The 144,179-nt window shown below is 35.9% G+C and overlaps 1 protein-coding gene and 1 non-coding gene across 4 annotated transcripts; both read right to left on the reverse strand.

Annotated features, from left to right (window-relative positions):
* Nucleotides 1-11,279: 11,279 nt before the first annotated feature.
* On the reverse strand, nt 11,280-11,352 carry TRNAG-UCC (transfer RNA glycine (anticodon UCC)). Its single transcript has one exon. It is a non-coding gene; the product is annotated as a tRNA-Gly (tRNA).
* Nucleotides 11,353-30,782: 19,430 nt separating this feature from the next.
* Nucleotides 30,783-92,166, reverse strand: ARHGAP5 (Rho GTPase activating protein 5). 3 transcript variants are annotated; one of them, XM_074365673.1, is made up of 7 exons: nt 92,030-92,166; nt 75,615-79,496; nt 57,274-57,421; nt 42,405-42,482; nt 39,838-39,969; nt 38,584-38,689; nt 30,783-34,785 (listed from the first exon to the last, which is right to left on the reverse strand). In XM_074365673.1, exons 2-7 carry the CDS (start codon nt 79,326-79,328, stop codon nt 34,458-34,460), a joined length of 4,506 nt encoding a protein of 1,501 aa, XP_074221774.1. In that variant the 5' UTR covers nt 79,329-79,496; nt 92,030-92,166; the 3' UTR covers nt 30,783-34,457. The 3 variants fall into 3 exon arrangements, with proteins under 3 accessions (XP_074221774.1, XP_074221775.1, XP_074221773.1); XM_074365674.1 differs by lacking the exon at nt 92,030-92,166 and adding an exon at nt 91,647-91,858 and having other exon boundaries at nt 57,274-57,418; XM_074365672.1 differs by lacking the exon at nt 92,030-92,166 and adding an exon at nt 91,647-91,856.
* Between the last annotated feature and the right edge of the window lie 52,013 nt (nt 92,167-144,179).

A 144,179-nucleotide genomic window follows, 5' to 3' on the forward strand; every position in this document is an offset into this window, starting at 1 on the left:
AGACCGCGAGCCCTGTCGTGTTCACACACGTGTCGGTGGGACATGCAAATGAGCACCCGGGGCACCTTGGGTAAGAGACCCGGTAGCTGGCCCCAGGTCCGGGGCGGCGGATTCTCCTGCGGGCGCGCTCCGGCCGCGGAGCATGCCGGGAGCGGCGAGCACAGCCGACAGTCCTGCGCGCGGCGCCGTCGAGGAGCCGGCGAGCGAGTGGGACGCGCGAGGTCTGTGAGGCGGCCGCGGTACCGAGTCGGCCGGCCCGCTGGAGCGACTCAGGCGGCCCAGGAGACCTGCCTGGAACAAGCGGCGTCTCCCCCGACGTCTCTGAGAGTTGGCGAATCGGTTGGCCTGCTGGGCCACCAGAACGCTGGGTCACTAGAGCTCTGGATCAAGCCCCGGTCCTCCCAGCAAAATATGGGACGTGTCACCGGTATTTCACTAGTGACATAAGATCCTTGTGCCCCTTCAAAGGGTTTTGTTGAAATGAGCCCAGTGTTTAGCCCTCTCGAAGATCAGTTAATATCATAACTGATATTATGTCCAATATTTAAAACCAGTTTGTAATTGGGGGAACATCTAAATCCTTAACTAAAAAACAAATGAAGTGAAAGCTTTAAACTAGTACACACTCTTCACACCTATATTTCAAGTTTGGAAATGCATATTTGCAAGCAGCAATACAGAAGTATTCATGAAGAATGTATAATCTGAAAATTATAGAAACATCCCTGCTACCATTTCTAAATACAATACTACCATATTGTTACTTCTGTGTAGCAGGAGTTCATTTTCAAAACAGATAAAATTCAGTCTTTAGGTGTGAATGGTATGAATGACAAGTCTTTTTTTTTTTTTTTTTTTTCCTTTAATATCTTAGTCGTTTGGGATCCTTAAGCATGCAGGCCTCAAAGAAGATCCACAACGGAACCAGGGTTGTCTTATGGCATCCAATTAAGCAAGAACTGGGAATGCCTCTAGGTCATCCACATGAGAAGCAGAAGCACTTGACTTAGTCCTGATGCCATGGTTGGACGTCCACCATGCCCACGGTCACCTCCTCCTCCCCTGCCACCACGTCCTGGGTGGCCAATGTCTCCAAAATTGATCTCCAGCTAAGACGTTGTATCATTTGCTGGCTTCGGAAATGGTGATCCACAACCAGGTCTTCAGCATGAGTCTCTTCACTCTTTGACTTGACCACTCAGAGCCGACCTTCAGCACACACTCTAGGTTGCCCCCAGCTCTGCTAGCATTAGTTCAAGTGTCTCAGGCCTGAGTCCACTTTGCGCAGGCGTCAGCAGGGATGGGGGGAGGAGACAGAATGGGCAGCCACGCCCTTCACAGGGGTCATCGCCCTAGGCCACCTTGAGTCTTGGCCTCCAACCGCCTGGAACACTGAAGAACACACTAAAGCCCACATATTTGGCATGAGAGATGGATTCGAAGAATTAAACTTTTAGGGTTGTACTTCCCTGCATGCTAACCCTAGCCCTGTTATGATAAAAACATGCAGGACAGGTCCACTTGCAAGAAATACTGGAATGTTTTTAAATATTCTGATTTTAAATCAGTTCTGCAAAAACCATGCTGTTCAAGTCATTGCTTTGCACATTGTGAACTGAGAGCCAAAGCTGAAGGATTCTGATATTCAGGTGGTTACAGTCCTCCATATACTGAGTTAAACTGAAGGGCGTAAGTTTGCCTGCGTTGTACTGAAATGGCACCCTCAATGGCATATTTATAGATTGAGAAGTTTTGCTTCTTTTTTCTCCTTCCTGTGGTCGTCCTACACTTTCTATGACACAGTTTTTGAAGAAAAAACCTGTGAAAGATTAGTAATTTTGAGAAGCTTTAAAATTGGTACCCAATTTTATGATGTACAAAAAGAAAATAGTATGAAACCATGTAAGTTTCTGGTATTGCTGAGACAAAAATAGAGAGAGGAACAGAAAGCCTACAGGGATTACTGCTAAACCTATCTTTTTTTGTGTTTACGGTTATAATTCTTTTCTTTAACAGCTTTTGAAAAGTAATAAAATAGACTGTTCTTACACCTCCCCCCAAAAATGGGCAAAAATGATAGCCTATTGAGTTAAATTGCCCGTTTACAAATAATATATGCTTTGATGTATTTTTTAATGACCTGTTTCGCCAATAAGCATTTCTGACTTCAAAGCTATTAAGAAATAGTAAATTGATGTTCAATTTTATAATTTGAAGAAATATATCAAAACTCCTTCATGTTCGTACTCTCCTTGGAAACCTGATAACCAAACAGTTTATTAAAATATACATGGTTAGGGGAATCTAGAGTTGGAAGGATGGTCAGAGTCCCTGGGTCATGAACATGATCTCTACCAGTTGTAAGCTTCTTCAGTCAAGCTACACTTCTTGATAACAATGTTTAAGCCCTTTATATTCTGAAAAGAGGAAAAATGTTTACCACATTTTTGTTGAAAGTTGACTAAAGAGCAAATCCTTTGGCGGGGGGGATCTTTATAAAGGCTTTTAATTATCAGATATGTACAGAAATAGCAAAAGGTGTGATTTTAGAATCGTGGCACTTTTGAACAACGTACTTTTAAAGAACCAAAGCAGAATTTCTCACGGAGGATTTATGCATGACCCCTTTAAAGCAATAAATTCTCTCTAGGCTCCCAGTTTTGCTGAAATTGCTTCTGTTGTATTGTTATTTAAATAGGTATAAACATAAAACTGGATATAAACTCCTTAATCTTATAGCTGTTATAAACTCTAAAAACAAAGCAGATTTACAAACTAAATACACAACTACAAATCAATATAATTCAAGTTAACGTTAAATTATTGCAGTAGATACTATGTTTGGCTGAAACTAAATAACCGTTGTTGGGCTTGACGGTGAAAAGATGTAGCCTCAGGTTTGGTTCTATACTTAAATTGTTTCCTTATTTTGGCTAATGCAGAGAATACCAATTCACATAAGTGTGTTCTGAAAAAACTGAACCTTTGTTTACTACCAAATTATGTAGATACCGGAACATAGTTTTTTGATATTTTAGCACTTTTGAAATCAGGACACAGCACACAATAGATAGGAGCTGAGACTATGAAATAAGGTAGTTTAGGAAGATCAGGCTTCATAGTTAACATTCGGCCAGTGAGCAATCCTCACTTGATGACTCTATAAAGCAGTATTATTTATTTCAAAATGGAGTTGGCATAACAGTATAATTGAAATCAGCACTAAATATATGTCTAATCAAATTTTACTGAAATTTGGAACAAGCCTGGATTATTTAAACTCTTAGAAATATTTTTTTAAACATTTTTTTTCAGTTTCAGTCCTGAGCACATAGGCAGACTTCTGAAGATACAGAAGGAACTATGCTTCCCATAGTGTTTTGTTTGTATCTGCTTGGGACTCTATTTGGCCAATATTCCAACAATTGTTGGCAAGAGAGAAAAGAATTAACAGAGAGACTGTATAATCAAAATTACCCTCTTACCCCCAAAACAAGGCAGACAGGTTCCTACAGGAAAACAAGTCTGATGCAGGCGTCACAGGCCTTGTGGTTTTTCAAACAGGCTCAGCTTAGTGTTTGCTATGAATGAGGCTTGAGAATGTAGAATTTCACAGAGGCAATTAGATATGGAAAATGACTCATTTAAACCATTTCAAAATTGATCATAAATCAGATTTTATTATTATTGCTTCCACTCTGTTTTCAATTTAGAATATTCAAATTACCATTAAATCTTTATTTGTATAGAATGTCCTGAAAGCATTTGGCTTTCTCTTGGTACAAATACATCATTTATACTATTCAGTCTGCTTCTGTTCATTTCTCATTAGCCCCTCCAAAGCAGTACATTACTCAGTGGTGTGTCATTTTCATGATGAGAAATCAAAGTATTAATTTATTTAAAAATAAACTAAAGTCTTGGTCATTGAAAATGTTGTTTGTATGTATATTCATATATACAAGGAAATAGAAATTTTGCCTTCCTAGACAACATGAATGTGGTGGCAGACACTGGCCATTTAGATAGTAGGACATGCCAACCTAACAGCAGCCTGTTGTACACCCTGTCACACTGATGGTCCCTTAGTTCAGTAAAGTGAAATGGCAAATGGAAATGCAAATTCATATTGAAATCTTACATCAATGCTTAGTTATAAAGTAAATATAACTTATTTAGACATTTCAGACTTTGTGTATTTTAATATTTTAAGATAATCATTCCAATAAAAACAGGTTTTGTTTTTTTTTTAAATCCTGTAGAAAACCTTCTGACTGCTAAGAATCTATCTGAAGATTCCAAGAGGTTCTAAGTTCCGGTTTGAGAAACACTGAATAAGCCGATATAGAAAAATCTAATTTCTGGAGTTTGTGTAGCTTTATTTGTGTTCTTTTCTTGAGAAAAAAACTCAAGAATTAGAAATAGAAAAGGGTGGCGAGTAATATTTATTGAGCACCAACTACTTGATAGGCATTTCACATACAAGATTGCATTTAATAGTTGCAATTATTCTGAGTAGTCAGAATATTTATCCTGTTCTACAGCTGAGGAAATTAATGCTTGGAGGAATTATGTGCCTTGTGTAAAATCATATGGGTAATAAAATTCAGTTGGGGGAAAGCCAGCATTCAAACTCAGGATCCTCAGAATCTAAATCCATGCTGCTAGTTATTCTGTGATTTCATTTAACGTTAGAGAAATTCTAAATATAGCTTTAACCAAGAAAATCTTTATGGACTATTTGAAATTCTTGGTCAATTAATACATAAAACTTAACAAGATTAAAAAATTCATTCAACTCTAGGTGTTCTGTTTCTAGATTATGAAGGAAAAACACTGTCTCAGACCAACTCGCTTTTATCTTTCATAGTGTTTCTGGGCTACCTTTTTTAAACTACTGACACTAACTCAAACTAGAAGGTAATATAACTGATGTAGTAAACCAAACAAATAAAAACAGAAGGAAAAAACCTATGACTATAAAAAATAATAATAAATTGACCCAAGCTATGACATTTGTGCTCATGTTATCCAACATTAAAACAAGTGATTCAAAATTGTCTTTAATGGTCAGTTCTTGAATAAAATTAAACAAAATAAAATTTAGTTCTTAAAAAATAATTGAATAAAATAAATAATGACTCAATTATTTGAATGCATGTTTTATCAGCCAAAATCAGCTTTCTGTTTTAGGTAATATGCTTTTGTTTTAATCAAACATTTTCATTAAAGAACCTAAGTAGAGTTACACAGAGTTCTAACATTTCTGAGAATGCCTGAAAAGATAGTAAGACTTAGGGTTTTTTTAAGTACACAAAAATTAATTAGAGATGGAGATTCTAAAGGAAACAGGAAAATAGTTTTGCAGTCTTACAGTTAGCAAAGCTTTCTAAGATAGGACACAAAAAGCAGAAACCATTAAAAAATTAATAACTGAACTTTATCAAAATTAAAAACATTTGCTTATCAAAAGACATCACTTTAAAAAAAAAAAAAAAGAAAAGAAAACAAGCAATCCAGAGGCTGGGAGAAAATATTCAGAAAAATTTCACAAGTATCAGGAAAAGGACATGTATCTAGAATAAATTATGAACTCTTACAACTCAACAATAAAAAGGACATTAAAAAAAAAACAATAAAAGAACAACCCAAATAAAATATGGGCAAAAGACTTGAACAGATATTTCACAAAAAAAGATATATAAATGGCTAATAGGCAAATAAAAAGATACTCAACATCATTAATCATCAGAGAACTGCTAGTTAATACACAATGAATATTGTTTCACATCTATTAGGATGGCTAAAATTTTAAAGATTGATAATACCAAATACTGGAGCAACTAGAACTCTCATACACTGTTTGTGGGAGTATAAAATAGTACAACTTTCAGAGAACTGTTTGGCAATTTCTTAGAAAGATAAAACATACACTGTGAACCATCAATTTCAGTCCTATGTATTTGTCCAGGAAAAATTAAGATGTAAGTCCACAAAGATTCATATAAGAAAGTTTATAACTGCTTATTTCATAATAGGTCCAAAGTGGAAATAATCCAAATGTTTTCCATCAACAGAAAACTGGATAAACTGTGGTATGTTAATACAATGGAATACTACTCAGCAATAAAAAGGATCACATTACTGATACACACAGCAACCTGGATGAATTTTACAGGCATAGTGCACAAAGAAGTCAAACATGAGAGTACATGTGTATGATTCCATTCATATAAAATTTAAGAACAAAGAAAGCTTATCTAATAGTGATAGAAATCAGAACAGCAGTCACTTAGAGCAGGGAGGAGAAATGGGAAATTGACTAAAAAATGGTACAGGGGAACTTTCTGGAATGATATAAAGTTCTGTATCTCAACCAATGTGTGGGCTATAAGGGTGTATGAATTTGTCAAAACATATCAACTGTACACTTCAGATGTGTGCATCTTATCATTATAAATTATAGTGCCATAAAAAGGCAAGGTTCAATAAAAAAGAAGAAAGCATCAGGAACAAAAGAACTATTGCTGAAATAAAATGCTGGAGGGTCTGCTGTTTTTAACCAGTATTCATGGAACTTTACTATCTATCTATGCTCCTTTACTGAACATATATTGAGCCCATCTACTACTAACAAGGTACTTGGTAAAGCTGGTAGATAGTGCCTTTGTGGAGGCTTCATCAAGTTAAGTTGAGAAATATATATATATATTTCTAAAGTAGTGCGCTGAATATCTTTCAACTTATATTAATTCTTTTATTTAATAAATAGTTCTCAAGTGCCTATTATGTGGCAGGCAATGTTCTAGTCACCAGGGGTACAGCAGTGACCAAGACACTATATCCCTTGCTTCATGGAGTTTCACTTGAGTATGGAAGAGACAAAGAGCAAGAAAGTATTTAAATAAATAAATGAGTTAATTTCAGATAGTGATAAACACAATGAAGAAAATGAAATACTTGACCACATTTTACTCATTTCTGAGGCAAGGTGTGTGAATCACATATTTGCATGTCAAATTACATGTCATTTTTGGCTCCATTATGATTTCAAGGATCAATTCTCAAATACTTCTGTGCTCACTCTATGAGGAAAACAGGTTTTGAGAACATGAAGGCCTATTTCACAGGTGCACATTTATGTACATTTTACTTTCATACACACTCTTTTAAAAAGGACAGATCGACAATTCACCAGGTCATTACACACAAATTAAGAGCATATGGACTGTGCCTTTAAATAAAGGCCACCACACTGCTAAGTTCCACTGTCATCACTCAGTATCGCTAGATATGCTCACTTTTTCCTCTTGGCTTGAACACGTAAGGAGTTATAACTAGTAAGTGACCAGAATAATTAAAACCCACTGGCTTGAAATGACCTATGAAAATCAGACTACATACCAAGCCCTCATTCATCATAACATGCATGGTATACGGAGTAAAAGTTTCAGACTCTAAAAACGTCTTAGTGCCTTGTTCATTCTACTTGTTCTAGAGTAGTCAAGCCACATGACTTCAGTTTAAGTATCTGTTATCACACAATAGTGTTGTTTTTGATGTCTTAAAGTTTATTTTGGTTCTCATCAGTGGAGGAACAGAAAGAGATTCCAGCCATTGATGTTTTAGTTTTGTTTGACACTGATGAAAAGCTAAAACTGTAGTAGTTTCAACTATGGCATATCAACCTTGGCCATAAAAGCAGCTTTCTCAAAGCCGAGTAGCCCTGTGCAAGCCAAAACACAAGTGCAATTATTTCCAATAAGTTTAGTTTCTATGATGCTTTATACCATTTTGGGAAATGGTGTTGTCTTTCATTAGTAAACCCTATTAGCACTTCAAGGGAAGCAATGGGTGAGAAGCATCTTTCATCATCACCAACTTAGAAACAGAGATGTGCCAAGGGGCAGTGCGTTCTGCCCAGTGGCTTCTTGGCAGAACTGCAATTAAACCAGAGAGCAGTGAAATGTCCATTTTGGGCTAATCTTCTAGCATCCCCTATAAGCCACACACTTCATATGGGAGAAAAACTTTTGTCAGCAGAAAAACTGTCAGCAGAGTCTCCACATGATGAAAACCTACATTTCTGTTCATTCACCTTGCAAAATAATGATGATAATAATGATGGTAGTTCTTGAGAAACCATGCGGGTGTTCAAGTGAAAGCAAGCAATTAAAGAGAAGGACAACTTGGGGCTGCACAGTCACCTGGACAAAAAGATAATTAAGAATCAAAATGATCATTTATGTAAGTAGTGATATATTAATGAGTGAAAATGGACCGCTACAATTTATATGATGAGGCTGAGGTTTTTCTTCCTATCTCATGAAAATATATCCACAGTGTTACCACTCACATGAATAATAAAACTGATTTCATTTTATCTTTTTAAAGGCAGTTTGAGGCTGATGGCGGAGGCAGAAGAATGTCAGTTGATCAAATCTTGCTCCATGCCTTTCATCTGAAGTGTCTTATAATCTAGGCTAAGAAAATAATGCCAAATCATCCTTGAATGGTATACATAATGGTGTCTGAAGTTGTGCTAAAATGTTCTAGCCTCCTGGCTCCTTTCTGATCATTCCGAGACATGTGGTCAGTAAGGACCTCTTTCCTATAGATCACATGGCTTTTAACCTATGGGGTTGTTACGAACACACTCTTTAGGGCAGGTATATCTGGATTTGAATCTCAGCTGTGCCATTTACTAGTGTGATTCTGGGCTTTTTTTTTTTTTTTTTTAAATTATGCTTACCCATGGTTTGTTTCTTTCTTTTCTTTTTAAGGAATTTGCAAATTATTTTTTAACTCTTTTTTTTTTTTTTTAAAACAGAGGTTCTACGGATTGAACCGAGGTCATCATGCATGCTAAACATACCACTGAGCTATACCCACCTGTCCTACCCACAGTTTCTTAAACTGGGAATAATACCAACCTCATCACATTACTGTAAGATTAAAATAAGATGTATGAAAATGCCTGTCCTATAAAAAGTACTCAGGTAACTATTGGTTCATTTCACCTCTGCTTCTTTCTCGTAGGTCTTACCACACATTGCTCATATAGTGTTATCTTGCTGTTTATCCCCCTAGAGTGTAATCTCCTCAAGAGTGAGGATGGCAGATCATTCATTTGTCTTTCCTCTGAAGCCCACCACAAAGTGCCTATAGTTGGAAACTATATATTGAATTTTACTTCTTATAATTTAGCATACACTCAGCAATTTAATGAAATAAAACCACAGTCACAATGTCCAGTGATGTTTCTTTTCTCTAACAAGTCAGCTGCTTTTATTTTTAGAAGTGTCTCTCTGGAGCACTGATGACATTTTACTTCAGGCGGGCAGTCTTCCCAAGTTAGATTGAGCTATATGTTTTCACCACTCAGCTGAGGCTTTGCTTTTGTTCTGAAATTAGTTTGCAACATGCATGTTTAGATGAGTTTTCCAGTGAAACAGGGGCCCAAGGAGTAAATCAGTCACACTATTCCACCTCTTGTCAACTGAACATCTGTTACCTGCAATTTACAGTACACCTAACTATAATACATAATACATTTTTAATAACTCATAAGAATTCTAGTGAGTCCTAAATGTGTTCAAAATGCTTTGATCCAAGAAAATTTATTTTTTCAAGTTCTCCATAGATAAAGTAAATGGCAGTTATACAGATACTTTGAAGAGACAAGTTCAAATCAGTCACACGGGCCATGCCTTGTACATTTTACTTTGGGAAAAAATGTAAATAAATAGTCTTGAATATTCATGAGTTAAGTGAAATTTTTCTTTCCTTTATCTTTCTCTTTGGCTCCTTGACCTTACAGAAACTCAGTTTTCTCTTCTCACAAGACTGTTTTTAGGATTAAATGAGGTACGTATACACAATGCCCAACACAGTGCCTACTGCACAGTACAGGCTGGAGTCGGGGCAGCTGAGCAGCTGATATCGCAGTTCGAGGCACAGCCTAAGCCTGAGCCTCCCTTTCAGGGGAATGAGAGTTCTCAGCAACAATCCAGTAAGGAATTTCCCAATCCCCTTCTCTCTGAGCCCACAGACATTCCAAAGATCTTTGAGTCAAAATACTGTAAGAATTCTGGTCACAGTAAATTTCATCAAGAATAATACCTTAAAACAAACAAAAACACAACCTTAGAAAGGAAAGCAAGGAAGTAATTCCCATAGGTGGAGGGTAGGGAGCATTCAGAGGTTTTCTGGGAGCTGGCGGTGTTCTGGATCTGGGTCCTGGCTACATGGTTTGACTTTACAGTAATTAAGCTATATATTATTATTTTACACACTTTTTTGTAGGTGTGTTATATTTCACAATGGAAAACACTTAAAATGAGAACATGTGTGTGTGTATGTGTGTATGTTTGTATGTGAAACAAAGAATATGTACCTTCTTGGATTTCTAGACTGCTTCTTTCATATCACTGTTTGCAAACAGGTGGCACATGGTTAATCAAATAGGATGCCTTCTATTGGATCCAAAGATATTAAAAGACTTGCTGGAGGTCACATTCTTATCTGAGGCTAGTTCCTGACAGAGTCTAGTGCTTGGGACTAAGCTGTCCTAAGTTGTTTACTGTTCTTTTCACTTCTTCAAACTTTCTTCCAAACCAGAATGTTCACTTTACACAATGTTAATATTATACAAACTAATGAAATCTTAAATAATTTTTTAAATTATGAAATATTTCAAACATATAAACAAGTATTCAGAATAATTTAAGAAAAACATATATAAAATCTTACTTATTTGTCCAACTTGCTTCAAACTTTTCAAAAATATAACACATTACAGATTTATCTTAGACCCACTGTGCACCTCTCTCATCTGCCATTCTCTCTCTCCCTAAATTCCAATTTCTAAGAATTTAAAAAAATAATTTTCCATACACTCACACACATATATACATATATATATCTATAAATGATATATAGTATTCTTTTGCAGATTTAAAAACTTTATTTAAATTGTTATCACATTAGAATATCCTTCTGCAACTTTTTGTTTTGTTTTGGCTTAAAATTATATTTTTTATGTTTACCTATGCTAATACATGTAGCTACTGGGTAGTATTTCTTGTCTGGATATATCACTATTTTTTAATTTGCTCACTCTCCCATAAAGAACACTTCGGTTGTATTCACTATTTTGCTGCTGAAAACATTGTTATAGAACAGGAATTGGCACACTGTAACCCACTGGGCCATATCCAGCCCACTACCTATTTTCGTATGGCCCTTAAACTAAGAATGTTTTTTTAAATTTTTAAAACTGCTTTAGCCGGGAATCGAACCCAGGTCAACTGCTTGGAAGGCAGCTATGCTCACCACTATTACCACCAACGCTTCTGGTTTTTACATTTTCAATAGTTGAAAAAAATCAAAGAGGAATAATATTTTGTGACACATGCAAATTGTATAAAATTAAAGTCTCAGTGTCTATAAATAAAGTTTAATTGGAACACAACGTCCAATCATTTATGTATTATTTAAAGAACATACAGCACAGTTAAGAAGATGTGACAGAGATCGTTTAGTCCTTAAAACCTAAAATATTTACTATCTGGCCCTTTGCAGAAAAAAGAAAAATTGCTGATCCCTATTAAGAGAGGTCCTTTCATGTACATATATGACAGTTTTTCTGGGCTGTATTTCCAGAAGCTGAAATACTGGTTTATAGAGTGCTAGATTCTTCAGTGTTAACAGTTATAGCCACTTGGTCTCTAGATTATACAATTATTATATAATTACTCCAGTTTACACAACCACAAGGAATGTGTAAGAATTCCTATTAGTTTACTCACTTGATTTACCATACTCTTAAATTTTTGCCAGTATGATTAGTGTGAAAGGGTAAATCTCATTATGATTTTTATTTGCATTTCCATAATTATTTAGGAGGGTAACCATGTTTTGGCAGATATTGTGAATTGCCTATTCACAAACTTTTCTCATTGTTCTGTTGCATTGTTTATCCTCTTCTTACTGATTTTCAGGAATTCTTTATGTATTCTGGCAACTAATTCTTTCTAAGTTATGTCAGTTGCTAATATATTCTCCCTATCTTTTGGAGTCTTGTCTTTTAACCTTATTGGTAGCATCTTGTGTGTATACAAAAATTCTTTAATATAGTTAAATTTGTCAATTTTTCCTTTATGGATTGTGTAGTGTTTTTTTCTTATCTAATATTCTTTCCTTAATTTTCCCTATATTCTTCCTTAAGGATATAAAAATCATCTCCTGTATTTTCTCCTATAAAGCAATAAAACATTTGAGAAGTGAAAACAAACACTTATCTAACTAGCCAAGTCAAGATGAATAGATGATAGTTACTAACTTTAGCCTGGTTCTACCTATTCCACCAGGAGTCTGATGTAATTGTAGCCAGAGAAGGAGGTCATTTCAAGAGAGAGAAAATAAGGTAAGAATTAAAAAGGAAGTACAATGATGACCTTGACAGGAGAAGTGGGTGGAGGTACAAACTGGATTACAGTGGGATGCCAAGTTAATGGTAGATGTGGAGTGAAAACTAAATAATAGTAGTTAGCACCCGCAAATCCCAAAATCCCAATTTATCCATCCACCCTGGCCTTTCCCCCCGGCTAACCACAAGTTTGTTTTCTACGTCTGTGAATCTGTTTCTGTTTTGAATAAATTTCTTTTAATATCAAGAATGTTTTTCTGAGCCCTAGACTGGTAAGAGTGTGATCTATGGGCATAATTTGTTCAGGTACACAATTCAGAGGCAGCAGCAAAATAATTTCTTTTTAACTGTCAGCAAACTAAATTTACCTTCACAGGCCCTACCAAGGAACCTTAGTATCTGTTCACTAGAATAAATACCCTTTATCCTTCATTTTAAGAGATATTTCTATCTACACAGCAGCAAAGGGAAACCTGCTGTAAGCTATTTTTTCCAAAAAGGGTGAAAGTTTGATGGATCCATCCACTCTTTCATGCATAGGCCCATGTTTGTCATCTGTTACATGCATTTGCAGGCGATCTGCTCAAGACTAGGAGTAGATTTTGTGACTCAGGCTATGGATAAGAAAGAAGCTTCTGCAGGAAAGAATTTATCTGACCTCAAATACAACTTATCCTAATTAATTGGCCAACTCAGGCTTTGTTAACAATACTAGATTTTTTTTTTTTTTTGGCACAGCCTGGAATTCTCAGAGTCTCCACACTTTTTCTGGAGTCTGGGTTAGGTGCCCTTTTCTAAGCCCTCATATTCCCTGGGCAAACTGCCTTCATAGCTCTTGTAACAATGAGCTGCAATTGTCTCTTTACTAGTCTGTCTCCTCCTGTAGTTCATAAAGAACTTGGAGATCATATCTTACTTATTTTTTTTCTATCTCCAGTTCCTAGACAGCACCTGGAACAAAACTGACGTTTACTAGAATTACATATTTGAATGAAGGAATTAATTACAGACTTGGTATGTTACACATATTCATGTATTAAATAAGGATCCATTGTTACTATTTAGCCATGCCTGGAGATTAACTATTAACTCACAAACATGAATTTGTGGTGAGAAGTTTGATAGTACAAATAAACTGGACATCTTAGAAACAAAAGATGAGAGAGTATTGACTATTAATCATATAAGATTAGACTTCTGTGTCTGGCAATATGAAAACCAGATACCCTGAGGAATTATCTCAGTGCATAAAACACACACACACACATACACACAGATAAATATTATTTAAAAGTCTCTGTAAATGCAGAGCTGAGCTAGCAAGAAAGTTACCTCCAGATAATAAGCACTGAAGATGCTCATGGTACAGAGATCTTGGGTTTAACTGACTACATGCAAGATACAGGAGATAAAACTGAGGATTAGTTAAAACAGCAAGTCAAAATAAGATATTGGCATAAAGCTGAGATTCAGAAAGGTGTCATTCTAATGGAAGGATAAACTTGGGCAAAACCCCACCACATAGAGGAAGACAGGAAGTATGCCAGCCTCAACCTTATTTCTGAACAGAGTGGGAAAAATGTTCTCTTGAGATTTTCTAATCACAAATCTACCTTCATCTGGGTTACAGGCAAGAATTTATATTAAATAAACTGAAAGTTTGGTTTAAAGTGATGCCAAATTGTAGTGACTGTTTTAAAAAACAAGAGAATATTAAGAGTATGCCCAAGGAAAAAGAGATGACAAACAAACAAAATGACTAAAAACTAACAAAAATTATCAGGTAGATCTGGGGGAAAAAAATCAAAGGCAACATCTAAAAATGAAAAATGTAACTAAGATAAGAAACTCAATAATTGGTTAAATATCAGATTGTTCATAATTAATGAGAGAATTATTAAAATGGAAGATAGAACTAAAAATCAGACAGAATATAGCACAATGACATTGTGATGGTTAATCTTGTATGTCAGCTTGACTGGTTATGGAGTGGCCAGATTAAATATTATTTCTGAGTGTGTCTGTGAAGGTGTTCCTGGATGAGATTTGTATTTGAATCAATGGCCTCAGTGACATGTATTGCCCTTTCCAAGTGGGTGGGCAGCATCCAATCTGGTGAGGGACTGAATAGAACAAAAAGCAAAAAAAGAGAGAATTTATTCCTTTCTTGCCGACCTGTTTGTACTGGGACGTTGGCCTTCTGATGAAGATGAAAGAGATGAGTTCTGATCTCTCTTCCTCTTCCTATAAGGACACCAGTCTTACTGCATTAGGTCCTCACCCTTTTAACCTCATTTAACCTTAATGACCTCTATAAAGGCCCTATCTCCAAATACAACCACATTGAGGGTTAGAGTTTCAACACAGGAATATGGGTGGGATACATTAATTCATAACAATAGGCAGGATTAGATAGAACAGGGAAAGAGATAATATTTAAAGACATAATAATCGAGAACTTTTAGAACTGATTTTCAGTAAACTTAAAAAATCCAAATCAGCATAAATGAAAAGAAACACATGCTTAGACAAATCATACTAAAAGTACAGAATATCAAAGACAAAAATAATGTTAAGGGCAGATAGAGGAGACAAAAGGAACCTCTTTTAGACTGACAGCAGACTTCTCACCAGCTTCAATGAAAGTAAAAAAGATAATGGAGTAATAGTATCTTCTAAATCAACTGTGAACCTAGAAATGTATATCTAGTGAAACTATTTTTTTTAATAATAAGTGCCAAATAAAGATATTTTCTGACACTACAACTGAGAATCTTCACTGAAAGAAGTCATACGGAATATATTCCAGAAAGAATGAAAAGAAATCCAGAAAGAAGATCTGAGCTAAAAGGAGGAACTGTGAGTAAAGGAAATAATAAATATGTGAGCAAATAAAAACAAATACTTACTATGTTAAATAATAATACTGAGAATTAATTTATATGGTTATAAATTTTTTTAAATACTGGAAAAAATATGTAAGTGTGTGTGGGTGATCACAGTTATAAAGCATTCTAAGCTCCTATAATGATGAAGAAAAGGGTAAATGTATTGACTATAAAATTTGTTAAGAAAGCATGTTAAAATTTTAAGAGTAATACTGAAAGAATAGACAGAGTATAAAATTTTCCAATTAGTAGAGGAGAAGAAGTAAACCAAAAACAAACAAACAAACAAAAAAAAAACAACCCTTCAAAGTCAAAAATGGCAAGAAACAAACAGAAACAAAGGAGGGAGAGAAAATGGAACAGATGAAAAGCACAAAATCAGATGGTAAAAAGAAATTCAAATATAAAAGTGGTTACAAAAAGTACATAAAACTTTCCAACTAAAATACAAAAATTGTTGCCTTAGGTTAAAAAGAAGTCCATCCCAATGCTACTTACATGAGAAAAATCTAAAGACTGAGATAAAGTTTAAACACAATAGTTGAAAGTAAAGGATAAAAAAAGATATACTCAGTAAATGCTAACCTAAAGAAAGCAGCAGAGCTATATAAAAATGAACAAAATAGAAATTAAGGCAAAAAGCATCAACAGGGATGAGACAGACACTATACAATGACAAAATTATTCACCAAGAAAGTTTAATAATCATGAAACTTTATGTACCTAAAAAAAAAAAATTCAAATTGTAAAGCAAGAATTGACAGAACTTAAGGAGAAAATTTTAACATCCTTATCTTAGCAATTGAGTCATAGACAAAAAGAAATCAGTAAAAGTATTAAAGATTGAAGAATCACAATTTACCAAGCTTAGTATATTTTGGGGGTATATGGAACATGAATGGTACCAAAGAATTAAGAGACTTCACATTCTTTCCAAGTGCCTGTGGAAAGAAAACTGATCACATACGCTCCATAAAATAGATCTCAACTAATTTTAAAGAAGTGTTATTAGAAAGACTATGACTTCTAGGACTCACTGTGTGTGAGCTGCATCAGCTGGAATCCCAGTTTTGAACTGTTCCAACTGAAGCACTTTTCATCAGCATTTTCTCTTGGTTGAGAAATCAGAGGACAATTTGTTGACTTTGATTATGATGAAGTAAAATTCATATTTTATGCCAAGATGAGAAAAGTTACCAAAAAAGAAAGACTATGATCTCTAAGAAATTCAATTAAATTAGAAACCATACAAAAGCGTAACTACAAATCTTCTGTATATAAAATATTAAAGATGCTTCTAACAACACACAGAATTAGGATATATTTCAAAATAAACAATGATAAAAACACTATCCTATATCAAAATTTGTAGAATACAGCTAATGTGCTACCTATAGGAAAACCTATAGCCTTAAATGCACATTAAAGAAATGAAAACAAACCTAAAAATTAATGATCTAGACAACCGACTTGAGAAATTATAAAAATAACATCATAAACCCGGAGAAAGTAGAAGGAAGGAAAAAATAAAGATAAAAGCAGAAATTAATAAAATAGAAAACAAAGACCATATTTTTGAAAGAACCAATACAGCAAAAAGTTGAGTTTTGAGGAAAAAAAAATAAAATTAACAAACTTTGGCAAGACTAACCAATACCAAAAGAGAAGAGATACAAACAAGCAATGTTTAAAATGTAGAGGAAAGGACATTACAGATACAGCAAGAATTAAAAGGATAATAAAGTAACTAAACATGAACAATTTGTGTTGACAAACTTGAAAGTTTAGATGAATGAGACAAATTCGTAGAAAAATATTGTCATCATATCAGATTGACATGGTTATGGAATGGTGTGAACTGAAAATTGACTAAAAATTTTCAGGCTTACACCAAAAAGGGATGATCTCTTAGAAAATCCTCCTGAAATTGTCTGGATACCTCTTGAACATAGAAGGAAGGGTTATCTGAACTCACATATTTCATGCTAAGCCTCTGATGGTATAGTGAAAGGCAAATTAAATCTTTTTAGGGGGTGGGAGTGGGGTGGGAAAGGGCTAAACATCAGCACCCTATCCACAATGGAAGGCAACACGAGTTATGAAATTATATTAGCGTTCTAATTGCTCATTTTCTTTTTATTATTGTGTGCAATCTCAGAAATTCAAATTTTAGATGATACAGCATTGACTTCAGAGTTGAATTTTTTTCCCAATTTGATCAAAACCGGAGTAAGTCTGTTTTGCAGGCTTACCTGCCACTTTCTGACGCAGTAAGAACTCATGACACTACAGACTTCTTCAAATGACCAACTGACAGATCTACAAATCAAATGCCTAAGAAGTAAGTGAGACTGTGCAAGAACATGGGCTTTGAAGTCAAAACAACCAGGGTTCAAATCCACCACAAAGTTTGCACGATCTTGAGAAAATTACATTTAACTTATCTGCATTTCAGTTTTCCCGTTGGCAAAATAAAAAGGATTGTTCATGGAATTACTAAGCCCAGCACAGGAAGTACTTATATAGAAAGTGTTTATTGCAGAACCTGTAGGTACTCTATATGGTAGTTCTTTTCCTTGTGCCCACTAAGTGTTGGAGGGGATAATATGTTTCTAAACGATATAGGTCATGCACGATGAACATGCTTCTCCTAGAACCTGGCTTAGGAAATTCTAAACATCACATATTTAATACTTCTATTGTTTGGACCAAAAGATTCAGTTTCAAGAAATTTTGCATTTTTGGTTATCATACTTTCCAGCGGACTGGTTAGCATTTAGCCTGTTAGTATTACAAAAGAGAATGTCCTGGGAAATATATACAAGATCTTGTGGTAGCTCACAGCAAGAAAAAATGTGACAATGAATATATGTATGTTCACGTATAACTGAAAAATTGTGCTCTACACTGGAATTTGATATAACATTGTAAAATGACTATAACTCAATAAAAAAATGTTAAAAAAAAAAAAAAAGAGAGAATGTCCTGGCTTTGAAGTGACTGTAGAAGAAGACATAGGGGCATCAGTGAAGTGGCTGACTGCTCACCCCAACATGCTGCCCAACCAGTGACCTATTCATGTGTATAAATATATGGGAAGAAACTTTTGTGGACTGGCCTGCTTGATTCCTTGAAAGATATATTCCCACAATGGAAAATGTTATTTGTCATCCAAACAGCCAACTTCCAATAAGTAGTTCATATTTGACAAATGAATCTTTGAGTACATATTAATACCAAATTATATTTAGAGTCCAGAATTTCTAGGCCTCTACATCATTGGTGTTTAGTTTTTTGAAACTGTGGGACCTAACCTATTACTGGGCTGTGAAATCACTTGCTCAGGAGAATTGCAACTATGATTAGTTGGTTATGATCAATACTGAAATTATTTGAAAGCATTATATATGGCCAGGGAAAGTACTGTTTGGGAAACGTTCCTATCCACGTTCTAAGTGTGAGTGTGTACATGTGCATGTACACATCGTGGGTCATAATGTCAAAAATATATCTCACTCTAGGTCTTGGTCAAAATGAAAATTGAAACTTGCTGCTCCATGTAACCTGGCAGAAAGGTCTGTTGCCCAGTATATTGGGCAGGGGCAGATGGGAAGTTTCCCTCCTGTTGTTCTAAAATCTGAGAGCACACAACATCCTCACACACATTTTCATACACTCAACGTGCAGTTCCCAGTATTCAAGTTTGTTTTGTACATCAGCTTTTGGGGACTCAGAATGCATCATGTAAGAGAAAGACATCAGACCAGCCCACAACATTCTCTTTAACCTATAATGCACTGTACTGTGCCATAGTACTAAACCACCCAAGAATTGTAAGTGTTCCAAGGGGAAAATGCAATCATTCCAATTTATGAAATGAGATACTCACTAACCTGGAGTAGAAGACACCTAATTTGGTTCCCACTCACCTGGTGATGACTTTCGGCAAAACAGTCCTATCTCTGGGCTCAGCTTCCTCAGGGGTGAAATGTTGAGGTTCTTTAAGGTTTCTTCTTCCTCTGTCACATGATGATCCAATATCTCCCTTACTGTCCCACCTTCCTCCTACGATAGAAGGGTAGTGGGTGGAAGGAGTAGCACAAATTTTACCATAAGAATAATCTGCCCACTTTCTAGTTCTGTGACGCTGAGCATGTCACCAAATCCCTCTTGGTCCCCATTTCCTCATCTGTAAAATATAAATGAGAACTTTCATCTACAAAAACTTAAATGTAAAAGCATCAAGTATCATAATCACGGTTTCCTTCTTTATTCCTCCTTATTCCCTCATCTTCCCCACCTCCCAGGCTGTGCAGGTTGACCTATGCTGTCCGCCACCCACTGCTTAACCACTGACCATGGAGTTAGAGAAGGGGCTTGGTGGAGAGTGGAGAGCCGAAAAGCAAGAGGAAGGTAGGGGTGGGGGCCTGTCCCTGCAAAGCTGTGGGAAGCTGGGGAGGTTTGCTTGCAGTGGAATCCCCTCTGGGCCCTGCCTGCCTCCCCAGGTTCTTCTTTTCTTCTTAAAAACTACCTTCCTGCCCACCACCGCTGCCTCCACAGGGCCCTAGCAATCTTGAAATAGGAGAAGGAGAACTGGGTGGAAACAGGAAAGGAAAAGGATGGAAGCTGCAGCTGTTGGGAGGATTCCCTGTGTGGACATGATGCTGGTGTGCTCAGTCTTCATGGAAGCCTCTGATTTCAAAGGCTTCAGTATTTGTCATCTCCTTCCTACAGCATCAAACAGAATAACACAAACAAAAGTACACAAACTCAGCCTCTCCACACCAACAAGAAAGAGAGATTTTTGTTGTTGGTCTCAATGAGGAAGATGAGGGAGATGGGAGGGAGCTTGGTCCCACAGTGTGCATATTATACACAAGACAAAAATCCCCACCAGGATTCCAGGTTCTTCTCTGAAAGCTCTTCTGTGGCCGCCAGCCACCTGGCCTCCTTCCCTCCTCTGGTCTACCTTCATTCAGGCAGCATTTACTTCTTCGAGGCCTCTTTCCACCTCTCTCCTTTTTGGAAACAAAGCATTTAGTTCCTACAAATTTGTCTCCATTACTTGACATCATCCTCAGTGAAAAAGGAAATAAACTCAAACTCTCTTGAATCACTCTTTAATAGGGTGGTAGGGAAATTATAAATGATAAACTATTTTCATCTTATCACATACATACAAGTATGCCCACAAAATCACTTGCTGGTGGTAACGCTGGTTAATCTTGCACATCAAGGATCCATGCTGGAGGAGAAAAAGGGTGTGAGATAGGAAGAAACTCCAAGTACCTAAAGTGACTTTGGCCTGATAGTAGATCCCATGTGGATGCAATGAGGCTGGAGGGCCGCTGATATGGGAGTGACAGGGGATATATTCTTTGCAGTGGTCTTAACCTAGATGATGCCCATGCCCTACCATCTGCAATTTCAGCAAAGTTCAATTATCAAATTAATCTTACAACATTTACTTCATCAAGTCTTTATCTGATAAAAATAAACAGTATATCCCAATTCCCTTTAAAGGGATGGAGAGTCAGGCTCAAGGCTAACTTTCACCTTTTGTCTATTTCCTAAGAAGGTCTTTAAAGTTAGGGGCTTCGTGATAATCATTAGGGGCTTATCCTTGCAGGTCTATCATAGTGCCTTTTAAATAAAAGGCAGCCAGTGAATGCGTGTTGAACTGCACAGACTTTAACATCATGAAAACACATAAAACCCTTTTATAGACAACTATCTATAGAAGTCTAATTTTAATTAAATATGTTCTTTACTGTTTTCTACCAAGTTGTAATTCAGCATCTAATCTAATCTTAACCTCATTATATGACCACAGAACACTGTCATTTAATGTTTATGGAACTAGAGCTTAGTACAGAGAATGGTGTTACTCTTAAAACATGGCCCAGATTCAAAATGAAGCACATTTACACAGCTATCAATGGCATTAGCTATGAGCCACTTCCTATATCCACTCTCAGGACTCTTTCACTCTTTGCTATCCCAGAAATATCCTGAGTTTTCTTACTACCAGTATAAAATATATTTCTGACTCAAGAGACTACTGCCTATTATAGAGAATGATCAATTTAGCTGTCTTATTGTAACATACATTTGGATGTTGATACTTTAAAATTTTACTTGTATTTGACTGAAGTTTTCACTCTCTGCTGCAAAAATAAAAATTAAAGTGCCAAGCATCAAAATTTGAAATGTTCTCTTAGTAAGGACCTTGGAAGATTTGGCAAGTATGGGAATATATTCCAGTTAGGAAAAAGAATCAGAAATAGTTTGCTTTCATGTGGAGCAGAAACAATATTCATTTACAGTTTTACCTCAGAACTATGCCAATTCTCTTAACATCTGTTACAGTACATTTTGAAGACATGTGTCTGGGCATCTGATGGAATATCACTTTGATCACTTTGATGTCACACTGATCAGGTAAGTGGAGTCCTTGATGAGATGATGAGATAAGCCCCCTGAAGATCAGGGAATTTTTAGGGGTCCAATGGTCAGATGCATGCCAGGTATCCCCTCCAAAGAGGAATTTGCTGCATACTGCATCCCATAGTACAAATAAGGAAGTACAGCACCTGGTAGGCCTCTTCAGGCTCTGAAGGCAACACATTCTACATCAAGGTTTTTCAACCTTCACACTGTTGGCACTTTGGACCAGATAATTCTTTGTGTGGGAACAATCTTGTGCATTGCAGGATGTTCAGCCGTATCCCTGGCCTCTACCCAAGTTGATGCCAATAGCACTCCCTCTACTACGGTCGTGAAAATGAAAAATGGCTCCAGACTTAGCCAAATGTCCTCTGGGGAGCAAAATCATCCCTGGTTTAGGACCATTGTTTACATCCAGGAATTCTGTTGTCTCATTATACCAAGTGACAGGGAAAGCTACTAGATATCAGGGTGGTCCAGAATAGAAAAGAGCTTAGCAGAAGGTACAGGTTTGGGTATAAGCAGGTCTACTGCTCGAGCTATACTATCCAGCAGACTTTCTAGTCTTGGAGATGTCCATAGTGGGAAAGATTCAATGTTCTTATTAATATGTTTGGGTCTAAATGCCCCATAATACATTTGCGCTTTATTTGCCTCTCTGTTCTTTTCCCTCTTCTCTTTCTTTCCACCTTTCTTTTTGATTAAGCGTTTTCTATTATTTCATTTTTTCCTTTCTACTGGCTTTGATGTTACAGTCTTTTGACTATTATTGTTTTTTTAGATTTATCCAGGTATTTTTCATTGATTTTCACTCTTTCCTACATATCAACATTCTATTAGACAGTTTTCTTCTGCCTGAAAAACGCTCTTCAGTATTTGTTTTTAAGAGCATTTTCTACTTTGTCTGAAAATGCTTTTTATTTCAGGGCCAAGTATTTTTGGTATTGAATTTTCGGTAAAGAAAATGTCATTGTTGTTTGGCTTCCAATATTTTGATTGAGAAAGCAGAATTTAGCATAAGCAGTGCTCTTTCGATGGTAACTTTTTCTGTGGTTGCTTTTATGGTATTTTTTGTCTAATTTTCAGCAGTTTTATTATGATATGCTTAGGTGTGGATTTGTTTTTCTTGCTTACTTGGGATTAATTCATAAACCTGAACCAGTTGCTTGCTGTCCTGCTTGATAGTTGTGTAAAGATCTCAGCCATTATCCATTCATATATTGCTTCTACCTCTTTCTCTCTCTGCTCTCTCTGGGGAGTTCAATTAAATTCATCACAAAGCTCTCTTCTCCGTATTTTTTATTCTTTCAGTTCTGGTTTTATTTTATTTTCTTCTGACTAGTCTTTCATGAATTCTATCTTCAGGTGTGTCTAATCTGCTATAAGCCCATCCTTTGTTCTTAAATTCAATTAATATATTTTTGGGTTCTCTAACTTCCATTTGGTACTTTTCTGTATTTTCCCAGATATCTGCTGAAATTCTCTATCTTGACTTTTATCTCCTTGGGCTCAATAAGCATATTTTAAATTTTGTGTTGTTTCTGTTACTTCTATTTCATGCTGTCTTATGTCCACACGTGCCTTGTTATTTTGAGATGGACATCAAATCTGTAAGACTCTTTGTAAAATAACTTGAAGTCTTGAACTCCAATTTCTGTCCACCTATACCTACAAGAGGCCATCAGAAGCATTGCTGAGCTGATTAGCTAACACCTACAAAATTCTCAAAAAAATTCAAGGGAAAAGTGATTCCAAACACAGGTTTACTTATCTAGGCTTTTTTTCTTTCCAAACTCCTGGCTGCAATTCCTCACTGTTAGTTTTCAATTTTTTAAAATCATTTTTTTGAAATAATTTTGTCTATTTTTTTCCTATGTGTTCTAAGTTGAAGAGTTGGTCCAAATAACCTTACCTTCTTGTTGCTGTAAGTCATTTATATTCTTATACATAGGAACTGGACGAACTGGACTTTCTGTAAGATAAAGGTGGTTTGAGAAGGGTGAAGGTATGTGGGAACAGTGGTTTAAAAAATACTTGTATAATTACATTTTTTTTTAATTCCTTTTGAATGTTATATTCACATAAAATGCTTGCCTTTTCTTTCTTTTGTGGAGGTATGGCAAAATAGCTCTTACATGCAAAGTCTAAACTGCAGTAAGGTCCTTTCTATGACAATTTCCATTGTTTGAATCAAAAGTAATTTCAAGCTGCTTCATACAGTTTCTGTACTATCAGAAGTTAAAACAAGTGAATTCTTCATTCCAAAATTTGCACTGGATGTACTTTTCAAATTCACACTGTAATTCCAGCATTTTTTGGACCTCTATGAAATTGCAAGAGAAATTTCTATACATAAAACTATTTAACTGTGCAATTGTGGAATTTCCACAAACTTCAACTGGAAATGATTTGCAATGTGATATTAATTTTTGTCAATGAAAATTTTGTAGATAATTGTTTTCTCCTAAGTATGTATATAATATTGTCAATTTTGGACTCTTGGTCTACAAAGCTTAAGATATTTACCATCTGGCCCTTTATAAAGTTTGCTAGTCCATAAGCTAATACTTCATACTGGTAAGTCTTCCCTAACTATGAATTACTAGTTAAGTGAAATAAGATGCCCTTTCCTCAATGCATTCTTCATTGTTCTCTTCCGAGCTCCTCCCACAAATATATTTATATAGTTTCTGGACTATATAAAATCTGTAATGTATAACTTCATCAGATTCTGTGAGGCTTTCTCACTTTGAAAACACATTTTCTTTCAATTATGAATTCTGATATCTACTGGGAACTGATTCCAAGGCCTTTTGACAGTCAATGCATTAATGGTGACTCAGGCATGACTACTCTTGTCATATTCAAACTTAATCTGTTGGGGAAAGCCTTCCTACATAGACACACACACACTGTTTCTCTCCTTTGTGAATTCAGCAGCCTCTGCTCCTGTGGTATTTAATAGAGGAACTACCACAATCAGTACATTCATAAGACTTCTGTCTAGTGTAGGTTCTCTGACATGTATTTAAAACAGATTTCTTCATAAAGGCTCTCTCTTATTTAGTACAAACATAATTTTTCATTAGTGAGTTTTCTGGTATTTAATCTAGCACGCAGCACTTTCTCACTCACTACATATACATGGTTTGACTGTGTTAATTTTCTGATTTACTTGGAATTGTGACTTGGAAGTGAAGGACAGGCACAATCATTGCATTCACAAAGTATCTCCCCTGTATGAACTTTGAGGTGCAATTGTACTAGCATTTATTGCTGTGTAAATTATCCCCAAACTCAAAAGTTTTCAACAATACTTACTACATTTCTAAGGTAGGAATCTGGGAGTGGCTTAACCATGTAGGTCTGGTTCATGATCTCTTGTGACGTTTTTATTCAAGGTGTCAGTTAGGGTTAAGAGAATCAGCTTCCAAGCGCATTCACACAATCGTTCGTAGACCTTAGTTCCTCTAGTTGCTGACCAGACTTCAGTTCCTCTGTGTGGGACTTTTCACAGGTCTACTCACAGTATGACAATTTGCTTCTTTCAGAAGCAAGAGATCATAAAGGATACCCGCAAGAGGGAAAAAGTCTTTTATCTAATCTTGAAACTAACATACCTTCATTTCTGCTGTTTTCTATTGATCACACGAAACTAATCTTCATAAAATGAAGTAGGAGACCATGCAAAGTTGTGAACACTGGGAGCACCATTGGGAGCCGTCTTGTAGGCTGGCTTCATTCAATAAACGAGTTTGACTTGCGGCTGATGGCCTTACCACACTCAGTATGTATCTCCAGTATTAAATTCTGGTGTACACTGAGTTAACTTCTAGGGTTAATTAAGGCTTTTTCCACGGTCACTCCATTCATATGGCTTCTTGCTAATCTGAGTTTTCTGAAGTGCAATCAAGGTTGACTTACAGGTGAAGATTTTTTCAAATTTTAATACATTCATAGGTCTCTCTCCACTGTGAACATTACAGTGTACAAAGATTAGGTATTTTGCTGAATGCTTCCCCATATTTAATGCACATATAAGATTACTCTCCGAAATGGCTGCAAATATTCATTGAGGCTTGATTTGGAAGAATTTCTCAGTATGTTTCTCTCCAGAATGAATTCTCTAATGTTCAAATGTGACTTCTAAATCAAAGCCTGCTCCTATTCAGCAGTTTCTCTGATACATGAATTCTTCAAATGGACCTGAGTACTGACTGGTGGTAACGTCTTTATTACTTCATTCACCTTAGCTATTATGTTCTCAGCTCCACTTCCCACAGGAGCCTGAAGGTGGTTGGGCTATCTTTAAGTTCCTATCAAGAGTTGCTGGAAGAGGTAGGTTAGTCTCAGTAAGGATTTCACAGCCTCAACTTAATTTAAGAGTTTTCACCTTAGGTACCCAAAACTCCAAACCTTGTAGGTTTTAGAAGGAATCTGACTTAATGCTCAGAGTCCCTCAGGAACTAAACTGTTGAAAGTCTCAATGACAATAGTAGTTAAATTGCCTTAAGACCACTTCTGCTTCCCTTAGTTTTTATTTGCTCTAGGCCTACTCGTAATGAAGTATCTTAATTTTATTTGAATGGAACAAACTTTATTCCACAAGAACCTTTTCATTGGCAGGTTTTGGCTTTTGTTTTCCCTTTCAGCACTTTTAAGAGGTAATTCCATTGCTGTCTGTCCTTGACCATTTCTATCGAGGTATCAACTGTCTTAATGGTGCCCTATTGAAGGTAATGTCTTTTCTCTAGCTGCTTTTACAAATATCCTGTCTTAAATTTTCAGCATTTTTGCCATGTGTGCCTAGGTGTAGGTTTTTAACATTTAGTTCTGCCTGACTGGAAAAGGCTGTGGGCTTTTTTATGAATTTTGGAAAATTGTTGGTCATAATCTCTTCATTGTTTCTGCTCCATTCTCTCCAAGACTCTAAATTGTATGTTAGACATTTTGAACATTTCCTGCTTCACTGGTATTATCTATTGATAATCATCTTATAGCTCACTAATCTTGTTTTCTAGTGCACACAATGTTACATCTAGGGAATTCTTAAAAAATCTTTTTTTTATTTCTAAAATATGTTTTTTCAAACAAAAAATTATTTGATGAAAAATTTCATGCCATTTATTTGTCAAACTTTCTCTCCCACTTTCTTTCATATTAAATCATAATTACTTTTAAAAAACATTGTCTAACTCCACAATCAAGATCATTCTGATTCAATTGTACTTTTTCCTCTCTGGGTTAACTGTCACGATTTTGTTGCTTCACATATCTAGTAATTTTTAATTGTATGATGAATATTATGTATAAAAAAACTATAGAATCTCCAAGACAATTCCTTCCTCTGAAGAGGGTTCTCCTTTCTTACGTTAGGCAGAGCTAAAAGTTTTGTTAAGAACTAGGCCAATTCATTCCCATTCCTAGGGTACAGATACAAAGTTTTCAATTGAGAACCCAGATGCTTGTTTCCTCACCCTTGAAAGATTGCAAGAGATTCTGCTCTGCTTGTCAGAAATTTTCAGCTCTTAGATTTTTGAGCCTCACTAAGCTTCAACACTCAATAAATATCTTGACAGACTCACTGTTCTTTCAAAACCTCCAATTTTATAACTCCAGCCCTATGCAATCACTAAAAGTATAGCTGGTTTTTCTCTTAACATGGTCCTCTGCCTAGGCCTAACCTATTTTAATATTTTACTTTAGTTTTAATCAGGAAGATTTTAAAAAAGTTTCTGCTCTCCCACTAACCTCTGAATAGTTCTCCCTTCTGTGGGACTGAGTCTATTTTAGACTCAGTCATTTCCACATCACATTGATGCCTTTAAAAATATGCCCTTTGAAAGTTATCTTGCTTTTATGTTAGATGGTGTGTTGATCTGTTGAGACCTAATACATCTCATTGAAAACTGAACCCCTGTAGTGTTTATAAGGCAAGTATTAAAAAGTGGCAGAAAAATGAAAATGGTGACTTTGGAAAATTCAGGATGTATAAAATTATATTACTAAAAAACATTCTACAATGCAAATTGCTTTCCCTTGCCTCCAAATCCATGCCCTACCCTCTTCATTATCACAGTTTCCCCTCTTTACTTTTTTCTTCACAGAAAAGGGGAGAAGGAATTGTAAACAACCGAGTTTTCTGGGAAATAACATTAAAAGTTTCCTAGTATGCCCAGATCTCTGCCATTAAAAAAGCTCAGTTTTGACTAGCTTATTACAATTATAAATTTGATCAGTAACTATTTAAAGTTGAATATCAAGGTTTTTTCTATGTAATTAATCCTTACCATATGAAATTTTTCTTCCAAGAACTCCATTTCGTGCCCCCTAGATGGATTATAAAAGCACTTAACTGGGAATTAAATCTCTCACTCTTGTACCTCAGAGATTTGTTTAGTTGGATAGCTTCTGGATAGCCTGAGTCTTAAGAAGCTCCCACAAGTGATGCTGGTATATGGAAACCACTGCTATAAACAGAAAAAAAAAAAAAAAAAACTCAAAAGCCAGCACATTCTTAAAACTTGAAAGGTTATTTTTACCTGAAGGAATATATTTGAACTTAAGTCTAAATCTGTTATGATCTGCCACTTATAAGCCTCATATAGCACTTCAATATAGATTAAAAAATCCAGAAAGATTTCAGAAGTAGAGACCTATAGCTTGAAGAGATCATCCACTAAATGATGGTCACATACTTTTAGATCCATTATGGACATGATTTTGATTTTCAAGTTAGCAGTTTAAAAGTATTAATCATTTCATTAATCTATATAACAATTTATTGAAATATTCACTATACGATCATGATAAACATGTAGTGTGTGGAGATGCAATTACTGCCCTCAAAAACATTACTTTCAGTCATCCTTAATGGAAAAAAAGCTGAGATCAATTCAATTCTGATGTATACAATTATATCACAATTCCTACCTTTCTGATGCAGTGTTTTAATAATGTATTATGAGCTTTCAAAAGAACTAGTCTACCTAGCTCTCATTTACTTATTACTTACAACTAAAACAAGGATGATTCTCTTTGGGGAAAAAAGTGGTAAGAACAGAGGGCAACAGTCATCATCCTTTGTAAAATTTTACTTTGACCTACATTATTTTGAGTTACATTATTCCACATGAATAAAACTTGGGAGATTTAATTTTACTAAATATCTAAGGCAGGGGATCAGTCAACTAAGCTCCAGTCTGCTGCCTCTTTTTTGTAAACACAGTTTTATTGGAATGTAGTCATGTTCATTTATTTCTATATTGTTTATGGCTATTTTTGGTACTACAATAGAGTTGAGTAGTGCTAGAGATTATATGGCCTGCAAAGTTTAAGACATTTATTGTCTGTCCTTTCACAAATGAAGTTTGCTCACTCTGATCTATACCATGAAAATAATTTTTAAGTGCATTTTAAAGTAACTTAAAAGTCATTTGGTAATAAAAAATTGGGGTAAAACAGATTTTAGTTTGTATTTTAAAAGTACATTGCTGGTAATGGTTTCTCTCTATAAGCCAAAATTGTACCCTTGAGTGTGAATAAAGATGAAAAATCTGGAAATAAAATTTCCAAGAAATCTGAAAAGGTGTCTAGAAGACTACGTTCTCTCAGATAACTAGAGTTTAAAAAAAATCTTTTTAACTACACATCTGAAATAACAAGTCCTGCACAAATTAATAATTAGTAAACAATAACATAATTAATAAAATAATTAATAACAGTAGAAAGTATACATAGCTTCTAATTTTACTTACCATTTTAAGGTACTAAATATAAGTTGGCTTTATTGAACACCTACAAGGCATTTATTTGGATAAAATGAAATATCAAGAATCTAGAGAAAAGGGGAACTAAGAGCTCCAAATCTGAAACTGGTAAGATAGCTTCAAAACTGGTGAGTACCTAAAAAATACTCAGTGGTAAGGGCAAAACATTAAGCTCAAGGTCATCAGAAAATGATCTGGTGAGTACAGATCCATAATTAAAACTAATCTGGATGAATCAGTGAAGCAGTTAATAAATATTTTAAGTCAGTAACTAAACCAATACCACTTATACTGGAATAAGACATAATACAAAACAGAAACAAATTTGAAAACAACAGGTCTTAAACTAAGGAAATCTTAACTAAATATCACAAACTATCAGAACAAAAGAGTCACTATCAAACTGTTCACAGTAATTTTCATCACTTGAGGCAAACAAAGTTGAATACAAAATCTATACTGCAGGAATAAACAAGTTATTTCTAAACTACAAATTCTTTGATAACTACTTGCAGCTGAAGTGCATATATTGAAGGTCATAGCACTCTTGTAACTATGAGTAAAAATAACTAAACCAGAATTGCCAATGCTGCATTCAAGATTTACATTTCATACATTAAACTTAGTTATAACTGAAGTCTTACCTTTGACCACCATTGATTAGCTTTTCAAAATCATTCCTACTGCCTGCAAAATTTCTATGAAAGACTAAGAGTGAATATTTTAAGACTTGAACACTGTAAGAACTATGGATCCCTTCCCCACCACGATAAAAATAAAAGGGAAACAATGGAATCATGCTCATAGGATGATGATGAGGTTCAAGTGAATAGTGACTATTCCCAAAGTTCATTACTTAGTTGATTTTAACTCCTTTAAAAAGATCATGGTACTTGATCACATGTAATGACTGGATACTGAATATAAGATGTCATTACTGCATACAGTCTCCTTAACTACACACAGATGCTACCACAAGAAATCAACTTTGAAGAGTAGTTCCTTCCCTTAATAAATCTTAGAAAATTTTATTTTTAGACATTTGATAAATTGAAACGGCTTCAGAGAACTTCAAGAGTTCAAATACAATAAAAATTCGGAAATGTGAAAGTTTTGAAACAAATCAGAAACTGTTCAACAGCCTAAGAATAAAGGTACTTAATTAAAAGAATTAAATTCAAGACAAACAGAGTAATTCAGGTCAAACTGACCTCCCAGATCCATAGAATCTGACAACATATACCCATAAAGTTTGACTCAATATTTATAAACCATGAAAACAAAAATAATATATTCTTCAATGTTAGCATCACTGCTACAAACTACAAGCTTCAAAATACTTCCAATGGCTCAAAAGAACGCCCAGCCACAGCTCAAAATTCAGATCCAGGTAACATTTGAGTCTTAAAAACCTGTGCAATCTTGTTTTCCTTAACATTTTAAAACTGAATTTTCATCCATATGTATACGTCCAGAATAAATTTTGGATCTCCTCTCATGGTACAGTAAGAGCTCAATAATACACTTCCCTAATAAAACTTTCATTAATATTGACATAATTTAAACATTTTTTCCTATTTTATGAAAAAAAATTAGCTGATTTTTACCAATGAAATGGTAAAATTAGAGGCAACTATAGCTTAAAATTACACAGCTTCTTAATGTTTTATTCATAGCATTCTTTATACAGAAGAAGCTTCAGTGATATTTAATTTACTGCAGCATCCTGTGGGTGAAGCACAAAATTACATTAATTATAAACAAAGAAACAAAGCACTTTTGACTTTTTAAAATTATATATATATATTTATATCCAGTTGACAATCAGCATCACAATTATTACTGTATAAAAAACTAAAAATCACCATGGAAGCTAAGGTCTAAGAATTTATTCCAATTGTTCCCTTTTGTTTCTATCTAAGAGAGATTAGAAATTAAATTCCAGTACCTCAAAAAAAAAAATTACATTATTTACATATAGTATGGAAAATAAAAGCTGCTTTTTGGCTAAGTTAGATTGCTATTACCTACATTATTTACATTGTAAATGTTAAGGGAAAAAAGCACTGCTAACAAATACTATTTCAAATGAAAATACATTGTGCCTGGAATTTTGTTCTAAAATTAACTGTATATCCTCATAAGTGTCTGTTGAATATAATTTGACTTCCAATAGATTTATTGAAAATTTGAAAGAGTACCACTATGCTTTATATTGCTAATCTAGGTAACATTAAGTACAGTATTGTAAAAACTACAATCACTAAAGCTTAAATGAAACGATGGCAACATGTGTATAGACGGAATTTTATTTAAAACTATAAAATATAATGCCTTAATGTTTACCCATAATTATGAGACTATCTAATATTCTTTTCATCCTTTAAAAAGTCTCATATATAATAGATCCCTAAACAGTGAAACCTTCCAGTAACTTACCAGAAAAAAGTTTAATTATATTATTTTGTTCTTAGAATTATTTTTCTAATATTTAAAAATATAGCTAAACCCTTGGCAAAAACAAACGCAATCAATTCAGTGTAACAGACTGAGCTTTAAACCGCACTTTAATTTTCAATTAACTGTAATCTATTGGTTAATTGAACCAAAAGTAGATTTTTAAATGACCCACTATTAAGCTTTTCAAATCAATTATAGAATGCATAGAAACGTGGAGATAAATTTTGGGGAAGGTGCAAGGTAGTAAATGTGGAAAATGGTAAATGCTAGTTTTAATAACAAAAGTGGTACTAAATGCACATGAAAGTTAAGTTAACACAGTATAAAAGAGAATAGCTTAAATAAACTGGGATTCACATATTACAATAGCAAAGTAATGACCCAATGAACTGAAGACATGAACAGTTCTGGAAATTCTCTTTTCAGCCTACTTCCAAAAGAAATAGTCAGGCTTTTTTCCTGTACATAGTTTTGAGCTTTGTCTATACCATATATAGTAGAAAAATAAATTCTTTAGCAACCTAGAAACAGTTTATAAAACTCTTAAAGTTTAATTTTCTTTGCCAGACATGCCAATGTTAAACTGACAGCTATAAATTAAAGCTATATAGACAATAGGTATAAGTAATATAGAACAAGTTAAGAATACTACATTTTACCGGATTTTTCTTTTTAAAAATTACTGTACTTTCTTAATTCCTGTGTGCTTTGCAATAAGAATAATAGGGACTTTGTTTTCTTAGAAAAGATAATAACATGTAAGAAGAGTACAACACAAATAAGATAATTTATAATATACATGTACTTCAACAGCAGCCTGGTTCATGTCAACATCTTGATTCTGAAGTTAAAATTAGAAGTATAATACCTAGGACATAACAGTTGGGAAAGACAACATTTATTTTAGGAAAAAATGGAGGAAATCAAACTCTTAGGAGCCTCAAATCTCAAAATCATCTATTTACTATAGTACACATAAGACAACCTTAAAATTGCAGTATGAATGAAGATTACACACCATGGACCAAAAAAAAAATTTTTTTTTTTACTACACAAAACTTAACCTAGCAACAACAACCAAAAAAATCCCATTTTTTTTTTTCCTTTCTGGGAAAAAACGGCATGGTTTGATAATAAACAAATTCTGAATAAAGCCTAACAAAATTTACCTATGCCACCTATTCTGAAAATTTTATCCATAATTTAGTGTTTTGGTTGTAACTCCACTAACAAAATGTTTAAACCCAAAAGCAGCAGTCATTTACAGCAAATCTGGTACCAACATCAAAGGAAAAAAATTGGTTTAAAAAAATGGTGCAAAAGCCATTTGGATTTTAGTACAACATATCACAGAAAAGAATACGAATACAAGATTGCAACTTTATATATACATACTCCAAAGAGGCTGTCAGTACCCAAAGTATTTTTTATTGCTATATTAGCAATGGATTTTTGGATATGTTTTTTAAGGGCCACATAAAAATAGATTCAAGGGACAGATTAAATTGAAGCCCTAGATTAAAATGTTTGGTTTAAAGAATTTTCTACAACAAATTTCATGTTTATGTATGAAAAGTTATATAACCTTATATGAAAATGTCATGAAGTTTTTTCTGCACTATACTAAATGTATTTCCCAAGAGGGAAAAAATTAAAATATCTAAAATATATTAGATTAAGATTACAAGACCATAATAGATCTTTTGAACATGCATCTGTTTACAGAATTAACAGTATACAAGATGTTTGTTTCATTATGGACTACAAAGAAATGAGTTGGTGACAACTATCCTTTGCACAACATTATCAACTCACTTTAGCCACAAGCATGTCCTTGGTATGTGTGTACAAGAAATATGTTCGTTTACCCCCATCAAATTATCCACAGGTTTACTTAGAAGGTGAAGGTATAGAAATATGTTAAGTGTATTTTTCTTTCTTTCAAACAACTTCCAAGCATGGCATAGTAGCCTGAAATTATAAAATACTTACGTGGGCTTTTAGTTATCTACACAGACTGCTAAAAGTAAATTAAGTTGCTCAAATTAGCACATCAAATAACAAAACCAGCCATAAAGCAGGCTGAAAAGCATTAAATGTTTCATATATGTGAGTTTTTAAATCATTTAATTTCTATAGAAAAATTTTATTCACAATATAATGTGACAGAAAATGCCACAGGAATGATATACTGATTGCAATAAGGTTGCATGCAACAGCAGCTTTGTATTTTATAGCTATTTTTGTTTATAAAAATTAAACCTCTCCAGTCATGCTTAGCACATGGTCTTAGATTTGTAATGTAAATGAATAAGGAATACCATATAGCTCGAAGAGAAAATGTCTCATCATTTTGAATATTAATTATTTGTAAGAAACATGAAGTATACTACTGAACCCTGAAACATGCATGTCTAGATTTGCTTTTTGTCCAATTTCAGGCTGCCTGCAATCACTTTCTACTTATATAATACCAAGAGGATCCGCCTGTAACTGTGGTTGTATCAGCTGAGGTTGCAATGGTGGTGGTAACTGAAGCGGTACCATCGGTTCCACCAACTGTCCTGGGTTTGAAGGTGGTGGATGAGCCACAGTGTTCGCAGTTTCCACAATTTCTCCATTGTAAAAGAAAAACTGACACTGCTGAATAAAAGTTTCAACAACAGATTGATGGATCTTCGTGGTAGAGAGAAACTCTCGGTTTTCAAAATCAGGTCTCATCAAAGTTGGCCAAAAACAGATAGATAAGTTGTCTGCTGTCATTAGGTTGATTTTATTTTGCTGGCTGACCCTGAAATTATGATAGGAAAAAAACCAGTTAGAAATCAATCAAAACTCATTACAATTAGAGAATACTATTTCAGACGATTTGTTTTTACCTTTTTTAAATCTTAACTTCAAATTTAAAACATTTTTCTTCTTGTGCATTCCATGTTCAACTACATTCTAATAATAGAGGAAAGCAGTAAAATTCATCCCTTATGAGAATCAAAGATGGTCTTTACTTTGGAAAAATTGTATCCTCCAATCAGGAAACTTTTCAACTTTCAAAAAGTTAAGTTTCTAGTATTCTAAAAATCGATCTTTTCAATCAGTTAATTAACTACCTTGTACATTGTTAGAAACTTAATTTCAATGACAACAGTTCACAGAAACACATTCCACCTTAAAATTCTTATGATTTAACAAAAGTTTACAAATGGCCATACATTAACTAATTTGCATCCAGTCCTTTAAATATGTGAGCAAGCACTACTACCATAGTCCGTAATAAGCAAGAAATCTAAGAAACAAATCTTGAATTATAATTCAAAGTTATTAAATTGGGAGGAAGTTTTAGATACTTTATTCAACCCTCTCACTTCACACATAAAGAAATAGCCCAGTATGCAAAGTAGCAGGAAAATTTTATAAATTTGCATATCAAAAATTTAAAATATAAACCAAAGGACTGCCCCCCCCAGACATAGGAGTTGCTCCTCTTGAGTTAAAATATGTGCCCTAAAAATATGTGTTCTGTGGTGAAAGTCACTACACTATTTGTTAAGAGGCTAAATTAGAATATTCAAAAGAAAATCAACCTTTTGTTAACATATAGTGTAGAGTGGGCTCAGTCAGGTGTGTCTATGTGGTGGTCAAATTCAGATCCTGAAAATACCTACAGATTTGAAAGACATAAGAATATGCACATCAAGTCTAATTGCTGAGTCAAAAGATACAAAGGAAAGGCACCAAATCAGTTAGAGATGAGGGTGGTCTGGGAAGGCTTCCTTGAAAACATTATGTTTGAGTTGAGTCAACAGTGACAGACTCACAGACATAAAAAACAAACTTATGGTTACTGGGGCGGGGAAGAGGGTGGGAAGGGATAAATTGAGAGTTCGAGATTTGCAGATACTACCTACTACATATAAAATATAGATAAGCAAAAAGTTTATACTGTATAGCACACAGAACTATATTCAATATTTTGCAGTAATTTATGGTTAAAAAGAATATGAAAATATGTATCTGTATATTCCTATATGACTGAAGTATTGTGCTGTACATCAGAAACTGACACATTGTAAACTGACTATACTTCAAAAAAATATATAATAAAAAATAATAATAATTTAAAAAAAGAGCGATAGACATTGGTAAAACGGTAGGAAGGAGTAATTTAGTCAAAACAGTGGTTCTCAGTGTGTATCAGAACCTCCTGGAGGGCTTGTTAAAACAGATTGATAATTATGTCTGGGATTGGGCCTGATTATTTATATTACAAAGAAATTCCCAGGTGATGCTGATGCTGATGCTGATGCTGATGCTGATGCTGTTGGTCTGAAGACTGAAATTCTGAGAATGACTGAGGCACTCATGTTAAGATGTGATAAGGGACTAGACAGAAACCGATACTTCTGGTTAAGTGATTAGTTAATACAGTGGCATTTGGTGTGTGCAAGGTGGAAAAGGAAAGAAGATGTTAACTGAAGAAGTCAAACCACTTAATGTTAAACAATTTCGATTTTTTTCTTCAGGATGTAAGTGATCTTTACAGACAGAGCTTTTAGAAAGATCATTATGGCATCAGAATCAAGAAAGAATCAAGAGGAAAAATTAGCAGAGAGCTCAATGACAAAGAAACCAGAGTTTCCTAAATGAGAAATGATAAAATTTAAACTTAGCAGTGGCAGAGGAATGAAAAGGAAAAATAATTAGGAGACAGAACTTATTTGAAACAATAACTCACTGAATACGAAAGGTGAAAGAGAATAAAACCAAAGAACAACTCCATGGATTAATTTTTGTACTTTGTCAATCATCCATTATGTATTTTATCTACTGCTATGTTTCTATAGTGCTTATATAAAAGTATCTGGCACAAAGAGTACCCATTATAGTCTAGTTGAGTATTTCTTCTAAAAGTTAAGTCTAGTGATATTATTTCTCAGTTCCCTAGTGGCTCACCATACCATTCAGAGTAACAAACATAAAAGCTTTTTTCATTGACAAAGTCTTGCTCCCCATAAGTGTCAGTGGAACTCAACAGTGCACTTAGTGACATACATGAAAGCAACCTCTGTGTCAGTAAAATATTTTGAAGACTAAAGCTAGTCAAAAGGCTACACTCTGAGTAAGTAGCACTGTCCTGTTCTTCACTCTGCTCAAACCACATAGACCTCTTTGCTGTTCCTCAGCACATCAATATGCTTTTGCCTGTGTCATTAATTCTTGTATTATCAGAGTCAAACACAGTGTCTAATATAACACTGATGGTGGGCTAGCACTGTGATTCTTCGAACATGCTCTTCCCTTTGTCCCTTCTGCCTATGCTTTTTAATGAACTCTGATTCTTAATTCAGCACTTTATTCAGGCCAGACGGTAATATGTTCATATACCATCCTTACATTCCATATTAGGTAAGGTATTAGGTAAGATCTCCTCTACTATCCTGTACACATCTGTTAAATCATGAATCACTTATATGGTAATTTTCAAAAGAGGAAAATTCTACTAATTATACTCCAATTCTATGTATGCTGGTATTTTCTCAGAGAGAGAGATGTCAAAGAAGGATTACCACAAGTGCTAATATAATTCTATGGTACACTGGTAACAATAATAAAGCTTTAAACATTGCTTAATGTGCTCTTTTAAGAGGTACAGACTGAAATGTACTTGGTTTGGTCACTGACATTATTAGCTAAAAAATCAAACCCCAGTTCATTAAAATGTTAGTAGAAAAGAGTAGACTTTTGAAAAAAATTAGTGCAAATGCTAATAATTCTATTCAGTCTCAATAACAACTTTGTGAGGTGTTAGTCTTCTCATTTTTACAGTTAAGAAAATCAAGACTTAGGAAGCTTAAGAAATCTGCCCAAGGCCACAGAACTAAAAATGTTTCAAAACCAAGCCTATTTAACTCTGTAGTCTTGAACTTTGAGCTATTATGCAATATTAATATTCTTCTCATTTAATAAATTGCATTACGAAGATTATCTTTATTTTAAAAAAGCACAAACTTGAAGCTTAACACATTTAGGGCTATTGATATAGGATTAATGTCCTGCATTTCAGTAGCAGTCAAGGTAGATAGTAATAAGAATTCAAGTTTCTGATAAAATTTCACTATAAGGAATATCCATAAACAAAACAAGCAAAATATACAAAAAGAAACACACTATGAAAGAAAAAGCAAATAAACCTTTTAATAAGACTTGGGTTCTAATCATAAGATGTGTCACTTGAGCATATGATTTCTCTCTTTAAACCTCAATTTATCAACTTTAAATAGGTTGATTTGGTTAATTATCTGTCATTTCATAACTAAAATTCTAAGATTCTATAGAAGAGCAGAGACAAAGGGAATGTACTCACCACACTTATTATTTATATAATCACTACATGAACCAAAGGGTCATATACCTTTCTTTAAACAAGCTGTTGAAAAATCTGTTTTAAAAATACAGAAAAAATAATTTAAAGAACCAAAACTGAATGTATGTTAGCTTGTCTCCCTCTTTATTTTATAATCACCCAATTTATAAAGTTACAAGTTTGAAATCCGTAGTGCATTTTATTTGTAAAAATGAAAAATAAAAATACCTGTTTAGATGTGTTATTATGTATCTGAACACGTCATAGTTTACAGGATGAAATTTCTTAACAATTTCTTTCAGTGCATGAAGACGTTCTGTTTTATCTGGGATTTCTGTGAAATTAAAGTAGTGAGAAATTTGTGTGAAACTCATACATTAAAAAATATCTGATAAAACTTCTTGCTATGCTTACTGTAAAAGAAAATCAAGAATGTGTATGAAACATATTAGGAGAGGTAAACAAAGACAAAATGTTCTAAAGAAACTGCTAATACATGCATTATCATCTATTACAATAGCCTGAATTTTCACAAGTAAAGTTAATAACTGAAGATCAGTCAATTGGGGATGGTAAAACGGGAAATGGTATATTAATAAGAATTAACTAATTACTTATAAGTCTGTTAGGCTCTTAATATTCATGCTACAGACTAAGTATTTTAAGTATCTTATCTAATCCTGCAACTGCTGGACAAAAGTAGCCACAGACAACATGTAACAAATAAGCATGGCTGTGTTCTAATAAAACTTTTAAAGAATTTCATATAATTTTAATGTCATAAAATTTTCTTCAACTATTTAAAAATGTGAAAGACCATTCCTAGCTTGCAAGCCTTCCAAAAACAGATGGCAAGTTGAATTTGGCCTGCAGACCATAGTTTGCCAACACCTGATTTAACGCATCATCTTCTATTTATTTACAATTCACTTTGCTTATCAAATATTTTTCTTCACAAGCAGTAAAAGCACTAGGTTACCTAATACTCAAATAGACCTTTTCTCTCATTTTCCAGATATTGCTTAATAGAAACATCTGGATGAATGATGGTGCCATGAATAAGCACATACTTTCCTTACTTTTTCAAAAATTGAATCAAGACATAAAGCCAAAGTTAATTTTTTTGACTTAAAAACAATTTTATGTACATGTGTATAGACCATACAGAGGTAATATTTTACTGAGGTACATTACAGATACATTTATTTGAAGAATTTATTTCTTTTTCTTACAACGCCTTTGAGTTTGAATTAAAAACAAATCTCAAACTTCTAGTACAACGAACCAACTTCTAGGAGCACCTAGTCACTTGAGAGGCTAGGTAAAACTTTTAAAGAAAAACAGTTTTAAGATACAGTTCTAGAAGTTGAATTTTTATTAGCTACATATTCTAAGTGCATGACCAACTTTAACACACAGGAATCAACATATAAAACCCACTGTCATCATCTCTCAGGAAAAAAAAAAGGCAGCTATACTTACTTGCTGCTTCCAATAGCTCTGGATGAAGAGAATATGGAATTAAAGGATCTGGCAGATCTGCAAAGAAAGCTTTAAGAGCTCCAGCTACAGCATTTACTGTTACTTCCATAGATACAAGACTGATATTATGATCTACAAGATAAAAATTCAAATTTGTAATTTATACAATAGAATTTAAATTTTATTACAGGAGAAGTAAGCTAAATAGGTACTTGAAGATCCAAAGACATCAACCACCTTCTCACAGACCACCTTTCTTTACAGACTAATTCATCCATCCTTCCCCCACTGTTTTAATGTATGTTTGCCTGACAAACTATAGATAATGGAAAAGAGAATCAAGCAAGAAGAATTTTCTGTTACAAAAAAAAAAAATGCTATTAGGCTTATTAGTATATGAACAATATTAAATATTAGCTTTTACTAATAACTTTTTTCTTTTAAAACATTTTATTTACATAGCTATTTAAAAGAGACCATAAGTAGAAAGACAAAAGACAGGAATCATGCATATAAATTCAAGTTTCAACTCTTTAATTTATACTTAAATTTTTACAATACAAAATAGTTTAAATTTAAACTTAGTGAAATTCTGAATTAAAAAACAGGAATGAAACATATTAAAGTATATCATAAGGTTAATTTGCTATTTAAAAAGTCACATTTTCCTTATTATAAATATAATGAATACTTATGATAGCAAATGTAAAAATGCAGACCTACAAAAGGAAAAAAATAACCCCCATCACCCAGAGATAATCACTGTTTATACTTCAGCATGTTTCTTTTCAGCCCTTTTCTGCTCATTGGAAAAAAAAAAAAGACAAATCATACATAGATTTTATATTGGACTTCATTCTTGAGGCATTATCCAATTATTAAAATTGCATAAGCAACACTTAAAAACTTTTTTGGGGGGAGCCAGGTAACATTTAACTGTAGTTTCAAACTTGCAGAAAATTTGCAAGAATAATGAAAAAAAGAAAAAAGAACTCACACGTATCCTTAACCAAGAATCAACCACCCTTACAGTTTGCCCTATATAAACAATTTTAATGGCTACAAAGCATTCCCCCTGATTTAAAAATTTATATAATATTCTATTACTGAACATTTAGATTTATTTCATTTAAAAATATTATAAAGATTAAATAATAAAAACTTTCATGTATTAAAGCTTATTTCCTTAGGCAGGCTACATTCTTTGTAATAACAGCTACCCAATGAACATTTAATAACATGGTACCTGACACAGAAAACTCATCATATGCACTGTATCTCATTATTCCTCAGTTATTTACTCTTATCACTCCCATTCTAGATATGAAAAAGCTGAGATTTAAAGAGTAACTTCCCTAGGGCACAAAGACAGTTAAGTGGCAGAAACAGAAAACAAAATCGGAAAGTATAATTCAAGAGGCCCTGGCACTAACTACTATTCTTCCTTCATTAGGAGAAGTGAAATTGTACCAATTTGGTAAAGTCTAAACAGTTTTTCTAACAAAATATTTTTTAATGAAATACTAAACAATAAATACTCTTTCAAAACAAGGTACACACACATATCCCACCCTCCACTCAACAACCCGACATTTTACCATTTCAACACACATAAATCTTCATTATTTTATATGGCTATCTAGCATTCTACTTGTAAACATGTGTGTTCCTCCTGCCTTTTAAAAAAATTACAAACAATGCTGCAATAATTACCTTGGTATACTTCACAAAGACTTCTGTAACACAAATGTTTACAAATGGAATCTCTCCAGCAAAGATACCTAACTCATTCACAACCAACAGTGTGTAACATATCTGCTTGCCTTCCTCCCAAGAACAATCTTTTCTACTCTCATAATAAAATAAATGCAATCTTTTTGTTTTAATTATTTCTTTATAATGACAGAGGCTGAGCACATTTTCATGTATTTGTTGGTTGCTTTCTTCTGATATGAACTGCTTAATCTTGTAAAAAAAATTCCATAGCCACCCCAAGTTTATAGTTTATCTCCTGATTTTATTTGCTTTATCCACTGTTTCTCATACGGAAGCTTTACATTTTTAGGTAGTCTAATTTACCATCTCTTTCATGCTTTCTAGGTTTAATGTCAAGTTTAGGCCTCTCTCTACCCTAAGATTTTAAAAATATTCACTCATTTTTCTCCCTAGTACTTACAGTTTTCATTTCTGCATTTAAACTTTTGATCTCATACAGATTTACTTCAATACGAGTAGGGAATTTAGTTTTGTTTTTTATTCCTAATGGTTAGTTAGTTGGCTCAATATAATGAAGGAAGAAACAATAAACATTTAAACTGCATCTTTAAATAAGTTCAGTCCCTGATATACAAAGATGAAGCTCATAACAATTTATGGCTTTTCCAATTCTGGTAATGGATTTATAGCTCTCCTGTTTCTTGACTGTGGTATCTATTCCATTAAACACTTCTAATATTACTTCAAAACTTTCTCCCCTCAACATCTATATCCTTAGGATGTTTTCATATGAAATTTCAAAAGGAAAAATAATAAAACAATCATTTTATTTTATATAATTATCATCTTACCTTGATCAAACTGCTTTTGAATATTGTCTTGATCAGTTTTGTTCCCACTAACACGGTAGAGTCCTTCAGTACATAATCCTAAAAGAAAAAGTAGACTTTTGTACATGCATATATATTTACAACAAAGAATATACTTAACTTTCTTTACATCTTAGTGACTTACAAAAACATGGTGGTAAAATATTTTTAAGAATAAAATATTTTTGAGCATTTCACTTAAAGTAAGTTCTTAATGGATTATTTCAGTTTTAGACCATTTCACCCATCCAGTTCCATGCAAAAAGAGAAGCTATTTCTCCCTACTTCTTCCACTAAATAGAACTAAAATTCCTGAGTGCAATATATAAAAAAATCAAAAGACCCTGAAAGGTGGAGAGAAGGCAAGTTGGCTAGCAACCTTAGAACTTGAAGAACAACATGACAATGAGTTTCCTGGATTTTCTTTTTGCTTCTTTTGTATCCTGAACCAAGCAACAGAGCTGCCTGCAACCCAGAAACACCAATGAGCACAGGCAAAAGAAAAAACAAAAAAACCCCAAATAAATCACCAATCAGAAAACCAACATGAAAAAACATTTTTTACTATCACTACCCTACTGCAAACACCATGGAACCCATTCCTCATCCACATCAGTGGGGAGACCAGAATTCCACCTCTGCCAGCAATAACAAAGGCACCCTCCTCCCCCTCTCTAGACTGTCAGAAAAGGCTGAGTGGTTGAAAGTACTTGAAACTCTTCTATGTGCTAAAGCAATAAAGCAAGAAAAGTAAATCAAAGGTATACAGGCTGGAAAGGAAGACAAAACTATTTTTTTTTCACAGATGACATGACTGTCTTTGTAGAAAAATCAATCTGCCAAAAAAATCCTGGAACTAGTAGTGATTATAGGAAGGATGCAAGATACAAAGTTGATACACAAAAGCCAACTGCTTCCCTTATACACCAAGGAATAAGTGAACTTTAAAATAAAAAACACAATACCATTTACATTAGCATGTCTAAAAATGAAATCCTTTAAGTATAAACTAACAAACATCTATAAGATCCATATGAGAAGAACTACAAAACTCTGATGAATGAAATCAAAAGAGAACTAAATATTACTGACTCTTGAGCAATATGGGAGTTAATCAGTGTACAATTTATAGTGGGACTTCTATACCTGCTGTTGCTCCACATCTGTGGATTCAACCAACCATGGAATGTGTAGTATTGTAGTATTTACTGTTGAAAAATATACACATATAAGTGGGCCCACATAATTCAAGGGTCAACTGTAAATGGAGAGAAATACCATGTTCATGATAGGAAGACAAAATATCAAGATGTCAGCACTTCCCAACTTGATCTACAGATTCAGTGCAATCCCAATTAAACTCCTAGGCAGTTATTTTACAGATATCAATAAACTGATTGAAAAGTTGATATAGAAAAGGTAAGACCTAAAGCCAATACAATATTTAAAGAGAAGAACAAAGTTGGAAGACTGATGCTACCTGACTTTAAGACTTACTATAAAACTACTGTAAGTCAACATAATATGGTATTGAGGGAAAAACATACAATTAGACCAATGGAACAGAACAGAGAGCCCGGAAATAAACACCCATTAACAGTTAACTGATCTTTGACAAATGAGCAAAGGCAATAAATACAACAAAGCAAAGATAGTCTTTCCAACAAATGGTGCTAGAAAAACTGGACATTCACATGCAAAAGAATGAATCTAGATACAGACTTTCACCCTTGACAAAAATGAACTCAAAATGGATCGCAGACTTAAATGTAAATTGGAGAACTACAGAATTCCTAGAAGACAACATAGTAGAAAACTAGATGACCTCGGCTATGGTGGTATCTTTTTAGATACAACACATCAAAGATACAATTGGAGAAAAAATATTGATAAACTGGACTTCATCAAAATTGAAAACTTCTCCTCTGTGAAAGACAATGTTAAGAGAATTAGAAAACAAGCCACAAAATGTGAGAAAATACTTACAAAAGACGTATCTGCTAAAGGTCTGTTATCCAAAATATACCAAGAACTCTTAAAACTCAGTAATAAGAAAACAATTCCATTGCAAAACAGGACAAAGACCTTAACAGACACCTCATCAAGGAAGATACAGAGATGGCAAATAAGCACATAAAAACATGCTCCACAACACTCAGGAATTGTAAGTTTTAACAACAATGAGATACCATTATTAGAATGGTCAAAATCCAAAACACTGACACCACCAGTTGCTGGCAAGGCTGATGTGGAAAACAACAGGAGCTCTCATTCATTGCTGGAGGGAATGCAAAATGGTACAGGTACTTTGGAAGACAGCCTGGCGATCTCTTACAAATCTAAACATACTCTTACCACATGATCCAGCAATCATGCTCTTTGTTATTTATCCAAAGTAGTTGAAAATTTACGCCTACAAAAAAATCTGCAAATAGATGTTCTGAACATCTGTTTTATAGCTATAGCTATATTTATAGCATAAAGTTGGATGTTCTGTCCAAATTTGGATGTTCTTCGGTAGATGAATTGATAGTTAAAACTGTGATACACCCAGACAACAGAATACTATGCAACGCCCAAAGAAAAATGAGCTATTAAGCCATGTAAAGATTAAATGTATATTACTAAATGAAAGAAGCCAATCTGAAAAGGGTACATAGTGTATGATTCCAACTATATGACATTGTGGAAAAGGCAAAACTATGAAGACAATAAAAAGACTAGTGGTTACCAGGGATAGGGGTGGTGGGGAGAGATGAACAGGCAAAGCATAGAAGATTTTTAGGGCAGTGAAAATACTCCGTATGCTATTATATAATAATGGATATATATCATTATATATATATCCAAACCAACAGAATGTACAACACCAAGAGTGAATGCTAAAGTACACTATGAACTTTGGGTGACTATCATGTGTCAATGCAGGTTCATCCCTGGCAAAAAACATACCATTCCGGTGAGTGATGTTGGTAATGTGGGGCGGGGGAGTTTCATGTGTTGGGGCAGTGGGGTATATGAGAAATCTCTACACTTTTCTATTGATTTTGTTGTAAACCTAAAAGTAAAAAAAAAAAAAAAAGATACAGACATATAGATATAGATGTATCAAGCTTATAAGGATGAAGTAACACCAATGGAGCAATGATAAGTGACAGTTCAGGGACAAGAACACTACAGAAATAACAAGGCTAAACGTAGTATTTTTTTTCTCAATCAAAAACAGTATTTTTAAATAAAGGGGAGGTATATGTATATTACTGCTACTCGAATTTACTGCATTACAACATGTCACTACTTTCTAGTCACTATATCTTTAATAGTTGAGAAAAAGCAACAACAGCGTTCCAACCTTTCATTTTGTTACTTTCTTTACATATAATGCTTTAAATTTCATAAAGTAAATGTTATATGTATTGTTTTCATTCCATCTTCAAAATAACTGACAAGAGGCCCTATGTTAATGATAAGGAAATATACTTAGAAAAGTGAAGTGACTTGCTACAGGTCAGACACTGGGCAAGCTAGGGTCATCAGTTTGTCTCAATCAATATATAAAGGATGTATTTTTGAAATGCCTCCCTATTTGTTTTATGGTAGGTGGTTTCCTCTCTCTCAATGCTTTCTATCACTGGAGTTGGGCACAGCAATTTCACGTCTACACATTTTTTCCTAGAAAATAAAAACACAAGCACAGATGTAAACAAAAGGGTAACTGCCAATACTGAATGTTTGGAGACATGTTCAGAAATAGAGAATTATTAAATCATGATTATTAAGATGTTAGCTATGAAAGATAAGTCATAAAAAGTAATTCAAAAGATAAATATCACATGAAATAGTTTTGCTCATGGATTAAAAAAATTAAAAAAACATGTTTAATTTTCCCCTTTTGAAAAAGTTACATATGTTTAAATGTATACTATATAATAAATATACAGAAAAAGAAAAACTTAATCTCTTAATCATGAGAAGACAAGCGCATCTATTCATCATGAAACCACAGGTGATTTTTCACTTCTATTCCTTATTCTATTCCTACTTTTTTTCCTGCTACAATGAAATATATAGTTTCTTTCCTTAAAACAAGCCAACCAAACAAAAAAACCCTGGCTAGCAAAAAATCAACAGTAAGCCATAACGGTAAATGGAGCCTGGACTAGAATCGAGCTGTGTGAACTCAAGACAAGTTAATTTCTCTGGGCCTCAGTTTTTCACTCTGTAAAATGGAGGTAGTAACTGTACATACACCCCAACAGAGGTGTGAAAATTAAATGAATAAACAACACATTTGTTTCATAGCATACTGAAAGTTCACTATACAAATATTAAGCATTCAGCAAAAACTGAGTATTATATTATTAATTATTTCACTCTAGGGATAAAAAGAGTGAGGGCTAGGGTTTCTTTAGACCTCGCACAACACTCATTTTTCTGCAGGAATTTCATCATTAAAAAACAAAAGAGCTACAGATATAATCATCTGGTTGTCAGTCACAAAAATGAGAATTCCATGTTTCAAAATAACTTAAAAACAAAGTATATGACAGCTTTTTCGTAAGAGTAGCCTTTCTTTCCCTATCATAACCACAGAGCATCTTGCACATTGTGAATCACCTTCATTATACAATTTTTTACAATGTAAAACCTGGATTTTTAATTATATTAATTTAACGGCTCAGCACAATACAAATTAGTAAGTTGATATAAATTTAAATTATGCAAAGTCACACTGTAACACAAATGTCTCCATTTTCTCATCTTTTGCAATGATTATGCACTCTTTGTATTTGTATAAAAAAACAATAAACGCTAATTCTAGCTTGGAAAATAAAGACTTCAAGAAATATCATTCATGTATAACTAATGTCACAAGGTCCCACACTCAGAGTTATTAAAAAATTGGGGTTCATTTTTAAAAATACTTATTAAATATGATTTAATCATATGTGCCAGACACTGTTTTAGGAGTTAGGGATCGGTCCCTCTCTCAGAGATTCATCGTCTAATGGCTATGGTGTTTAAAAAAAAAGGAAAGAAAAAGAAAGAAAAGCATTAGCTGTAACAAAATGACCAGCTACTTCAAGAAGAAAATATTCTTGCTAACATAAAAATAGACTACAAAGCTAGAAAATAAAAAGGTAATATTATTACCCTAGAAAACCTCAAGGAATTTCTGCCAGATACAGGCATACTAAAATTATCTAAAGAAATACTTTAAGGGCTAATTTATAATTCCTCTTTGCTAGATCAAGAATAAATAAGTCACATTTGAATCATTAAATTCAGATGTCAATGATACCCACCCAACTTTAGCACTTATATGACACTGTTAAAGTTATTAAAAGCCTGGAATTTCAAAAGCAACATAAAAAATCCTTCAACAAATGACATCATGTGTCTCTTAGTGTGATGCATTAAGCAGGATACATCAGCCCTGTGTAGAATTCCAGCCAAAAATGTTTAACTTGAAACCGACCAGGAATCAGACAAGTAACATTTAAGAACATTCTGCAAAAAAAACTGGCTTAGAATTTTCAAAAAATGTGTCAGGAAAACACATAAAAGGCTAGGGCACTATTCTAGACTATAGAAAACTAAAGAGACGTAAGAAGAAATATTAAGATATGATCCTTGACTGGATCCTAAATTGAAAGAATAAAACAGCTGTAAGTGGGCATTACTGGGACAATGAAGGAAATCTGATTGTAAACATAATATTAAATAATAGGATTTTATCAATGTCATATTTCCCGAAGGTGGTATTTATATTATGGTTACATGGGAGAAATGTCCTTATTCTTAGGAGATACATGTTAAAAGATTTAGGAAGGGAGTGTCATGCTGTCTGTAAGTTTCAATCGGTTTGGAGAGGGAGGAGAAGGTTGGGGAGAAATGTGGCCCAATCCCCACCCCCAAACTGGTGTTTCTAGGTCAAAGGTATATGGATGTTCAACCACACTACTCTTGCAACATTTCAGAAGGTTCAAAATTTTTTCAAATGTTTAGATAACATGGCGGGGGTTGAGGAGATATGCAAAGGAGTGAATATAAAAATGAACTGAGAAAAACAGGCAGGACAAGAAGGACGAAGACATGAGGTAATGACATTTAGTGAAAAAGTGTTAAGAGTAATGAAGAAAAAGGAGTGCATAAAGAAAAACCAAGTGGGAATGCTGGAGTTTAAATAAAAGGGCTTTACTGAAGAAAGTCATGTTGACGTTTACTTTAGCAATAAAACAAAGATTCATTCCCACTTCACCTCTATTATTTCACTCATCATTGGTGTGTTGGAGTAACACATAATTTTTAGACCAATATTTAAAGAACCTCACTGAAACATTCATCCTTCTAACATAGTCTTATCAGAAAAAATAACCTCTAAGCTTTAGAGATAGTCTATTTCCTATTTCTTTTATAATTCATTTGTAATAGTGGGGGCATTTCAGATTAACTACATCTACATTCAAATATAAATTTTAGGAAATACAGGTGAAAAAATTCCTCACCTATCTGGAACTTGGTCATCTGATCACCTAATCTACCATAACTAAAAAATGGAAACAAAAAAAAATTATAAATTGTCAAAAAGATGTTACTAAGCCTTTATACTAAAATATATTTTTTCCTTTATAGGAGGAATTTAACCTAACCAAAAGCACAACTTAAACTAACTCTGCCATATGTTTTCCTGACTCAAAGCAGATTAGAAGATGCAAATCGGAAAAGCAAAATAAGATAACTAGCAGGTGGTAAACTGACAACAAAGCAGGAAATTGAAAACTTAATCTAGAAAAAATTTACGAACTATCTAACATAGGAATGCCTCAAAAGATTCTGAAGATGGCACACTTAGAACCAGAGAAAACTCTCATTCTAAAGAAAGAAAACACTTCCTAACTCATTCTATGAGATATTTACTCTGGTACTAAAGCCAAAGAAATTAAAAGAAAAAACTACAGACCAATCTTTATGAATACAGATACAAAGATCTTCAACAAAATACTAGTAAACTATAACAGCAATGAAAAGATTACATACCATGAGCAAGTGGGATCTATCCCAGGAATGCAAAGGTGTTTCAACGTAAGAAAAAAACAATAATGCAACTCACATTAACAGAATGAAAGAAAAAAGCCACAAGATCATCTCAATTGACACAGAAAACTCATTTCACAAAATCCAACACCCTTCATTACATACATACACACACACACACATACACACACACACACACACACACACACACATATATATATAAACTCAACAAACCAGGAATAAACAGTTTTATGGGTTGAATTTGTCTCCCAAAAAGGTATGTTGTTGTACTCTTAACCCCTAGTACCTCTGAAGGGAACCTTATTTGGAAACGGAGTCAATACAGTTATAATTAGCTAAGATAAGATGAGGTCACCCTGGAGAAGGGTGAGTCCTTAACCCAATGACTGGTATCCTTCTAAGAAGACAGACAGAGGGAGAACCCGAAAGGCAGAGAATGGAGTAACACTGCTGCAAGCTAAGGAACACCAAGGACTGATAGCCACTGCCAGAACCGAGAAAGAGGCAAGGAAGGATTCTACCCAGAGTCTCAAAGGAAGCATGACTCAGCTGACACCTTGATTTCAGATTTCCAGCCTTTAGACTGTTAGCAAGTAACAGTGGGACTTTGTTATGGCAGCCCTAAGAAACTAATACAGAAGAGAACTTAATCAACATGATAAAAAGCATTCATGAAAAACTCATAGCTAACATGATAATGGTGAAAGAATGGAAGCTTTCCTCTAAAATAAGGAATAAGCCAATGATGCCTGCTTTCAACACAGCTAGTCAACATTACACTGATAGTCCAAGCCAGAGCAAGACAAAGAAATAAAAAGGCACCCAAATTTGAAAGGAAGACGTAAAGCTATCTCTATTCACAATATAATCTGGAATTATTTTATATATATAAAATCCCAGAGAACATACATACACACCAAAAAAATAAGCTAATAAAAAATTCAGCAAAATTGCAAGATAACAGCTCATCACACAAAAATCAATTCTATATACCAGAGAAGACCTGAATAAATGGAAAGACATCTAGTGTTCATGGACTGGAAGAATACTCTCAAGATGGCAATATTACCAAGGTGATCTACAGATCAAAGTGCAATCATTATCAAAAGGGAATAAGATAGCTAGAATTAAAACACACACACACACACACACACAGAGAATATAACAAGTGCTGATATGGATGTGGACAAATACGAACATTTGTACACTGCTGTGGAAATGTAAAATGCAGAAAACAGTCTGACATTTCCTTAAAAAGTTAAACACAGAATTACCATGCGGGTCATCATTTTACTCTCAGGTATGTATCCAAAAGAACTGAAAACAGGTACTCAAATTATTTGTATATGAATGTTCAAAGCAGCACTGTTCACAACAGCGAAAGGATAGAAACAAACCAAATGTCCACCACGTGAATGAATAAACAATGTGGTATATATCCATACAATGACACACACTACAACACAGATGAATCCCCAAAGTATTATGTGATGTGATAGAAGCCAGACAAAAGGTCACACATTGTATGATTCCATTTATACTCTCCAGAAGAAGCAGATTCAGAGACAGAAAGCAGGCTTATGGTTGCCAGAGGCTGGAGCAAAAGGGGAAAAGGGAAGGGAATAATCACTTAATGCGTACAGTTTTCCCTGGGGTAATGAAAATCTCTGGAACTAGATGAAGTGGTAGTTGCACAACACTGTAATGTACTACATGCCACTGAACTGTACACTTTAAAATAGTTAATTTTATAATATATAAAATTCTACCTGAATAAAAATGTTAAAAAAAAAAAGTATTCTAGGTCACCGAATTTCTGTACATTCAAAGCTGATAACCATGTGTCTTTTTAATTAAATATTTTCTTCCTAGTGTTTAATCCTTTGTATAGCCTATCTGCACTGCGATCTTTTCTTCTCACTCTCTATGTTCACCCTGAAATTCATCAACATAGCTTACATTAATATCTATACAATGACAATTACCAACATCCTAAGACCAAACCATTTTCCATACATTCAACTGAGTCTTGAACTTTTAGAGGGATGCCCCACAGGCACCTTAAGATTTAACATGTACATACTATGAATCTATTATCAAACTGTCAAATCTGCCTTTTGTACTATAATTTCTGTTTTCATTAATGGTGCACCATTTATAGTCACCCTAATATAAAAATCTGAGAGGCAGTTTTGAGTTTGTTTTCAGCTCCTTCACTATCCTAAATAATTCCTGAGAGAGGCATATTATTATTCCCTTTCTTTTCAATCTCTCTCCTCCATACTTTTTGCATACTTAAACTTATACTAATATTTCAAGGCTTGTTTCCTAACTGGAACTTAGCATAACTTATTATATAGCACTACAGTAAAAACTGCTATGGAGACATCTAATTCCACCATAAAAGGATTAATTCCTATGGAAATTCTCTCCTATAGTAAACAACAAAAAACTGTAAAACTTATATGAAACAATAGTTTTCAGATATTGAACAACAGGCAGCTCAAAACTGATCTGTGAGGAAAAAGAAGCAAATGAATTAAACTGTCTGAATGCCCCAATCTAGTGCCTGGAGATAATTTTTAGATAGTAGTGCAGAGAAGTGGTATCAACATGGTCTAAGAGTTGAGAATATGAAGACAGGAGTTCAGAAAGGATGAGAAGTCTAGAATTTGTGAGGCAGAGTACCAAAAAAAAGGGGGAGAGATATACAAAGAAAAGTGCCTCAGAGATGTGTAGAAAAAGCCCTGGAGGTTTTGGTTGAATATTATACAGAGGAAACTTCCTGAGGCCAGGGGCTGAGAATAGTTCAAGTTCTACTCTCAGAAGATCTTTTAATATGCAGGACACTGGATCAAGTCCTCATCCATTAATGTAGGTTTAAATAAATACTAGAATAAAAGCTGCTCTGGATCTGCCAAAATAAACTTACAAGCAAGCCTAGAAAGGACCAAACTGATAAACAAAATGCTTCACACATGACAAAGCAAATCCAACACTCTTTAAAGGAACATTAGAAAATTCACCACTCAAAAATGAAAAATTCAAAATGTCTAATGACAAATCAAAACCGCCAGTTAAAAAAGCAGAAAAATACAACCCATAATCAGGAGAAAAGCCAACAGAAACATAAACTGACCCAGAAACAAAGTATGACAGAATTAGTAACACAAGGATTTAAAACAGCTGTTATAAATGCTTTAAGTATACCCAAAGAGGTAAAAGAAAATATCAACAAGAGGTTGATAAATGTAACAAAAAAGAGACTTAAAAGGGAAATCTAGATTTGACCATACAGGGAAAAAAAAGTATCAGTGAACTAGAAGATACAGCAATAGATACAGTCTAGGTAAAATAAAATACAGAAAGAAAAAAAGGTTTAAGAAAATGAACAGTGAGCTGTGGGACAATTCAAAATGTGTAACACATATGTAACTCGAGTCCATAAACAGAAGAGATGTAGAAACAGAACAGGAAAAAATAGTTCAATAATGGCCCCAAATTTTCCAAATTTGTAAATTATAAACCAAGAGATCTGAGAAGTCCCAGAAACTTCAAGCAGAAGTGTTTTTTCCATAAAGCACACACTAAAATAAAGTTTTAATGAAATTGCTAAAAACGAGAGAATAATCTTAAAAGCAGTTGAGAAACGAGGGAGAAAGGGGAACACATCACATACAGAGGAACACTGATAATAACATTAGGTTTCTTGTTAAACATCATGCAGAAGACAATGAGCATTCTTTTTTTTTTTTTTTTAAATGGAGGTACAGGGGATTGAACCCAGGACCTCGGGTATACTAGGCATGCACTCTACCACTGAGCAATACCCTGCCCCTGAGCATTCTTTAAAAAGCTGAAAGAAAAGAAAATCCATGAGCCTAGAACCATGAGAAAAACAAGTTGGAGGACTCTACTTACCAATTTCAAAACCAACTAGAAAGCTACAATAATGAAAATTAAGCAGTACTGAAATAAATGGATGGGCATATATAGATCAATGGAACATAAATGGAAGTCCAGAAGTAATCACATTTACAGTCAATTGATTTTCAAAAAAGAATGTCAAGGCAATTCAATAAATGGTGATTGTGCAATGTACACATGCAAAAGAATCAAGCTGGAACCCCTTCCTTGACACCATACACAAAAGTTAACTTAAAATGGATCACAGACCTAAGTGTAAGAGCTAAAACCATAAAACTCAGAAGAATATGTAGGAATAAATCTTTGTGGTCTTGGATTTGGCAAAACCTTAGATATGATACCATGCACACAGCAACAAAAATTTTAAAAATAAACTGAATTTCATCAAAATTTACAACTTTTGTGCTTCAAATGATACCAACAAGGGATTGTGAAAGACAATCCACAGAATGGGAAAAAAATTCTGCAAATCATATTTGAAAGCAACTTGTATCCAGAATACATAAAGAGCTCTTAAACTCAAAAGTAAGACAAAAAAACTCAATTTAAAAACAGCAAAGTATCTGAAGAGATAATTCTCCAAAGAAGACAAATGGCCAATAAACACCTGAAAATATGCTCAATATCATTTGTCATCAGACAAATGCAAATCAAAACCATATCAGATTCCATTTCACACCCACTAGGATGCCTATAATCAAAAAAAGTAGAAATAATAAGTGTTGGCAAAGATGTGGAGAAACTGGAACTCTTCTGTATTGCTGGTGGGAATGTAAAATGGTGCAGCCGCTATGGAAGTCAGTCTGTTAAGCTCCTCAAAGGATTAAACACAGAACTACCATATGATCTAGAAATTCCACTGTTAGGTGTATATGCTCTAGGAGTGAAAAACATGTCCACTCCTGTCCAAAACTTGTACAGGAAGTGTTTACAGCAGCAATATTCACAATAGTCAAAAAGTGTCGAACACCACAAATGCCTATCAATGGAAAATTATTCAACAATAAAAATGAACTACTGATAGGTGCTATAACATGGATGAACCTCAAAAACATTATGTTAAATCAAAGAAGCTAGTCACAAAAGACAAAACAAGGTAAAACTATAAAGACAAAAAGTTAAGGAGGGTGGGTATGGAGAACAGGGAGCAACTGCTTAATGGTAATGTGGTTTACTTTGGGGGTGATGAAAATGCTCTAAAATTGAACATGCTGATGGCTGCACAATTCTGAATATGTTGATACACCACTGGATTGTACACTTCAAATGGGTGAACTGTAGAGTATGTGAATTGTATTTTAATAAAGCTATTTTCTGAGAGACCTATAACCTAAAAAATTATCTTTCAAATGAGGATAACTACCTGTTTATAAAGCAAAAACTGTGAACATACACTGTGATGTTTAAAACATATTGTAGAACTAAAATGTACAACAAGAGAACAAGGAATAAGAGAGTTAAATGTACTGTTCCAAGGTTCTTAAACTACATGTTATGGTGGTGTAAGGTTTGAAGATGACCTGTGATTAAAGATGTATATTTCAAATTCTAAAGCACCACTAAAAAATCCTAACAGATAAATATAATTGATTATCAAATACTGGAGTTGAAATAGAACAAAAAATATTCAGTTAATCCAAAAGAAGGCAGGAAAAGAAGGAAAAAAAGAATATAATGTTCACATGAGACAAAGAGAAAATACAAACAAGATGGCAGATTTAAAACCAATTATATTGATAATTACATTAAAAGTCCATGATCTAATAAACACTCCTTTTAAAACAAGTAGACTGTCAGATCCAGACATGCTATCTATAAGAAACTGTATCAAACATAAAGACACAAACGAAAGTAAAAGGATGAAAAAAGATACACCACACAGACACTACTCAAAATAAAATACCATTGGCTATATTAATTTTAGGTTAAGTAGGTTAGGCTTCAGAACAAGGAGAATATGTCATAATAATAGGTCAATTCAAAAGGAAGACATAATCCTAAATGTATGTGCAACTAAAAGAATTTCAAAACAAATGAAGCCAAAACTAATGGAACCGAAAAGAGAAATGGACAAATCTCAATCATGATTATGAACTGCAATAGTACTCTTTAAAAAAACAAGTCAACAAGAAAATCAGTAAGGACACACAAGAGTTACCAATACTCTCGCAGAACTTGACCTGACATTTACAGAACCCATCACCCAACAGCTTAACAAACATTCTGCCCAAAGCCCCACAGAACACTCTTCAAAATAGACCATGTTCTGGGCTATAAATAATAAGCTGCAATAAACTTTCACTGAAATCAAACTGTTTCCCAAATCCAAGAGAATTAACCTAGAAATGAATAAGAGAAATATACCTGGAAAACATTTAGAAATAAAACACTTTAAATAATTAATGAGTTAAATTTTTAAAAGTCCAAAGGAAAATTATAAAGTATTCTGAACTGCATGAAAATGGAAACAACATATCAAGATCAGATGCTACAGGCATTGAAAATATGATAAGGAATTTTATAAACAACCTTATCCCAACCTGAATGAAGTGGACAAATTCCTTTAAAGACAGGAACAACCAGTGCTTACTGAGGAAATTGAAAATCTGTATAGCCCTGTATCTATTAAAGGAATTTAAGCTATAGTTTAAAACTTCCTCACAAATAAAATTCCAAGTCCAAATATCTCACTGGTCATTTCCACAAAAATTTAATAAAGAAATGTTACCATTCTATACAAACTTTTCCAGAAAATAGACAGAAATAGAGAAAGAAATTTGCCTAATACTTTCTTGAAACAAATGATTAAGAGCATACCCAAATATAGGCTCTATAAATTAAAATTTATTAACTGAAGGGAGAAGATACACTCTTTTGACTATAAAACTAGTGGATAACAGGTATTACCCCATATTCCATTACATTATTAGAACTGCAAGTCATCACTTCTCACCATACAACCTAATATGTACATATAGATCTTAGCTGACAGTCAAGATTAAAGAGTAAGGCATACATACACCTAAGTAAAAATGAGCTTGATTTTTTCAGATAGAACATGGGTATCCTAATTTGTTTGTTTTTTAAACAATGCTTGATTATTAAAAGAGATTATTAAGAATAAAGCTAAAATGAAATTAACTCAAGCTTTCAAACCATTAAATTTTGCAGTCCATTCAAATCACTAAAGTTTCAAGATTAACTCATGCTCATTTGTGAATTTGAAATGCACATAAACATGATAATATTCTGCCTTTATTCCCCAACTCTGGTTAGTCCAACCCTCAGATAACAGTTTCAAAGTAAACATAAGGGCAGGCTTGTTTTTAAAACAATGAGAGTATCTACACACTCCTTAAATACAACTCAAGCCATATAAACCACACCAAGCAGTGCTATTGAATAAATAATAACATCACAAACAAGCTACCTCTTGTACATTGACAAATATTGCTATGAACTTTAAAAAGAAAAATTCATGTATAAAATGAGTAAAAAAAAAAGTATTAGACTTATAAATGTAAAAACATTCAAATTATTTATTTAAATCATATTATGATTAAATAGTAGCATAATTTAATAATCAAGTTATTCTAAATTCCAGAATAAGTTAAGTTTAACATTTCAGCATTTGACTAACCCATTTATTAAAGTGAGGCCCAACAGAAGCATTACTGGCCAACAATGAAACTTCTTTCAAACATCAGATGGTTACATCTAGAATTAATACTAAAGACAATCAATCCTAATGAGAACCATACACCTCTTTCAAATTTTAGCTTGAATCAGGAACATTTGACAAACTGCTAGTGCAGCAGAAGTGAAATTTCAAATCAAATCTACTGCAATGATACGTCTATCCTACCTGTATCTTCAATAAATTCCACACATTTTTCAACAAATAATGGTATGGGCTTCTCAGCTGTAACCAGATCCTGGAGGGGCATCCCAAAGTAATTACTTTCCCAATTTCTACGTGTTGGTGGATTGAAGTTCTTGGTTTTCTTTTTCTGCTGTAAGAAAACATATTCAAGTTAAAACTATTAAAATTAATTTCTTTCAGAATAACATTAGTATTAAGCAATGTAAATACACATTTTGCATCAAAAGAAATACTTAAAAGCCACATCCAACCTGAATGTCCATCAATAGGAGATTTGGATTCATTAAATAAATTCTGCTAGAAGCAGCAACTCGAGCAATGGAAAGAGACAAAAGTGAAAAGAGGAAAAAAGTAACCAGAAGAAAATACTCCCTTTGGAAAATAACAGAAAACTAGATAGGTAGGGAAATTAGAAAAGGTATTTTTTCTATGCCAATGAAAAGGAAAAACTAGGGACAAGCAATGCTCCTAATGCAGTTTAAGTGTGGTCTGTTAATTGGTTTGTTCCTTATTTGGTCTTCAGGACAGTTCCAATTGAGGTTTTTGTCCATAGCTGTATTTGAAAGAACATAACATAGCTTTAATTACTGATTATAGAATGAAGCTATATAACTCCATGAACTTTTGATCTCCTCATTTGACCCTTCTTATTTTCCCATTTTCTTCCTATTTACTATTTCTTAAACATTAAGATAATTTTTGTAAGTAATGGACAAAACATTTAGTAAAAAAAAATATTAAATAAGAATTTTCAGAGTTTAATTTTAAATTTGCATTGGGAGAAAACATATTCTTAACTAGGGAGAGAACATTCCAAAAAAACCTAAGGAAATACTGCCTGGAATTCAACTCTTAAGGCGATTTTAAGTCAGTCTGCCTGAAGTAGGGCATAGTAAGCATCTCCCCAGAAGATTCTATTGTGTACCCTCAGTTGAGAATCTCTGAAATATAGGAAGATGAGTAAGTTCTCAGAAATTCAAAGATGTTAGAGCACTTTTATTGACAGCCCTTGCTCCTTTTTCAGTCTAATTTTACCTACAAACTTTCATTTTCCCTGATATAAATCACAAACCTATTTATATTTTGTCGTATGGTTACTAACTTACTAATTAGATAAAAACATCATTTCTAATCAGAAAAGTGTGTGTGTGCAGGGGCCGGAGTACAGGCAGAGCTTGCAGTGCCTAAAGCTATAGTCCTTATTTTAATTTCTCTTTCCTTCCAGAGTCTCTCCTTTAGATGGACTGATCTTTCAATGTGTTCTTCCAAGTTCCCAAGTTATGAAATTGATACCTTGTATAATCAATTAAGTCTTTTCTTTATTTCAATTTCAGGCTGCTCTACCTAGCAAACTTCAAGAGTTCATGAAATTCAACTTCTAAATCTTCATATATTGTATCACTCTTCAATGATACAGATTATTAAAACTCTGGTATGTACTGGTATGTATATATGTTACACAATATAACTAGGTGTCAGGACTACTGCCAACAAATCACTGGAGTATTTGATCTGGCACGAGACCTAGTCCACCAAGTCAAGTAGTGTGGATCCTTTCTTACTCCTTAAACCATCCTTCCACTACCACTACCACCAAAACAGAAGAATGTACTAAGAAGTAGAAATGAAGAAACTGTAATTGCAAAGCTGATGGTAGGGCTGTCTTCTTTTTCAGGAGCATTAAGGCGCTTTCCAGCCTGCAAACTATTAGCTGTACCATTCAATTAGAAAAGTGAAAACTGAAGCAAAGATGGATGTTTTTTGTTTAAAAAGATAATACAGTGCTGAAAGAGATTACATTTAGGTAGGATAATGACAACAGCAATGCCTAGCCTATGGCAGGAGCAACAAGAATAAAACATTTTAGTCTTCAATGCCACCCAAAGAATACAAAATTGTAAGAAAGTAAGCTAGTTCTAACTGTTCCAATCAACTCTTTAAAAAATTCTCCTTAATGTTGCCCTTTAGGAACCAATCCAAATTATCAGATGACTCTGAAATCATTCCATCCTTACCCTGGGGGTCACAGGCAAGAAGAAAAAGTGAAGTGTAAACTTTATGTAGGAAGCCTTGAAAACTAAAATTGAAGGGAGTGGAGTCAGGCAAGCAAAATAAGGTAGATTTTCTGGCTTATGCTCAGGGAATATCTAACATCCATAAAGTTATAAGGGCAAGTTATTTAATTCTGCAGTTACATCAAGATTCAGGACCAGATATCTGAGGTAATGAAAGGCTAAGTGGCTTATAGCATTTAATTTCTGGCAAACTCTAAAGGGATAATTTACTAACACAGAATCACCCTGACAGTCAAGTTATAGTTCTTATATATTGGGGGGAAAAGGCATAAAAAGCTTAAGTGACTTTACCAATTTTCCTACTAATTTACACTGCTACAAAAGAAAATTCTATGCAGAAAAACAGTTTGAATTACACATCCCTATATTAGCTTTCATGATGAATAAAATGTACATAACTTTTTTTCTGTAAGTGATAGTTCTTAAGCATAAGAATCACTTCAGGGAGTTCTTTTAAAATGTGAATTTTTAAAAACTCTACATAATTCTAATATACATCCCTTAGTTAAGAGTTGCTAATCTATAGTTACAAGTTTAAACCAATTCAAAATAATTCATATAATTTAAAATTTATTTTATAAATTAAACTATCTAAGGCAAGATGATAACAGCTGCTATAAAATGCCATCAGGGTACTTTGAAATTTGCAAGAAAGAGATGAGGAGTATGGTTAATTTGGCCATTTAGACCTATAGCTTTTGATGAACCATTAGTCAAAAGTGAGAGCCTCCAATTAAATAATTGTGCCAGTGGGAAAACATGATCTGATTTATGATAATCCAACTTTAGATTCAGTACTATATTCATACAAATCTGAATTTCTGCTTAAATGCAAGTAGTCATGGTCTTTTTCCTGGCCACTTAGGCAAATCTCATGTCTGCAAAAGCGTTTCTGGTAAAATAAACATTTCATTTCACAAAAATGTAATCAATAGTATCAATTGAGTGTCCAGCAGATACGAAAAACTCTAATTAGCATAAGTATATGGGACCAAGAAAAAGTATATAAAAAGCTCTTTAAAGACACTACTCTTTCACTTCAGTAATATCAGCAACATAATAAAGGAGAGCACCTAAGCAACATTCTCAAATAAATACCATAATCAATAACATTAAAAAAAACCCTCAATTGCTTCATTTATAACCAACAAACAGGAAAACTTAAGTAGCAAAAAATAGTTGTGTATGCTTTCAAAGAACAAATCTCGAAAACAAGAAATTTTGGACTTGACTTCTCTTAAATTTAAGATGGGATTCTTGAAATACAAGATTAAAAAAGAAATGAGAAAACAAGAGGCAAAATGTAAAGAAAGTAAAGAAAAACCCACTAAAGAAATGAAAACCTCTTTAGTAAGACTCAATATGATTGGAAAGATCAGAATAAAGTAGAAAAACTGATCAGAGTTCTCCTTTCTACTATACCATTCTATGACACACATCAAAATATACTTTTGTTCCCCATCCTTTTAAAGAGAAGTCTCAGTCTTCTCTCTGCTAGCTACTGCTCCATAATGCTACTCCCTTTCGCAGACAAACTCTGCATAAGTCATCTATATTAGCTGTTGCCAATTCCTCTCCTTCCATTCCCACTAATATGTACTCAAATTAGTCTATCACTATCATCAATGCACTAAATCTGTTCTTATTAAGGTCATGAATGATTATTTTACAACAGTTCTCAGCTCTCATCTTACTTGACCTTTCAGCAGTCACTCTCTTCGGTAGACTTTTAGGAGACCACCTCTATCTTCTCACTTGCTCTCCCATTATTAGTCTCCTTTGCTGGTCCCTCCTTACCAACCTATACTGTGAATAACCCCAGGCCTCAATCCTTGATTGTCCTTTTTTTCCTCAGTATCTACACTCACCCTCTTGGTAATGTCAGCCGGATGCTGATAATGCAAGTAAATACCTCCAGCTCAGCTCTTTCTCCTGAACTCTAGACTCATTTGAAACATTCTACCTGACATCTTCACTTGAATGTCTAACATATTCTTTCTTAACGTGTGCAAAACTGAACTCCTAATAATTTCCTTAAAATGTGCTCTATCTTCTGCCTTCTATATCTCATCTCAGGCTAAAAATCTTGGCATCATCTTTGATCCTTCTTTTTCTCTTGCACCCAACTCCCACATGTATGCGATACAGAAATCAACTACTTTTTTTTAACATTTCACTGCTAATTCCCTGGTCTGTACAGTGCTCACCATTTCACATAGCTAGATTATTATGTTGACTGCTTAATCAATCCTCCCTGCTTGTACCACTATCCCTACAGACCATTCTCAATAAGGCAGCCAGAACGATAGTGGCTCTCAAAAAAAAATGGCCTGCAAGGCCATACACAACCTTGATGGCTCTTTATATTCTGATCTTATTTTTCTCTACTTTCTTCAACATTTTACTCTTTCCTCTAGCTACACAGCTTACTTGCTTTTTTAACATGCTTTTTCAACATGTGATGCACAGTCCTAACGTGATTTTTGCATTGGCTGTTCCCTTTACCCTCTCAATGAGGCCTACATTGACTATTAAAAACTGTAATCCCATTGCCTGTCTTCCTCTAACTCTTGCCTAGTACCTCCAATCCCTCATACACTGCTTTTCCTACCCACAACACTATATAATTTTCTTACGTATTATCATCATCATTATCATTATTTTAGTATACTCCCTGCTACAATTTAAGCTCCTCACAAAGGCAGAGATTATTATCTTTCTTGTTCATCAACATACTCCAGTGATCTGGAATACTCCTTGTGAAAAAGAGGTAAGTACAAAGATAGTCGAGGTCTCTTCTGAAATAATGAACTTAATTTGTAGATTGAATCAATCTCTTAATTTGTAGACTGAATGCATTTCACCATGCACCAGGAAAGATAAACAACAAATAGGAGTAAACCATAAAGTTACAGACATATGCTGCTGAACTCAGTAAGCTTCAAAAAATCTCAAAAGCATCTAGGCAGAAGAAACCAATGACCATCAGTGGAGGGAAAATAATCAGGCTAGCCTCAGAGTTCCCATGAAAACTGAAAAGCCAGAAGTCTCTTCTGTAGGAATGTCATGGGAAAAGGATGTGTCAAGAATTCTTTAGCCAGTACGTAATTCAAATGTGCATAGCAGACAACTATAGATTTTTTTAAGTTCTCAAATATGTAATAATTAATATTTAAATTATAGCACTCTCAAATTCCTTCTTAGAAATCCTAAACACAAAATGAAACATCAATAATAAAGAACTTATATTTGAAAAATTTGTGCTATGAAAAAATAAGAATGAACACTGTACATGGTTAAACACAAAACTAATTCTAAGTTACAGTGGTACAGCTATTAGATAGAATATAATCTACAATTCTGTGGGTCAAGCTACAAAACGTAAAAGTAATTAACAGATCAGAATCAAAAGTTTCAACCTACCCAAAAAGGTGGGTGGTGGAGGATAATATTCATGCTAATGCACGCCAGGGTATCATGATAAGGGAGTAAGGATGATAAACTGAAAAAGGGGCTCAGTATAAATTTAAAGATAAAAATAAATAGCACATAAATTAATAGTTCCATTTCTCACTCTTTTTGCTGATAAAGAATAAAAATAGAAAACAAGAAAACAAGCAAACTAAAACATAAAAATAAATATAAATAGAATAAGATCAGATCAGCTATAAAAGACTGACACCTGGTACAAAACCTAATGTGACTAACCACATGCTATTTAAACAGAGACTCCTAAAAGTTGGAAATAAAATGATGGAAAAAGTAACCTCCTTTTTTTTTTTTTTTTTTTTTTTTACAAGAGCAATGTTAACATTGCAGTTGTCATCAAGGCAAAAAGCTTTGAACTATACAAAAGAGACTCATTTGACAATTATCCAGAATTCAATCCACCAAGTAGCAACAACAAATTATAGCAGAAATACGAACATCTGTGGAAACAGAGTAAGAAATTTTAAATGATCTCCTTACTCCCTGTTAGATCAAGCACACCAAAATTAATAATAATAAAGATGAATTAAGAAGGTTGATTTGAATAGATTTACATATACTGATACATGTTAAAGTTTAAGAAGATAAATACTATAATCCTATTTCTGTTCAAATAAATCATTTATTAGTAAAAATAGCAAAAATTAAAAAAATACCAAACTATTGATGATAATCCTCTGGATTTGGGGGAGGGTGGAGAAGGAAAGAGAAAAAAGCTGGGGGCGTTGGGGGGAGGGTGTTACACAGAAATTTCACTGTAAGTCATGTATTTCCTTTTGTAAAGGAAATACTTTTTGAAAAGATAAAGATTACTTGTATAACCAGGAAAAAAAAACAGATTTAAAAAACTGTATCTATAAAGTATGTATTTTAATCTTTCTCTTTTCAAAAAAGAGATAGGAAATCAAATTTTACCCTGATGGCTTCTAATTTGAGCTTTTTCTGGTCCCTATATACTCTGTCCCATACTCAAGAGATTCTTAACATATCACAGCATGTTAAAAAGTTCTGAGTTCTGCAAGTAAAGAAATCCATGTCAGTATAAGCACTACCTACTCTCTCTTTCTAATGACCTCAACTCACATTTCATTGAAAAAGACACATAGGAACTCCCTCAAGTTACACCTATGAGCTACCTACACAGATATCTCTACCCTGATTCATCTTTTCCTTCCTATAATAAGTGAAGTAACCCCCTGTTCATATAAGCCAATATCCTCTCCCCTCTTCTTTTATAATATCCATCTGTCCCTCTCCTGGGTCATTCTTATGAACATACAAATACCATCTAATATTTCTCATCTTTAAAAACCTACGTGAAAACCTCTCTTTGATCCCACAATGAACAGTAGTTATGGCACCAATTCTTGCCCCCCTTTTCTCTTCATTCTTGAGCTCTCAGCAATATTCTTTCTTGACTACTTCCTCCTTAAACACTTATTCTTTTGGTTCCCATGGCACTTACTCTTTAGTAGTTTTTCCTCTTTTCTAACCAAGGATTCCTTTTTCAGTTTCATCTGCCAAGAACTCTTCCTGGTCTACCCAAACTTGGTTCTGAGCCCTTCCTTCTTCTCTAGCTTTTCTCTGCCCTTATGTGAATTTATCTAATCCCACAGCTCTAAATCCTTTTATATCCTGATAACTCTTCCTCTCAGTACTAGATTCATACATCTAACTTTTATAATTCCACTGGGATGTCAACATAGATACTTTAAACATAACATAAAAAGCACAAAACAGATGTCTTCATTCCCTCCGGTCTGAAATCTTTCACCATTCATCTTCTTCACTGTCTCAGTGAATCTAAATCTACCCAACTGCTTAATCCACAAACCTAGGAGTCAACCTTGATTCCTTACTCTCCATAGTGAATGCATAAGAAGCCCTGTTGGTATGATTTCCAAAATATTCTAAAAACTGTCCACTTTTCCTTATTGGTACCTGTACCTTGGCATACAGTAGGTGCTCAGTAAACACTGACGGAAGCAAACAAAATTATAAACAGGAACCAGAGAAAGCCTTTATCATGTAAGATTTCTACTAATAAACATACAAAGTACTGTAGGTTTATTTACCAGTTTATGCAAACTGTTTCATTATATCTAATTTTTCATACCTATGGGAATCACTATATAAGTGTACCTAAGCTTAAGTATACAAATCTAATAAAATGAGGATTCATACAAAATAATGATTCTTATCATAAAACTGCAAGAATTAAATAGTCAACTCTGTGAATTCGTTTGGATATAATGTACTTTCAACAGTGTTCAGGAACTGAGCACCTACTATTTGCATAAAATCATTGTAGGTATTGTGCAGGATAGGATATACAAAGCTACACAAGTGAAAAATCGCACAGAATACACATACATACACACACACACACACACACAAATGAGTACAAGTAAAATTAGGGGAATCTAAAGATCTGTGGATCATACTAATGTTAATACCTTGGTTGTGATATTGTACTAGGTTTGTAAGATGTTACATTTTGGGAAACTGGGCAAAGGATGCATGGGATCTTTCTCCATTATTTCTTACAATGGTATGTCAATCTACAATTATCACAAATTAAAATGATGTTTTAAAAGGTTATTACAATAATCTAAGTAAGAAGTTATAATAACCCCAACTAAGACTGCGACAATGAAATGGAAACATATTTTAGAGCAGAATAAAGATCAGCCAAGTAAGATAAATAGCAACAGCATGCAGCTTTGACCCACAGCAGCTACTTCCTGAAAATACAGTCTTATCCAAACATGGTGAGGATGGGGAAGTAATATCTATGACCTGTGAGGAAAACCCTGCCTTTCCTAATTGAGCAGATACAAACATGCCTTGTATCACTAACTTCTAGAATCTCATAGGAATTTCCTTAAAGACCACATTCTGCTACACAGGGTTTCTCAGCTTCAGTATTATTGACATTTTGAACTGTAGGATGTTTAGCAGCATCCCTTGCCTCTACTCAACAAGTATCAGTAGCAACTCCTCACCCAAACTGTGACAGCCAAAAATGTCTCCAGGCATTGCCAGGTGCTCCCTACAGGTCAAAACTGACCCTGGTTAAGAACCACTGTGCTAGCCTAATAAAAACAAGGACTAAGAACCCAAGTTTGGGCAACAGCTACAGATATATCCCTGGGAAATCTGAGACTTCTAACTCTAACTTAAAAAAAAAGTCAATACATAACTCAAGATTGTGAATCACTACTGTAAGGTACACAAAGATGAATGAATGATAATTGTAACTGCCCTCAAAAAATCCTACAATGAAGAAAGAAAAACAAAACTTATTAAACTATAAGGCGATAAAACTACTATAAAGCGATTACTTTATTTGGGAAGAATAAATACTACTCCATAGCATAACACATCAATAAAAGAAATAAGCCTTTAGTGGGAGCCAGTACCCCATGAAAGTTTAACTAATCTGTTTTTCTTTGTAAATTCTGTAAAAGCTGTACATGCTGGCTGAGTCCAAATACTTAGGAAATCAGGGATAAGCCAACACTAGGTGAAAAGAGGGAAGAGAAAGTAACAGAGGGTAAATAAATGTGGTCTGTGTTCTTGTATACACTAATGAGACAAATTGGTTCTTGCATCGATTGATTTCTATGATGACATTTTCCTATAAAGCATTTCAACATATTATCTACCTGGCAGACATTTTGTTAATGCCACTAACCTCACTAATGAAAAATTAAACGTGCTGTCACCTGGAGAAGGTCCTAGCAAAAACATCTAGTGAATGATGAGTAGATTTCTTCCCAGCTTCCCTAAATATATATTTTCAATTGTATTCAAATGAAAATAAGTTTTACATTATACCCAGCATTTCATTCTTAAAACCACTATTTCTCCCTTTGCTTCCCATGTCATCTGTTATGTACTTTCTGTTACTCTTATGATTGCCAATCAGAGCATCAGTAAAGAATGAAGAAAAATTTCAATGTGTCTTCCCCTTCCCTCACATCACAGAGGTTCTAGCGTCCACAGCTTTAGGAAGTTTATATGAAACTCTTAAGACTCCATTAAAATTTTGTGAATGTGCATTTTTCTAAGAAAAATACTCAAACCTTTCCCCAGATTACCAAAGGCTAAGAACAATTTCCAAAAAGCTCAAAACTATTATACAAAACAAAAACAAAAACAAACCCCCCCCACAAAACCCATATGCAAGGTGTATCTTTTGTCTGGACAAAGTTAGATACTATCTCAAAATCACTTCTGTCACACCCTTATATTTTGAGAACTGGAAACATCAGATATTACTACTTTTAAAACGCAGTCCTCCTTCCACTGAGATTTTTCTTTACACAGTTATAGATTAAGTCCTACTGAGGACTTTTCAACACATCAACTTAGATGACAAGAAAACACTACAGAGCTAAAAATCATAAAACTATACCTATTGTAGAAATAACTATTCTAGGGTTTAGAGAGATTTTTAGTATATAAAATTTTGGAGCACATGAAATTCTCAAGCTTGTAAACTCACCTATAAGTTTTGGAATAGTAACAACTGGCCACTGATATAAAATTATAGTAAGAACACAATATTCTATGTTGTAGGCGTTAAGTGCTTCACTGACGTTAACTAAATATATTCTAACAATTATAATGAATGTGCTGCAGAAATAAGAATAATTTCAATAATTTATGCTATGCCAGTTTTTTGCTAAACATTCAATACGCTGCTATGAAAGTTAAGAAAAAACAGTTTGAGTAGAAAGCCACACTGAAGACATTTACATTTGCTTTTAAGTTAGTAAAAACAAGCATACTGCTGATACAATCATTTAAGTCTTAACAGAACACATCAATCAAAATATACTTTAGAAACTGACCATCTTGTTACATTGGATTCTGAATCTGAAAAGTAATAAATTATGGTCAAATCAATAGGACAGAACAAATTCAAAGAAACAGCATATAATAAAATACAGAAATACATTATATATCCACATTTATACCATAAACTGACATCACCAACACCAGAATGCTACTAAAGAAACCAAATTTTTTATGACAAATTTTAGAAACACCGTAGAACTGTTCAGAGGTAGACCATATTTAGCCAATAAGCCAGTATGAAAGCAAAAGAAATAGTTATTAAAGATGCCTCAGTAAATGCTTTCCAAATGAAGTGAGAGATATGAATCAGACATCTTACTAATCTTGATGAAAATATAAAACGTTTAATTTTTAACAAAATCAAATTTACTAGACTGAATTCCTGAAAATAGAGCCCATGACCAAGTCATCCCTATATGCTTAGCTTTGGAGAATAGAATGTTCAGGCATAGCAGGCATTCAGTAAGATGCTTGTTGAATAAAACGAGTTTCCCTGAGTTGAAATAAGTGTAATTATTAAAACACACACACACACACACACACACACACACTCACTCACTCTTTTTTTACTTTTATTTCTTTTATTACTACCACACACACATACACAAAAAGCCATATACTCATACTGACCTCAACTGATCACAGTACAACATTCTGTGCTAGGCCATGGAGATCAACTACAAGCAAGATATAAATCTTGCCTATAGTAGATACTATGGCTTTCATCCCTTAGACATTACCCTAATTTGGGGGATGCCGACTTCAACCAGACCTCTAAAAGCTCAGGCCTGCATTCAATAGTATAATTCTATTCCTCTGGCAGAGTTTACTGGTTAGGAATGGATACAGGACCAACTCAAGGCAATGAGACTGGAAAAGATGCTGGCTGAGAAGTCTGGGAAAGCAGTTTTCTCATTCTTCTTAACATCTTTTCTTTATAAAAATGACCCTCACTCTTTCCCCTAAGGAAGTGTCTGCAAGGTAATAATGGATATAATGGGTATACTGTATATCAACTACACCAAAATCTAACTAATCTAACCACCCTCTGAAAAATAGGTAAAAAAAAAAAAAAAAAAAAAAAAAAAGAAAATCTGAAACTGTCAAGCAGTTCAAGATTTTGTTAAATGATCTTGCTCATTAAACAAAGTGCAAAACTACCCTATCTCTAGCTGATCTTTAAGTATTGCTCTTTCTACAGTAAGCCTTTTAAGCACCCAATTTTTATTTAGCCTTAATTATAATTCTTTGAAGAAACTACTTTCTCTTAGGTGTGAACACTGTCAATTAAATGACTGTCAAGAAGTTGTGATAAACACTAAAAATAAAAAGCAAACTTACCCTATAACTTATACATTCTGATATAGACAAACAGCAGTTCAATACAGACATATTTTCATATATTTCATTACTTTTATATCTAGAATGAACAATTTATAGAGCAAAAGAAAATTCTGGTCACCACTGTTAATAGTCTTTCAAAAAATATTTTACTTAACAAAGACTGAGATTCTAGAAGTCAGAAGTCAAATAATTCTAAACCTAAGATTTACTATGTTCTAAAGGATCTACCATGTTAATAGCATGGTATCAATTCACTATTTACTAATACTAAATTCATATATTGTGACTCAATATATACATATAGATATCTCTTCAGTATTTTAAAGAAAACATACCTATTTTGGTACTGTTCCCTCAACAGGCTCCAAATTCTACTATAATGGCTAAAGCAGCAGAATCTTCTAGGACACTATCTGAGACAGGGCTTTATTAAGAAGGGAGCAGTAAAACACAGAGAAAATAACAATGGACTGGAAGGAACATTTGAGAATAAAATAGGAGTTGGTAGCTGCTTAACCTAACTAAGAATGAAAAGATTCACGACCTGGAAACAAGACAGAAAAACAATTTTAAAAGAAGCAGGTGAAAAATCATCAGAATACCAGCTTACTCTAATGCACAATAAAATTCACTATGTAATAGTATTTTACTATTTACTATCTGAATCAAGCTGACAGCACTGAAATGGATACTGAAGAAAAAACAAACTAGCTTAAACACAGGTATACCTCACTTCATTGAATGAATATGTTAAAAACTGGCAATTTATGAATGCAACTCAAATTTTCTCATTCAGTTCATTTTCTTCAGCATTGTTTTTCAAGCACCTGTAGATTATGAAATCAATTCAGCAGGTTACCACCAGCATTTCTTTTTTCACTGTAATAGACTAGAAACTCAAAATTACCTATAAAGTAGGTAAATACACTTTTATGAGATTTCATTTACATAGAAATATTTATGTGTATAATGGGTCATGATTTAAGAAAATAATTCTCACTGATGGTTGCAAATCAAGAAATGTCTTAGAGGTTTTGTTCCCACAACTAACACTAAACTCATTTTGGAGTACAGAACAAAAGAAAATTAAGCATAAAGCCTTCTCTGAATGGCAGGAATGACAACTAAAGCCCAGTTTAAGAGAAACAGATCTCTGAGCTTTCCTTAGATGCCACTAATGCCCCAAAGATATCATTTTCCAGATGTCAAGGAATCTGAAAAAACATTCCTAGGCTATGGCTCCCATGTTGGAATCAAAGAATGAAGGTAAAGAGAAAAACTCAGAATCAGAAATCACAGGAGTATTTAATTTAAAAATGAGTCAGGAAACTAATCCTGCTAATGGGACAACGGACTATTCTGAAATACAGCTGGCGTATACTGGGATACTTCAGGCTTGAAAGCACACTACAACAGCATTTATTGAGCACTGCTATGTCAGGCACTTGAAACATGTAGTTCTAATTTCTTCCACAATCCCAAGGGCAATATTGTAATTCCTAATTTATAGATGAGGGAATCAGCTAAGAAAGGGTAAATGGTCTTTCTTAATCTCCCTACCATTAAGGATCATCCCAGCTATTTGGCATTCAACATTAGAAATTCTTCAAGACTGTGTTAGGCACTCCTCTGTATTCACTACCTAGGTCATTTCATCTACTGCCATCTCTACTTCATTGTCTCTGAAATATGTATCTCCAACTCAGACCTCTTCCCTGAGGGCCTGTGTATCTAACTGCCTATTTGACACCTCCACTTGAACTCTCCAACTCCAAACCTGGTAAACTTTCAATGCTCTCCATCAGGAACAGCATCATCACTGATGAAGCTGCACAAGTTAGAAACCAAGCAGGTATCTTTCCTATCTCATTTATCATCTTCACCCTTCCCACACACATGCATACATCATCAAGTCTTACAGATTTTAAGTACCTCTCAAATCCATCCCATTCTATCCATTGCCACCATTCTCCCTCCTCACTGCAGCTACTCAAAGCTTTCATCATAATTTGCTTAGACTACTGTAATATGCCCACTGGTCTTTCCTATCACTCAACCCAGACTCCAAACTGAAAACCAAGTGATTTCAAATCCACTCGCTCTCTAATTTCAATTTACTCTTAGGCTAAATAACAAAAATTCCTAACAGTATTAAAAAGGTCTGTCTGAGTCTTATCCCCACTCTCAAGTCTCTCCTTGTACTATTCTCTCTCGTAGAACAGGTGTCAGTAAACTATGGCCTAGGGGACCAATCCAGCCTTCTGCCTGTTTTTGAAAATAGTCATACTCATTTGTTTACGTATACTGTATGGCTGCTTTTGCAGTGGAACAGCAGATTTGAGCAGTTGTAATAGAGGCTGTATTACCTTCAAAGCCCCAAATATTTATCTGGCTCTTTAAGAAAACTCTGCCAACTACCTTGGATCAATGACTAGCCACAGTGACATCCTTTAAGAACATACCATGTTCCCTCTTACCACATGAACATTCTGTTTATTCAGCATTCAACAGTCTCCCATCCACCCAATCATTCCCCTAGTTAAGTCCTATTCACCCACCAGAGTTGAAAAAATGACAAGTCTCAAGGAAGTCTTTACTTATCCTACAGATGAGCATACCCCAATTCAAATTAGTCATATTTCAAGTGTTCAAAAGCCTCACGTGGCTTTGGAAGGACAGCTCCAAGTTAGAGGTCTGTGTGTTTTGGAGCTCTCCGTTCTATTTTATTGGTCAATATGCCTTTCTCTGTGCTAACACCACATTGTCTTAAATATTAAAGTTCTATATTATCTGATAGAATAAGCATATATGTATCATCACCACTCCATTTCTGCCATTCTTCAGAAGTGTCCTGACTGTTCTATACTTGGATTTACTCTTTATTCTTCCATATTTGCATTAGAATCAGTGTGAAATTTTTTGAAAACCTTTGACACTTTGAATGAGACAATACTGAATCTAAATCAGTCTGAAGAGCGGTAACTTATTTACGACAAGCCATATTCATGGATAGGAAGGCAACAGCTCCCTATTTACTTAGGTCTTCTTTACTGCCTTACAATAAATTTTATATTTTTCCACACAGAGGTTTGCACATGATGTTATAATTACTTAGGCACTTGATAATCTGTCATGCTTTTGTAAATGGTGTCTTCTCTACTTATTTTTTGTTTATTACTGATGTATAGAGATACAATTGATTTCTGATTATTGATCTTATATGGAGCTATTTTGCTAACTATTTTACTAATACTTATAATCTATCTAAATCTTTTTTGGCTTTTACAAAGGAAATCATATCAGCCAACAATGATAATTTTGTTTCCTCCTTTTTTTCTTATCTTACTGCTTTCACTAGGATCTCTGTAAAATATTGAATGGAAGTGGTGATGGTGTGTACACTTTGTCTTGTTCCTGGTTGAAAAGGGAATCTATTTCCCTAAATAGGATGATGTTTATTGCAGATATCACTTGTTTTCGTATTTGTAGATATCTGTGTAATTTCACCTGTTTGCATATTTGTAGATATCTTTTTTTATTAAGTTAAGTTCTCATCTGTTCATAATTTAGTAGCTTTTTTATCAATTTGTTAAATTTTTACCAAGTATTTTTTATATACTATTGCTATTATACACCCACAACTCTTAACGTAAAACTTCTGGGACAAGATGTATTTTAGAATTCAGAAACCTGTAGTCATTACCCATATTGTACAGTACAAAAAATGTCTATTATACAACGACACCAAAAAACTGTGGGTCGGTACCCTGTACTCAAACACATTAATATATTTGCAGTGAACTATATAGATACTCACTTTAAATAACTGACAAACAATGATTATAAGCAGCCTCATACATCAGTTCAAGTCAGGGTCTGCCACCAAGAACAGGGTAAATCAGGTCATGCAGCCAAGTTCTAAAATAAAACTTTTGGTTTTCAGAAGTTAATGAATTTCAAAATTGCAGTTAAAGGTCTGTGGACCAGTACTTTATTTAGGACTTTGGCACGTACACTCATAAATAGAATGGGACTATAATTTTCCTTTCTTATATCATCCTTGACTGGTTCTGAAATTAAGAATAGATGACTTTAGAGAATGAATTAAAGAATGTATTCTTCTAGTCTTTCTATTCTCTGGATTTGTAGAACATTGGCATGATCTGTTCCTTAAAAAGTCTCCTGTAAAATTATCTATGCCTGGTATATTTGTGGCAAGATGTAACCACTACTTCACAATTTATTTAATAGTTACAGGATTATTCTAAGCTTTCTCATCTAGGTAAATTATATTTTTCTAGGAATTTTAACTTTATTTAAACTTTCGAATTTGTTGACTTAAAACTGCTGATAGTATTCTCTATTATCTTTTAAATCGGGTCTATCTGTAATTCTGTTCCCTTTTTCACTCTTGGTATTCATTGCCTTCTCTTTTCATCTGATCTGTCTCGCCAGATATTTGTTTTGTCTATTTTTCTAGTCTTCTCAAATAATAAACTTCTAGCTTGGCTGATCTCTCATTTGGTGTTTGTACCTTTACCTGTTACTTTAAAACTGACTGTGTACATCAGTCTCCTAGCTAGACTACCTGATACCAATCTCTTTCCTATGTGGAACCTTCCTGCTAATGCCCACCTTAGCTAACAGCTTTCAGATTTAAACTAGACTCTTATAAATACAATGATATTTCACAATGCCCTAAATTGGGACAGTTTCATACCATATCTCAAACCTGCTTACAATTCTATGCCTCTGTACAAATGACTTTCCCCACCTAAAATATATTTTCTCCTTCCTAAAAACCAATCAAAATACTCAAAACTGATGATTTACCTTTTTCATAAAATTTTGTGAAACTAACTCCACACACTGTATGGTGATCACTCATCCTGTGTTCCCTTGATATTTATATTTGAGTAATAGTATCATAAAATAGTGTTCATATTTTATATAACCAACTTATCATGTGCCAGGCACTGTTCAAAATAAACATGAACTTATTTTTCATAGCAGCCCTGAAAAGTATGATTATATCCATTTTCCTAGAAGGCAGTACACAGAGGCTACAAAGTTATATAACTAGTAAGCTGATTCAAATTCTAGAAGTCTGGCTTTAGACGATGTGCTCTATTACATTGTGCTTCCTTAAACTGCTCTAATACTACTTTCCTAACTCTGCCCCAACCACAGGGTACTGTCTTTCAAATATTTAAGCTTCTAAGGGATGCACATCTTCAATTTCTTTTATATCCTTCAACACCTTTTTATATAGACTTAATTTAAGCATTTAGCAGATTTTTAGTCAATGCTTACTGAATTGAAATAGAAAACAACTTAAATCACTCAAGTCCAGCTTACACTATGAAAATAATTTTTAGGTAAACTAAGCTGCACTAAAAGCCAGCCTTTTTATAATGCTTAAAGGAAAAATATCATGCATAACTATTATATAGTTAGCCTTGGAGAGATTCAAGGTATTTCACTGTGCACATATAAATACAAAGCCCTAAAATATAACTGTGACACAAAACTGTATCTATGAAGTTGCACTATAAACTATGTTTATCTTTTGAGACCAGAGGTCCAAACATTGAAGTGACTTCAGATTAAAAAATTACTTACAGATCTAAATGCTTCTAAAATATCATTTCTCTAATTCTCATATGTTCAAATATGAATCTAAAATTTAAAGCAATGTTATACAGGCATACCTTGGAGATACTGTGGGTTCAGTTCCAGACTACCACAATAAAGCAAGTATCACCAATCATTTTTGGTTTCCCAGTGCACGAAAAAGTTCTGTGTACACTATACTGTATGCAGTCTGTTAAGTGTGTAATACTATTATGTTTAAAAAAAACACGTACCTTAATTGAAAAACATTTTATTGCTAAAACATGCTAACCATCATCTGAGCCTTGAGCCAGCTGTAATGTTTTTGCATTAACATTAACATCAAAGATCACTGATCTCCATAACAAATATAATAACAATAAAAAAAAGTTTGGAACATCGTGAGAATTACCAAAATGTAACACAGAGATAAGAAGTAAGCAAATGCTATTGGAAAAATGGTGCTGATTAAGACCTGCTTGTTGCAGGGTTGCCACAAACCTTTAATTTGTAAAAAACCACAGTATCTGAGAAGTGAAATAAAGCAAAGCACAAAAAACAAAGTATGCCAGTATATCAAATTAATATTGCAAAGCTGGTAGGTCAGAACAGACAAATGAGGTGCTTATAGACAAACAGAAAAGAGGAAAAAAATTACTTTATATCTGAGTTTCTGTAAAGAAATTACACATATTCGCTTAGAACGCTAAAGAATATGAAATCAAACTTCTACCCCAAATAACATAAAGCACAAGTAAACAAGATACAATAAAGTAACAAAAAATGATCTGCCCTCACAATATATTCAGAAAATTAAAAAGACGTGTTAATTATATTAATGACTGATGTCAAATCCATGATCATTAAAAAAAATAATTTTTTAAAAGTCAAAAGCAAACACCTTTACAAACATTGCTAACCATAAATTAAACCTACCTTTTTATCTTCTTTTACTTTGTGGGTTTTCTTCTTCATTTTCTTCTCATCTAACTCCTGGTCTGAAGTGATTGCAGGATTATCAATACCACCTTTCCAAGTTTCAACAGGAGAAAGAAGTGGATCTTCTTCACTTCCCCGATGTCTTCCTTTTCTTTTTGTTTTAGAAGTGGTGAAAGCCTCATCATCACTTGCATCTGAATGTGTTCTTCTATAGTATGACTTGGCTTTACTAAACAGGGTTTTAGATTTATATTTATATTTTGAAGGTCTCCGTTCCCCATGACTTTTTGAGGTTCTATCAGAAAATCCATTTTCTTCCTCTCCTTGGGTGTTATTTACAAATGAATTTCGAATTTTAATAATGCGATTCTGACTATCATCTGGGACAACATATATCTCATCAGAATAGCCCTTCTGTTTGAAAATTGTGTCAATGGGTTCTGAATAGTTATCTGAAGGATCCATATCTTCAGGATGTGCCAAAGGCACCCGGGAAGTCTGTTTTCTTGGATTTTTACCAATACCAGCTTCAATTGTTTTTAAAAGGTTTGGATCCAATTTTTTCACATTTGTCTTAGGTACAACTGGTTTAGGTTTAATAGGTGGAGGCACTTTATGGTTGCGTTCATGGTCATGACAGTTTGGGGTGCTGTGAACAGGATATTCATTTCCTTCCAAATCTAATCTATATCTGGAACGGTCACTAGGTGTTGGAAGCAACTGCACATCATCCCCAATTGGACTGTAAGGAGGGGGTGCTTCTGTATCATCATCTGAATCAGGGTAGTTGTTATAGGGGTCTCTGGGAGATGGTAGGAAAACATCTTCACTTGGATGGGTTGATTCCCTTGTAGTATCAGATAAATAGGAATTTTCTATCATATTTTTTTTCTCTAGAACGTCACTGAAAAACAGTGTAAAGACCTCAGTCTGCCGATGATACTGAGATAAAGAATATAGTGCTGTAAATTTAGCAGTGATCTCAGTTGCAATATGTTCTCCTTCAGTCATTAACTCCTTGATGGCCTCATTTTCAAAAAAGTCTGCTTGGCTATCAGTAACTGCCACCAGCTGTACAGGAATGGTGTCCTGAACTTCCGATAGAAATGCTCGAAGCATTCCCATTGATGCTTTTCGTTTGGCAGAATAAACTAATATATACCCATGAACCAGTTCATCTTTCCTTACTCCAATTGAAGAATGGTATGACAATATTGTGATCTGTATTCGTCTCCTTTTTTCACCAATGATTTTATCAAGCATTAGGGAATTATTCTGTCCAGCTTGAGCAGCACTACAAGAATGAGAATCAAGAAAGGGTGACAGAATAAGGTCCACGCTAAATGGATCACCACACATGGCACACATGACAATCCTCAAGTCAGCTTCTGATACATCCTTATTGGTGGGAACTGGGCTCACCACATCTAAATTATGTTTAACTGATTCTAATACTCCCCTTAGAGCTTGCTTTATTTGGGTTTCATTAAATTTACGAGGATATGTACCAGCGGGTACATCTACAAAAGGACACTGTAACTTGTTTGCCAACTGTTGCCCTTGGTGCCTGAGAATTGGTAGATTCTTACTGATAGAATCTCTCTGATTAGCCAGAATTAATGTAAATGGAAGGCTAGCCATATATTTATCTTTTCTGATCTGAGAAGCTTCAGTTCTTATTTTTCCAATAAATTCCCCAATAAAATTCAGTGACTCAATGGAATTAAATACACAGAAGCACCCATGTGGTTTAAAGGCAGCAGTCCATAACTGACTTAAAAAGTAAGGCGACTTGGCATCAACTGGCCGAAGATCAAGTTCATAAATTTTTCCATCTAAGGCATACTCATCATCAGTGGATTGTGTCCTTATCTCATTTGCTAGTTCTTGGGCAAGGCCATCCTTCCCTAAAATGAAAAGGTTAACTTTATCTATATTGGTACTATCATGATACAACCTTAAGCGGCCATGATCCAACTGCAAAAGACTACTGGCAAGTAATTGCTCCACTTTAATATCTGTACAGTTTTGGCCACTAAGACATGTTTCTTTAGTGGGATGATAAACAAACCCTATATGCTTAAGTAGAAGAGACTCCCTATCAGGTGCAAGTTTCTGTAAAGCTTTATATCTAGGTTCTTCACTCAAAACTGTATGAATTTCACTCATTTTATCTGAACTAGGTGTTGCATTAAGATCTAAATCATAAAAAAGTTCAGAATGCTCGAAAAGCATTTCCTGAAATTCTTCTTTGGCTTTTTCAACTATTTCTCGCTGGTGCCTACCATACACCTCTTTGCTATCAGCCTCAGTGATATATTTGAAGGCTTCATCCTCCATAACAAAGCACATAACTTCCTCCCATGGCTGCCCAGGTGAAATGAACTGAATTTTTTCCAAAGTCTTCTTGAATTTTTCCTTCATTTCTACCCTCCTCTTCTCTGATATTAGATGTTGTACATGGTTCTGATAGACTTTTTCAGCTTCTAAAGTGCTCAGGAGGTCAAATGGGATCCGTCTATCATTAATTTTGTCTATATGGTCAGTTTCATCCCAAGGCGTTTTTTCTAGCACCACAAAACATAACTGAAAATCTGCTCTCTTTTCCATTAACTTCAAAGCTTCTGACCAATTCAAATGTTCAATCTCTTCCAGATTTGGCAAAAGAGTGTTAAAAGCTCTTGGTAAAGTATTTATATATTCTTCTCTCCTTTTTCTTATATGTTCCTGTTTAAGTTGTTCTATATGTTTTGAGAATGTATTTCTGGCCTTTCTTGTTCCCTCTAAATTGATGTATTCTTCATAATCAGGATGATTTTTTAATTTATTACTAACAGTCTTCCAAGTTGCATGATAATCTCTCACAGTCTGCACAAGTTTTTCAAACTTATCTGTTGCTGTGACAACAAGTTGTCTCTGTGTTTTATAAGCATCCAAATAGGGAATAATTTTAGGCTTGCCACGAGTTTTATCCAACATTTGTACCAGTGCAGTGAAACACGTCTCAATGTTGACATTAAATCGTGCTGATGTTTCCACTACAAGAAGGTTCTTTTTGTTTGAAGCAAACGCCTGAACTTCTCTAAGATAATGATCCACACATTCATCACATTTAGTTGCTGCTATTATTACAGGTTTTTTTGATTTTGATAGCTGGACAAAAAGGTTATTCACAAATTTAAGTTGATCATCAAACTTCCTATTGCATCCCTGACTTACGTCAATGCACAGTAAGAATCCATCTACATTGAGCTTCCCTTCTGGCATTTGCTTCTGTTCAAAGTCTTGCTCCAAGCCTAGTTGATCTGTGCAAATGTACATTAGTTTTTCTGCTGACTGCAATTTAGAGGCAGCTGCACGTTTTATATATGGTTGCAAATTCGTACTCCGATGAGGCAAGAAAGTCTGGTCATCAATGAACTCTGTCTGTTCAATGACATGAATTTTGCATTCCACTCCATCTTCACCACTTTGTGTTATGTCACCCCAGTACAAAAAGTGATCATTGTTTACTACTCGTCCTCCAAAGTCAATGGTGCTAAGCACAGAAGTATGCTCTGGATAATATTCATCTGCTTTTGAGCGTACAAATCTATTGCACAAACAAGACTTTCCAACTCCACAGTTACCTTTGTCTTTTTCAGTCCCAGAGAGTCCAACTACACTGATGGTATAGGATGGGGGGCGAGGCTCTTTGTTTTTTGCCATCATAACTCTCTTGTCATGTCTCTACATTCATAAAGATAACCAGATATACTTCTCATTCTGAAAATAAAATCATCTCAAAATACAGATCCCAAATTTCAGAACTATATTTGGTTCTTTGTGTTTCCCTCATTTCTGTGCAGAAGGTTCTTCAAGATCATATGGATCATCTTCCTAGAAAGAGGAGAAAAATGACAAATCTTAATCATGAATTACTCATGTTGAATCATGTACATATTAAAGATATTCATAACAAAACACCAGGCAAATTAATGTTACATGTATTTTAAGAAACCACCAAAGACAGCTTATGATTTACTGTTACAAATGCAAGATGACCTCAAAATTTAAGGCAAATCCAACAACTAAAATAACTACATACAAGTTTTAGTGTGTTTCCACAAACTAAAATAAACTCCTATTAATCAAATGTGCATTTTGTCTCTACTCCTTCCTATGACTTTGAGGAAATAATTATTCCTCTTCCCTGACCCTCAATTTTCCTGCCTTCTCTTACAAGAGGCTGTGTTTGGGGATAACTAAAACATACTAGTTGCTTTAACAACTCCTCCACAACTCTAAAAAATTGTTTTCTATTACATGGTTCCTCAAAACTTGTTCCCTAAAATGGAATCTGATATGAATTTACCAAGACTTTAGAATTTATCTTTAGAAGTTTTTCAAGAAGTTTTAACATACTCCTGTGAAATCTATCAAATTTTATACCCAAAATCAACTAAGGATATTCACATACTTAAACAGAGAAACAGAAATAAATAAACAAGTTAACACAAATGACAGTGTTTAACTACACCAATGCTTCTCAAACCATCTAAGATGAAGGACCAACTTTTATTTCACACCTGCAGGTCAATTAAAAAAAAAAAAAAAGAATGGAATCTTTAAAAAAATCTAGATCCAATTTCCTATTAGATTCAAGAGGCATAAAATTACTGTCAAATTGTTTTTAAATGTTCTTGATTTCTGCATTTGTTTCCTCTTGGAAGTATTTACAAAGAACTCTTCAGGTCATATTTTGAGTAGCATAAAGCTGAAGAATTTTAAGGTTATAAGTTTGAGACTCTTTTTAGAATTATTTGATATACAAGCAACATTAAATAACCTTTAAGAACTGTATGTAATTTAATTTGGGTTATTTGTGTGGAAGCAAAGATTCATCTCTTTTATAAGTTTTATTTGGAGATTTTTTCACATTCTTTTGAGGCTGAATTAAAAGCAATACATCATTTCTATCACACCAAAATTTCACAAGGAAAATACCCAGTCATGTATATCAATATATGTGAAAATTATCTTCAATCCAGACAAAATAAAAGAATATAAAGACCATGAGGGAAAAAGTAAAAGAAACGTAAAAAAATAACCACTACCTGCCTCAAATATGTGACTTTTCCACCACCCTCAAAATTGCAAGTAAATACCTATCTAGATTATACTGCACATTTGCTACACTAAAAACTGGTAGAGAGAAACTGGTCTTGTAATTTAAAATTTTAACTAATATTTCAAGTATAACATTTAAAAATAAAATTTCAGAATTATTCTTGTATTCTAGAAACTTATACTATCCGACTCAATGAAATATTAATTTTAACAGTATCAGCCACCAGTTATTCAAACAAAATGCTTATTAGGTTCATTTTTTAACAAATAAAATATTAACATGCTGAAGGAACATAAGTAGTAGAAAACCATGAGTAAACAGAACGGGATTTCAAATTCAACTCCTATTATTTACTAGTTTATGACAACAATAAAGCCCTAAATCTCTTGAGATATGTTTCCTCATCTATAAAATGGGGCTGCCTATCTATACAAATTTAAGAATAATTTTTTTTTAAATGTTAAGTGCCTAGCAACCAAAAAATGCTTAATAAATATTAGTTTTGCTTTAACTTGATTCTTGGAACCAAGAAGCTGTTGAAGATTTATAAAAAATGATGTGATCAGACTGGTGACCTATAAATATTTATCCGGCAGCAGTGTAAACAATAACCAACAGTATAAGAAATTAGGGCAGTTCTATCCAATCCTCCTCTCTTTTATTGAGTAAAATTTTTTTAAAATCTTAATGTGATTAAGCTGAATATTTGCACTTAGCACCAAGTTTAATATTCTTCATCTAAACTGCGTAAAAGAACAATTGGACTGCTTTACAGATATTTACTGAAAAGAAAACAGTGAACTAACTACATAACAAAGTTATACACAGCGACAAAAAGGGGAATTAGCTGGTGAAAATAGCAGTGATTCCGTATGTAACAATTAAGGGAAAAAATTGAAAACACTGACTATCCTTCTTTGTTACTAGACAAGCAAAAAATTGCAGAAGATATCTTATTAAATATACATAGAAAGGAAACACAACTAGTGATTACTTTGGGGAATTTTTACATTAAACGGTACAAACACTGAAATATATATAAAACTCTATTAAACTGTTTACTAAACATAGATCTATTCTGAAAACTAAGAGGAATTCAAACAAGTGTAAGACTAACACCCTGCTTTCCAGCTTAAGAGACACCAAGTTGTTAATAGAAAAGTAACAATATAACGTCATACGGACCTGAGAAATGCAGAAAATTTTCAACTATAAACCTAATCCTTGTTGTTAACAACCATATCTTTATTAGTATTTTTATACTTATCCAAACACATTAAAAGACTCATTTCTGCTCTCCTAAAGCATAAACCTTAAAAAACTGAGATACTTTTCTAAAAAAAGTTATAGAATGTAAGAGTAAAATAAAAACATTATCACGAGATGAATTTTTAAAGTTTCAGAAAGTAAAAGACCTTAAAAGTAAATGAAGATGAGTGAAGGCATGTAGTCACCACCCTTTCATTGGTCATTGAAAACTGCAAGGCTTTTTATTTTACAGAGAAATAAAACTCTATTTAAGATAATTTATAATACTAAGGCTTCAGCATATCCTAATTTGTTAGTGGCACTCTCTGAGTTACAAATATTAAAGTTTAAATTAAAAATAAGGTAGCTTTGTGTGATATTTATGGCTTTCATGCCAAATTCACAGTAAACTACCAATTAGACACAGTGAGGAACATCCATGTCCTTCTTTCTGACAATGCTCTCAGGCAGGCTACCTGCTGGTATTTTGAAGTCAGATCCAGAGCTTATGTCATAAATCACCATACAGTGATTTTCAAACTATGGTGAAAAAATTCACTCAGCCAGAGGTGGGAAAGAAGAGCGCTGGGCAAATAAATCCTCTCTCCTTCCAACTCGTTATCGGAGCAGAGCCTCCTTTATCTGATTTATAAGTTTACCTAACTCAGAAGCTTTAGTTTAAAAAAATGCTTCCTGATTTTAAAACAGTTTGAGAAACCCTGGACTAGAAAAAAATTGTTGTCACCCTGCCCTCAAAAGGGTTTTGCCATTTGTTTGGGTGAGTACGGTATTACCACCTCATGGGGAAAAGACACCTCTCCTGAGATTGGCTGGAATAGGTTATAATGAAATTTACTTTCAGACAGCTGGATAATTTATACATACATGAATTACCCAATGACCCTCAAAATCCAAGTCAAAACTGCCCTCCATTAACTAATGTAGTTTTTCTTCTGTACTGAGAAAAAAAGAATGCCTTCTGTTTTTAAAAACCGTTTCCACTAATAAACTAATGGCCAATATCTATAGGTGGACTCCGATTTAATTTGAAAATTCCTTTAATAGTAGTATTTTGCCCATGTTGATCCACACATACCTTTTCTAGTTTTGACATAACTTTATTTTTATACACGTTGTTCTCATTGTCTCGTAACATTTAGTATCATACTTAGTTTTGCTCATGAAGAAACCAAGACAAAAGCAACAATGACCTACTCAAAATTATAGGGTTAAGATGAGTCTCTTGATGACCAATCTTTACTTCCTTAAGCATTAGTGCTGCTTTTAATAGTTTGCAATGCAGTTTTTCATTTTGCCTTTAAGATTATCATAAACTTTTATTTCTAGGAAATGTTTAGACTAAGTATCCTTACAAAAATTAATGACATGTATAATTTGAGTCCAACTGTCCTACAATTGTCTGCCGAAATGAAGCTATGTCTACAACTGTTTTCTAAGATATTTTAAGCTATTCAAACATAACACGCTTCTTTTAAGTTTTACACCATGAAGTGGCTTTCTGAAAAAAAAAAATTTAAGTTCTGCAAGGAATCTAGGAAACTGAGAAGATTCTTAGTAATTCTGAATTTAAACTAATTTTTTTTGTTTTGTACTCTTTCACAAACTGTTGCACTCATTAATAAAAGGTATATTTAAATTTTTTTTACACTTTTAAGTTATTATACTGTGTCAGGAAATTCCTGTTGGCCCCACCTTCAAAACAGATCCAGAATTTATCACTTTTCACTACCTGTATTGCTATAACCTGATCTCATCCCACTGTCATCTCTGGCTGTGGATTATTCCAGAGGCTTCTAAACTAATTTCTCTGTTTCCACTCCTGCTCCCCTTCCCAAGTCTATTCATAGAGCAGCCAGAGAATTCCTTTTAAAACGTAAGTCAGAGACTCCCTTTCTTCTGCTCAAAACTCTCCAGTAGCTTCTAAAAGGAAAAGCCAAGTCCTTTCAATTGCTTACTACAAGATCTACCACTATCTCACTCTCAGACCTACTCTTAGACTATTCTCCCCATTCTCACTCTATTTCAGTCAGTGAGAAACACTGAAACTGTTGCTCAACATGCTAAACACAGTCCTATCTTTGCACTTACTTTTCCCAGTACTCCCCAAATTCCCCCTTTGTTAACTCCTTACTCATCTAACTTACTATACAACTTACTTCTTTATTATTTGTCATTAATTCTATCCCTCTCCCTACTGCAATCCAGGTTTAATAAAGATTCGAAAAGGCACAAATCTGTTTATTCCATCATCGTATCACAAGAGCCTAGAACAGTGCCTTCCACATAGCACCTACTCAATATATGCATGAATCCTAATAAATATTAAAATCAAATGTTCTCAATTCTTTGATTAAAAAAAAGTAAAGTATGTAGGTTTACTAAATAAGTGCTTTAACTTATTAATCTAAAGATTTTCTAAAGCTATCTATGGAGGAAATATGTATATTTGGTCCCAAAAATTTTTGTCAAAAATTAAGCCGTCAGAATAAAGACTAACTATGATCTATAATAACGTACAGGCATACCTCAAAGATATTGCAGGTTTAGTTCCAGACCATCACAAAAAAGCAAATATCACAATAAAGCGAGTCAAGTGAATTTTTTGGTTTCTCAGTGCATAGAAAGTTATGCTTACACTACATTGTAATTTATTAAGTATGCAATATCATTATACCTAAAAAAAAAGACGTACCTTAATTTCAAAATAATGCTGCTGGAAAAATGGCATCAATGGAATTGCTCTACAAAGGGTTGCCATAAACCTTCAATATGTAAAAAAAAAAAATACAGTACTTGCAAAGCACAATAAAATGAGGTATGCCTGTGTTCAGCAAGAATAAACACCTAATTTTTACTTCTGACACAAAATTTTTTTAGAATCACAAATATTTATTGCAGGAAACTACATTTCCAAGAACTAATTACACAGAAGCAGCAGCTTTGTAATTACGCATTTCATCTTCTTTAAGTCAAATAAAGAAAATATATCTTAAATAAACAAATATTCAAGAGAAAAGACAGATCCAAGCCCAAAGATTATCATACATTCCACAATCTTAGGTAAACTTACAGTTTCACAATAAAAATATCAACCATATACTGAAAGATGAATATGGCATAATACTGCCTTAAAAATTCTACTTTTCTTAATGTTGCTAATTCTCAATGACAAATTTATGCTGTAGAAAATTAGAAGAGGAAATGAAAAAGCCATTTTAACATGTAAAAGATAGTTAAGCACAATGTTAATACCTATGAGAGAGTCAATCATATTTCATACTTTCTTTGACCAAGGTTTGTACCACATAAGCACATGATCAATTTTAAGGTTGAAAGGAATGCTAAAGTCATCATTTCTATGAATTAGTTTTTATGGAAGCACACCTTCATAGGATTCAGGATAAGCACATCTTGGTAGGATTTAAGATAAACTGCTAGGATGGAGATTTTTTTTTTACCATATTCCCAGCACTCAGATCAGTGCCTGACACACAATGGGTCCTCAAGTATTTGATGGCTGAACGAATCAATTTCCAGACTCAAATCTTAAACCACTGGACAAACTTAAATCACATTTGTAGTCACAATTAACAAAAATCACATACTATTTGGGGCCCATAAAGTCTAGCACAGCAGAATATCCTAATATAAAAAGCCTAGTTTTTTCCCAAGACCTTTAGTTTGCTCATTAACACAAATTATGGGTTTATAAACATTAAGCCTTAAGGGTACTTCCAGAAGGGTCTTAGTAGGCAGTACTCTGGGAGTTCCCCAAACCATACTCAGCAAAGGTAATTCTGCTGTCACCTATTTTTACCTTTTGATGTTTCAAATATTGTTTAATGAAGTTTCACTGCAGAAAATATTTGAAAAGCAATGATGTAAACAATTCCCAAACAGATTAACTGCCTACAGTACTCTTAATCCACACTTTCCTCTAAGAACATACAGTCTCTGAGGATGTGATGTGAAAGTTATTTTAAACTCTTCCTAGTCCATTTCCTTATTCTGTGGTGAAAACAGAAGAACCAAAGGTCACCTCATTTACATCAACCTATGTAAACGCCCCATTAAATAGTTACTGTGCTTAGTTACTATCTGCTTAGCTTTATGGTCAGAGGTTTTGAGGGTTCAAAGATACATACAGTGAAGTCCATTAAACCAGGCTATGAGTATGCTCCTTTTTAGGGTCTGAGTCCTTTCTCCTCACTTTGGAGAACTAAGAAATGGGGGGAAAGGACATAAACTGACATTCATTATTGTAATGCTACACAGGAGGGAAAACATTATTTTCATTATACAAACCTCATTAAGTAAAATTTAACAATTTTCTTAATTATGGGAACATTAATAAGAGATCAAAATAAGGATCTCAGGAAAGGGTACAGACTAAAAAGGGTTACGGATTAAAAATTATAAAGGACTGAAAAGCACTTGCCCATTATTCTAAGAAGCTTTATATAGTACCACAGCTGAGGAGACAAAGGCAATGTGCTATACTATGGAATTGATAAATGTAATAGGAATCGAAAGAAATGAAAGATCAGTACAAGTTGGAATAGATCAGGGTTTGGAAAACATTTTCTGTAAAAGGCCAGACAGTGAATATTATAGCCACAGACATACTTACATAAATGATCATGGTTACTTATGGACAATGAAATTTGAATTTCATGTAACTTTCACATATTACAAAATATTCTTTTAATTGTTTCCTCAACCATTTCAGGATGTAAAAAGACATTATACAAAAACAGGCAGCAGGCTGGATTTGGCCCAAAGGCTATAATGTGCAGACCCCTGCAACAGATGAAAGGATTTGAGTAAAGTTTGAAAAACAGAATGGATTTGGATTTTAAAAAGAAGTCCTTCCTGGTGGATGATTAGGGTGGAGTAGTTGAGCACAGCCGCCATATTGGAAAGGAGAGATTTATTTCTGAAGCTCCAAGATATGACTATGTAAGGTCTTCAAGGGCAAAAAGGAGTTAGATCTTGTAATGAGCAATAAGAAATCATTAGAGATTAGAACTAGAATATAAAGTTGGATTTGGTGGGGCACCATGCTCAAGATAGACAAATACTAGAGGCCCCAAAGCACCCTATCACAGAACTGAAAAAGAGTAGTTCAAGACAAAGAGCTTGGCTGCTAGATGAAAGAAACAGACAAATGAGTCAATGTTTCTTAAAGAAAAACTAATCAGTCTCAGCAACAGATGGTGCTAGCACTTGAATTTCAGGTGACAGTATTACCAAGACAAATGAAAATACTGAAACAAAATGAAGCAAAGTCAAGATCAGTACATCAACTTCAAGATCATAAACTTCAGAAAATTACTTAAGAGACTATTTGATTTAATATTCTTTATAACAAGCATCCAAAGATTTATAAACTTTTTAGAAAAGAGTAGAAATCTGGATCTTTCAGTTCCCTCGATCATAATTTCCCGCTGTTAATTTTCCACATTCTCTAAACAGTCAACCAAAATAAAAATTAACAAGTAAATACAAAGAGATACTGTTGTGGCTCTGGAAAGGCAAGTATAGAAAGAAACATAAGATACTGGATCATGATCAGGAGGAAGAAAATGAACAAACTACATACCGTATCAGAAGCCAAAACAACTTTTTCCAAGGTTGCTTGACAATGCCAAATATAGCAACTAGGATAGACAGCAATGCAAACGTAACTGATTTTCCCGTTACTCTTTCTATTAACCTTGTGTTTATACTTTTCCGCAAATCGTTCAATTTGGCTCATAACATATAAATTGATGCTCTTACATTTTTACCTTATATTTTCCCCTGACCTGTCAATTTATCCACACTTCCCTGTGCTTTGGGTCCACAGTGTCACTCACTTAACTAAACGTCTTTTTTTCTCACTTATCTCAATCCTGTGCAACTTCCAAATGATATCTCCTTTATCTAAATTCCTTTACACCAATTTTTAAATCAGTATGTACTGCCTTGTACAGAGTTTTTCTACTGTCTTCAACTGGCAGTTAACTATTCCTAAATTGTCAAGCTCACTCCCCACCAAAGCTGTAAGCTCTTTTAAAGGCTTTTAAAAAATATTTCCTTGTATCACTCATAGTGCCTAGCTGCTCAATAAAATATTGGTTAAGAGATAATAAAATAGGCTTAATCAATTATGAAGCTAGAAAAATGAAAATTCACTTTTCCATTAACTCTTCATGATGAAAAGCTTGAGAACCTAATCAAGTGACACATACTAGTCATATTTTAACCCTAAAATTACAAAGTTATGTATGACTTTTTCCCAAGTAATAGCTGTAATTCTAAGGAGTAAAAACATACAGACATGACCAAACATTAACAACCTACTTTATCTGACTGAAAATCTAAGGTACTGTGGACAGACTACCTCCAAAATACAGTGGAGGGAGGGGGTCAAAAACCTTTTTTTGGGTCTCTCTTACATGCAAACTTCTACTTGCAGTCAAAACATCAAAATTCAAATATTTCTTCTTTTGTAAAGGTTTCTCAAAGAAGCCCTGATAGAAAGTTGTTCTCTTCCCTGCACCTTAGCACTTGTAACTATTTATTCCTGTATAGTTACTACCACTTAACTTGAGCTGCATCACCTCTTCACTTGGTATCTCCAAAGCCAAGCAAATAGTAAGTGCTAAATAAAGATAATCTGAATTAATGAATAACAAACCAGAGGCTTTCAAAAAAATTTTAATGCAGATGATTTCTTTTTTCAAAAGAATTGTTATATTTTAGTACAATACATTTAATAGAAAAAAATAGAAGATGTCCTGGTTTGGAAGGGTTGAGGTATCAGAGGAAGTCTCAGGACATCCAGCAAAAATCAATAAGGGATCCAAGAAAAAGAATTTGAAAAATCAATTAAAGTACATACTTATTATTCTTAGCACTAAACTATTTTTCTTAATTTCTAATAAGGCTTTTCCTACTTTGATAAAATTATCAACAAGCTTCACTTAAACAAGTAGAAGCTTGATTACTCAAGTCACCAAATGACGGATCCTTTTATAAAGTTTCTTCACAGTTCTTTAAAAAGCCAAATTCCCTTAGTGCACTTCAAATGTATTTTACAAATATGTTTCAGGAACACAGACTTTAATAAAACAGAACAGTACACAATACTTCTTGAGTCAATTATGTTATCTGCATACTTTCGTGGTATACATAGAAAAAATCAGCCCAAGTAAATAGTTTTTAAAATAATATATATGGAAACTGAAGTTGTTTAATTAAAACATTCTGAGCTACCAAGAAAATCTCTATTATGCCATCTCATACTTAAGAAGGTAAGTGTTGCCTTTAGTGTTCACTTAAGTCCTAATGGTAAAAAAATAAAAGTTCAGCACAATCTTCTTGAGAAATAACTTTCTCAATTTAAAAAAGTTACAAAATTATTATTCTAAGCTGCACCACAATTTAAATTCCAAGAAAAGAATGCAAATACAGTATTTTATTCCTTAAAAAAAATCTTAACTTTCAAGGTCAAAATAATTTTCTCCAAGAGATAGTGTACAGATTAAATCTGCCTTTCAAACAGGAATAAAAAAAAAAAAAAAAGGCTGGGGGAAACGGTTCTAAAACATTTAGGATAAGTACCATATGACAACTAAGATATTAATTCTGCAATACAATTTCTAAATTGTTAAAGTAATTTAAACGGGAGAAGAGGTGCAAAAAATTGATAAAGATGTCAGAATTTTGACAATTTTTTCTTACATCAAAGTGTAACACACTCCATCTCCCAGTGGTTATAATTAATGTACAAAGAATGGTAAAATAAGACATGCTGAAGTGGGTTTAAAAATGTTGCCTAAATACACAACCAAATCGACTCTAGTCTAGTCATTTAGTCATCTGTATTGCTCTAAATTTTGCTTTAAATCAATCAGATCAATAGTGCTATTTCCTGAAAGCTAAATGCATAGGTATATCCAGCTTTTCATTCATGTATGTTTAGTCATAAAGTGCTCCAAGGTCTGTGCAAGTTTTTGGTGACCTGCATTTAACTCTCTTCCTCTGACCTAATATAGATACAAGAAACGTGGGTCAATTACAAAGAATAGATTAAAGAGCCAAAAATGAGAAAGCAATTTAAAATGGAAGCAAAACCTTAATCTAGAAAATGTCTAGTAGGTTACCCATATGGTTAGTATGTCTATCTAAAAATACTAGGGTGGAGTTTTATCACATTAAAGTCACATAAACTGGAATTGACAGCAAAATACTTCCCAACACACTTTACTCATTTATCTTACTTAACCAAGTATTTTTCTGAATAGTTGAATCTAGATCAAATTTTTGTTAAAAGAACTATCTTAAGTGGAGATTTAGAGAAATATTCCCTGAAATGAATGAAAACCTCGATGGAAATAAACACTCCGTAATACACTGTTCAAACTGAATATTGGTTTTGGATTTGTTTTAAGTGGAGCCGCAAACCCCGCCCCCCCCCCAACACCTGTAGAAGGCAGCATAAGCAAAGATCAGTAATTATAGCTATGTATTTCACGGTTTTATACCCGAATATTTAGATGATGTCATTTCCTACCTAGCATAAAGGAAAAAGCAAATTATTGTTGAGAACCTAAACTTAAAAACGCGCGTACACATCACCTATCGCCTATTTTGGTCTAGATTTAAGACATTTAAATTCTCATATATTAAGCATGGTCCAAAACTGGATTTCTATCATAATGGTAAAAGCATAAGCGTCTCCCCTACAACTTTCTCGGAATTTTTCTAAACGTCCTGATAGTTTGCCTTGACTTCCAAAGCACCTTTCAGCCTCAGCTACACCCAGAGCCTCCACCTCCTTTGCATTTCTAATAACGCTGTAAAGGGAGGGTGTGAGGCAGTGAGTGTATTTCTGTGTGGATAAGTGCGCGCGCGCTCCCGCGCAGCTCCCCACCCCCACCCCGATACTTTTCTTTAGTGGAAACAGAGAGAGAATCTAGAGGTTATTCTAGCGAAAACTCAATATCAAAGCCTCAATCCAGTCGCAGTCAATCCTTAGGACTCTGTGTTTTGGTGGCGCAGTGCAACTTCTCACATCCTTCCCAGAGCTTTAGCAGCAGATGGGAAATTGGTGAACAGAACCCAGGGACGAGTGGGGGAGATAGGGGAAAAAGTGAAAGGACCGATCCCCCTGCAAGGCTCTCAAGTTTGCAACGAAAACTGTGTCTCCGCGAACCCCTTCTCCCCTTTCCAGGTGGAACTCGTTAACAGCAGCCACCCGGCCAACATACACCGCCACCTTCCTCCCCCACGCACCCTTCGAGACCAGGGCAAGTGAGGGCGGCGGGCAAGAGCGGGCGCCCGGGGGGGGGGGGCGCTGCGATCCCCGGACGCCACCAGGCCTCCGTCGCCCCCTGCCCCGTCACCTGTGGAGAAGGCGCCCCATCCCCCGGCCTCTCTGCCCTTCACGCCGACCGTATCCCCCCGCGGCAGCCGCTCCCCGCCCGGGCCTGCGAGAACGGAGCACCGCGCCACGCTCTCCTCGGCGGCTGTGGGGCCCCAGCCCCTTGAACTGGTTACAACCGGCGGCGGCGACCGAGCCGGGCAACGGGCGGCGGGAGGGTCCCTGGCGGGGAGGGGGCGAGCAGGAAGGCCCGGAGGAGCGGGGAGTCGCAAGGTCCTACCTAACACCGTCGGTCTCCTCCGTCTCCTCCTCAACGGCAGCGGCCCCGGCGGTGGCGGTGGCGGCGGCAGCGACATTCCTGGGGAGCGCTCCCGCCGCCGCCGCCTCCTCCTCCACTCTCTGCTCGCCTCTCTTCCCCGGCGCGCTCACCGAGCGCCGCGTCCCTTCAGCCACCTCCCCCCGCCCTCCCCAACACACACGCCCCGAAACCTTAAGCCCTACGGCTCCCGCGGCCGGGTAACCCACCCTCCCTCCCTCCCCGCCACTAGCGGCAGCCGCGTCCCTCCCCCCTTCCCCGGCGCCCGCCGCTGCGCCGGGCTCAGTAATGGCGGCCACTCGGGCTCCCTCGCGCTGACGGATCTCTCCCTCTCTCCCGAACTTTACCTCAGCATCTCTCCCGGCGCGCACCGCCGGAACGCACGCGCGCGCGCGCAGCCACACACCCGGCCCGGGGCGGAGCGGCGGCGCAGCCTCGACGGGGCGCGCGCGCGCACCCGCGCCTCCCTCCCCACAATCCCCCGCCCCCGCCGCCCTCACCTCGCTACGCCTCCCGCGCCGCGCGCCCGGCTGGGCCCCGCCCCTGCCCTCGTCTCCCGGGAGCCTGGGAAGGCGCGAGCGCCGGAGCCGGAGGGAGGGAGCGAGCGCGCGGGGCCGCGTCCTCGCTCGCGTCCCCGCTCCCCTATTGGCTTCTGCCCCTCCCCCTTCTTCCTCCGCCTCTCCCACCCATTGGTTCCCTCTCCTACTCCATTCCTTCTCACCTTTTCCCTTTTACCCATTGGCGTGAGTATTTTTCCTCTGCTTTCCCCTTTCTCCGTATTCTGCTCCTCCTCCATCCCATCCTCCACGCTTTAGAAGCTGCAAACCGTGCAGCCCAGAGCACGGTCGTCTCCGAACCTTCCCTGCTTTCTCCCCTTCTGTTCCGGTTTCTGGCGGTAACTGAGAGCAAACCATAGTACTGCAAAGGAAGCTGATATTGTGTTCGCCGTTGCAAAACATCGCGTGGGCACCGAATGATTCTCGATAAATCACCCTACGGTCTCTAAGTATTAAAGAATTCAAGAGAGGAAAATATGCGCCCAAGCTCGTTCTCAGGGACATACTTGCGTGTATGCTCCTGTGTGTGCAGCCAGTTTTCTTCCTGGGGATCGCTGGCCAACTACAGACATCACCCGCCCGGAACCGGTGCCATACTCACCCAGAAGGCAAAACTCCATGAAAGCAAAGAAGAACCCATTTCTCCGTCAACACCGTACAGGGACGCAGGCAGGCCCTTGGTTCAGTACGTCCTTATGAAAGTTAAGTGAAATGCCAAGACATGGGGCGGATTCTAGGGTGGTTCAAAAGACCCCTGCTCACACCACTACCAGCCCAATCTTAGGAACTATCGGCCACTTGGCTTTTATTATACTGCCTTAAGTATATTAATATATTTTGAGACTTGAATGGGTACACTGGGCTTTCGGTGTATTTCTTATCTGGGCACTGGCACTGAATGGTGGAGGAAGGACGGTGGAAAAATGCCTTTTCTTAACCATTGAAGAAACTGAAGTCTTGTGACTTTCCCAAGGTCAGCAGAATCTGTCTTACACAGAGGTCTTAAAATAGTTGCCAGAGATAAAAGAATGAGCAAAAACATAAATCTACCCCAATTTGTTGTTAAGTCTAAAAGAAAGAAGTGATTTGAGGGAGAATTTCTCTTTGGGGAAAGATTTATTTCCTGCATTGAAAACAATTCATCATCAGTAAAGCTAACATATAAAAAAGTCTTTTAAATTCAAATTATTTTTGATTTCTTATGTTACATAAGGTACTGAAGTTAGCCAAGGTTGCTTTTTAGCGTTATGATGATGCAGCTGCTGCCAACCAGAAGTACGTTTACGGTCTGTCAGTAAAGAAAAACAAAAACTGCCTTTTGGTAAAAATCTGTTAGAAAATATTTGTCAGTAAATCTGTCACAATATTCCAGCAGAAGTTCTGTTCGTTTCTTCCACACCCCTGCCCCTCTACTCTCTGTATTTCTCTAAGGTAAACTTAATAGACAAAATCAGAAAGATGTTTGATTTCTCTATATGTCTCTTGCTTCCTAATTTTAAAAAGGCATGACTAAAATTTCTTACTCCAGCCACTCCTTTGCATCTGAATGGTACCAAATAGGTTAAATGAGGTACGTAAGTACTTACTTCTTTCTGTTACAAGCCATAGGGCAGGGAAGAAAGACACTAAGAAAACTTGCAGTGAAAGAAAATACAAAGAGGAGGAAATTTTGGAGAGGGAGTGGAACCATCAAAGTGTGATACTAATACCATAACACTCATAACACTTGTATAGGTTGGGAAGTTTGTGCATTTAAATGCATTTTATGACCTTTGTACTAAAAGTCCTTAAAAGTACAAGAAGCCAATTCAAAGCCATGTTTTTGACATTGAAATATTAAGTACCTTACAGTGTCCACCCTAAAAATACTTTAAAAATTATTTCCTAAATAATCAGAAATTTTATAACCATGGACGTGTATCAATATAAACCAAAGTCAAGTCAGGACTTTTAAAGGAAACATTAACATATAAAGAAGGTGTAAACATATAAAGAAGGAACACCTTCATTATGTTTCCTTCAAAACAGGACATGATACTGAAGAATCAGGGCATAATACTAGAGGAAAAAAGATTTGAAATCTCATTTTCTGGTAATGCTGACACCAGAAAATGTGGGGCGGGGAAGCCATGGTTTTCAAATGATAATTTTCGTAGCTGATATTGTTTTTACGTTTTAGTCCTTCTACATTATCCATCTTGATTTAAGGGGTCTGGAATTTTAAGATTTTGCTGCTTATTAATACTAATATACTGGTAGGCTGCTTACGAAAACGTATAAGAAATCTTTATCATTTTTATGTTAGTACTTGTTCTTCCCAAAAAATAAAGCATACAGTTTTCTGTACAAGTAAAAATCTGAAAATAAGAATTGGGGGCCAAAGTTCTATGGTTAAAATGCTTAGATATACACAAATAAATGGCAATAAAGAGCAGAAAATAAAACAAAACCCAAGGATAAGATGGCATGTTTTAAAACTGATCAGGTGCCATGCCTTCAGAGAAAGAGCTCTAAACACCAACCCTCCCCACCCAAAAGAAAAAACTTTGAAAAAAGAAGTAATTTATCATTTACACACACACACACACACACACACACACACACACACACACAGTAGAGTAAATATTATCAAGCTCTCTCAGATCAACTACTCTTCTATCTAAAAAAAAAAAATTTAAACACTTGTTCTGTTGTACTAGATAATTAAAATCACCCGAAGCTTTGTTCTTCGTTTACTTTGAAAAAAATTAGCAGAATAAGATTTCAGTCAGGCATTTTAGATTTTTAATTTAAATATTCTCCACAAATTTCTAGTCCTTTAAAACATCCTAATAAAGTATTAATATGCATTGTCTTTTTAGGATCAAAAGAGATGACAGCCATAAAAATATGTTAACAAAATCCCAGCTTCTACCATCAGTGGTAACACTACATACAATATTCAGATGTTTGATGTGATTTGGCTTCAAAAGAACTTACCCTATAGAAGCGGGTACACCCCCTGCTGGAAATCTCTGATCATAACTACTTTGGCTTTTGTAGCCTCAACCAGGAACATACGAGAAGCCAAATAAAAGGCCTTCCCCATTATGACGAATTGGCCCATACTTTTTGCCTGTCTGCTTTAAGACAGGCTTTTGGAAATCAAACTAGCTCAGAATATCACTCTGATTACAGACAAAATACACAAAGTTGGAGAATAACAAAGGCAAATAACTAAATAATGTGGAAAAATTGTTCCTTGTCTAATTTCCTACAGAATTTCACAACTCATTTCCGCCCCCCACTTAACCCCCACATCCTCCCTAGACTGTTCTTTCTCTCACAAAGTTAGGACGATTGGGAGGAGGAAAGGCATGGTAAGATGGGATGTTACTCCTACTAGCAGGCAAATACCAGTGACCAATAACCACAGTATAACCACAGTAGCCATTTGCTGAGTTAAGGTGCTAAAATCTTTCTCCAAATTTCTTTTATGGCTACCAATGACATTTTCAGCATGAAGAAAAGGTGCTAATTATATCTTGGCTGTTACCGTAGAAAATATTTTGACAAGAGTTAAGGTAATTGTGAGCATGGGACTGGAACAGTAGGAGAGTAATACATTGACCTTCCTGGCATTTTGTTCCACAGATCCTTGTTCTGTTGATTTTTCAGAACTGTATTTTCAGACTGAAATCCCAAAGATGGTATCTAGCTTTGAAATGTCATGTTCATGCCACTCTGGTCCTCCGACATAACTGAAAGAGTGAAATCAGAACTCTATTTTTGAATAATTGGTATTTTATCAAGATTATTTGTAATGCAGACTCCTTTTAAAGGAACAGCAATTCATTCAGGTCCCACCAGCACACATACTTTAATTAGACAAAAATCTTCAAGTTATTTCCTCTCACAAAAGGAGGTATTGTTAGGCCATCTGGACCCTCCATTGAGTTTTTATGAAAGATCGCAGCTTGAATTTAATCAACACCAGTAAGGTTAACTCCATAAAGCTAGAAAATAATTGCAAAGGTTGCTAACCGAATCTGTTTGAGATTGTTACCACTGTCATTTGTAAATCATTACAATGGGAAACAGGAACATGTATTGCTTGACTATTTAACCACAGAACATAATTTTTGTGAATATCCCTTATTCCCACTCTCTTTAGGCCAATTTTAGCTTGTGAGCCCCTCTAGGTAGGAAACACAAATGAATGTTTGGCCCTATACAATACCTTGAATATAATTAGTAGAAAGCTCAATTTGATAATAATATGGAGCTCTCTAGGTTTTGTGGATGTCTGTGGATTTATTACTAACAGAAGGCTTTAGATTATATTCTGAAATACCAGCTGAGATAATCACTTTGGAAAATACAAATCATTTAAAGAAATTGCTGAATTAGCCTGTGAAAGTTGAGTTAGATGTCCTTTCCCAAGTATAACCTGCATTTCTCTGTGTTATGTCTCTCTGGTAGGTAAGTGTGAGTTACTACCCACGAATTACTGTGGATCTGAAACATCAGGGAATGTTCTAAAGAACTGGGGCAGCATAACAGTTTCTGAAATCAATAACAAGGTGTCTAATCACTTCACAATTAAGGCTTTGTAATTTTCTCCTATTATTATAAACTGCGATCAATTTTTGTTTTGCCAATCCATGCTTCTGCTTTTCTTCAAAAAGCTTCCCAGTAACAATGTGATTTTTCTGATGGATGCATGGCTTCTTTCATACCCATGTATTACCCAACAAGGATTGATGATACTCATCTTTCCCCAGATAGGCTTCCCATCTCTCTTCAGTACAGTCTAGCACAGGGCTCTAGCATATACATCATTTATTTCTAGCTTTGGTTCCCTCAGGAATAGACATTAAATAAATCTTTTCTATTCTCTCCCTGCAAAGTATTTACATTGGGAATTCTGAGTTCTGAGAGTTTTACAAACATGATAAAGTAGAAATCGCAAAAATTCATAAATTCATAAAATGTCTGTCTTACAAATCTAATTCTTTACAATTAAATTTAAATGGAGGCAAATATTTTAAATGTTTTCAAAGTACATATTTATTGAGGGAGAAAAATATCCATAATATTTTCTGTGAAAAGAATCAGTTTACAAAGTAATGAAGGAAGGAAGAGTCTATTTTTATAAAAAGAAAATGTTTTGAAAACAAAATGACACTATTACTGACCAACTTGTTACTAGAGATTTAATCTAGGTGGTGATACTATAGCTACTATTTAGTTTATTCTTTTGGATTTTTCTGCAATTTAGAAATATTTTTTTTCTAATTTTTTACAGTGAACATATTTTTTCTTGTGCAATAAAAATGTGGATTATACTGGTGTTGAAAATTAAAGGAGACAATGTATAAAGTAGAATAAGGTAAACTATCTTGAAGGAATTGAACTGCTTACTATATATATTATTTATCTATCTATATATCTATATATATATAATAGATATATAGATTTCCTCTTTTATCTTCCCTTTTCTTCTCTTCACTCTTTTTCCCCTCTCACCCCTACTGTAGATGTTTCTTCCTTCTTCCTTTCTTTTTATTTTTTGATTCTCTTTCTTCTTTTCCTTCTCTCTTAATTATCTCTTGGGCCTTTTACAGGCCACCTCAGGCATTGTCTGTTTCCATCTGCAACAACCTTTGATGGAATGGAATGAAATGGTCTAGGCAAACATTATTTCCACCCCTGGATTGTATTGTCTTTGATGACTTCTTTTAAAGTTCTTACAGACCAAAGCAAATCAAGCAAAGAACATACATTTTATTATATTTAATGACTCCTTATTTTAAATTATGTACATCGGCCAATAGCATTGCCTATTTTGCTGATGGTCTCATGGCACAGAGTCTATTTTTAAACTCTGTTTCTACACTAAGACTCCGTTCAAAAGCTTTCAGGTATTGACAGTAGATAGTTTCTCTAATGCTGATAAAGCTGAGCTGATCTTTCTACATGGTCTGGTATTTCCCTTTTGACCACAAGGTTTATGATAAAATGTGTTCCATTTGGGTGGTTTCCCATGTGGATTTGCTGACACTTAGGTTACCTTTGGCTTCCATCACCCCAAGAAACTGAGGGTCGCTTTTCTAAGTCAGGCATTTATCTTGTAGAGCTCCTCCTTCACTATATCCTCAACACAGTACAATAAATTACCAGTCTAAAGAAAAGGTAAACATGGTCTTATTACAGTGCAAAGGTGTGCTGGGGCACCCATCAGTCTGTAGTGGAAAGTCCACCAAACTGGGGGTCAGGAGACCTGAATTTGTTATCTCAGGTTCTGCTTACTGTGTGACCTTCAGAAGTCATTGAATCTCTCTGAACTGAAGTTTCTGTATTCATAAAATGACCCCTTTGCCACTTTAACTTTATTGAGTTTCAAATTATTTTGTAAGGTTAGCCCATAGACCAGGCTTCACCTCTTCCTGGTTCACACTAATTTAACACATACCCACACCTACTGTCACATCCAGGACAAAGCCATTACTCTTAGCCTCCCTGTAGGCTTTATCTGGGGCCCTTACCTTATCCGCCCCACAAATAGGAAAACAAAAACAAAAAAAACCACTTCATCCTGATGAAACTAAATTAATTGCATTCCTCCAAAACCCATCTTTAAAATCTATTTCATTAGGTTTAGACCTTGGGATTTCCCAGAACAAGCCAGCCCCATCCCAGCTCTGTTACAAGGTCAGCTTCTCTGACCCTTCTTTGACAAAATGTTTCTTTGTAGTTTCTAAACCCACAGTTCTTAAGACTCTCACAATTCATTCATCATTCTATGCCCCACCCCCCAACCAGCAGTACAATCCAGGGCATCCAGGAGCCAATCCTTGGTCCCCCAGATCCTATTTAGTAATCTATACAGGCTGCTCATGGTCTCATCCAAGTCTTTTCTCCTTTATGCCCGTTTATAATCAGTCCCATCTTCAGTCCCAATCGGCCATTAATCTTTCTATCTCTAGGGATTTGCCTATTCTGGCTGCTTGATATAAATGGAATCATACAATATGTGATCTCGTACATCTAACCTCTTTGACTTATAATATATTGAGGTTCATTCATATTTTAGCATGCATCAATAATTCCTTTTCGTTGTTGACTAGTATTCTATTGTATGGATATAGCACATTTTATTTATCTACTCACCAGTTTGTTAACACTTAGATTGTTTGCACTTTTTTTGGCTACCATGGATAATGCTGCTATGAACGTACGAATGTTTGCAGGGATATGTTTCCATTTTTCTTGGGTAGATACTTACGGGTAAAACTGATGGGTCATATAGTAAATTTATGTTTAACGTTATAAGGAAATACCAGATACTTTCCAAAGTGGTTGTACCATTTTGCATTTCTGTCAGCAAGGTATGAGAGTTCTAGTTTCTCCACAACCTGGCTAATACTTGTTATTGTCTGTCTTTTTTATTTTCGCCATTCTAATGAGTTAGAAGGAGTATCTTATCATGGTTTGAATTAATATTTCCCTAATGACAAACATTGAGTATCGTTTTATGTGCTTATTAGCCATTGGCATCTCTTCTTTGATAAGATATCTATTAAAATATTTTGCCTATTTTAAAATTAGGTTGTTAGCCTTTTAATTGAGTTGGGCCTCACTGGATAATAAATTCTTGGACTTGCTTTTCCCAAAAAAGTCCTTAAGACTTTTCCTGAATGCAACAATGACTTTAATATTTCCCAATACTTCCCAAGAATCAATTCCTTGCATGTTTGCAATACTTCTTTTTCCCAACTTGAAAAATGTTGTAAAACATACAATATCATTGAGTAAAAGGGTATTCTTACAATCAGGTTACTTAGTTGGCAATACATAGTTGCTGTTTAGATTTTCTTTCCCCATTCCTTCTTGTTCAAACAGGATGTCTTCATGCCAGTTATTCTATTTGATTTTGCTGTAGAAACAGTACACTCATTCTATCAGAAAATCTGGGTGAAGGATTATTAAACAGTGAGCAACATGCTCCCTGATCCATGACAATTGGAATCTCTATCTCAATAACATGAGCCTTGAGCTGAACTTTTCAGGCATTTCAGTCAAAGGTGGAACTACAGCTAACCTTCTTCTCCTTAGTGCCTAATTCATTTTCAGTTATTAAGTGTTTCTGAAAGTGAGTTAACTCTTTTAAGCCAAAGGAATACAATTTTAGAGGACTTCAAAGTGATCTTTTCATTTGATACCTCAAAATACTGCCACACCTTTTAAGATTTTGCAGTGCAAGGCAAATATTTCTTGGCCCCAAAGAAATCATGTGCCACAGTGATTTAGGGATTAGAAAGAAAAGAGGCTACTGCAGTTTGGATACTCACTTCTGATTTACTCTGTGTACATCTGCAGTGTGGCCTGTGGGTTCGTGTTACTGTGGTATGTATCCCAAGTGTCATCCTAATTCTAATAAAAGAGCTTTGGCTTTAACACTGTTCTGTATGTTTGCCTTGTATTTGAACAGCCTGCTGACAATTCTTTGAATTTACCTGAGGGTAAAACTCTCCACCCTCCCCAGTCATCTCATCATTTAACTTGCTGTAATTGACTACCACAGCCCACTATTCAGATACATATTTTTAGCTAAATCATCACAATAATAGGAATTTGCCAAGGTATTTTCAGGTCAGATGCCACTATATACACCTGCAGTTTAGAGGGAATGCGTGCATATCAAACTCTCCTAAGACACTGAGAATAAATATTCTCCAAGTTGCTAAAATGTAATGTCCTCCTTTGAAAATGGAGTCTTCATACAAAATGAAAGCACTCTAGAAATGCTGACAACTGGAACTCTCCTTAGTTCCCCCCCCCCCCAGTACTATTATATTGGTCCAAATCTAATTAGTTTTTGATTTTAGTTTAACTTTGTTGAGAACTCATTGTTTGAAAGTGATATGTATTAAGTACAAGCTGGTTGCAGGGTAATTATTTTTAGTTTACTCTGGATTATTTTATATATGAAATATATTTGGAGTTTGATAGATTTTGGAAATTCAATACAATTCCAAATTCATTCAAATATAAGGAGGATATGAACACTTAAGTAGCCTGGAAGGAAATATATGAAAATACTAACAGTGGCCAGCTCTGGGAAATTTTCTAAAAAATATGTTTATCATACATATTTTCTTACATGTTCATCTTATATACTTTATTCTATAACCATATATTTATTGTATTTTTAAAAAGAGAATTTTTTTTAATGCTGCCCATACTAATCATATCTTCTCATTCACAACATCCCTTAAAATTAAACTGACTGGCAGATAGAATACAGTCAACAAGAGCTTTGAAACTTAGGTAGACCATCTCTTTCAAATATTATTTTGATATACTCCCTCATTCAACATCTATCAATTTGTACTTACTATGTGCCAAAGACTGTGCTCAAACCAGAAATATAAACATAAAAGGCATAGTTCCTGCGGGCAATGATCTCATTTTCATGTCCTAAGCTTGGATCTTAACTGAGAACTAGGCCCACAGGTTACACCTTTTAGTGAAGAACAAGTAAGTCTTTCAATTTCTATTATTCTATAATAGCTTCATCATTTACAATTTCTCCTTTTAAACATGACAAGCATAGATAGATAGATAGATAGATAGATAGATAGATAGATAGATAGATAGATAGATAAAATCTTCTGAAGAATGACAAGTTTGAATGGACATAATTTCTTCTTAATCTAAACAACTAACTTGCTCAAATTACTTCTGTGATTACAGTATTTTCAGACTTAGATTCTGATTGTTAGAGGTACTTTGAATCAACTCACTTTTCTCTTCTATTGTCAAGTTTGTAGTCTCGTGGTTTTGTTTTTTGCAGTTTTTAGGTCAGTGCCACACCACCAAATGACATAGAGGCCATTCCAAGACCAAGTGAAGTCTTGTTTTAACTGGCATATAACTGTTTTTATTTGGGTTTCTGTGGAATTTGGAAGTCTGCAACTCATCCAAAATAAGGGCATTCCACAAATTCCATTTCATAAAAGCCATCCCTCCTTCGTATACTGCTTCCATTTCCTTCAATGTAACTAAACTTTTAGCAGGCCGTTCCAAGAAAAATGATAAAGGGAGGTGTCTTAAGACAAGCAAAGCACAGAATTCTTATTCAGCAAGTCCTCTTGATAATATTAATAGCAGTAGCAACAGAAGCAAGAGTAATAGTAGTACAGAAAAATGATAATCATAATATAATTAAACATTTAAAACATCAACCCTTTCAAATAAATTTAGAAAATCCAAGAGCTAAAAATATAAACATTTGTACATGTATTAGTTGATCGATACAAGTAATACTCACAATTCTTTAGCAATGTGTTTTATTTCTCAAATTGTTTAAATAAAAACTAGGTTTTTCTGGGTTGCCAAAGTTTAGCCTAAAAATCTTAGTTTTTCTTTTAAATGCAAAAGTTTATTGGGACTCTAAGTGCTTGAACACAAAGAGAAACAGGGAGAGATTCTGCTTTGGAGAGGAGACCTTAAGGAAGACCTTGGTTATCTTGCCTGGTAAGATTACTCCAGTGCGATCCTGTTTCCTGAGAAATACAGTGTATGGCAGCTCCCCACATGCAAGGGTCAGTCTCTTTGGTTGCGGGTAAAACTCATTAAAGTTAATGGGGATGCGGTGCCTACATCAAAGCAAGCATGGAACCACACAGAACATAACAGCAGAGGAGACTCTGAGAATGTTCTGACTGTGAATGCGCAGTTGGCTTGCTGAATCGTAATAAGGATTGTGTTCAGGTCCTCGTTTCCTCTGAGGAAGACTGGGCAGGTTTTCCTGAACCCTGGCTTTGTGTGGACCCATAGCAGAGTGTTTTGTTTAAGTGATGTGTTGCTTGCAGTCCCCTCACAGAGCACGATTTAACACAAATACTTCTGAGTGGGAATCTGCTCCATAAGAGCTGAAGTAACTTGGATTCTTTTGCTTGAGAAAAGGAAAACTGTTTTCAAGCATAGAAATGATGTAAAGAAGAATATGCAAAAGGAAATGAGCCTACACTGCCATAAGGTTATAAAGAAGGAAGACCTGACAGCACTAGATACCTTAGGGTTTTGGGGGCTTCTCTAGAGATGCTTAAAAACCAGAGTCAGGAGTGCCCCTGGTAAGTCAGGATAGGTGGATGTTCCTGTGATACTACTCTTGTCAAATGAAAAGTGCCATTAAAATCAAATGTTCTATATGTCTTAACATGCCCATGAAACAAGGAGGTTACCATTCCCTTGGTGTGAGTGCATGGTAAACAATGCTCATCTGGCACAGGGGACATGCCAGTATCAGCATGCTTGCCTGAGCCCTTGGCCTCAGATTCATCTTTGCATCAGTGTAATTGGGCCTCTGTTCCCACAGCTCACTATGGTCCTCATCATCAACATCATCATCATCAACATCATCATAACAAATGAACAAATCATTATCCTTTCCAATAGTCCTGACATTTTGAATCATTCAAAATTTTAATAGATAGATAAGAGAAGGGATACTCTGTCATGGTTCCCAAATTTTTCACATTCACTTCAAAAATTTTCAATGACTTCCATGTGATATTTTGTATTTTGAGAATCTATTGCTGAGACAAATTCAAAATGACAACAAAAACTACCATGAATTTTCTTATTATTTAAAAATAAATGAATTTTGTTAATCCCAGTGGCATTTATGTACATTTGAAAAATTGTACCTGTGGGACACTATATGTTAAGTTTCCATATAGCATTTGGTATGCACATTCAAAGGTCCCAACAAAAGTCAGCCCTCTGATGGAAATAACTAGAGCTGACAAGATCTGGGTCTGCAGTAACTCCCTGAAAACATGAGCAAATGTCTTTTCCTTTCTGAACCTTAATTTCCTCATCTATAAAATAAGGAGATTGGACTAGCTGCTCTAAGAATCCTTTGAGCTTTAAAACTTTGATTATATCAGATCCTTTATTTAGCAACCATATGCAACTAGATTTAAATGTCATATGTGGCTGTAAATGTTAACGTGTAGCAATATTAATATGCTTTTCATGTTAGGGAAGTTGTTCTTATCAAAAATTTATCAATATTCCTGCACATTTATGTTTGGTAAACCCATTATAAATATCCAGCATGCCTATTCTCAAACATTGCTTTATTTTTTATTCTCCATTTAGTCCATTTAGCGAACAGATCTTAAAAATTAGGTCTCAACGTATTTGTCCATATATTATAAATGGAAACATTGAAGTCTGTCCAAAGAATCACGTAGTCAGTCAATGACATAGTTTAGAAGAGAGCTGTCATTACAAGATAATTTCTGCAAGGAATGCTAAAAGTATCTGTTAATGCTCTCTTCATGGTAATGAGTAAGTTATTGAAATAATCACTGTAGGAGATTTTCATCTCCAAAATTATTACTATCCTAATTGCTGATGACTATTAACTCAGTATTTTTCTAGTTTATAGTATTTAATTGTAATTGATTAAAAGACTGTAATGCTGCTATATCAGAGTTTGTATGTGTTTTTTAAGTGTTGAAGATGAACCATATCTTAAAATATTTAATATTAATGTTATTATTGCTCATGTAAATTAGTGAAATTCTAAAAAGTGCTGTTCCTAGTAAATCTTAATAAATTATTATACTTTTAATTTTAAAATATCATCACATTTGAATTTTGATGTTTATAGACTTATTTAGTATGTTTACTTTTCTTCAGTAATATAATTCCAGTGTTATCTTTAGCATTTATTTTTCTCTTTTGACCATGTTTTTCCTAAAGGGAGTTTTATATACAAAACTAATATGACTTTTTACACAAACATACATATATATTTAAATGCCAAGCATAACTCTCTTCCTCATAATCATTCTGAACTCTCAGTGGATATTTTAGACAGTCACAGGAATAACTTTTATTCATAACTGTTCCATCATTTTAAAGCCTAATTGTAGGAAATATTTTTGTTTTAAAATTCTGGGAGTCTAGAAACAAAGAGATTTCTACTCAAAGAAACTTGGGATAGCTGATCTTTTAAGAGCAACTGAGTACCTAATGTACTGGGAAGAAGAGTCGCTTTTCACTTGGAGCAAGAGAACTCTCGGCCAGAATAAACCAGTATCAGTTTAACGAGGATTTAGTATGTTTACATTTCACCCAGGTATAAAAAATTATATTCAGTAAGAATCTAAGGAGTCATGTCAAGATAAGCGTGATAAAGTTCCAGGGGTTTAGCTGGCAGTGAAAAGGAGAAAAACAGAATCTAAAACACAAGGACCTTAAACCCAGAAAACTTCTACGGAGCTAGGGAGTATGGCATTGACAATTTTGTCACCTCAACACTTCCTTCATTTTATCCTTCTCGTTTCCTGAATGAATCAGGACGACTGGGCCACATTGCCGGCCCCTCTCAGGGCTTGGCCCCCTCACAGTCTCTGTGCTGTGTGGGTACAGATGCATTCATGGGAACTAACTCTCCAACCTGGAGCAAGCTTTGCACCCTGATTAAGCACTTGCAAATTCTGGGATGCTGAGCAGTCTCTTCATGATACTCTCCCAGGTTGCTTGGCAGAATAAAGACCTTCCTCAAAAATACACTGAGGGTCAGAAGCCACTAGTCAGAAACTCGTGAGTGTATAAGTAGGTCCTTGATTAGCCATGCATGAGGGGAGGACACAAAATGCGAATCTAGACACAGACGCAGGTAAAACGTTGAGAAATACTACCACAGTTTCACAGCTAAAAAACAGTTCGGAAATTAATTTCAGCTCTACATAATCACGCAGGAAGCAATTAAATGAAACAAGACAACCTGCTTGTTCAGAAATTAATTTCTATGCTAATCTTGAACCTTAAATTTTTGCTAATCCTGTTTCAGTTTAATCACTTTTACAAAAGCACACACACTTAACCATGTTTCCCAAATGCCACTGTTTAGCAGTTTTCACAGCATATTTTGTTTTGATACAGGTCTTGTCATTTTTGCCCTCATCTAACAAATTTTTTAAAAAGGCAGTCAAATCTAAACACAATCACAAGCGAATTTTGGAATGTTTCTTGGTACAAATGCCCCTGAAAATTTCAAATTTTTATAAATCAGTTTGTCCCAGTCCAATGGATCAGAGGTCTCTACAACAAAGCTCTGGAATCAGTTCTATGGGTGAAGTAAAAATCCAGCAAATTACCAAGTGATGGATGAACAATTGCTGTCATGATGCCCTTTGGCACATTAACAAACACCAACCAATGCGCTAGTTATTTTCCAAAGTAAGTGGTTATCACCCCTACACAAAGATTTTAAAGGGTCTAAGTAAAATGACTGTAGCTTTAATATGGACTCAGAAAGAAGTGAGGGACCTGCAACCCATCCTTCTTCCTCTAGACTGAAATATATTTATGACATCTAAGAAGGGACTGTGTTTGTCCAACTGGTTTATTCAGTCAGTTGTTCATCTGTCCACTCGTTAAAGCAACATTTACTGAGTGCTGGATGTTGTGCTTGGTGCTGGAGATATGAAGATAAAGACAAATCTATCCTCACTGTTTAATGGGAGAGACAAACAGGAGAACAAGATCGAATCAGTGATAAGTATGACAAAAGAATGCTCTCCACTGGGAGTGAAGGTATACTAAGGAAGGCTTCCATCACCAAGGAGGTGATAACGAACCAGAGTGTGAATGAGGAGGAACCATAATGGTGAACAGAGCAGGGAAAGGCCAAGAAATGGGTACATGTGACGAGGGCACGGAGAGGGAGAAGCGTGGTTAGAGCATTCTGTCCTCGTAAGTCATCACTTAAAAAAATTTTTTTTAAAGGTGAAAGAAATTCAGTAGGAATCATATGGAATGACAGATGACCTGTAATTACAGTAGAATGCAGCTCAGTTTTATTGCTTTGGGGCCAGAGAAAGAAGTCAATGGTTCCAAGGACTCCTTTTCCACTGTAAAATTTTCTGATTTTTGAAGATGTGGCACAAGTTTAACAATACAATGATACAGAAAATCATTTCATTTGTGACCACAGCAGTCAGGATAGGTGGGGGAGGGCACTGGGAGAATACAGGGATGACCGAACAGCCCCCAAACACCATCACCCAATGATCTCCCAGAACTCTTTGGCCCTAGTTCCTCAATCTTCTGTGAACATCACTCATAACTTCCTATCTGAGAGGTTGTGATAAATCCCCATTCTTAGAAATCTCCATGACCTTTTCAAAAGATAGCTCAAAACATGACCCATATAGCTGTAGCGTACATTTCTCATTTTTAACACGTAAAATTTCAGAATACTTAGTTGCTTCCCTTTCTGCAATACGAAAGAAATAATGAAAGCATTTGTTTCAAAAAAACAAACAAACAAACAAAAACTCCAGAAAATGTACAATAAATTTAGCAGCAATAATTTTGTAGGACTTCAGTAAAACTGGATTGCAATCATCTAATCTAATGAGAATCACTTCATTCCATATTTGTCTGCTTCCCCTCAAATCCATTCTGTAGGGGGGAAATTTTTTTTCAAATGACTACCCATTTAAATGGTTAAACTACTCTTGTATGTGGCACAAGATAAACTAAATATAAAACAAACTGAACTCAACTTTAAAACAAATCTTGTTATGGTGAAAACTCAAACATTAAGACCTCATTAAAGTTTCCTTACTAAAGTAACGTAAGTGGCACAATCTTTCCTCCCCCCCTCAACTACTTAAGAAGCTAAAGCTTCTTTATGCTGACAACTCAATGTATTTGAAGGATAAGCTAAACCAGAGTAGTTTTCCAATCTCATATACAACAGGAAAGGAATAACCAAATAGCAACGATTACTAAATGTTGCAACAGACTGTTCTAAGTGGCACTCAAAAAACGGTGTGCCCTTTAACACAGTGATTCTACTTGCCATGGGAAGATAAATAGACAAGAATGTCAATTGCTGTACTATTTATATTGTGAAAGAGGAAAAACAAACTTATTCTGATTAAAAGAGGAATGGATAAACCAATTATGTTAGAACCATGGTATGAATACTATGCAACCATTAAAATGAGATCTATTTATATATGCTAACATGAGAAGATCTCCAAGACATTGGAAAAAGCATGCTGCTTAATTGTACATATAGCTGGATCTCACTTATGTGAAAAATACATGCAAGCATATGTGCATATATCTATGCATTTAATCTATGGGAAAGGTTTGAAAGGGTGCATGCCTATGGAGGAAAGCAGATAGAGTTCAAGGAAAGGGGGTGAGGAGATGGCAAAGAAGAATTTGTTACTTCTTATGCTGTTATATTATTTACATTTTTATGATTAAAACGTTTTTGAAAAGTAAAAAGAAAACAGTATGTATCAATTGTTAACCAAGAAAAAGAATAGCAACGGCAACAAAAAGCCAAAAATAAAGTGTTAGGGGCCATAGCACACATCAGAGAAGGAATACGAGAAGTCTGTTTGAGAAGATTGAAGCTTATCTTGGTAGCAGATTCTTGTTCTTTTCTTGATATCAGATAAGCTATTTTCAAACAGTGAATTATGTAACCCCAAAGCATAACACCTCTGATTGGTATGCACTGCAACTTCATACAACACAGATTGTATCATTTTGTAATATGTGCCAAGCATGTCACTAAAAGGTACAAAACATATGCTTTTTACCTGTGATAAATCAACTTGACTAGGTCACAGAACGAGTAGCTGGCAGACTTCCGAGTTTTCAAAGTGCCACATAAGAGCCCTGAAACATGGTGACACTCCTCTCATTTTACTGGCATAAATGACACATGCCATCAAAAATCACAGCCTCATCTCACATTTGTTACATTTTTGACAAGCAATTTTCATTCAGTAGTGCTTGCTCATGTACACAGGCATAAAACAAAAGGTGATGCATTCATTTTTTTCATTTCAAAAGTATGAATTAGTAGTCAAGTACATTTTTTATAATGCTGGTAATTTCTTAGAATTTTTAGAATTAATATAATAAAACATAAATATTTAAAACACAGTAACTTTAATAATTATATAGGGATTTTGTTCCACAGTACTCAACTCTACCTAGTATTTCGTTTCCTCCAGCCATCAATTTCTCATTTCTTTCTTCTTTCTTGTTTTCCTCCCATCCTTCCTTCCTGGCTTCCATAATTATGTATTCAACACCTCTTATGTGTCAAGCAGTGCACTGGGGGCTAGGAATCCACAGATGAGTATGACATTATTCTTGCCTTGGACGAGTTTACAGTATGGTGAGGAAAACCCACAGGTAAGCAGATTAATCTGAATAAAACATGGTGCCAGAAACAATATTCTGACAAAAAGAAAAATAACATTTACTGGGCATCTACTACATGCAAAGTACCATGTTAGATGTTTTATCCCCATTATTCATTTAACCTTCACATTTAATCCTCGTACCTTCATGCAGGTATTTTTACTTTCTTTTTGCAAATGAGGATCTTGAATTGTGGAAAAATTAAATGATGTTAAAAAATTCCAAAGCATCTAAGAAATAACCAGCAGTGCTCTTAAGACGGTAAACTATAAACTTGGCTGGTTTAACTGACTTGTTAATACTTGCTCTTGAACTAGAACCCAGAAATCTTGCTACCTACTGCCAAAGTTCACTTTTAGACAGACAGAAAGAAATGGGCCGCTACAGCTCATTACAGTGAAACTTGGCATTTGTTTTTAATACTTGGGTTTTGAACTTTAAGTATAAGAAGACAACAGTATCATTTTATTAACAATTAATTAGAAAAGAATTGATACTTTGGAGAGTGAAGTTTTCCAAAAATAAAACTGCTAACACTATATACAGAAAATGGAGGGCTCTAGAAATGCTACTGAATGGCTTGTCTGACCTCCGTTTTGCCAAGTTTCTTTAATTTCACAGTTTAAATGAATTCTTAAAGTGGGAGGTAATTTTTCTTCCCCTTTGGGGGATAGTATCAGTTCCATTTCTATCACTGAGTACTCTCTAGAAGACTTAAGGTTGTCAGTTTTTCATACTGCATTTTGAAAACCTTTCTAGGGGAGAGGAGGAAGCATTTTATAGCTGGTGAAACTGGAAGTCCAAGGCTATTAACTGAAGGTTGAAAAAAGGACAGCTAATGAGCCTTCCTTATCAATACAGTTTAATATTTTCTGTTTTCTTTGTTAACAGAAACGAAAGGTAGCTTGTTTGCTTCCTTCTTCTCTTCCAACAAACATATATTAAATACCTACTGTGTTTCAGACTTTATGCTAGGTACCAGGAATAAAAAGACATAGTAGGTCACAGTCTAAAAAAGATAGCCATGTAAAGACCATGTTCTAGGCACTGTACTATGTACTTTACATGGATTATCTCATTTAACCCTCAGAATAACTCTGACTGATAGGTACAAATATTGTCTCCATTTTGCAAATGAAAACAGCAAGGCTAATACAAGTTTGGTACTTGCCCTGGGTCACACATACAGAAAATGGCATTGCTAGGTGTGTTTGACCCTTAATTACTCCATGATACTGCTAAAACAGAGACATAACCAAAGAGCTAAGGGAATCATAAGGGCATAAAGGGGAGTGACAGACATGGCTTCAGGCAGTCCAGAGATGCATTATATGGAGGTACCATTTGAGATTTACCTTGAAAGAAGAAATAGTGAATATTCATTGGGGGAGAAGAGTGATCAGGCATTTTAGACTGGGAAAAAAATACATATATGCAAAGGTACAGAGATGTAAAAGGGCATGGCAAGGTTGAAGAAACTGTTCAAGATCTGCAAGAAATGAGTCAACAGACCTAAAGCTAGAAGAGGAGGGTTTGCACGCTTCAACAAGGAGCTTAGGCTTTATCCTGAAGGCAGCAGAAAACTAAGAAGGAAGTGGAATAAAAGATTGTGTGTGTGTGTGTGTGTGTGTGTGTGTGTGTGTGTGTGTTGAAGATAATGCTTGTGGCAATGTAGAAAGTGGGCTGAAAGTACACTCTCAAGCTGTAACTGCAACAGTCTATGAGAGAAAGACAGGGCTGCCCTGAGGCTGTATGTGATAATGTGACTTATAATAAGAAATATATATTTGGTCTTTATTCCCGGTCCCTGACATAGGGGTCCTAAAACCCTTATAAATTCCTAAGTGATAAAAGCACTAGAAGCATCTTTTGATCTAATGAAGCAACTTGGTGGGCTCTGGGATGGGGGCTGATCACCAGAAAGGTCAAGCCATGATTAGAAACGTGAAATTTTTAGATGTGCCCCTACCCCCACTCCTCTAGAGGGGAGAGGAGCTGGAAATGAAGTTAATAATTGATCAGGCCTCCTTGAGGAAGCCTTCATAAAATCCGAGCAATGTGGGTTTCAGAGCCTCAAGGATAGCAAACACATCCACACTGGGAGGGTGATGCACCCCAGGTTCACAGGGACCGACACTCCTCCCAGACCTTGCCTTATATATCTCTTCATCTGGCTGTTCATCTATATCCTTTAATAAACTGGTAAATGTAAGTTAAATGTTTCCCTGAGTTCTGTGTGCTGCTCCAGCATATCAGTTGAATCCAAGGAGAGGGTAGTGGGAGCCTCTAACTCACAGCCAAGTCAGACAGAAGTTGGGGACTTGTGATTGGCATCTGAAATGAGTTGGAAGCTGTCTTGTGGGACTGAGCCCTTAACCTATGATACCTGACGCTATCTCCAAGTAGATAGTGCTAGAATTGAGTTAAACTGTAGGACACCCAGTTGGTGTCACAGAGAATTGCTTGTTATGGGGGAAAACCCCTCCATGCATTTAGTGATCCTAAGGGTCAGAGTGAAATGTTCTGTGTGGAAGTAAAGGAGAAAGACACAGGAGGATATATGAGTTATTTTCCTTAATTTACTCTAGTGCTGTCTAGGTATCCAAGCAGTCTGTACTGTGCACGATGCTGAGGGGGTCAATTAGAGCAGGTAATAAGGGAAGTAAGTATGCAACACACCTGAACACATGCCATGTTATTGTGATGAGCATTTTTACATTTATTCTTCACTTGATCCACACAATAACCCTCAGAGGTTATTTCTTTTTCAATTGTGTGGAGGAGAACTCTGAATATTAAGAAAGGTATCCAAGGTCATACAGATGACCACTAGCACAGCTGGAATCCAAACCACCCAAGTCTGTCTTCCTCCAAAGCCTATGGCCTTTCACAGAGGACACACTCAAGGACAGTACAATTTATTTAATGGTTCCATTCATTCTAGTTGGCCTTCACTGAATTTAAATAAAGTGCCTTTGAGAGCCAAAGTGTTAAAATAGCAAACAAAGATGACAAAATAAGGGTCACAGAGCAGATCTATAAAATGTAGGCCTAGTTAGGGGCTCCTTTTAAAACTATGTTCTACACTTCACGTTTGTAGGCATACTGCCATTCATCTAAAAGGGAAATTTCCAGAGATTTAAGTATCATTTGCATTTGTGGCTTTGGAAACTTCCCAGAAAACTGTGCTCTGAATAGAAGGATGTGATATTAAAGTAAAAATTATACTTAGCTTTACCTAGCAACCCAACTTCCAGAATCAAGGTTATTGCTAAAGTGATTTTGAGTAGACCTGGTGCATTTAGATGCATATATATGTACACACTCATTCACACACACATACACACATGGAGTCTTTTTAGAGAAACCAAGCTAGCCTGCTGCCCTTAGGACCTGTTTGTAACATTGCATCCCGGTGACTAAATGGCCTTGATACCACACTATTACACTAGGCTGTCACCCTACTGTGGCAAAGTGCCTTTGTACTTTTATTATCATTCATTAGTTTACTAATGGATTGGAAAAGATAATCCACATAGTGTAAGTGCTATGTAAATTTTAGTTGCTGCTGTTGTTATTATTCATTATTATTATTATTTTTCCCATTCAATTAGTCACCAGCATTAGTACCGTCAGGGGGAGACCCTAAAACTTTGGAGAGTCTAGCAGTGTTAGGCTCTCATAGCCCTTTGACCAAAGAAGTATTTTCTTTTTTCTGAAAAGGATACTTTTTGATGATCAGATTGACTTAACCAAGCCAATCACTGTTTCACAATTTTCCTCTTCCATTTTCTCCTCTCTTCTTCTTTGTCTTCAACATTTATTAACCCCGAGATTAATTTGTTTATTTAACTAGTATTTATTGAGAGACTACTCTGTGCAAGGCCTGGTTCAAGTGCTGGGATTAGAACAGTGAATAAAGCAGTCAAAAATACCTGCCCTCAAGAAGACGCTATTCTAACGAAAACAACAAAAAAAGCAAAATAACAAAACAAAACAAAGTAAAAAAAAACAAAAAAAGATGCTACTCTAGTAGATCGTTCATGCCACACATCTCATCCATCTGAGGGCCAGTATCAGACACCCTGTCAGGACGCAGGACTGGCGATAGGTGAAGAGCAGGGAGAAGAAAAGATCAGGCCTCCAGACAGCCACACCGCACCCCCGCCCTCCTGCTGGAGTCTGACTACACATGAGCACAGTTAAGAAATTTTCCCTATTGCTATGCTCACCTTTGTGTGATGCTCTGGGTTATTACCACCCTGGAGGCTCACAGTTCTTGCGGCTGAGATCGTGGCTCTCCTTTCCATCAGCCTATCACCAAGCACCTGGGATACAGAGCTTTCCAGGAGGAAACATCCAAAGATCTGAAGGAACTGATTGAATGTGAAAACCTAGACGCCTGGCTGCAGGCCCTGTGCAGGCACCTTTTCATTAGGCATGAGCTGTACCGAGCAGCTCTGAGATCTAGGAATCCATCCACGTGCACAGTCCACCTCTGCCACTCATGTCAGCAATGCCTGAAGGGCATGACCAGGGAGACTGAATTTGACCTACTTCATGCTCGGGCTCCTTCTGTGTAGGATCTTGATGAGTTTCACTAAACCAAATTTTCTCAGTTTTCCTAAAAAGGAAGGAAAGAAACAAGATTCAAATGGTTTCTTTCGAAATATCCTTTTATCAGGCAATGTTGACTAAAATCACTGGTTTCAAATGAGGACATGTCAAGCACATGACTACCACTTATCCATTATAAGAGCAGGAACAGAAACTATCTAAAAAATAGATTAAAACTGAACTCTCACAAAAACTAAAAAATGTTCTTTTGGCCAGCGATTCAGCCTCTCTCCCTCAAACCAAACCTTTTAGTAAAAGTAATAACATATGAGGAAAATGGATGTTCTGAATTGAACTTCCTATTTTCCCTTTCCTCCTGGTGGAGGTGACTAATGAACAGTGAAATGGCCAAGAGGTAGGCAGGAAGCCACAAAGGAGAGGAGGAGGAGCAAAGGACAGAAATAATCCACAAATGGTAACTATCTGAAACAATGGGGAATTCAATGGATTTCTACTTTACGTGGTAAGGGAAGAGGCATGGAAAATAATAGCTATATTAGCTTAGGTAATGACAGTAATTAATAGTTGCATGCCTCTACTATGCTAGGCCCAGCACCTGCCAGGTATTTTTAATCCATTATCTCTCAGCAATCCTGCAAGGGTGGCATTATTCTTAACTTTAAAGAAGAAAAATGAGAGGCACAGAGAGTTAAGTACCTGGCCCAGGCCCACACAGCAAGATGATAGAGCCTGGACTGCAACCCAAACCCAAGGCTCTTGCCTTTCAGCATAAGTCTCCTCTGCACCACTCCTTAGAATCTACTGCAAAACATTGCACATTTCTCAAATGGGAGTCTATTGTGTTATTATGATAGTTTAAAACATTTTAAATAACATTCTAGTGAAACACGTAGGATATCATTAGTGTATGGAAAAATTACCTAGACAGCTGATTTAAATTGCATTTTCCTGGGTTCCACCCTTGGAAGACTGAAATTCAGTAGGTCTGGGGTAGGGTTCAGGAATCTACATTTTAAACAGGCCTCCAAGAAATTAATACAGTGATCATGAAATCACACTTTTTTAAAAACACCTTTATTATGGTACGGTTCCTGTTTAGTAAACTACACATATTTCAAATTTACAATTTGATGAATTTTGATAGGTGTATACACCAATGAAACCACTGCTACAATCAAGATAGCTAACATTTCGATCACTCCCCAAGAGGTGCAATTTTCGAATCCCCAACTTATCCTTTCCCACACCTTTTACCCTGTGATAGCCATTAGTTTGTTCTCTATGTCTGTGAGTCTGTTTCTGTTTTGTAGATAAGTTCATTTGTGTACTTTTTTAAGATTCCACATATAAGCAATATCATATGGCATTTTTCTTTCTCTTTCTGGCTTACATCACTTAGAATGATGATCTCCAGGTCCATCCATGTTGCTGCACATGGCATTATTTTATTCTATTTTCTGGCTAGGTAGTATTCCATTGTATTTATATACCACATCTTCTTTATCTAGTCATCTGTTGATGGACATTTGGGTTGTTTCCATGTCTTGGATATTGTAAATAATGCTGCTATGAACATTGGAGTGCATGTGTCTTTTTGAATTATATTTTTCTCCAGATATATGCCCAGGAGTGGGATTGCTGGATCATATGGTAAGTCTATTTTTAGGTTTTTAAGGAACCTCCATAGTGTCCTTCATAGTGGCTTCACCAATTTGCATTCCCAACAACAGTGTAGGAAGGTTATTTTTTCTTCACACCCTGTCCAGCATTTATTGTTTGTAGACTTTTTAATGATGGCCATTCTGACTGGTGTCAGGTGATATCTCATTGTAGTTTTGATTTGCATTTCTCTGATAATTAGTGATGTTGAGCATCTTTTCATGTGCTTGTTGGCCATCTGGATGTCTTCTTTGGAGAAGATGTCTATTTAGGTCTTCTGCCCATTTTTTGATTGGATTGCTTGTTTGTTTGTTTTGATATTAAGGTATATGAGCTGTTTGTATCAAGTCATACTTTGAGACACAATATCATAGACCTTACCCAAAATTTCTAATTCTCAATTTCCTATTCCATTGTCTTGTCACTCACTTTATTCTAAAATGTAGCTTCATAGAGCTGATCCCATGAGATAGTTGTCTTGTGCCTCAGGGGTAAAATACAATATTGGTGGGGAGGGGCCCAGGTTCTTGGTAGAACTCTGTTGCAAACTTGTTGGGTAAACTCAAACGATTCCTTTGAATGTTGTGGGCCTTTGCCTCCGATTTGTAAGATGAAGAGTTTCTAAAATCACACATCTATGATTTTATTTGGCTAGAGAAGGCCAATTTTTAAAATGATAATGATCTCTAGAGCCTAAATATTTCAATGTTGAAATGTAAGAGGCAGAGTCTACTTTCCCTATAAATTTTATATCAACATACTGCCTTCACATATCATGGATTTGGGGGAAGAGAATGGGAATCCAAAAATGGAAGCAAGTACAAGTTATATTTTTAAGACCATTTAGTTATTTGCTTAGCAACTGATTTCTTCAATCAGGTAGTTACATCTATAGTAAGAATTCTTTAAGTATATATACAGTAGACCCTGTACAACATGGTTTAGAACTGTGCCAGTCCATTTATATGTGGATTTTTCTCAATAGTAAATACTATCGTACTAAACCATCCACAGTTGAATCTGTGGATACGAATCTGCAGATAAGGAGGACCAACTGTAAAGTAATAGGAAGATTTTCCACTGAGTGGCGGATAGGGACCTAAACTCTCTAGCTGTTTAAGGATCAACTGTATTTCAAATCTTAGAAAGCAAGCTATTGCACAATCATTCATTCTAATTTTCAATAGCATCTTGAAGACCAAAGCTATTCTGAGTTAGTTTTTTAAAGAACTAAAAATACCCCTTGATTTATATCAACACACTCTTGGATATTGAAAACATAGGCTGAGAATTTCTGATTTATAGCTTGTTTTTAAATGCCCAAAGTATGGCTTATTGGATGGTTAGTGTCCATGGAGATAAGCTTAAAATGTGAAATGAGTCACACAAATGAAGTCACAAGTTATAAAAGAAAAGGAAGACTACAGTGAAAGAGCTATGGTTCTAACTCAATAAGGAAAACCATGACGCAAACTTGCTCACGTTCAGAAAGCTGTGTATATATTTACTTCCCTTGAAATATTCCTTTTTTCTCTGTGACTTATTAACACTTTCCTGGGAGGTACTAATTTCCTTATTCAAACAGCCTAGTCCAGCAGCAGAATTTGGTTACAGAAAGAGACAAGGAAAAGACATATTATTACCTGGGAGATCCGAATCACCAGAAACAAAAGAAACAATTCAGTCAATTATGAACTAAGTTGAGATTCACTACTTACAGCAATGATGAGGGAGACATTAATTTCACATTTGGAGAGTGTGCAATATTTTCTCCAGCATTTTGCAGTATAATTTAACAGCTCTTATTTAAAAAGGAACTTTTCAACTCAATTGATGCTAGTTTTATCTCTGAAGCTTTCAATTATACCATACTCCCAAAAGCATCATATTAAGTAAATGCAATGCATTCATAATCTTACATAGCCTGCATAGTATAGTAGAGGCACTTAGGAAAGTGTACTGAGATTATGTTGCATGTATCATAAGGATAAATATACTTTTTCTATCTATTTTCTACCTATTTCCTAAGCAAGATCTTGGAGAGTTCATAAATTGACTTTGACTTCTTCAGTTTATGATTTTGCAGCTTCCAAGAAAGATAAAATGTTTTCTGCTGCAGCTAAGGAGTATAATACTGCTACAGTCTATTTACTTGTATTGCAAGGTAAGCTCAGAAGTTAAAATGAAAAGGTTACTTTTTTAGGTCAGGAATTCTAAGGAAAAAAATTTTATACTCTATACTAATCTTTAATAACATTCATGAATGCTACAACCTAAAAAATATCCGAAGTAACTATTTTTGCTGGCCTAGAAAAAATTCCAGCCAATAACTTCTAATCCACACAAAACCCAAAATATTAAGTCTAGAACAAAACCCCTGACAAACTATCAAAGGGTGGGCACCAGGTGAGCACCAGCCTATGTTGGTGCTCAAGCACCTTCTCCCCTCACATTTTACTGCATCTTCTAAATTGAAGAAACAGTTCTATGAGCCTTAAAGGGGCTGGTGGAGCTACAGTGCTCTCTCTACTAAGACAAATGAGAAGGATTTGTCCTCAGTGGATCAGGGATTTCCATAATCATGATGTTCAGAATCACTGGAATGCTACTTGGCCTGCAAATTTTGCATTTACCTAATTTTTTAGAGGCTCTGGGCCCACTTAAATATCTTCGTGTATAATTGTGGTCTAAGGATATCCCATCAGTTCTGAAGGAAACACAGAAAGACAGGCCTTTGTTGGAAATGTATCTATGTTATGTCTAAAGAATAAGTAACTTTTTCTAGAATTGTTGTTTAGGCATTCAGAATTTTGGTAGGCTAAATAATCTGAAACCTGGTATCTGAAAGAATAAGCAGAAATGCCAGATGAAGGAATATCAAGGTAGATGAAAAGAGTAAATAATAACAACTAAAATTTATCAAGTGTTTGACATGAATGATTTTGGTTAATCCTAACAGTCACCCTTAGAAGTAGGTATAATTATATATTCCATTTTACAAATGAGGAAACTGAGATCCATGGAAGTTAAACAGCTTGCTCAACGATTCATAGCTGGTAATGGCATAATAAGAATTTAACCCAGGCAGCTGGATTCCACATCTGATATGTTTAAACAGTGTGATATATGGCCTTCCAGAAGGCCTCTTTTGTTTCCAGAAAGTCCAGCTCCACAACGGTCAGCTTGTCTCTGCTTACCTGTCATTAGTTGCCAAGGAAATGAGACAATCTCTAAGTTGAGCAGCATAAAACATTCAAATGAGATATAAATAAGGAACTTACATTTTTACTTACGCCACATTGTGCAGTACTGAAGGCAGTTTATTTCATGCAGTACTTCAGAAGCCATACTATTAATTTTGGAATGTGATATGAGCATGGAAAACTTGCCCTATCCAACCTATCATTCTTTTCAAAAGGAATTTTCTGACATTGAAAGTGCAACATTTAGGGACATGGAATTATGGCCTCTGTGAACACATTCCAAGTTATAAAGCTCCCTGCAAGGGGTTGGAGAAGATGGGGCAACTCTACCCAGAATTTGTGGGAAATGACCATAAGACAGATGAAATTCTCAATCCTGTCGCTTTGACTGGGAAAACCTCATTGCCTTGAGGCTCATGGAAGGAATCTGTCGCCAATTCTGAGCCCTTGGAATGTCCCAACATCACCTCCTCAGTGGCAAACTTTTACAGTATACCCCTCATCTCTAGGGACTAAGGGGTTCCTCAGCTCCAGTAGAGAAGCTAAGGAATTCCAAGAACCCTGTGAAATTCTTAACACCTTAGGGTACACAGCTAAGTAGTGCACACTATTTTCTTCCCTAATTCTTCTATTTGGAATTGCAGGGGTTCAGTGTTATCTGCACCCACACAGATCTCCGTGCCTTTGGAAAATGACAATGATCAAGTTCTCTTATCATCAATCTATTCAACACTTGTGGTAAAAATAGACAAAGAAATTATTGGAAAAGTTTGGAAAGGCTAAGAAGGTTTTAATAAATTATGTAATATATTAAATTGCCCAAAAGTAAAAGTGCCTTTTCATAAGGTGGCATCCTAACTTGTAATCACACTCATTATTTACACATAAGTTCATCCTATATTTCATGATATTTTATTGTTTTATTACTTAAACATTTTATTACTTCCTTATCTGGCAATGGTTATTTTTAAACCTGTGGTCAGATAAGAGGGTTGGGCAGATGGTACTTTCAATTTAAATGGATTTTTATGCCATTAGAAGAAATGTTTGCCCTGTCTAAAATGAGCATTGAGTATAAAAGTCACAGGCTTCAGACCATTTCGTGTGGGATTTTTCCACTATCCTTCCAATTAGTCAGTCAATGTGATGTTTCTCTAAACATAATCATTTATTTTTCTCTGGAGGATTACCTTCCATCCCGTTCAAGAAAGATGATCCTGGAAAATAGGAAAGCTTTCTACAACCCCCCCCCACCAGTGCAATATTTATGATTAATTGCAGCCCATCATAATTAATGACAAAAGGAAAAAGCATTCAGTTTCCTAGCTCTTCTCATATAAAAAAGCGTTTGTTGCAGTTTGAGTTCTAGCCAACTTCCATTGTTCAGGCAATAATTAGGCAAATTATACCAATCATCAACAATCTTAACAGAGATTATATAACTGTAATTTAGACCAATGACCTTGGACTTATGAAAATAGAATATGGGGTATTTAATTGCATGATGTGGCACTACAATTCTATATCTATAAAGTCAAGGCTTTTATATTCGTTAATTAATTTACAATACCCCATACCTAAACATTTCTGAAAGTGACAAAATTATGTAAGTTTCACAAAATATCCAAATAGCATCTTCTTTCAAACAAACTGATCAATATTAAAAATAAGACTTCCACTCTCAATGTAAATAATGACTTCACATATTTCAGAAATTTGAATGGACTTGGCAGCCAACATGTTTAAATAGAATGTTTCAGGGCATTGGACTAGTCTAAATTATTAAAGGATTAAAACAAATCAACATCTTTTGTAATCAGAGAAATGCTGAGTCTGTTCAATACTCACTGTCAGTAGAGTTCACCTTAAGAAACAGAATGGGTTATGCATACAAAAACAAACCTCAAGTTGGAAGCTCCGCATCAACAGAACGATGAATAAAAGACTCTTCCAGCACAGTAGGCAAATTTCCCCTTTAATAAGCAGCCAGGAAAAAGCAATATTTCAATGTTTGCTTTCCTTCCTCTGAGGGAGAGGGTTTCACTATGACTTATTTTACTTCCTTTTTATTCTGTCCTATTTTCTTGGCTCTCACAGACAGCTCCAGTAGCAACATGACAATACCACTTTGCACTTGCCGAAAGCGCCTTTTCTCTAAAACTCTCAGCTGTGGTCTATGCGAGGAGAGTGTAAAACAGGGGAAACGATGCAAACATTGAAGTTCATCCTCTCATGCAAACATTTTGAGAGGCTCAGATTCATCCTAATGCCAGACTGGGAAAGAAGGACACCAACAAAAACCTAACTCCTCCCAAAGTTCCTGCTTGGTGTCCTTGAGGCCTTCGGCAAGATTTACCATTATCTCGAGCTCTGTCTCACATACAAAATAAAAGCAATGCCATTTTCTTTATGAGCATGTGAAGAGTAACTAGATTGCATTTTCTAAAATAAAACTTGGGTAAAAAGCAGATTCTTAGAATTCTAAAAATAAGCCTCAAGTGGGTATTTAGTGTGAAACAATCTTGAATGCATGTTTCTAGAGTTGAAAACACTCACATTTCTGTTTTTCTTTAACAAAAAAACTTGTCCAGGGGAAAACATCTCAAAATAAAAAATGCTTCAGAATAAAATTTATCAAAAGGTTGTTGATGCTCTTTCTTCAAACCTATGTATATGCATATGTATATCTGCAGCTATATCTACACAAGTATTTTTTTTAATTGAATTATAGTCAGTTTACAATGTTGTCAATTTCCAGTGTAGAGCACAATTTTTCAGTAATACATGAACATACATATATTCATTGTTGTATTCTTTTTCACTGTGAGCTGCCGCCATCTTCCCATTCCCCTCCCCCCTGGCAACCACAAGTTTGTATTCTATGTCTATTAGTCTGCTTCTGTTTTGTATTTATGTTCATTTCTCTTTTTCTTTCTTTCTTCTTTTTTTGTTTTTAGATTCCACATGTAAGTGATCTCATATGGTATTTTTCTTTCTTTTTCTGGCTTACTTCACTTAGAATGACATTCTCCAGGGACATCCATGTTGCTGCAAATTGTGTTATGTTGTCATTTTTATGGCTGAATAGTATTCCATTGTATGTAAATATACCACATCTTCTTTATCCAGTCATCTGTTGATGGACATTTAGGCTGTTTCCATGTCTTGGCTATTGTAAATAGTGCTGCTATGAACACTGGGGTGAGGGTGTCTTTTTGAAGTAGGGTTCCTTCTGGATATAAGCCCAGGAGTGGGATTCCTGGGTCACTATTCCTAGTCTTTTGAGGAATCTCCATACTGTTTTCCACAGTGGCTGCACCAAACAGCATTTCCATCAGCAATGTAGGAGGGTTCCCTTTTCTCCACAGCCTCTCCAGCATTTGTCATTTATGGACTTTTGAATGGTGGCCATTCTGACTGGTATCTACACAAGTATTTTTTAATGGAAGAAAGAGAACTTCCTTTACAACCATCAGTGATCTCTGTTATACATTAAAATTATTTAAGATTTGTGTCATAAGACAAAGTTTCAACTCCCCAGATTCCTGATGAGTACCTGGATTTTAGGAGTCTATGATCATCTTTTGCTCCCAGTATTTATAATGGATTTCAAAACTTAGAGCAGTTTTCTCCTCACATTTCATCAAATATGCAAAGTTATTTTCAAAGTTTATCAGCTAATTAGAAGAGTTGATTTGTGAGGGTTGGAAATTTCTCATCCCCAGTTTTTTAATTTAATGAACCTAAAACCAAATATGTGTAATATCTATTTCTTTACCAAGAGAAAACAGAAAAAAAAAATCTGACAAAGTAATCAGAAAGAACTTTTTTTAACAAACATATATTTCTCATAGATTTTCAAAAAGAGTTTTCAAAAAGAGTTTATAAACCAATATATACAGTACTATCCTGTTTTGGTCTTTAAAAATACATATACACACAAACACAGAAAAATAAAATACAACAACATATAGAAGGGATAATGTATCATGGCTAAGTGGAATGCAAGGCTGCTTCAACATTAGAAAGTCAATCAATGTAATTCACCATATCAATAAAGAAGAAAAATCATATGACCATCTCAACAGTCATACAAATGCATTTGAAAAAAAGTCTACATCTATCCATGATACTCCTATCAAGTTAGGAAATGAAGGGAAATGTCTTAGCTTAGTACGGGGCATCTAGAAATAACCTACAGGTAACATCATACTTAATGGTGAAAGAATGAACACTTTCCCCCTAGGAACAGGAGCAAGGTAAGGATATCTGCTCTCACCACTCCTCTCCAACATCACACTGAAGGTCCTAGCTAATGCAATAAGGCAAGGGGGAAAAAGGCATATTGTTTGGAAAAGAAGAAACAAAATTTTCTCTTTTTGAAGATTTAAAAAGCACATCTAAACAATATTAGTTATTAGGGGAATGCAAACAAAAACTGTCATTATATATCACCATATACCTGTCAGAGTGGTTTAAAAAATAATTATATTAAGTGCTGATCAAGATGTGGAGCAATGGAACACTTATACTTGCTAGTGGAAATGCAAATGTTATATAGTCACTCTGGAAAACAGTTTGGCATTTCCTAAAATGTTAAACCTTTACCAACCATATGATCTAGCAACCCTATCCCTAGGTATTCACCCAAGAGAAATGCCCTGTACAATTCTGCTTATGTGGCATTCCAGAAAGGACAAAATTATAGGAACAGAAAACAGACCAGTTGTCACTAGGGGCTGGGGATGGGCGTAAGAGGAGAGGTTGACTATAGAGCAAAGAAGGAATATTTTGAGGGTGACAGAACTGTTTTGTATCTTGATTGTGCAGGTGGTAATATGACAGTGTGTGTTTGTCAAAACTTACAGACCAGTACACTGAAAGTGTGAATCTTACTGTAGGTGAATATGGTAAACTTAAAAAGTGAATACACACAAGCACAAACACAAAAACCTGGAAGAGTATATGCTGAAATACTGATAGTGATTATCTCTTAGATGAGGTATTATGAGCGATTTTAATTTTCTTTCTTGTCCTCTAAAGTGTTTAAATTATCCCCAATCAATAAATATTCTAAGAGGAAAATAAAATTTCATTCCTTTCATCTGTTGAATGTGAACCTCCAGATCTAATTGACTACAATTGCTTCTTGGAGGCCTCCTTCACTCCAGTCTTCCTTCCCTTCTGTCCTTTGTCCTTTATTACAGTTTCAGTATGTCAATACTCAGTTCAAGAAGCTACAATGGTTGCCTAATGCCTACTCAAGCAACCCTTAACTTCTTTGCTGCCTTGAGTCCATTTCTCATATAAGGTTAGGCAAAGATTTATTAAACCCTTATTATGTGCCAGGAACTGCTGTGGGCTTCTACATGAAATATCTTACATAATCCTAGCACAACAACTATAAATGATGTGCTTTTCCTGTCCTCAATTTATAGATGTCCATTGTCACAAGTTAATAGAGACAGAATGTCATGATCCCAGAGCTCAGAGTCTTAATCACTGCAGTGGAGTGAGGTGGTTAAAAAAGTATGTCATCTGGAGGAAAACTGCCTAGGTTCTAAAGCTTGGTTTATTACTTTCTAGCTGGTCATCTTGGGGAAAATTATTCAACTTCCCTGGGTCTTTTTTCCTGAGATTAAATAAGGCTAATCGCAGTAACTATTCATCAGTTGGTTGTGAGGATTAAACTGTATTATTCATGTGAAGTGCCTCATACGTAATAGGTATTCCCTCTGTGCCCTCCCTCCTGCCAGTCTCTCATCTTTAGCTCTAGCAGGAACCTTCAGCTCCCAGCAAGGTGATCTCCTAAATGTTCAGTAACAACACCAGGCTCTTCTTGTCTCTAGGTCATTGCTTTATTATTCCTCTAGTCCAGAACATCCACTCTTCTCTCTTCTACCTCAGTCTTACCCTAGCCTCCAAGGCTCAGATCAAGTTTCCGTTCACCCAAGGCAACATTTTTTTATATGTCTCCTTATGGGTGGTCACTAATGGTTTTATGGGCATTAATTTGTCTTTGATTAAAATGGCCATCCAAGAAGGTAGAGAGCATTTCTTTTATTATAGAAAGTTCTATTAAAGAGTACTTGTTCAAAATGTAAACCTTTGGAGAGCAGGGACTATAGCTAAGGCTCTGGAAACTCAGCAGTGGATAACCCAGTGATTATGTAGGAAGAACTCAGTTGAGTTCTAATGTTTTGTTTTATTGATTTACCAAGAGTATTCACATTTGATGGGAATACTAGGCATGATCATTTGACCTTGGCTACAAAATACCGGTTGATTAAATTATTTATACAATTTCAGCTGTCGTTTCAAAAGACCAAATTTCCAAAGAGCACAGCCCATCTCTCCCTTTTCAGAGAAATGAAATAGTTATTCTGCCCATGACCTCTTTGGTTATAAGATGATACTCTCTATGACACATGGAATTTTCAGAGAATCTTAAATTGAAGCTGCCCGCATTAAGTAATCTTTTGCTAAACATTACTAAAATAATTGTCTTAAAGTGAAAACATTTCTTTATGCTTAGCAAATACTTCCCTGATAACCTGCAACATTTCAATAAGGAAAATGCATACATTCAACTTACTTTAAAGGTAAAGAGTTACGGTCAAGTGATATAACCAAGGTCACATTTCAGCACTACTACTGGGTCCAGCTGTCTGAGACACCTGAGCCCCTGGCATCCTCTCTCTTCATTGAATCCTAGAGTTCTAAATCACTCCCATAGCCTTAGGGCATTTTACACCCACTAATGATGCCACTTATTCTGAGTGCCTACAATTGGTAAGCTCTCTGCAAAAGCTGAGGCCAATGCAACACCCTCCCTCCCACCTCAATCATGTAAACATCTTGGCTCTATCCCAGCTGAGTCACTGTCACAGAGTAAAAGACTCTCAAAAAAGCCAGAATGAGCTGAAACCATTCCACTAAAGCTGCTGCAGAGAAGTAGGCCATTAAGAAATAAAACATAAAATTAACAAAACAGCATTTTTCCCACCATATGCTCAGAGGTTTCTCTAAATGATAACACACACACAAATCTATACATCAGACAGGAGGGCAAATTGAGAAAGTAGCTTCAGGGATGTGTTGATTGAAATACTCAAGCAAGATGAATTGCTTTTTGATAATTAGATTTGAGGAAAATTTTTTTGGTCTTCTGAGACTCTACTGTTTTGTGTATTGAAGAAAGACGTAAAATTCCAAGGAGGTAAGTATCTTTCTCCACATGTTTCATGTCTTTGTGCTTATATTAAGACACGATGAGAACTTTATAAAATTTCTCCTATCAGGCTTATGTGCCAAATATTTTCAATGTTAAAATGGCTCAGTATTTCAACAAAACTATAATTAAGACTTGAAGAAAGTTATTCCTGAGTATATCACTATTAACATTCAAAAAGAATAAAAAGGGGATAGATATGAATTTCAACAAATCAAATTAGCAAAATAAACCTGATTTTACATTTTAGGCATTCCCTGATAGCATAGCTCCTGGAATCATAGCATAATTAATGGCCCCTATTATTAAAACTGAGAAATTTAACAAGGCACAAGATCAAAGTGCATGCACACTGGGTTAACCCCACGCTCAGTCAGTCACAATTATTAAAAAATGCTTTCAGCTAGACTCGCACTTTGAGAGAGTTGCTTAACTGACGGCAAATTTATAGCCTCTCCTTATTGCAGCAAATTTGCTTGACTTTTGGTCTTTATGCTGACATTTTGATAAACTAGTACTCCAGTTTCATCGAGAAATAGCATGATAATAATCTATAGCAAACTCTTGCAAATTAAAAAAAAGAGAGAGAGAGAGCAGAGATAGCAGGATAACATGCGACTCCAACGTCAGAAAAAGTAATCAACAGTCCCAACAAAAACCTTATAGGCAGCCTCTTTGCTTTTGCCCATATTGAAACCCCATCCCCCGCCACATCCCCTGCGAGGTGTGCCGAGTCTTTTCATTAAAGAGATTGGGACAGGAAGGTAGGGAGAGTCGAGGACAGAAGGACATAGAATATGATGAAAAGATACAGAGAGAAGAAGAGACACAGAAATAGGGAGAGAGATTAGAGAGATAGAGAGAGCCCAAGACAGATGGCATGAAAAGAAAGGCCGAGAGAGAAGCAAAAACCTGTAATTCAGATATTGGGTTGATATTGGGTTAGGCATTGAGTATAATAACCTATTGGGAAGTCCAAACAGGACTAAAACAAAGGTGGGTGTATTCAGCTTAAAGTGACTCGCTCAGTGGTCCAGTCGTATTGTCCCTGACTTTTCCACCACATCGTGCCCCCAGTTCATGTTCAGGGGCTCTCTGTTGACCATCATCTAACATTGGTATCATCACTCAGGCTGTTCCATTCTGGTCAGTCACCAGGAAGTGGAGAATACTAACTTGTAATCTCCAAGGTATTTGGATCAGGAAGTTATTCCTCATTTGAAACTCAACTGTCTGAGCCACTCATCCCCTGATCCTGTTATACAGCTCAGGTGCCCAGGTTGCTCTCAGATCCTGACGTTTCATTCATTATTTTGAGATGATCACCTCCAACACCTGCGCTGGTCAAAGCATCCTCTTCACCAGTGAAGCAGGAGTGGGGAGATACTGTAGGACTGACTGATTCTGGGGTTTTGACAATACAAAGCAAGATTTGCTCTACCTCAGGGGCACTGGCCTATTTGTTACACACAACAGAAGATACTGAGTATTCCAGGGAACTTCATTTTAAAACGTAGGCCGATAACATTAACTGTGCCGGTGGTTCTCAAACTTCAGCATGTATCAGAATCACCTGGACCTGAGGGCTTGCTAGAACACACACTGCTGGGCCCTCCTCTCAGAGTTTCTGACTCGGTAGGTCTGGGGATCCAGCTTGAGAACCCAGCAATTCCAGGTAACTTAGGAGAGGAAGGCTGTGGGGGAAATGAATAGGTTCATACATGCAAGACGGAAGAAGATGCTTCCTCTAGACCAGTACTTTTTAAACTTAATGTGCCTATGAACCACCTGAGAATCTGTTAAAATGCACATGCTGACTGGGCAGGCCTGGAATGGGTCCTGAGATTCTGCATTTCTCATAAACTCCCAAGTGATGTTGATGCTACTGGCCCAGAAACCACATTGAGTTTCAAGGCTCTACATTACCCAGGGCCGTGTTTATCAGAGTATATCCTGAGGACCATCTCCATCAAATTCACAGGGCTGGTTAGGCAGGGAGGGTATGCAGATTCCTAGACCCAGCCCCAGATACACTTTATCAAAAACTCTGAAAGTGGGGCCCCAGAAATCTGCAGGTCAAACAAGAGTTTCTATGATTCCTATACAGACTGAGGACCAATTCCATGGTTCCTAAACTATGAGAACAAAGGACTGGGTGTGGGGAGATGGTGGTGGGAAAGGAAGGCAGGAAGAGGGGGACATTAACAGGTGGTTATTCAGGGATCAATATTTCCAGGTACTGACTACCAGGGCACCTGGTTATTTTCTCTCTTTTCTTTATTCTATTGCCCAATCTTATGTTGGCTGTTGGTGACATCATCAGAAAAAGGAACTAGGATCCTAAAAGAAGGGGTGAACTTTCTAATGGCCTATTTTGTTCTGTATTAGCAAAAACTTAGAAAGGAAAAAAGTGGAAACGATATACCATAGTTTACATTTTTTCATAAATTTAAATAATTTCTGCTTTACCTATCTTCTGTTTCCATAGACAACCACAAATTGTTGTCTAGACTTCTTTTGTGAGTAGTAAGTAAAAAAATGTTTCTATAATGATTACTTAATATGTTGCTAAATCCAGGAGACAGCAACTGTCAGCCAGCAAGTGCCATATTGAAGTTTCCTAAACACTGCAAAAAATAGAAATTATTTACAGTTAGCATTCAACATTGGCAAACAAGTCATGCTATTAAAGTTGTATTTGCATATGTTGTATTAGGAGGCATGCAAATGTATGTGCAAAACTGGGGGTAATTAATCATTTCCACCAGTGATAAATATCCCATTTCCAATTTTGCCACCCAAACCCCTCCTTTCTTTGGAGCACAGATGTGTGTTTAACCTCCTGGGAACACAGCATTATGTGCAATACCCCTCCTCCAACCCCCAGCTCCTACACGTACATTTAAAGGACTGAACCATGGAAAATGATTCCATAGTCTTACCCAAAGACTAAGAAAATTAAGTTTGAATGGCAGTAAATATGGACAATTGTTTCTAATCCTAGTTCTTTTTGTCAGGAACATCTAGGGAGATTTTCAAAAGCTCCGATTCCCCAACCACCTCAAGATTCATATTCAGTAGGCTTCGGGTAAGCCAGAAAATTTATAACTGTCTAAAACACCCCAGGTAATTAAGATGATCAGCCAGCATTGGGCCCTACTGGCGCACATAAAAGAGCATTGGACAGAATCAGGGAACTTCGATAATACTGTAGTTATTATTTTTGTTGTTAACAATAATTTTTGTTAATATTGAGTCCTTCCTACAGATCAGGCATGTTACTAAGCACTTCACATATATAATCACTGAATCATCACAACAAACTTATGGATGAGGAAACTCAGTCTTGGAAGGTTAGGTAATTTGCCTATGCCAGAGATAGTGAGTGACAAAGTAGAAATTTGGTTTTATCACTAAGTAGTATGTGAGTCATTTGAGTAGTTATGTGAGTCACTGGAGTCATTGAGTTTTCTCATTTGAGATGAGGGCTGCTGGACTAGACATGAGAGCTCTTCTAATCTTCCTTCCAGCTCTAATGTTTATCGGTGGCATTTTGCTGAACTAGAAGACATGGTTCTTGGTCTTCTGGGGCTCACGATGTGTTTTCAGACTCCTTTGCCCTCCCTCCCATTTCTGATGAAGTGTCAGTTCGTCTCTGTCTCCTCATTTCCTGTAGAGCAAATCTCCTTCACTAGCAACCCGAATCCCCCTCTCCAGCTTCATCTCCCAGCACCTCAGGGCAGAACCCTGACCCTCCAGCACCCTGCTGGATAACAGGCTCACCCAGCTCTGCGCCCTTGCTCACAGGGTTCTTTCTGCCTCTGTGCTTTGCCCTGCTCGGCTGCTTGATGGAATAATCCTGCTCACCCTTCACAGCCAACCCACATATCAACTCCCTTGTGCAAACATCCCTCTTCTCCTGGTCAGAATTAATTTGTCCTTTGAAAATTTTGTTTTGCCTTGTGTTATAGGTAGAGTTCTAGCTCTCTGGCAATCTCAGTTTCAAATAATCTGTCAGTTAATCATAAGGATGCCAGTACTTGGCAGTCCTGGTTGAGACAATGTGGCAACTGTAGTTGTGGCATATTTCTCACTGGGGTGTAAACTGTTTTCCTTTGAATGAGATTCTAGAGGACAGAGGCACCTGCCTTGTCTGTTGACTGTTCTTCCAGCCACATCCATCCATCCACCCATCCATCCATCCATCCATCCAACCATCCACCCATTTATTTGCATATATGTTAAGTTATATAACCGAAATTTAAGTTACCTATACTTGGCACATAATAGACACTTAATTTTTTATTGAGCTGATAGTAACTCATTTTATGTGAATCTCTGCTTAGAGAAATCTTTTGCAATCAGCTTCTTCTCCACCACACCCCTGCCACACTGAAAAAAATCTTTTTCTTCTGATAAAGCAAGTGATGACATATCGAAGGAATGATAGCTATAGAAAATGAATAGAAGGACAAAAATGTTAAATTTGATTAGTGCAGGCTATCAGCATAATGAGAGAGACAAAGCTGACACTGTGATTTTGTTAAAAGACAATAACGAAGGCCAAGCTCTTCAACTGGACCTGTGCCCAGCCCTGCCTTTGTATCAAGCCTGGACAAGGATTCAGACGGCATGTAACCAATGTGACCTGTAAGACTAAGTGAAGGTAGGCAAGGGCCCATGTCACAGTCAGCTCAGGCTGCTCCAGCAAAGTACTACAGACTGGGTGACTTGCAAACAGCAGAAATAGACTTCTCACCATTCTGAAGGCTGCAAGCCCAGGATCAGGGTGCCAGCATGCTCAGGTTCTGGTGAGAGCTCTCTTTTGGTTTGCAAACTGCCACCTTCTCATGGCAGAGACAGGAAGCAATTTTTCTCGTGATTCTCCTGAGGGCACTAATCCCATTCAGGAGGGCTCCACCCTTATGACCTCACCTAATCCTAATAACCTCCAAAGGTCCCCTCCTAGTACCATCACAATGTGGGATGCAGCTTCCTTCATTCTGTAACAGGCCACAGTAGGTCCTCGGAGCCAGAGCTGTTCAACCCACCACAGCCAAGGGTGACAGCATCCAGGGAAAAGAAACATGGTAGACTTTTAAAAGGGGTTTTGGTGTGTTTGGCTACCAAGAGAACAGCATGCATAAGGAAAATTTTTACTCCATTCAGAATCCCCTTTCATGGTTATTGTTGTTTGGCAAATTGTAGATGGTTTCACTGACATTCCAAAGTTTTCTTAAGCATCTCTTTGTGCTCCCAGACCACATATTTCCTCCACTAACTACCATACTGTGGTTTCCTATGACTTATCTATCCTACTAAGCACACACACACATACACACGCACGCATACACACACACTAAACTGAAAGCTCTCCAAAGACAAAGTGTAATTCACTTGGTGTTCCCAAGGCTTAGCAGAGACATGGAAATTACTCAGTGTATGTTTGATGAGTTAATGAAGGGAAAAAAATTAGCCACCCATACCTATCATGGGTAGTTTCCTTTAATGACTACCTTTGGACTTTTAGAGTAGCAAGTGTTCTGTTTGTGTCATCCTCATAAAAAAGGAGCCTGTCTGACACTAGAGGTGGGTTTCTGACCCTGGGGAGGTCTAAGCTTGGTGACAATGAGGTAGAAAAGTTCAAAGTGCAGGGGCCTCATTGGACTAAAACAGAGAACACCAGATCTTTACTATCCTAACTATTGCAAGAAAGCAGTTCTTATTCAGATTTTATTCTAGTAGGATCGACAAATGTTTTCTTTGTAAGGGTTTGTCCCCTTCTTTCTGACTTTGCTTGAGTATCCAAAGGTTTCTTGTAGAGGTAGCAAATGGACTTCTTCTGTGCAAGATGAGAATTACAGCTTTAACATTTACTTCCTCTTAACCCAGGAATCCTGAATCAATAATTTCAAAGATCAAATGAGATGGCCTTTGCTTTATGTGTTTTCCTGTCTCACTAGCCACACAGCTTACCCTTTTCTTTTTTCAATCATTTGTTATTAGTTTTCCATTACAACCTGTTTAGAATAGCAGATGCATTGCCTTTGAGCATTTACCTGAATATTATATAATTACTTTATGTTTGACGAAACCTTGGTTACATTAAAAGATTGGGCGCGGATGGTCATATTTTCTTGTAGAGAAGCAGAGAACTAGGTTTGGAGGCTTGCCTCATGGTAAGTGGCCATAAAAATGCTGGGACTTTTGACATTCTCCCAGCACAGCCTCCAACATATTCTAAGTCATCACCACGGTGTCTTGGTTAGAAATCAAAGCACTGTGATCCCTGTTTCAGCCCTGTTGAGTAAGGTGATAGATTTTTAAAAACCATGTGGTCCATGGTGAATGGTCAATGCATTGACTCTCTTGCACCTTTTCCAGTTCCCATCCCTTTCCCTAATGCACACCCAGAGAACACGGCCTAGCTGAAGGTCAGCCAGTGGATGCAGAAGGAACTATTTCACTACAGTTTCCCAATATTCTTTCCTAGATCTCAGCACCAGTGGGGATGTAGTCATAAAGGCCTCAGATGACTGGAGTCCCATCATTCTAAGATTATCCTTTGTTGTTTTTATTGTTTGTGACTCTTTACTATGCAAATCTCCAGGAAGAACTATCTGTTTCCTTTTCTCCATTTTTCAAATCTGATCACTTAATTATTGAAACATGATGGTGTCTGTGAGTGATGTTTTCATCTACTGTGGGGACTTTTAGATAAATTATAACTCTCTCAAGTTTCTTTCATCTGGGAAGTTTTAAAGTCAGATTAGATCTACATTGAGTTTTAAGAGGAGTCTTTCAATGGTAAAAATAGCAAAGCATTTAAGAAAGTGTTATCTACATAAAAAGATGGAACATTGGGATTTCATACCTTCAGAGGATATTTTGTTGTATCTGACATTCAACAAGCCTGACCATTTCAACAGGCCATAACGCAGGAAGTATTATCCTCCTTTCCCTACTTCATTTTTCCTGATAGTGGTATCACAGACCAAGGGATGATTAAAATTGGGCCCTGGATTTTTTATTTTCTTCAAAGGCAGGTGTCAAGAAAGAGTATATGCTTTTTAAATCAGCTTATCACTCAGCTTATTAAAGTTGCAAGAACTTTCACAAACATTATTTACTTTTTATAGAGAAAAAATTAATTATCATGGTAAGAAGAGAATACTCATGTAAGTCTATTCAGAATTGTTGAGAGGCATTACTCACAAGACATATGCAGTATTTTGCAATACTATCACCTCTCAATCACTTGAGTTCCAAATCTGCATTTGGGGGTATGAGCAAAATCTTTTGCTGCTGTTTGTCCCATTAGGGCCAGAGGTCCTCCCTCCAGACTATCTGGTGCATTGTTTCTCTGAATGTTTTGCACAGCACTGAACTTCAGGATGGTAGAAGAGATAACAGAACAGCGTGTTGGAGACCATAGTGGTTATTATGGGCATGATCTGTGTATGGATTGATGACAAGGTATGTACTGGTCCCAGGATACTGATTTATCCAATGCTGTTCACCTGATGTTAACATTTTTAAAGCAAGTTTTAATGCAGATATAGTCCCATCTCTGGTAGTTTCACCTCTATGATTTTAAATGTTACCCTCTCTAATCCTTAGTTTCATTATTTATAAAATGGGCATGATAAAAACAGCCCCTGTTGCACTAGTTGAGAATATGATAAGATGCAAGTCAGTTTTTTGGTTCATGTATTTGTTTAACTGTTTCTTGTCTGTCTTCTCTCTATGTCATTCCCAAGTAAAAATCAGAGACTTTATCTTGTTCATAAGGTACCCCCAATGCCAGGAACAATGTGGTACACTTAGCAGGAGCTCAACAATTATTGTTTTGAAAAAATGAATGACCAAAAGAATAAAAGAAAAGTTCTTGGCATGATTCCTGGCAAACAGTAAGTGCTCAATAAATATTAGCATAAAAAACAGCCCAGTTCTATGAGAAGTTTCTCAAGTAAAGGAGCTTGTGTAATGTATATTATAAAGTCTCTGAGATATCCTTCAGTGAAGAAATTTGTGTAACTTTGTTTAGCACCATCTACCAATCTTATTTGGCCCCCAAACCCCCTCTTCCCAACTATACCTCGACCCAACTATACCAATGTCTGCAACTTACTGTACCATTGACCACACTTTGGGAAATAATAAATTAGTTCAGTATCCCTGTTTTAGAGGTAAAGAACCCGAGGTCCAGATAGTAAATGGTTTGCCTAAGTCAAGTAGCCAGGGGCAGCAGTTCCAGAACTAGAGGCAAATGTTCCATCTTTCAGGCCTGCCTTCTTTCCCCTAGGCTAGATGAGCAGTAGGATGTGGGCAGTGACATCGTACTCTGAAATTAGGAGGTACTGGATTCATGTCCCATCTGCACTAGCATTGGGGTCTGTATCAGACGCTGCTGGCGCCCACCTCACACCCTCTCCTCCCTCAGTGGGGCCGCTGTGACACCTGAGCACGGTATGCCCACTAGAACTCGCCCTCACGAACGTGCAGCCTGGACGTTCTCAGGGCTTAACACCCCACTGGGCAACCCTTGACCAACAGGGGATGGTCGCTCCTAAGTAAGTGCTTTCCCTTCCTCCCCCACAGGCAGAGAACTCTGAGGTGCAATCTACATGTCTCCCTTGAGGGTCCCTCTGGGACGGATCCCAGGCGCCCACATCAGTGAGTTGGTCCACAACCAGGTAGGAATACAGGCAAACTCTCCACATTCCTAGCTTTTCTCCTTTCCGCTCATGCTGCCTTTTCCCAGGTGTATTACTCTTTTGCTTACTATTGAAAACAGATGTGTCGTCTCTTATGGCCCATTAAACAGGTGCCGGGTTTCACACCAAAGGTGGCTGCGATTCGGCAGGTGGAGGTGGAAATGAACGAGTGACATCTAAATATAAGCCGGACTGGAACGGAGGAATCTGACAGATGAAAGGTGCTACTAGGCTCAAAGCTCTGTGGTTTTTTTCCTTCCTGAATTTTCAAAGATTTTGAGAAGGCATGAGAACAATGTGTTTACAAACATACTCTGTGTTTATAACACCTTCTGGTTCTTCTGTTAAGCTTTATAAAAAGAGGGAGCTATTCTTGGCATGGGATGACAGTGCAATCTGAGGGAGTTACCATGATCCTTTAGCAATGCTGGTAACATCCCAGGGCACCAGAGTTTCAAGCTTTAAGTTTATTGTTCTGCTCTCGATCCCCAAGGCAAGACAGGGAGGCAGTGCAGCTGTATTAGATGGTAGAAACAGACCCAAGTTTATTGCCTGCTTATGTAGTAATACAATACAGGTGTTTCGGTTCAACAATTTTCTTCCATGTTACAACTCAGGGAGAAGGGCTCTCCCACACTGTGGCTCTGTTTTTCCATGGAGCTGTGTCCTCATCATCTGCATTCACCTGGCAGAAGAGGAGAGTATGAGGAAGGCTCTCTGCCCACAGGTGACACTCAAAACCGAAGTTTGTACTCCACCAGCAAAAAACAGTCACATGGCTCCTCCTAGAACAAGGAGGTTCAGAAATGTAGTGACTGGCGAGGCAGTGACTTCCCAGTAACAACTGTGTTCTGTGGACGGTGGAGGATAAATTGGGGGGAGCAGCCAGCCATCTCTGACAAAGGTACAGCTGTCAAGAATGCCAGGTACAGAGCCCAATGGACCTGGATCCAGTCCCTAGTTCCGCCACTCACTAGCCGTGCAGACGTGGGCACATTATTTCACTCTCTGAAAAATGGGGATAATAGAAGAATCTGTCTCGTAGAGTTGTCATGGGTTTAAGTGAGATCTAGTACGTGCAGCTTTCATGGCAGTGCCTGGCACACAGCGAGCCATCAGCAAACGATGTTTTCATTATTAACTGTAAAGAAATGACATCATCACTGAGTGAGATGTGTATGCTTCCTTCAGTTTGTAGGAAACAGAGACATATACAAGTTCTTTCGGTTAATTTGAATTTTTTAAGAGACACAGGAAAGTAGGAAAGAGAAGGAACAATATCTGAGCAGCCACACAGCCAGCTCCGTGGCACTAGAACATCTCACAGTGGGTGAAAAGGGCCCTAATTGGGGAAAAATAGTCCTGGGAGCTTGGGAGCACCTTTCAGGAGGCATGCTGGCTGCCCCACCCACAGGACTCAGCTCCTCCCTGGCAAAGCATCTTTCTTCCCTGATGCTGCTGATGACCTCTCTTCTCAGCACCTCCTGGTTTCTTCTTCCTCATCACTTCTCTATGTATCTTGGCTTCTTTGCCATTATGTTTTCTGCGAGTCTCTACGTCAGTTCAGACACCCTGAGAAGATCTGTTAGGTAGCCCTTCTCCACCAAAGGGCACCCATCACTGGTCAGAACCCAGAGCCATTCCACCGAGGCTAGCAATGGCTTTTTTTGGTGCCTACGGTGAATCTCTGACTCAATCAACGGTGCCTATGGCAGTGGGAATACACTCTACAAACACGGTGGCCTGGTGTAAGAAAATGCTTCCTGCTTCCTTGTTTAGAAAGGTGGTTGGAGCCAGTACTGAGGAGTATCAGGAATAGGGCAAATCACTAAAACTTTCACTGGTGAAAATCTTCAGATTTATTATCTGCCTTTCAACTTGCTATGGATTAACTTGGTTTCCCAAATCTTATGAATGAGTGCTGACAAGTGAAGTATTAAGGTCAGTTCACTTAACTGGTATCCCTGGTTGAAGTCTGTCACATTTATTCATCTTCCATACTGCCCTCAGAGTTCTGTCCCCACACAAACCTGATTATTTTACTTTCCTGCTTAAAAATCTAATTGCTTCCTTTCTACCTATGAGTTAAGCTCCAGCTTCTCAGCCTGGTAGATCAGTCTCTCTAGATGCTGCCACCCCAACTCATCTTCTACCATCCCCTCCACCACCCTTCCATTAATGCCTCACCCACACCAGGTTTTCTCCATTCTCTTTCACAATTTTGTGACCATGTATATACTGTTCTCTTCTAGGAATTCTGTTCCCTTCCCCATCACCGCCTGGCAAATGCCCACTTCTCCTTCAAGGCCCACCACTCCCTTGATTCCTCCTCTCTGAGGCTTTCCCTGGATCTGCCAGTCTCCACCTCCTCTCACTCCCACCACTCCCCTATGCCTAGGTGAAGTCAGGTATCCCCTTCCTGATTCCCATAGCATGTAAACATCCCACTATGGTCGCGTTTATTATTTTACATCCTGGTTAGCCAAGAGCCAGTCTCCTAGGCACAGCTGTGAGCCTCAAAAGCAGAAAGCATTCCTTATTCTTCTTTTATACTCTCAGGGCCCGAGAGCACATCTGTCTCATTTAGCACCCAATACCCAAGAAAGTTGAATTTTACTGAAATTCAAAATCCTGACACCACGGAGGAATCTGGAACATGGAAACAAAAATCCACTAATTCTCTTGCTGTGTTTCTCATTACAGGATCTTTACTTCCCAAGATTTATTTTCTGGTGGACCACATGCAGTCTATCCTATAGAGCGTGAAAGATAACTATGTCTACGTTTGCTATAAAGTTACAAATTGCAACTTTTGATTCTAAGTTCTAGGAAAACTGCATGATTTTTTGTAAGTCATATGATTCTCAAACATCCTCTTATGCTTTTTCTCTTAATATAAGTGTCATCATCTGGAGAGCAAGGAAGTCATCAAGGTACATTAACTGGAGACAAGGGCTGGAATGATTAGACCAGTACATTTCTCCACATGTGGACACAGACCCTCTTTGGGCTTTGGAAAACAAACCTCTTATTACCAGACCTTCTTTCTGCAGAGGGACACTCCACTTTGGATTCTTTCAGAGGAGTTGGCAGTTAGAAATCTGCGTGGGGCTAGTAGAGTTGTCACAATGTTAGAGGTTGCTTCTGGCATTTACTGGGTGGGAGACCAGGAATGCCAAGTACCTTGTAATTTGTAGCCAGTCATGCAAACCGAATATTTGTCCCACCAATGCCAATAACCCCCTAGCTGAGAACCACTGAGTTAAGAGATATGTTAAGCCCCCTAGTTGAGAACCATTGAGTTAACCATTCATATGCTTAAGTTTTTTTCTTTTTCGATGAGATGAGAGCAAATCATAGGAAAACAAAAGGAAGCTCTCACCTTAAAGACTTTTGATTTAAAGAAATTAATATTACTTTTCCTCTGTGTGCAAAATATGGGCTTATATTACATTCACTGGAAACAGAAGACTCCTAAAAGAATCAACAAGAGAAAGCATTTAGCATGCCTTCTTGCTTGTGAATATAAAACAGAATAGCAGAATAAAATGGACCTTCCTTTGAAATGTATTTAATTTAATAAAACACCAAATTAAAGGTAGGACAGTCTCATCCTTATTACAAAATAACCTGCAGACTGAAAACTGAAACATGCACAATTTCATTAACCTTCCATTCATAAAGCATAATGTAAGGAGAATGCCATTTTAACGTCCAGCTGAACAAGGCTATTTCCATGCCTTAAGAGTGCTTTACATATTAACATTATTTGTCAGTGTGCCTAAAGGAAATGGTGTGGAGGGGAAAATCCCAGTGAGACAAGCATTTAGAAATATTTATCCTCTTAATCATCTATCTTTTGAATGAAGATATTTCCTTTTCAGATAGATAGTGTTTTGTTGGCTTTGTTAAATATTCTTTTTTAATTGAAGTATAATTGACATACAGTATTATGTTAGTTTCAGGGGGACAACATAGTGATCCAACAATCAAATACATTACAAAATGATCACCACAACAAGTCTGGCAACCATCTGTCACCATAAAAAAATCATTACAGTATGATTGATTCTATCCCTTATTACTTTGTTAAATGTTCCTAGCAATGTATGGAGAAGCATGTCAGTTGTGACTTAGTGATATTTATCAAATTTGGGGTCTCTATTAAACCTTTTTTTTTAATATACTCTTTTTTTTTAGGGGGGAGGTAATTAGGTTTACTTATTTATTTATTTTTAGAGGAGGTACTGGGGATTGAACTCAGGACCCTGTGTGTACTAACCATGCACTCTACCACTTGAGCTATACCCTCCCCTCCTCTGTTAAATCTTAACCCAGAGTGTGCACAATCATCGAACTTTAGAACCTCAGGACTTCAGAAGCCCTAGAGATCGTCCAGTTTACTAACTTGCAGATGAGAAAACTGAGGCTCAGAGAGATGTGGGGCAGTGGAGGCAATGGCTCTCCACAGGGCCAGAGAGAAAAAAGAGCAGATCTGAGTAGGTTTGCTTCATGAGCTCTCAGCATCTTCCAACTACAGCCTGTCTTTAGTGAACCTTTAATTATTTTCTGAATAGATAATTGCAATTCAAAACCCCACTCATTTTATAGCCTTTTTTAGCTGTTAGTACCACTACTGAGCTCATAACCAAAAAAGAGAAAGAAAAATTGGGGCAAAAACAAACAACCACGCAATTTATAAAACTGCAAAACTTAGCCACCTAACATTTGAAAAACATGTCATATTTCATTTAGCTATTGTGTTCCATTTGACTATAGTCATTGCAGAAAGATCATTTACCTTCTCTGGCTCTAATGGGTTGGCACAAGGCAGGCACATCCTTTGGCTCCCACCTCTTTCTCCCTCCCCCCACATGTCATTTGCAAACGAACTATACACCTAACATTTGCTTTGTGCAAGTGAATTTTAAACCCAGGAAACAATAGAGTATATTTTAGTATATTGTAGCAATAGGCTTCAAGTTTAATGAGATTTGGATCTAATGTAGCAATTTGGAAGTCTCTTTAAGCTTATTAAAATGAGATTCTACTCAAGTTTACAAGCAGGTACAATAACACTTGGAATGTGATCATATCTTGCATCCGAGAGGCTTTTTAAAGTATCTGTATAGCACATTGCTTATGTAATGCTCTCCTCTCCAGATTTCTCTTCTACGACCGCTGACACTGGAACAAAATGTCCTCCTTTGACAGGTACTAGTGTAGCGTTTTGGTAATTAGCTTAAAATACAGCTGATTTGTCTTCCTGCTGCTTTCACCGAGGTGACCAGTATCTGAAAGCTTGTTTTAGAGCCATTCAACAAGCAGGAAGAACCACACTTGTTGCATCTGATTTCCTCCCCATTAAATCAGGATGAATAATTTAATAAGAATTGCTTATGCACACACACTCCAGTGATGAGCTGAGAGATAAGTCTAACCAGGCTGCTGGCATTTTTGCTATTTCTGGCTGGTCGTGAGTGGAAGCCTGTCTTCTCCCCACTGGCAGTAAGCCGAACTGCCCTGTGACCTTAGACTCTCACCTCAGCCCTTATTATGCCAGGATCTTTCCTTTATAACAAAGGCCACTGTTTCCTTTGTATTTATGGCAGACAGTTTTGGTTGGCTACGTAACTGACCTTCACAGCCCCCATCTTTTTATAGTTGAAATAGACAGACAGTTGTATTCCCAGCCTCCCTTACAGCCAGGGTGGTCACGTTACCCAGGTCTAAACAATGAAGCATAAGTTAAAGTTGCTGAGGAGCTTCTGGGAAATCTCTTCCTCCCTAACTGAGAGGTGGTTTGGCACCGTAAGGGCTCTGGAGCCAAACCATCAGAATCTGAGTCCCAGCTCTACTACTTCTTGTCTGGATGACCCTGATAAAGTTAATTATATTCTCTATGCTTTGGTTTCTCTTGTCTGCTGTAGAATTAAATCAGTTAACACATATAAAGTACTTAGAATAGTCCCTGAAATATAGTAAATGCTCAAAAATGTTAGTTACGATTATAATTAAGGGAAGATAGAAGGCATATGATGAACATTTCTGCCAGCTGCCTTTGGAAATGGCTTTGTGAGGTCAGAGTTATGGCAACCATTTTGTCACATGTGGGGAAGGTCAAGCAAATTGCAAAGACTCTGACTCAGAACGCTTGCACCCTGAAGATGCTGATCTAAACCTGGGACTGCCTAGCTCAAGGTTTTCTTAAGTAAACAATAGACATTACCATAGTGGATTTTCTCCTATTATCTGCTGAACAATTCCATCTAATACTGTCACTATTAACCCAGGGTTTAAGCCCTGCCATCTCTGCCTCCAGCTGTTCTATTGGCGTTGCTCACCATGTACTGATTCTTCCTCTGGTGGAAACATTTTAGGATGTTCCATCCTAACAGTCTGAGACTGACTTTTAAAAAATCTGCTCTGAGATCTTTCTTGGATGGAGTGTGGGCTTGATAACAGCCTCCTATGTGGGAATTAGGGTTTAATGGGGAGGGGGAGTTTTTAAACGCCTCATCCTACTTCATCTGAGCAACATCTAGCTGTAAAATAGGCAACTCTCTTGGCTCCTGCAAGGCTGGCCGCTGCGTGCAAACATCTCATAAGCTGCAGCGGTCCCAATGTGGCAGCTCATAGGCTGTGTCTGAGGTGGTAAAGGGGTCTCTTCAGTCCCCAGGCACCAAGGCATGCAGGCTCTGATGGGAATCCAAGGCCACTACATGTGTGGATGTGGAGGGGAGAACTGAGTGGCCCCCAAATATCACATGCTGCTTCTTTGGCAAGATCACTATAAAGCTGGCCCACCTCTGCTCCCTCAATGAGGTTATGTTTCTACTGGCAAAATTTTTTCTCCATGTTTTTTTGTTTTCTAGACCACTCCTGGGAAGACTAGTCTGAAAAACAATGAAGGCAATGATCTTGTAGAATGACAGAGGAAGGAAGAAATACCACAGTAGAAGCTTTGGGGCTCACTTTCTGTAAACAATCAGCCTCTTGCTGGGTGCCTTATATCTCTGTTTCTATTTCCACCTTTGATGATAAGCCCCTAAGGATTTCTTTCAGTCTGTTTGTCAATGAAACCACAGCAAAGTCACAGTAAAAACAAGGAAAATGAAAAGAGGGTCACTTTGTAGCCCACCTGGGTTCTGAAATTAAATCCAGGTCAGATCAGGAACAAGCTGTAAGACCCCGTTGCTGTTGCTTCTCATCAGACCTCAATGAAATTATTTTCAATATTTCCAGTGCATTTGTAGATGATTTTTTTTTATCAAGTAAAACTCAGAATGAGAAGGAAGTTTCTCTGGGGAAATTTAGAAGAAAGGAAGGCACATTCATCTATTGCTTGAGTCTGGTTTCATTTTTTAAGCAGATCAGTGTATTTATTTTTTAGTTAAACCCGAAAGGTGTCTCATGTAAGGATCAACACGTGGCCATGGGCTACATTTTCAGAAGAGACTGGACCCTCTGTAAGCCACCACAAATGATTTAGGTCATTGAGGCGTGGGCAATGAATTGCCCTAGGGTTCAGCCCCCTGTGTCCTGCTAAACCCCAGGATGTGCTTACTTGAGGGAATACTCTGACGCAACATACACGTAACAGACCCCAACGTGCGTCACTGTGGGATGACCCAGAGCTGGACACAAACCTGGGTTTGTAGAACTGCCAGACACAGAGCAATGGACGCTCCTTTGTGGCTTTTCAAGTCCACACTGTCAGACTTGCCTAAGCCCCCTCTCCAACTAAACAAGCCATTTCTCCCCCCCCCCCCCCCAGTGCTTCCTGAGTCCTTAATCCTTTTACTGAGAAGCCAGAAAAAGAGGTCAGTGCAAATGGGTGTTGAAAAGAAAAGCTCTGGGTCTCTTTTAACCAAGAAAAGCAGAGCATTTCTAAATTCTGGCTCCGACACAGAAAAGCCCTGTCTCTAAGTCCCTGCTCATGATGACTGCCTGCGGACTTGTTGGAAAGCGTTCTGGCTGATATTAACTGCCGTAATCACGTAGCCCAGGAGAAACACTTTGAAAGTATCCAGAGACAGTTTTTTTGGAAGCAAGTAGGCCAAGCAGTCTATTATACATTAAGTTTAAATGAGAGGAGAGATGTATATATATATATAAAAGAAGGCTTTAAGATGTGTAAAGTCTTAGGTGTGTGGCTAGAACTGTGGGAGCCCCCTAGCATGGAATATAGGAGATTCAGAAGATGCGCTTCTTATCTGCCAGGAACTTAAACCCAGGACGTGAGACACAATCATTCTGTAGTGAAATAATTGAGTGTACAACCATGTGGTAGTAAAGAGAGCTGTGCCAGGTGGGCATGAGGGGGCACCGGGGCTGAAGCTGTCAAGGGACACCTGGTGGAGAAGCTGCCAACCCGGTGGCTGGTGCCATATCAGGGAGACCATGAATTTAGAAAGGACTGAGATGGGGCAACTTGTTTCTATCCACAAAGGGTATCTCTGTGGGTCAGGAATTCAATCAGACAACTTATGTGGGTCTGACTCAAACTTTGTGCTTAGTTCAAGGTCTGATTTACAGCTTCCAACACTTTTACTTATAAACACAAAGACACTGCAAAATGATCTGAGTATTTAAAATAGACAGTTGAGAGCTGGTTTTACTATAGCATGTGGCTATGTAAGAACAGTTTGATGGGTCTTCCTTACTAAAAAGATGACAAGTCAAGAAGTTAGTTTCCAGGAAAAGAACATTCACAGCTTTAGAGAGACAATAGGAGGAGGAACTGAACTCATTCCATCCATTCATTCATTCCATCCTCTTTGCCTGGATTCCCAAAGTAATGAATGAGTTTTTAAGCAGCGGTTGCTGAATTCTTCTTTGCTTTGTCCTGACATGTAAACTATTTAAGAAGAAAATCAAGCCAGGGAAGTATTTAGGGGGAAAAGTGCCTGGAATTTACTTAGAAATGCATCAAAAAATAAAATGGATTATTGGGTTGGATAGACACGTGGATAGGTTTGTAGATATTTGATAAGGCAAGTATAGTAAAATATTAATAAAAGAAATCTAGGTCATAGGTCTAAGTATATTCACGTAAAATTATTTCAACTTTCAACTCTCGACTCTCTTATTAAATATTTTCTAATGATATGGTGGGAAAAAAACTGAGTCAGTGTTTTGTTTTGCATTTTTAGTTTTCTTGCCCTTTCTTCTAATAGTTAAAGATCATTATCTGAAAGGATACAGATAGAAAATAGCTTGGACTAAGTCCTGGACATAATGAAAAGAAGAATTGTGTATGTGATTTTTTAAAGGAACCCTCATATCTATCTCTACCAGCCAAC

Source organism: Camelus bactrianus, chromosome 6, assembly GCF_048773025.1.
Source record: "Camelus bactrianus isolate YW-2024 breed Bactrian camel chromosome 6, ASM4877302v1, whole genome shotgun sequence".
Classification (NCBI taxonomy): Eukaryota; Metazoa; Chordata; class Mammalia; order Artiodactyla; family Camelidae; genus Camelus; species Camelus bactrianus.

Coding starts and splice junctions, on each gene's coding strand:
- ARHGAP5 (XM_074365673.1), bottom strand. CDS start 79,328: ATGATGGCAAAAAACAAAGAGCCTCGCCCCCCATCCTATACCATCAGT. Junction 39,970..42,404: donor TCAAAAGCAGTTTGATCAAG/GTAAGATGATAA, acceptor TTTATCTTGTAG/ATCATAATATCAGTCTTGTA. Junction 38,690..39,837: donor AGAGCTATTGGAAGCAGCAA/GTAAGTATAGCT, acceptor TTAATTTCACAG/AAATCCCAGATAAAACAGAA.